Here is a 112,088-nt window from a genome sequence, read left to right as displayed (position 1 = left end):
GCCTAAATTATATAGGAATGGCAAAGTTCATGAATTTTTAATTGCCCTATATAGGAATAACCTTTCAAATCCTCAAATTCTTTCACTCCTTAGCAATATTTTGGTTCGCTGTTGGAATCAAATCCCCCGATCTCTCTGTCTAACGAGTACCTACTCTTGATCTGTTGGCTGTCACATTTTTTGTGGTTTTCAGCTAAAGTAGTTGTTCCGTTGTTTACTTTTGTTTAACGAGCACCACTGCTACTTGTTTTGCCATGCTGAATGCAAAAGCAAAAGCAAAATAAAATGAAAAACTCAAATTTTTGTTCCAATAAGCAACAAATCTGTATCCTGGAGCCAGTGCAAGTTGTCATCTACCTTTTCAAAAAAATTAAAAAATAATAATAATAATAAATTTGGCATCTACAATGCATCGAACCAATTTTACCGTGAATATTACAAAATGGATACAAAAAAAAGGTTATGATATCAAGGATCATTAATTACAAACTTGCATTCTGTACACGAGCTAATTAAATTTGGTAATGATGATCAACCATTATCGTTTTTTCTCTTTTTTTTTCGAATAATGTTATTTGCACTATTAATATCTCATTTTCATTTTGATGAAACCGTATTACCCCTGTTCTGATTTCTTTTATTGAAGTATACTAGAAAACTTCACTCTCTCTATAGTTACGAGACATTGTAGTTGTACTCAATTTTTTGTCATCTTTGAAGTTTTGGATTTATTTATTTATCTTGAAGTTTGGAATCTGTTCATATTACATTGCTAGATTGATCTTTAGCATTATATAATTCCGTAAAGTTTTGTAGAAAAATCCATAATACATATGAATGATAATTTTAAATTAGCCATTTTAATGTGTAATGGAATAATTAATTGGTTTTAGAATGTAAGAGAAAATCTGGTAAAGTTAGTTCTTGGGCGAGGAGAAGAGATTAGGGTAGGAATAATGCAGTCTCATCAAAATGAAAATGGAATAGTAGGAGCGTAAATAATAGAAGGGGAGGGTATATAACATTGCCCCTTTTTTTTGGGTCATTAAGGAAATGCACATCAAACTTTCCATAATAGTTTGGATTGCATTTTTCTGAATTTTTTTGTAGAAAAAAATACTATAACGATTTGATATATGTGAGGTGAAAATGTGATTGGAAAATGTGTTCATGAAAAACATAAAAATTGCTTTCCAAACGGGCCTTAATCAACAAAAATGCAAATGGATTGCATTTGGCAAGGATGCATCGTGTGTTAATAACATATGTGAAGGATTCAACGATTGTCCACTGAACGGTCTCATTAATATGTAATTCAGTTATTAAACTTCTAAAATAATATAAATGCGAGAGAAAATAATAAAAAATAAGGACCAACGCTGTTGCACCTTTTTTTTTTGGTAACTGTACCATACTTTTGGCGGTTTGAATCAGGCCATCACGATAGGCCCGACCTGGACCGTCAAATTAAAACTCACTTGATTCAAGCTAAAATCAAGCCTAGCTCTTGCTAAAAAAAAAAAAAAAAAGGCTAGCTCATATGGTCTTATTCGAGCCATCAAAAGTTTTTCACAATTGTACAAAGAACTCAAATTCGTGTAATAATTATTAATGTGTGTATTTATATAATAAATTGGTCACAATTTAGGTATTTTAACTATTATAAAACCCTATATGAGCTCAAATTTCATGGTTTTCAACTTTTTGAAGTATCATGTGATCATATGCTTTTAGGAAGTGCATGTAACAAAAACTAGCAATTGGGCTTTGTTTGGATAGAGTATTATTCTAAATAATTATTGTATCACCTTTGTGATGTGATGTATGTGAGATAAATATTACAAATATAAAAAAGTGAATTAAGAAATTATTAATGATGCAAGTGAAATTTTTTTTAAAAAAAAATTTTCTATCCAAACATACTACTAACATTGAAGCGTACATAGAAGATTAGTCTAAAACGGATGAGAATGAAAAGGAAGCATCAAATTCAACAAATTTTCAATGTAAATGAAACATAAAGAATAAGAAAATAGTGACTTGAAAGAGTTAATGGACAATACTTCCATTTGGATTGCAGCCTTTTGGAGTGTTTTAGAAAAATAATGGTGTAATACCTTAAAAAATGTAATCTATGGGCCGTAAAGAGGTTGTTAAGAACCTTATTACACAAAATTTTTAAAATTTTCTCAAAAAATGCGACTCTCATAAATCATAATGCGAGTATTTCATCAAACGCAATTAACTGATTCAGTGTGATGGAAAGCTTTTACTATTTGTAAGATGTGTCTTAAGAGTCACCATAAAAGAGTTTAACATATTGGAGAATGACATGATGTTGCATGGTGAAATCGGCGTTTCAATTTGGAATATGGAAACACCGTGCATTTCTATAGCTTCCGGCGCTCATGCTCCAATTTGAAGCCAAATATACACGTACAATTAATTCATTAATTAATCAATTTGAAAACTTGTTGATCTGTTATTTCGTTTGAATGAAAGGACAGGCAAATTATCTTTGTTTTGAGGCCACACAAATAGACAACCAATTCTATATATTGCAAAATTTGTTTCGCGTTATTGAACTTTTGCTTTTTTTAAAAAAAAAAAAAAATTTCAGTCTCTATTATCTTTTATTTTTCTGTAGAATTATTTGAGTATTCTGGTTGTTACCGAAGAAAATGAAATGATTTTTTCTGGCGCAAAATTAAAAGAACAAATTGTAGTTTGTCGCACTACGCAATTACACAAAAACTCATTCTCCAAATCAGGTGTTTGTTGTTTACAGACTTTTGATCTCAGACCGCCTGAGCTCAGAACTTTTGATCTTTCACGGAGTAGGAAAACCAAACCCAAGCCCAACAACTTGCCCAAACCCACTACTACCCACTACCCACTACCGCCACCATTCCTTCTCTCCCTACTGCTTCCGTCTTCTCCCTTTCTCTTTCTCCTTCCTCCTCCTTCCTCTATCCCCTTCCGCCCTTGCCTTTTCCTCCCCTTTCTCGCTACACGCCGCCCCTCCCCTTCCCGATCTGGCCTTGTCAAGACTAGATCGCGACCAAAGGCCTCGATCTGGTTGAGGCTAGAAGGAAGGAGCTAGGGTGTGGCAGGAAAGGGAAAGGGAAGAGAAGAGGAGGAAAGGAAGGAAGAAAAAAAAGAAGGAAGAGGAACGAGATGGAAAGAGAGGGAGGTGAAAAAGGGAGGGTAATGGTGGTAGTGATAGATAGAAGAAGAAGATACTATAGATTTTATTTTTTAATTTTTTGTATATTTGGAATTGTTTTAAAAAATAAAAAGTCTCCTGTGATAAACCTAATATACAAAAAAATTCTCTGTAGTTTCAAAATGTACAACACAATACCCCATACTTTGAACTAAATTGTAAATGTGACGGAATTCGTTAAATTTAACGGAAATGGATGAAATGACCAAAATGCCTTGATATAATTAAGCAAATGACAGCCCAAAAAAGTCATTTGTTTTATTCTCTAAATAGAGAGAATTGAGAGTTAAAGGGTAAAATAGGTATATTTGTTAAAAATTAGGTATAAATTTTTTTTTTCAGATTCCAAAAAGTCATATCCGTTAAGTTTAGTGGATTCTGTCACATTTACAATTTAGTTCGAAATATGAGGTGTCATGTTATATATTTTGAAACCACAATGGGGCTTTTCTGTATATTAAATTTACTACATGGGTTTTTTTTTGTTTTTTATCCTTTTATATATTGTATATGTGTGATGTTTTTGAGTTGTTTTTATTTATGCATTGCAATAACATCATGTTTATGAAAAAACTTGTTTTTCAAATGGAGAATCTAAACAAAGCCATATATACATTTTTCTCACATCATACTGTAGTCTTTTTTTTTCCCTTTTTTAAGTTAGTAGTAGACATGCAATAAAAAAATTTTAATTGCAACAAAATTAACTTGTTTATCCTCGTTGTCATGAAATCAGATTGATGGCTTTTTAAAGTCCGATTGCCGTCAGCCTAGCCATGTTTTTTTCTTGAAATTGCAAGAATCAAAGAAGTCAGAAACGGTAGTGAAAAGAATTTGTGCTTTTTAGTTTTTACTTCAAGGCTATTACACACCCTTGCATAACCGAATTGCACCACCTTCTTACATTGTACAGTAATGAAACAGCAAAGACCCTTGTTCTTGAAACTGGCAATTGCAAGTTGTCGTTTGTCAATCGATGAACTTTAGACACTATACCAAAAGCTCAAAAAGGAGACAGGTGATGGTGGTGGTGGGTTTGAACATTGAAGTAACATTTCAAGGAAGCTCAATCTTTATTTCGCTGTTATTGTCTTAGGATGTGATTGCTACATGGTGCCAACTCAAGCTTAATATTGAGTTGGGTATTGAAAGCTTGCTACATGGTCCCAACTCAAGCTTGTTTTCCAAAAATTAGTGTGCGATGCTTTTGGTTCAGGCTATAGTATTCTGAAGATTTTAACAATGAGAAATCACATAAAATTGGAATATAAGCTAACGCTAACACGTTAAAGTAATTAATTCAGAGGGACAGGCTGAAAAAAAGAGCAACTAACAAGCTCTCATTTGGTATCTGTCAATTCGTTCCAATTGTCATGACTTGTGAGATCTGATCAAAGTGAACAATATCTTATTCATGTGTAGAGGTGCATTCGAGTTGAGTTGAACTCGAATATTTGAGAATTGAAACTTGAGTTCAACTTAGAAGGTTTCTAACTCGACTCAAAAAAGATTTTAAATAGTTGTTAAACCTAATCAAGCTTAAGTACTTGACCTTGAACTTATTTAGTGGTTTTAAGTTTTTTTAGTAAATTTCACAAACAACATACTTAAAAGAGTAATTTTGTATTATTAATAATTTAATTAAAAATGCAACAACTCGAATGAGCTCGTTAAGCCTTTAAGTACTAGAATTTGAAATTTAAGCTTGATTCGTGAGTTCAAACGAGTAGGTTGAATTCGACAAGTCCAGTTATTGAATGAGTTGCTCGTGAATAGTTTGACTCTTTTGCACTTCTAAGCCAAATCCAACCCTAATATAACAAGCCAAATTAAAATAAGGTTTTGTTGGATTGAGGAATTTGAGTATGAATTTGAAATTCAGTCAAATCATTCTAATTGTTTAACTTTCTTAAGAGATATTTGAATTTGTAATTCATCAATTATATAAGGGAAAATGACCTGTTTCATCCCTCACATTTCGTAAAAATATTCTTTTTGTCCCTCACTTTTAAAATGAAGCAAATTTATCCCTGACATTTACAAATTAAAGCTATTACATCCCTGAACCTAATTTTCAATTTAAATCAAACCATCCAATAACCCAGTAATAAATTTTGAAAATAGAATTGAGAGATCACTCGGCCAACTTCATCATATTTACATGACATTTATTAAACCAAAAAAATAAAAATTATAACATAAAAGGCCATTCTTTGTCTTTGAATAGTAGAGTTTTTTTGGATAAATCTTTTTATGCACTATTAGTATATCCAATTGCGAATCTAGATGTGTATCATAAATATAAAATTTGATGTTTAAATTAAAATTAAAATGATATGACGATACATAAAACCGTCAGTGTATACAATGATAATGTAGGAAAGATTAATTTTTCTTTTTTATGTTATAATTTTTTATTTTTTCTTTCTATGTTCATTAAATTTCGCATGAATATCAAGTTGAGTTAACCAAGTGATCTACCAATTACACCCCCAAAATTTGTAATCAGGTTGATTGGTGGTTTGATTCAGATTGAAATTTGGGTTCAGGGATGTAATAACTTCAGTTTTTAAATGTCAAGGACGAAATTGTTTCGTTTTAAAAGTGAGGGACGAAAAGAATATTTTTGTGAAATGTAAAGGATGAAACCGATCATTTTCCCATTATATAAATACATTTTAAACATTAGAATAATTGATAATTTAAAAATCCAAATACCGCCCATAACATGTAACCATAACAAATAGTGAGACGTGAGAGGATTTCAAACATCTTCTAAGAGAAGGGTCCTGAGGGTGGGTCTAGAGTAGGCCTGCCAACGCGGATTGGATTCATCAAATTATTTCGGGTACGAATAGGGATTTAATTCCATTACCCAGACTTGAATCCGGATCCGTTTTGTCAAATGAAAAAATTGGTCGGCTACGGAATATAGTATTCCAACTCGTATTCGATCCGGATCTGGATATAAATGGATTAATAATTTAAAATATATATTTATCAATATAATTTGATTAGGGTGATGTATTTGAGTACGATTAATTTGATTTCTTTTCTTATTTGATTTTTTTTGGTGTTAGTTAGAAATTAGTTTACAAATATATTTTTTTCTCATTTTTGTTAGAAATTGTAAACTTTGATAGATTTGTTTGGGTAGATCTGACCCGGATCCGAGACTCGTCGAATCTGAATCTGAAACACAGAGTAGAAGACCTGTCGGATAACCGGATTGGATCCCGGATCCAATATAGTATATCGGGTCCGGATCCGGGTCGGGAATAATAAATTTTGATCCGGACCCGATCCGTTGACGGGCCTAGTCCAAAGGGTCACACCAACGGGGGCATATCAGACAATTCAGACAAAACACGCGTCATATCGTAACTGGCCCGACCATCTTTAACCCCCTGGAGCTATGATGCATGACCGCCATGATGATGATATTTAGTAGTCTAGTCAGTAGGACGAACATCCAAGCCGCTGCCCTCAAAATTTCCCTATTGATTTCTTTATTCCTTGGATTAAAATACAGAAGTCTCCTACAGTCCAAAGAAAAAGGCTTCTCTCAGTCTTATATCTCTCTCAGCAAGTGTCTCCGCTCCGAAATCAACTCAGCTCTAAATTATCTTCCCTCCCTCCATTTTCTCCTCCGACTCCGATCACCAGTCTTTAACCATGGTCAGTGCTTTTTCAACTCAATCTCTACTCCTAAATATAGAAAAAGTTACTAGGTGGTTTATTGTGTTTTTTTCCCCTGTTCTGTCTTCTTTTTTTTTTCCTTTTAACTAGCATACTTCTCCTATTACCGTGTATATTTACGCTATTCAATAAGAATAGGGAGGATTTTTTTTTTGTTTTGTTTTTATCCTTTCAATTTTTTTTGGCCTTTTGATTTGTGATCAGTAAAAACCTCGAGGTTAGTTTATTTGCTGCAGATTTTGAGATTTGGTTTGTTATCTGTGAGTTTCACCTCACGGATCTGATTTACCTTGAATTTTCGACCATCGATCTTAGGACCCGAAGTTGGTTTAGGCTTGCTTAAGCTGCCTGATCTCTTCTGGAAGATATTTACTTGTGCCATTTTTTGGAATACGACTTGTTTTTTATTTTCGTAATTGCAGTTCTTTTTCCCTATTTTTTGGGACCTGTACAGTTTTGCTGGTCCATCTTCTAGCATCTGAAAATGGTGGAATTGTGCTTGTTCTCTCACATTTTTGAACTAAAAGTTTTTAGTGAGGTGATCAATTCCTAACAATTTATGCTATGTTTATTGTATTAGTTGCATATGTGGATTCTGTTTGCTTGGATCATGTAAGGCATCTGTCAATTGAGTGATTTAGTTCCCCACGAAGTTTCCATTGAGCTTGTTGAAGTTAACATTTGTTCTATGCTAAACACTTCTTAAGGTTCTTGTTCTGATAGGACTTGGTCTCTTTTTATTCACAAGCCTATTGAGCATGGTGCAACACATTGAGCAACCTCTTATAGCTAAAAAAAATAGAACGTCAATGTAGATTTTATGCTTGTTTGGGCCAACTTTGATGGATTATAACTATAGTAAGTGCACAATGTAGTGAGGCCCAAGGCCTTCTCAATTAAGCAGGCTTAAGGCTGTCTAATTTCTTGTCAGATTTTGTTTATTTCATGATTTGTTTCCTTTCTTTTTTCTCTAACCTTCATTATTAGGATCAAATAGAGACAGTGGATATCTAACTGTGAACTAGTCATTGTTACCAGGTCAAAAAGATCAGATGTGTCATTCATTTTCTTAATTCAGGGAGAAATGATAATAAACGATTCATTTCTCCCTTTAATAAAAAACTGAAGTCTCAATTTCATTCATTTTTGCCTCTATTGTCTACATTAGCCATTTTCCTGTTTTTACCTCGCTCCAGAGTTCGTCTCACATGGCTCTAGTGAGTTTTCTTCTGTTAGGTTGGTTTCTTACTATCTATTCATTGCAGGCTGACAGTTGATATCATTGTGTTACATGTGCACCTCCATCTTTGTCTTTGTGGCTCTATACTTAATTTATCTGTTATCTATAGGCTAATGCAGCATCAGGTATGGCTGTGCATGATGATTGTAAATTAAAATTTTTGGAGTTGAAGGCAAAAAGGACGTACAGATTTATAGTATTCAAGATTGAGGAGAAGCAGAAGCAGGTAATTGTGGAAAAGGTTGGTGAGCCTGGTCAAAGCTACGAGGACTTTGCTGCTAGCCTTCCTGCTGATGAGTGTCGGTATGCGGTTTTTGATTTCGATTTTGTGACTGCAGAGAATTGCCAAAAGAGCAGGATTTTCTTTATTGCCTGGTATTATTGCATATCAATTTGTTATTCAAGAAAATACTTCTTAAAAAAATTTGGTTTGCCAATTTGTTACCCTTCATGTTCTGTTTGCTGACTATTACTGCTCCTTTCTGATTCTTTATTTGATTTAAGGTCTCCGGATACATCAAAAGTGCGAAGCAAAATGATCTATGCAAGCTCCAAAGACAGGTTTAAGAGGGAATTGGATGGTATCCAGGTAGAGCTGCAAGCAACTGATCCAACTGAAATGGGTCTTGATGTTTTCAAGAGTCGTGCCAACTGAACTTGAAAAACCTCTTGCATTGCAGTGAATTTCTATCGTGTCACTTACTATAAGAGCAAATGTTAATAGTTCTCTTGGGAGGTTGAACCTGGCTAAGACATGATATTAGCCTCTTGTTCAAGTTTATCGGATAGACTTGTTCTCATTTTAGATCAAGTTATGTCAGTTCGCTCTTATTTGAAGATTTGTTGTGTGTGGAAACTGTGCCACGAGACTGCACTTGGATAACCATTATTGTACTATTTATGCTTTGCATATTTGCATTCCTTCCTACAAGATATTTTGAGTGTGTTTGGATAGGATTTTCTTTTGCAAACCTCAAAGGGAGTGCTCATCGTTACGTTTCAACTCTCAACTTTCAAGCTTTTGCTCGGACATGACGAGTCAGAAAATTTTCTAAAACTTCCCATTTGAGCAATTGAGCTGTTAGCTGCTGAATCCAGTCTACACTAACAAATGTGAAAAAGAGTTGTACACATTTTCTCCCCATCATCCCATAGCATTGAAGACATCGGGCGCCATTTAGGTCATGGTCCACCAGAAAAACATGACCTTGAATGTTGCAATTTTAAAGAATGTCACAAGGTCGGCCGGTAACGTTTGTGAATCTAACTACAGAGTATTATCTAAATCTAGTCACATGTGACTGGACTGAACTTCCCAATCAAGTTTATTGCCTGCTTTCGCTCCACACGTCCTCTTCTCATTTCATCGAGCAATTGAAAAGCTTTGGCCATCTTACCAGCGATACAGCACCCATATATGACGATATTATAAGCTACTCTATCAGGTTTTACACCCCTATTCAGCATGGCTTCCCATATCCTTAAAGCTCCTTGGAAATCCCTTCTGCTGCAGTACTCATGCATGATTGTCGAATAGCTAATGCAATCAGGTGAAATACCATTGTCTATCATTTCAGCCAAGGTCTTAGCAGCTTCTTGAATTTGGCCAAACTTGCATAAACCCCGAATTACTATGTTGTACGTGACGATGTTTGCTAGAGAACCTCTGACCATTGCATTGTGTAGTTCCATTGCTTTCACCATGCACCCTTCTCTAGTGAGCTGATCAAGGAAGCAACCATAAGTAATCTGATTAGAAATCAGACCACTAGCTAGCATTTCTTTACAAAGATTCTCAGCCTTGTCAATCAATCCTGCCTTACACAGACCATTAATCATTACAGTATACGTCACAATATTTGGAATGCAGTTTTCATGTACCATTATGTCCCAATATCCCAACGCAGTCTTTACATCTCCAGCTTTACCATATGCATCAATCATGCTTGTGTAAATTACATCATCAGGCTTCAATCCCTGGTCGTGCATCTCCTTCATAACACACAATAATTTATCAGCATCATGCTGTTTTAAAGTTCCACATATAAGTACAGCATAACATATAAGGTCCATGTGTATTCCACTTTCCACCATTTCCCGACAGGCTTTCAGTGCATCCTTCAACCTTCCTTCCTTACAGTAACCATGCAGAAGGGCAGAAAAGCACATCTCGTTTAGCTTGCAATGCTTCCGATGGATGTTGTCAAAGAATTCTCTGGCTTCAGTTACTCTACCTGCCAGACAAAGGCCACTTATCAGAGGCCTATAAGTATATGTATCAGGTAAAAGACCCTTTTTCACCATCTCAACAAGCAACTCAAAGGCCCTTGCTGTGTTTCCATCCTTGCAGTGCCCCTGAATCAAGACATTATAAGTAACTTCATTAGGAATAACATTCATTTCCACCATCAAATTAAATAACTTAGTTGCTTCCCCCATCAGATTTGCATGGCAGAAGCCAGAAATAAGCACAGTGAAGGTATAAGTATTTGGTGAAATTCCTTTTCCAGTCATTTCATGATAAATCCTCAAAGCCTTGTGAACTTCTCCTTCCTTGCAGTAGCCATCTATCAACGATGTATAGGTTACAACAGTCGGAGTCAGTCCTTTATTGATCATTTCATTAAACAAAGACTCTGCAGCACTTAATTTTCCCAACTTGCATTGTCCGCTAATCAAAGAATTATAAGGATACACGGATACTTCTACACCAGCATTAAGCATTTTGGCCAAGATGCTAGATGCTGTATCCAATTTCCCACATTTGCTAAGCGAGCCTATGATAACAGAATAAGTTATATTATTTGGAAGCAACCCCCTTTCTTCCATTCTCACAAAAAGTGACTCTGCTTCATCCAATTTCCCATCTTTACACAAAGAATTCATCAAAGCATTGTATACAAACAAGTTAGGCACTATCCCAAGTCTCCCCATTTTACAAACCAAGTCGTAAGCCCCTGCAATCTCACCATTCCTTCTCATCCCATCAACAACACTCGACACAGCAGCCTCACTGGGAACAAACCCCAACTCCACCATCTCATTTATTAACTCCTTTGCAACCCCAAACTCACGCACTTTAGAAAAACCCAATATAAGCGTGCAGTATGTAATGGAATCAGCTCCCAAGCCGTTGGCGCTCAACGAATTCTTAATCTCAACTGCACGCAAAATTCTCCCATTCTTACACAACCCGTTAATCAAGACATTATACATAACAACATTCAATTCACAACCACCATTTTCAACCCAACTCACCATCTCTTCAGCTCTTTTGAAATCCCTCAACTCACATAAACTCCTAACCAACGCCGTACACATATATACATCAGGCCGAAGCCCCAGTCCGCCTATAACATCATCAAACAACTCAAGAACCATCTCAAACCGCCTAATTCGAATTAAACCATTCAAAACTGCATTCAAAGTCCTAATCTCAGGCACTAACTTACACTCCCTCATCAGCTTCACGATCACTAAACTATCCAAAGCTCTTTTATTTTGAACATAACTTTGAATTAACAAATCAAACCCCGAACTAGAAGAAAAACTCAATATTCTATAACAATTATAAAAATGCTCAAAAATTAACGAGGGATTTAAATTTCTCTGCAAAAGGGTTTGTATAAGCGAAGAGGCAGGCCAATAAAGATTGGAACTAACTAAAGAGTGGACGAGGATACAAAACGACGTAGTTGAGTGGTGGAAATTCTTGTGGAGGCCCAAGAAATTGAAGAAGCGGAGAGCTAACCTCGAGTCGTGGAGATTGGAAATGAGGACTTTTTCAACGTGGTGAGGCTTCAGGTGAGCTGAGATGGAGGGTTTGGTGAAGGTGGATTTCCAGCTCTCCTTGCCTCGCACGATGTCGTTTAAGATAGAAATGAATTTTTCGTCATCATCAATGGTTGTTTTCTGGGGGGTTTGGAATACAGATATTTGGTTGGGTCTTGGAATCGAGATTGATGAGAAGAGACGGCAGAGACGGCGACGGCGACGGAGACCAAGGCGGAGACGGTGTTTCATCTCTGCCCTCGGCCGAGTAGTTTCTCGGCTTCTCCTCGTTTTAGCTCTGGTGTACTCTATTCGATGCGAGTGGCGAATGGCGTCTAGCGCCTGGCCAGTATGGATCCGGGATAACCAAGCCCAAACTGCCTCACCTTTGAGCATGGTTTAGCACTTCAGCCCAAATTTGACACGCCCAATATTTTAATTAGGATCTGCATCACAATTTGTGGGCCCGTAAAAATCTATTGAATGGGATGATAGGATGACTGATGAGGATTGGAGGAGCGTGGAAAGGATTTGTGTATAGAACTAACTGACAATGGAACAACTTGTAAATTTTGTATTCAATAGGATTGTAGTACATGTTAAGGATTCCTGTTGGACTTGATTTTTTGGTTCCTCCGTGGATTTGTGTTTTTGTGCTTGGAAGTTGAAAACCTTATTAGATTTGATTTTTTATTCCTCCGGTTTGTATTTTGCATTTGAAAGTTGTAAATCAGCTGAAATTTTGGGGTGCAGTGTGTTTAAATGGTTTTCGGGAGAAAACTTCAAGTTCAAATGAAAGAAATTAGCTTTGTTACCAATTTTGAGCTAGTTTATATTTTAAGAAAATGTTTTGTCTCTTTCCCGAATTGTGGAAGTCAAGGTGCAAAAAGTTACGCCCTCGCCTGCCTTTCGGTTCGAGAGAATATCTAAATATATAAAAGGGAGAGTTGGGTAACGAATAGTTCCTTTTTGGTCAAGCAATTATGCTGTAATTGTTGTTGGATGTGGAGGTTATTTTCGTCAATTGGCCTGAAATGATTTAGATTAAAGCCAGAAAAAAAAATGGCGGTGGCATGCATAAACTGCATTATTATGATGCATAGATTAGGGAATGGTACATCACGTGTCTTCACACTCAAGGATCGTCACCATCACCATATCTTTCCAGGGGCAGTGTATGTGTATCGCTAAGACCAATCATATATCTAACAATTATATTATACCATATTATAACATATATATATAATCTATATAATCTAACTATATCTAATCTAGCTATCTAATTTAATCTATCTAACTGTATAAGAGGGAGAGTTGGATCATGAATAGTTCTTTTATGATCAAGCAGTTATCCTGTAACTACACAATTATTGAGGAAATAATTAATAAATTATTATTCGCTATAGTGACTCTAAAAAATGGATTTTATTACTGTGACATGAAATAAAATTGTTTGCAGAAAATGAATGCATATATTGCAAAAACATGAAATAAAATAGTGTTTTGTAAAATTGTTGAATGCAGTGGTTGTTTAGCATGTTCAGCAGTAGCTTTTGACTACACGATTCCCAAAAATTGAACAACAGTTAAAAAAAAATAAAAAATCCAACATTGTTATCACAATCAACCAAAATCGGTTAAGGTGTCAAGGGTTTGGACTAAAAATGGTTTCTAATCCTACTACTTTTTAAAACATACAATTATAAAGATATATTAGTCTATATATCCATATTTACTCTATATAATTATTACAAATTTTTAATGCCCTTGTTTTTATTCTTATTCTATTCGTTCTCTGAAAAAAATAATTAGTTTGTTATTTACTAATAGCCCGGACATCCAATAATAATTGCAGGATAATCGCTTGACAAAAAAACATTGTTTATAGGGCAACTCTCAATTTTATATTGTTAGATATATACCCATATTTAATGTATATATATAATTATTATAAAATTTTTAGCATATTCATTTTTCCTAATGGTGCTAAATTGCTCTAAATTGAAAAGCAATGTTGTATGTTATTTTTTTATTATTCTTTTAGTCAAACATGCAACATTAATTAGATTTTTTCTTACATTAAAAAAATTAAAATACTGTAAATTTCAAAAACAATGTAATAATACATGGCTCTTAATGTGGATTAATGATATAATATTAGTGAGCAGCATTTACAAAAATATGAAAGAAAAATAATTGTTGTGATTATATTGATTAAATTTTTAATTTGTGCTAAAAAGGAAATAGGCCTATATTTACGAAACTTAGTGAGTAACAGAGATATACATAAATATAGATGTGTATCTTTATAATTATCTCACTCAGACCACATAATTTATACAAATCATACCACACAAAATGTCGACACTGCATTGTCTCAATTATAGTACTTTATTAACCATTATATTGCAAAATATCATCCATACTATACAAACTATTAATACTACTATATTCACCCAACCAATTTACCATACTATTATTTTGTAATTCAAGCCAGACTTATAACAATTATATGACTCTCTACATTATAAAAAATATATAATGACTAAAAATTAAGCAACTTATCACACGGAAAATATTAGCCCTCTCACTAGTAGCAAAGGAAATGTTAATCAACCCGTGGTTACCCTGTCATTTTCTGCCATGTAGAGAACTGTTGCGTGCCTTAGTTTTTTTTTTTTTTTTTTTTTTTTTTTTTTTTGATAATGGTTGCGTGCCTTAGTTAAAGTAAGAAAGAAATGTGAGGAATGTTTTTCTTTTTTTTTTTCTTGATCTTCCGATTTTCGTTTGGATTGCCATTGAATTTGCTTGGATAGAAGTTTATTTGGATGATTTATTTGATATACTTACTATAATATTTTTTTGTAATGTGACGTATGTAAAATAAAAAGGTGATTGTAATTTGTGAAACAAATTATTTTATCTCAAATTATCTCAATCCAAACAAACTAATTGTTTTTTCAAAATCATTTATCGTTTTTAGTAAATTATTTTTTATCTTATATTCATCAAGTTATTACAATAATTTTTTTTATAAAATTTTTAAAAATTACTAATCCAAATTAGTTAGTATGCCTTTTATTAGTAAGCGATGAAAAATTATCATTTTATAGGCAACAGACGTAAGATTTTGAAAACCAATGCGTGAGGGTCGAAAAATCATCATTACCAATATGACTATGTGAGGGATGCAAAAGTTACAAAGCAAATACATGAAGGACTATTTGTTAGCTTATTCCTTTTGGTTAAAAGTTGTTTTGTAAGAATTGTATGCATTATCTATGTTTTATTTGTATGATCATTTAAATGCATATTCTGAGAAGTAATCACATATTCATAGTTCCACCAATTTAGTAAAATGCCCCAAAATTTTTGATTGAGGGCCAATTTACTAAAATACCAGATTACTGTTGAAATAGTTGAACGCATACCAAAAATTTTTTGGGTCAAATCCTGACCGTTAACTGTTCAGGACAATCTTTCTATCACCATTCCTATCTGTCCCCCGTCTTCCAACATACAACTTTCATTGGCACGTCACCGGTCCGTTCCATTCAAATAAATCCAATGATATTATGCCACGTGTAAGGTCACGTGCTTGGCGTTTCGATACTCCATGCACCCGCTTTCAGCCGTCAGATAACCGGGTCGTCTCATATCTACATCTACGGCCAATAGACTGTCCAACTCATTAATCCGCATCCCTCCCTTTCAACCAATCAGCTTACACCTCCCTCTTCTATAAATACCCACATTTCCGCATCGTCCCTATCAGCTCGTGGGTCGCAATTTACTTACCTCACTTCCAATTGAATCTCTCTTGTATTTCTACCCTCGTTAATTTCTAGAACTTTTAATTTTAGCAATGGCGCCAAAAGCTGAAAAGAAGCCCGCCGAGAAGAAGCCGGCCGGAGAGAAAGCTACGGAGGAGAAGAAGACCAGCGTCGCCGAGAAGGCTCCAGCTGAGAAGAAGCCAAAGGCCGGGAAGAAGCTGCCCAAAGAAGCCGGTGCTGGCGCCGGTGATAAGAAGAAAAAGCGTTTGAAGAAGAGCGTGGAGACCTACAAGATCTACATCTTCAGGGTGCTGAAACAAGTTCACCCAGACATCGGGATCTCCAGTAAGGCCATGGGAATCATGAACAGCTTCATCAACGATATTTTTGAGAAATTGGCTCAGGAAGCCTCCAGGCTTGCTAGGTACAACAAGAAGCCCACCATCACTTCCAGGGAGATTCAGACTGCTGTGAGACTTGTGCTGCCTGGCGAGTTGGCTAAGCATGCCGTGTCCGAGGGGACCAAGGCGGTGACCAAATTTACTAGCTCTTGACTTTTAGGGAGGTCCTAGTTGGGATGATTTGTTGGAAATGATAGAGTTAGGCTTTCATTTTGTTCCTTTTTTTTTGTTTGCTGATGTTGGATGTAAGTAACACAGGTGCTTTTGACAGTGAATGAATGAATGTTTCTAATTTTGTCCCTAATTTCTTACGTTCATTTCTCATTTGTCCTTTGGTTAAATTCACTTCATATTCTGCTTATGCATCTGTGGAATTCAATTCTGTTGTGTGATGAAATTTGAATTGTTCTTGATAATTGATGGTCTTGTATCTGTCAATGGCTTTATCTGTGCTCCGAGAGTATTGTCAAGTTGAAATCTCTGTCGGATGAGTTTCAAATTTGTTCCGTGCTATGTGAGTTTTTCTGTTGTTAATAGTCAAGAGGTCTGGGGAATCAGAAAATTTTCCCCAGTTTGCAGATGAATGGTTGTTGTACGTATGCCTTTTGGTTGGTTGATCATTATCTCTTTTATTTCACTGTTGGATTGGATGTTTGGAGCTGAATCATTGGGTTTTGCTTAAGAAAAATATGTACTAAGAAGACTAGTCCAAGGGTTCTTTTTGTAGTAGCTCTTTTGAAATTGCTGCATCATTAGTTTGGGTGTTGAGGAATTTTGAACATGAATTCAGACATTAGACATTCTGAGGCTGATTGTGCATTTCTCCTGGCTAAACAATTAGCACTTCTATGTTTGCCTGAAAATGACTGCTCACAGAATATTGCATTGAGCACTGTGCCTCAACTTCTAAGCATGGTTGTTCTACTGATTTGCTGAATTTATGTTTGCTGAAAATTGTAAGCGATATAGATGTGTATTTTGAGTTGTAGCTCTGACTTTATTGGTTTGAGAGTTCTCGAGTGGCCTTTTCATCATGCTATGGTGGGAATTGAAGTGTTTATTTTGTGAAACTCCCTTGTTGCTTTTAAGTGTTTCAGAAGAACACACTTGGTACTAAATTTGTGATGCTGATCCTTCTTCTTCAGCATTTATAAGATGCCCATTAATAGATATATCTTTTTGATGAATTTTGTGGTCCTATATCTTGATTTTTCTCTGTTACTGACTGCAAAATCATCTCTCTTTTTTGTCTGATTAGATAAGGATAGACTAGTGATGATGTCTCTGCCATTGCCCCTTGATTGTAGAGTTTTCTTGTTGCTTGATTGCAGATATAGGATACCTACTTCGTGATAATTTGTGTTTTCTAATTACAGCCATTTGATTCACGCAGCTTAGAATTTAAATTTTGCAGAATCAGTGTGACTATTCATGTTCCTGAGGTAATTTATAGCAAATTGGCTGAATGGTATTTTGTCATGCTGCCAAAAATTTAATGCTTTAATGAACCTGTGACATGTCCATGAAGGATAAACCAGAAGACTAGTTCCATTGTTTTGACATGAAAATTGCAGATGCACCGTAACTCCATGGAAGAAATAGATGTACATTACTTGATTGCTGGCTTTTAACTTTTCTGTAAGCGGAAATTGAGTTGAAATCCGAAACTGATGAGTATGTTATATTTCACATTGGAGCCACTTATTCCTGATGCTTTTGCCAACACTGCACAATTACGATCTTTGTGGTTCAGTGCCATTTTTGTCCAAGTCAAATTGATCTCCAAGTCTTGCACCATGTAGATGATGCCGTGTCACTTTTTGGGTACTGAAATTGCGCTTGGAATCCGAAGTATGCACTTGTAACTTTTGAAAGGGGCGCTACCAATTGAAACCTATTAGTAATAAGTGTAAATGGTTGCAGCCTCCACATCAAAACAAAAAAATCCCCTCCGGAGGTTTTCATTTTAAAATTTAAATACGGGAGTACACTTCGACAAACTCAAACGGAACGGTGGCGGTGTGTGTTTCAGAGTCCTTGACCGCCCAGCTGAATACTGACACTACCTATCTCGGTAAACTCTCAATTTGCTTGCGTGCTTCATCTCTTTCTTTCTTTCGCATGTTTTCATTAAAAGGAGAAAATTTCATTCTTGGGTATTATATTGTATTTGTGTCGGTACCCCAATCTGATTTTATCCAAAAGAAAAAAAAAAAGGAGAAATCCTTAATGAATAGAAGCCCGAATTTAACCTAGCCTAGATTGTAGAAACCTGGGAGTTTGTCGAAGGAGGTAATCCGTTAACTGACATGGGTACTGTGGCGAAAAACACACATTTGGGGCAGCCCCATCTCAATTAACTTCCAATTCGAAGCACGGATGACACAAGGGGTTTGCTTCTTCGCTTGTGGTTGTTTCAGAGCTTGAGAAAGAGTGGTGAAGTCACTCATTGAACGGGAAGCATATATAGGAGTGCAGTTTGGTCTTCAAACTGATTAAGCACTGGTGAGGTTATAATTATGGTTTGATGAGCTGATGACTATAATGCTATTGGATAAACGGATAATAGGAGGCCAAAATTTGCAGTAGAATAGACAAACAACACCATGTTTTAGTATGCCATCTCTCTCTACTTTGCAAGATTTTCTAGTTTCACTTAAATGAAGAGAATTATAATTGTTTTTCTTCCTGTGTGATATTCCATATCAGAAAACAGGTTGCTGCTCAACAAATGATGATGATATGCCGATTTGTGTCTAGATCTCCTTGGTCTAGAAGGTTTTTTAGCAGTGATGCTGACAGGCGTCTTGCCAATGCTATTTCAGAGATTCATAAGGTAAGAGCCCCTTAATTGCTTTTATTTATGAATGTTTCCATTGATATGATTAAACCCGGCTTATTTAAGAAGCACACATTAACATAGTCTTTGCATTTGATTAGAGAAGGAAAACCGTTTGTTACCTCTACTAAATTCATGTAATTGTATCCAGAGATTTGCCTCCGCATATGCCAGTAATTGTGAATTTATAATTAGCCTGTTAGCTTTCTGGACCTGATTACACACCTGCGGTTGTTTTTGTCTCAGGAAATGGAATCTGTCTTTGGTGAACCTCCTGCATCTGGTCTTGCTGGTTCTGCTGAGAACCATTCCGTGACTCTGAATTTCAATGATTCTCAGATTCGATCCGAAGGTTGTACAGAAAATAAACTTGTTTCTGGATTGACACATATTGGTTCCAAAGGTGAAGCACAAATGGTGGACGTCTCTCTCAAAGAGATTACCAAGAGGGTTGCTGTAGCCAGTTGTAAAGTTATTCTAGGCAGGGAGGTTTTTGATCTGGTTGCATCTGAGCAGATGAAAAAAGGAGATGTTCTTAGTGTGGCAAAGATGGCAGGGATTTGTGGAGCAAAGCAAACAAGTAATCTCATTCCTTTGTGTCACAACATCAACTTGACCCACATTCGTGTGGATTTGTCACTGAATCCCCAGGATTTTAGTGTCGACATTGAAGGTGAAGCTGCCTCGACTGGAAAAACTGGGGTAGAGATGGAAGCTATGACAGCAGCTACAGTTGCCGGCCTAACAGTGTATGATATGTGTAAAGCAGTTTCAAAGCACATCCAGATTACAAATGTACAGCTTGAGCATAAAGCTGGTGGAAAAAGTGGGGATTGGAGGAGGAAGAATAGATGAAGGTTAGTGCCCTTATGCATCGATGAATTACTCAAGAAATCTACCGCCTGAGCATGAAAATTTGATTGCTCTTTTTGTAGTACCTAGCATGTGCCACAGTCAAGCTTATGCCTTTTTCTTGGGAAATGTGATTCATGATGAACTTGAATGAGCTTGAGTTTTCCTCCAGATCTAATGCAGTTCTGATTCGACAGTGCTACAGTTATTGTTTCCCTTTGTTGCCTGTTGTTCTACCCAACAAATTGCAGCAGTTATCACACGATTTAAAGAAACAGGAAGCACCTATTATATAATTATCTTAAAAATCTAAGATAAACAAAACAAAGCAGCCATTTCTTTTCTTTCCATGCAAAATTATGTTGCTTGGACTTCACCTTCATTTTTACTCTGTCTTCCTTTTGACTTCATCTTCATTGTAATTCGGTCTTCCTTTCGTTAAGAAAGAGGAGAACTACCTTTTGGATGATTTAATGAAATAGTCTATCCTTTTACAACTCAATTCTGTGGAACATCACCGCTGAGGTTCATGAACATTAGTTGCAATCAAACTGAAATTTGTGTTTTCCTTGGCAGTTCTTCCAGTCTCCTTGATTTGCTTTGGCTAGATGTGTCGATCTGAACATGACAGAGCATGCTTCTTTTCTAATAGATAAGTTAATAATGGGGCTGTCTCTCAAGGGTGAGCTATAAATATCTTGTTGCTTCAAGTGAAAGAACTTAGATTAATTGCCTCAATTTCGCATCAGAAACTTGTTTAGCCTGAGCATTTCTGTTGTTTAAGTCGAGGAAGGGCCAAAATAATAGCAATGCTTTTATAAACCTAGCACTGGGGATGGAAAAGTTACCCTTCTCTGGATAATTGAGGATGAAGTAGGTTAGTAAGCAAGCAAGCATCTCTTTAGTTGTAATAGGCATCTTCAGACATGATGACGGTTGCACTGAATTTGCCATTAGCTCAATCATTATAAGTTGGTTATGATGGGTAGAAGTCCTAGTCTCCGACATCTTATTTGTTCTTTATGGCGTGTCACGTGTGTAATTCTAGATTTGATTGATGTCAAATTTTCTCATGTTCTTTCCGGTGTATAACTTCATTGCGAGTCTATAAGTTGCTGACATGCTCAACATGCATTTCTTAGGTGCCAGGACTGGTGAATTTTGTTGATCAAATCTTATCCCAGCCAGCAGTTACAAAAATCCTTTGGCCTTAATGTGGTTGACTATCTGCCGGTGATGACACTCTGAATGGCTGGTTTGCTCTCTTGTCGAGATCTGTACCTGTCCTTTTGGTGTTTTTGGTTTCCTGCATTGTAGAATTGTCACATTGATCTTACAGCCTCAAAAGCTGGCAACTGCTTTTCTTTCGCTGCATTTCTTGGAGCCAATGATCCCTTTAGTAATGGAAGCTTTATCAGAAAAGTCTAGTTTTTTGCTGCATTTCTCATGCTCGATGTTGCCTTCATTCAGTTTCACTAGGTTGTAGGCAAAAATTTGCGAGTAACACCATGAAGGGAATCTTCACGAGATTCGGGTTGGAATAAGCGTGCAGTGGAGCTCTTTTGTTGTTTCGTTTCGGTTTTTTAACGTTTTCCTAACAATTGATTTGTCATTTAACAGTAAGATGAATGTCTTAGTAGAAACTTCTCTATCCAAAAAAACCAGCATTTTTTTTTTTCAGGTAAGTGAGAGGTCTTGGAGCCTCCCTTACCATCCAATTCAACCCTTTTCTCAACCAATATTGTATGTTTTCCTGTTTTCAAATTTTTTGTTTTTATGATTCTTATAATAAAGTTTTTCAACTATTATTATTCTATCACAGACCTGCTTTTTGTATTACATTTGTTACGGTAACACTTCTCTAAAGGTTTTTCTTAACTAATGCATTGTACCCCGGCGGCATCGATTCCAGAAATAACAAATTTTGGGATTTAACATGTATACTTCTCACCCGTAATGATTCCTTTTGTTGATAAACCGCAACCGCATTAAATGCAGAACAGCGACAAAAATTGGTCAATAATTTCACATATTTCCAATAATTTTAGTCATATATCGCTACATAATTTGGTGTCATTTTTGCACATTTGACTCGATCCTCCAAAATAAATAAATACGGGGAGTCCTTCATTGGGTTAAGTACTCAAGTGTGCTACCTATACAAAGTCGGAGCCAAAAAAAAAAAAAAAACCAGTATCATTCAATGTTGGCGTCGCCCAGATTCGAACTGGAGACCTTCAGTGTGTTAGACTGACGTGATAACCAACTACACCACGACACCCTGTCGGTGAAAAACCGTGGCATGCAAGGTCAACTCAATAGAAGGGAGTTCTTCATTGGCTTCAATGTACTACCATACAAAGTCGGAGCCAAAAAAGATAAAAAGCCAAAATCAATCGATATTGGCGTCGCCCAGACTCGAACTGGAGACCTTCAGTGTGTTAGACTGACGTGATAACCAACTACACCACGACACCCAGTCGGCCATATTTGAACCTATTGATTATTTATCCGTAATCTCTTCATATAAGTTTGATCCACTCTGACTAAAGTCGGCTGACTTCCGCGATGTTGACTTCGATCTGGCTCTCTACTTCTTCCTAGAGCTGTGCATCTTTTGAGCCCCATCCCCCACCCCGGCCCTTTTCCTCTCTCTCTTCGACCCCATATTTCCCACGGCGTCTCTATCTCTCTCCCTCTCGTCTCCGTCCTAGGGTATATTGAAGATGTCAGGCGCTGCACTTGACATGACACTTGACGATCTAATCAAGCAGAATAAAAAACCTAGTGGTGGAGGTGGCGGCCGCGGCCGCGGCCGTGGCTCCGGTCCCGGTCCCTCCCGTCGATTCAATAACCGTGCCGCCAATCGAACCACTCCTTACGGCGCTCCTAAGGTTAGATCCGATCTCTGTTTGTAATTTGCTCTCTATCTGGTTATTTACTGTTCAAAAGCTAATTTTTTGGTTGTTTAGGCGCCTGACTCGGTGTGGACGCACGACATGTTTTCTTCGGATCAGGCTATGGCCTATGCCAGCCAACTCGGCGTCGGCGGCGGCGGCCGAGCGTCTGCGATTGAGACTGGAACCAAGCTGTATATTTCCAATCTAGATTACGGTGTCTCTAATGAGGATATCAAGGTAATATTCCTTTAATCTGCATATATTTTTTTCCTTTGATGATGCTACCACCCCCGGGGGGGGGGCCGCATACACAAAGAAAGGATCTGAGATTCGGTTACCTAGCTCTATTAGGGTGGATTAGTTCAATATTGGTGTTGAATTCGTTGATTTTTTGTCTGGAATTTGGTGATTCGAGGCTTAAAATGCATAATTTTATGCAAACAAGCTCTTGTGCATATTCAATCACATATATGACAAAGAATACGATTTAAATTAATAACATTTCAAGCAGAATGAGTGTAATCTGTCCAGTTAGTTTTACTTATCCTGCATCGGAGTAGCTGGAACATCGTGTCTTGCTTGTTTTAAATGCATTCTGTATGCGCTGTACTTCCCAAATGAATATGTGGTAAATATGACAGCACGCACGGTATGCTGGTAGATTTTGGTCAAATTGTGAGGTACAAGATAGAGAATAGGTTGTAAGACTGGCTGAGGGAGTTTCGTTTCCTGCACTATGTTGTCCTTGATTCTATCTTCTGGCTTGTGCTTGAGTTATTTCATTGTGGTGTTCGTTATCCTTGTCAATTTTTTACTCAAGAGAAAAGGATATCTTTATTTCCTGCAGGAACTGTTTTCTGAGGTTGGTGACTTGAAAAGATCTACAATACATTATGACAGGAGTGGTAGATCAAAGGTATTTATCAAGTTTGCTAATGTGGTTTACTGGAGAACTCTTCTTGTGTTGCTGTGGTTTAGAAAGCTCTTTTCTCTAGGGAACAGCAGAAATAGTCTTCTCTCGTCGGCAAGATGCAGCAGCAGCTGTCAAGAGATACAATGGTGTTCAGCTTGATGGTAAACCAATGCAAATAGAGATCGTTGGAACAAATATTGTGACTCCTGCTGCTGGACCTCAATTTCCAGGTGGTGCTTTTGGTGACTCAAATGGAATCCCTAGAAGGTACTTGATGTGTTAATCGCAATTATTCTCATGGTTCCTTCTTCTTCTTCTTATTCTCATCATCATCATTACTATTATTATTATCATTACTATTACTATTATCATTACTATTGCTACTACTACTACTACTACTACTACTACTATATAGAACAAATTTAGTTTTGATTATGAAATTTATTCAATGTGGATGTGGATGAGAAATTTGTTGAATTTGTTCTTGTTCTTTAACCCTGCAAACATGATGTTTAGGACAGAAATTTTCAAGTTACTTTGTCATTGGATCTCAGGTTTTAGGTAAATTTTCTGTGACAACTAGTCAGTTTGAATTACACATGGATTTTGTAAATGGATAGCTAAAATGTCAAATTTGGCTCATGGCTAAGCTTGATGTGAAGGGAAAGGTGATGGTAGAAGTTTTCAATGAAAAAGGAAATCAATTGGCATTCAACAATATAGAATGGCTTCCCATAAATTTGGTGGGAAGTTGTTAATATGTTCATGAACTTTGTGGGGATGATTATCCTGAAGCATTGTTGTGTTCGTATATGTAAGTATAGAAATTTCCCTTCAAACCTGATTTTTGGTGTACATTTATACGAGGCTTACAGATGGTGAGTTTTGGCATGCATATATGACTCTTCAAGTCAATGTCCATTACACACTGTTTACATGGTCCTATGGTCCTTTGCTGTGTTGTTGTGTATAAGATTGTTTTTTTTTTTTTGAAGTAACATAGTCAGTTGCTGCAGACAAGGTTGGTTTTGCTTCTGTTATTGGTGAATTTTTTTTTTTGTGCTGGTTGAGTTTGCTTGCTTGCTTTGTATTCTTTTCTGTGGAGAAACATACATTTGTTTAGCTGTTGGATGTTGTTACATTTTTTTATTCTTTTTTCCCCCCGTTAACAGTGGACAAGGCAGGGGTGGCTCCTTTGGAAGGCCACGAGGTGGAGGGGGACGTGGTCGTGGATTTGGGAGAGGTCGTGGACGAGGAAGAGGTCGTGGTGAGAAGATATCTGCAGAAGCTCTTGATGCTGAGTTAGAGAATTATCATAAAGAATCAATGGAAGACAATTAAGCAAAGGGATGTCTTCTAATTCCTTTTTGCCATAAACCTATTGTGGCCTTTGTGTACTAGTAGCCTTTTTTCTAGAGTGACAAGAAAGTAACTTGTAGGGAGATAGAACCCTTGGTTTGGGAGCTTGGCTTTTTAATTGTTCGTCCTCTCATTTGGATATGTTACTTGGGATGGAGATATATGTGTTGCGAACCTTTTGTTTTTCCATACTCAAAACTGGTTACATATTCAAGTAGTGGGGGATCAGGTGGCACTTGAACTTTATTTTCACATCAAGACAAGCATTGCCTGGAAACAGAGGAGGGAAGTTCAGGCACTCTGAAGCCCTATCTTTGAAATGCTAGGATTGCTTTTGGAGTCATACATTGTCGGTTAGCAACTTCAAGGTAGTTTCCTAATTCTGTTTTTCTTCGATTATGTTTTGAGTTTTTATTTATTTATTTGAGATTCTGTCCTTAGTTTCCTGGGGATGTTTTCTTATAGAATGTCTGAGCAGTCTGCATGTTCCATGTCATGGTCCCTTGATTATTGCAGCACAATCATGTCTGTCTGATTATTTGTTAGGTAGTTTGACTTGGCTATGCTTATCAGTTAATGAAAATTTCTGATTAAGGACCTCTTGGTATGGGGAACATGAAAGCTGAAAGCAGTTTTGCTCAAATATTTGGCAAATTTTTGGGCAATATACTATGATCCTGATGCTCAAGCGTGGCAAGTTTAATTAACATCAGAAACTCAAACCGGTTCTTGGATTTTTTTTTTTGCAAAATTATGACAGAAGTTGGCAGTTTGGCTAACTTTGGTTACATTTGAATATTCCTAGATTTTTTGACTGGCAGATATGTAAGAGTGTGGACTGTAGATTTCCCTTTCTATGAAAAAGATTTGTCATTGTGGCATACTTCCTTTGAGCTCAACGTACTGTATTTTACTTATGCTATATCTGGTTTAGCAGCTCAATGTAATGCTGATTGTTGGAACTGATGTGGGAGGGCCTCATTTTTTTTTGTTTGATCGAGGAAAAGATCACATTGGAATCATTGGTCAATATTCTGAAGTGTTGTTTGAGTTTGCTAAGGCCTTTGGTTCCCTTATTTGCTGGAGGTGGTTTAGATAACATGGTAGAATTCCTTTATCTTTCCAGTGGTATTCAATATAGCATATTCTGGTTGATCTGAAGGTATTATAGCAGAATAATGATCTTCTGGGGCTATTTGGTTTAGGAACTGCTTCAATCAATTCTTCTCTAGTTGTAGTGCTCTGCTGGATTGTTAGCATGCATGAATTTGTGATGCTGGCACATGGTACAGTATGGCAGTTGAGGTGTCACAGAAGATTCTAACTTGGATGACAATGTAACTTGGATGATAAATTTGGTTTTGGACTTGAATTACTCATTTAAAATCTAATAGAAGTTCTGGATTTGGCTCAACAACTATTGGCAGCTGGGTGACAGCTCTAGTGAGATTTACTGATTAGTTTTTCTTGCGTTGGCCTCCTGAATGGATCCGTTCTCTGCATAACGGGTGTTTTTGTGTTATTTCTCTTGATGCAAAGCTATCCTGCAAAAACTGAATGCCACAGAATTTTAGTGAAGACTAAATAAAATGTTGATCAGAGAAGATAAACTGTGCTTGGTATTGGGCTGTTTGTGCTTTGGGTCGCATGAAAAAGAGAGAGGGATGTCTCCTGCAGTTTCCTCCTTATGTAGCTTGTACACGGTGAGAATAAGGAAGATGTTTTTGTGCAGGATAAAGGTCCTATTTTTGAGCTCGGGGTGATGTAAATATTGCCGCCTTCTTACTTTTTTCGTGGAGCTTATTGTGTGGTTTGACTTCTTCTATGGTATTTTCTTGCGAGGAACCTACATGTCTGCACGTAGGTATTGCATATCTAATGGATCTGAAACGAAAATTGCACGCTATAGCTGCCAGTGCAGGAAAACCTGACCTCTTGGTATTCTGTTTCTGGAGATGTAAATAAGTAGTTATGCATCTTTTGCCAGAGTTTAACCTGTATCTTCTATAGATGAAATAAATCTAGTGTTTTAGGTATGGTGCACCGCAGTGCAAAATATTATCTGCTATGGGAATTTAATTTATATAGCTCACTTTTATGAGAAGTTGAATTTACCATCTTTAATAGGTTTGCGGACTTTTCTCTGGATTTCAGTGTCCTCAAACTGCATGCTTCCTTTGGTCGAAAAGGAAAGGTGATCCCTCTGTTGCTAGTGAATAGCCCTGGATGGGATATATTGACTTGAGCGGAACATTTTAACGACTCTCGCCCATACTCAAATGTTGGTATGCAAATGGTTAATTTGAACCAGATTCATGAGATTAGGCCTTTTGAACGGCTAGCAAGTATCGTTCCATTTAGATAGTGTGAGCGGTGGGGGGGGGGGGAGTGAGTTCGAACCAAATTCATGAGATTAGCTGATTGTTGCTCCAATTTGATCGTCAAGCAATTATTAAGAATATTTAAATGGTAAGGAAAGAAAAGATGCATTATATTTTTCTGAATTAAAGTCTTATTTGTATTTTCACCACAATTTCTATTAAACACACGAACAAGAATATGGTCATTCGTACGTTGATGATGTACAATGCACTAAATAACAAACATGGTACCCTTGGGCCTATTTGGTACGGGGGATGCAGAGCCAATACTTATAACCAGCCACATATGAGGAAACGGATGTGCTCTGGGTCTATATGCAAAAGGTTTTAACTACTATAATAAGGGGAAAAGGCTTTTTTTTTTTTTTTGGTGTTTTGGGGGGGGTTTGTTGGGGGGTGGGATTGGGGAAGGGGACAGTTAAATGATAAACGGAAAAAGACAAGCTCTGTGTACAAAATGGAATTTCAGTTTTGCAAACTAAGACAGGATGCAGAAGCCCGCTAATTCTCCTGGAGCAGAAACGTACATAATCCAAGAATGAGGAAATAGTTATGGAAGTATTTGCTGACAAAAATAAAGCGCAATTCCAAACTAGTCACAAATGAATAACTTACAGGAGATTGCAAAAAACTGCTGTATACCTCTATTCTTGGTTTTCTTTATTCAGCTTATCCCAACTAGAAAATATCAACCGCAGAAGAGAGTAAAATATGCCTTGTACGCATGAAACGATAAAATTCCAACAAGAGGAGGGCCAATAACATGGATACAATAACCGGAAAAACAGGCTTATGAGATGCCGAAGATATCTGCCCACCTGAAAAAGAACATCATTCACCTGATAAGATACTTCAACCGGAAGGGCATCAACAATTTAAGATCAAATGCTCGTAACTGAATGAAAAAAAAATTTTCAACAACTGCCTTTCCTTTATATGAACACTAGGATAAAAACTGTCTCGTCTATTTTACTCCTGAAAATTTCTTCTTCTTCTTCTGTCGTTTTGAACAAAAGAACTATGCTTGCAAAGACCTGCTATCAGTCTTAGAATTGCAACGGCATGAAGATATTGAGCTAATGACAGTAGCAGTACCTGCAACCATGACTACACACGCTTGCTCTTTTCTCCCTTTCCCCAACAGCTAGCCACCCAAAAGGCCCACAACCCACACAGGAGATTCATCATTCGGCAAAATCAAGGATGAGTGACAACTTGAGCTTTTATTTTCTAGTAAACCAATATAAATCTTCAGATTTTGTCTTCTCTCCAGTTATTCTAATTAAACTTAAAAAGTTATTATTTATCCGAGAGTCACAGTCCCTCCTACAGTACTTCGGATCAGAACCCTCAAGTAACAGCAAAAGAAGATGACTTAAGCCTAAGCGGATAATTAAACGAGAACTTTCAGTACCACGCAAGTGAACATGATAAAATGTGCAGCCTGACGAGGGAAGGGAGCAGAGGCACAACTAAAATTCACCATTGTCACAAAGCTAATAGAATAAATTATTTCTATGAACTAACTTTCCAGGTTAGCTTCTCCATTTCTATGAAAAAATTCTCTCGTTCAGAATAATTTTCAGAATGGTAAAGTAGCCCTCAGAAATTATAGCTCAAAAAATTGTCATTTAGGGGAAATAAATTGCTAGGATACAACTGACATATCACAAAAAGTCCTTTACTAGAAGAAAAATGGAAAATAACCACCAAGCATGAAGACTGAAAAACTAGTTCTTGTTACCCCAGATTAAATATAATAACAATACTTACAGGGAAAAGCACATCTAAGGCATCCCAAGCTGCATGACGAACGGCTCTAGTTGGATATGTTGGACCACCAGGAGAAGTGAAGCTATACAAGCAGGTCTTCAACCTTGTACTTGTTGTCATTCTTAGTTCTAGACCTACACAAGTCCTAAAAGATTACTGCAAAGCCAAAGCAAATAGATAAACCTTGTGCACTCGTATTTGGCTATGCGTACCCTGGAGAACCTTAATCTGGGAAAGATAATGTAGCAGTGCCGGCTCAACCTTCAATTTAAGAAGCTGAAACAAAAGCAGATAACAGGTGAGACTTTTTACTTTGAGCAACACGAGGGCTGCAAGTTGCCAGGAGGGGTAGACAAAGACAACATCATCCCTTACCAGATCAGCTATTTCAGTGACAAAAACATCTGCTGGTCCACCAATTAAAAATGCATTTGGCATATCAGGAAATTGCTTTAAGAAGCTTTCTAGCTTTTCAGCTGCAAAAAGAGCATGTCAAACACTGGAGAAGTCAACCATCAAAACTTGAATGTGTACTCCAATAAAGACTACCTGCATTGTAGAAGAATATAAACCTTGAAAGGAGAAGAAATAGATCACGTTGGGCCTGACAAAAATGGAGGACCAATCAGCATTGAGATAACAAGGACAAATTAAGTTCAACGACCCCTATAGGTGAAGTAACTCTTTCATGTGCATAATGTGTATAAAATAACAAAGCAGGTCATGTGGGCAAGAGTAACAGACCTGTAAGGGGATCTTCTTCAACCGCTCAGGAACAAGTGCAACATCCTCCAGAAGATACTGCAATAGATAATTTTACAAGCATAAGAATGTCTTTCTGCCAACTTAATTGCTGAATAGAATTTGTGATTTATCTCGCAAAAGCAACTGACCCAAAAGAGACTTTGAAAACGCCTGGTGTTTGATTGGATGTCAATCCTGCAAGAAACAAGCATCTTTTTGATTAATTTCTTTCTCTTCCTTTCTCTCCCAACTTAAAATCGGATAAGCAAGTACGAAATGTATGAAAAAAGAACTCTACTTGCATACAGAAAGGCACAAAATATAGCAGCATAAGTAACTGGCCACATCTATAAAAATTCTAATACAAATCTAAAGCCTGGCTGTAATTGACATTGGATGACATAAGTCCATTCTTGCATAATGACAGAAAATCTGAGTTCATATTAGGTTATTGTTACGCCTGAATATATTGTGCAAACTAGGAAGAACAAGCCTTCTATGGAACTGATCTTAATTGCTTAAGGCTTCAGAATTGCTTTTACTTTGCCTAATTTTAGTTGTTTAAATAACAATAATAGATTAAGCACATGAAAAAGAGCTATATTAAACTATAGTGGTTGTTCCATCCCTATAACACAACGAAAGCTACTGATCACCACAACCAACCTGTATGTAAGATGCTACTGACAGTTTAAAATCATACCAGAAGACATTTGTTGCACCCTGAACAAGAGCAGATGAGTAACGAAGAAGAGTTTCAGGATTCTCAAGTTGAACCTCAAATAGCTGCAGAGCAGAGCTCATAAAAGTCAGAGACACTTCATATCCAAATAACAGGGGAAAGCCATAAAACAAAAGGATATAACACAACAGAAGTTTACTTACCCACTTGTGGAACAAAAGGGTAAAAATATTAGATGCAAATGACTGGCTCCAAAGTTGAACAATCAAATCTAAAATTGGCTTCCCATTTTGAGGCATGCAAACAAAATAATCAGCCAAGACATTGTAAAAGCATATAGGGCCTTCGGTATAGTCTTCTGCTACTGAACTTACATCTTCCCTCCTGAAAATGATATCTGTTTCATTTTTGAACAAAATATTAAGAACATAAATGAATTACAAATGCAACACAAGTTAAGCACTAAGCATCGAAGCTAAGTTACCAATCTGGACTGAATATTAACAAAAATTATAAATGGGAGAAACATTGTAAAGGCTCCAAAGTCTTAAAGAAAGTCCCAGTTTATTCATTAAAGTCTAGATTTAGTCGTCTGAGTACCTGAAGCTCCCTGCATAAGTTAGAACTGTAAAAAGTTTCTAATCAAAAAACAATAACCCAAACAGGCAGACAGAATGATGGGGAGATATGTTGATAGAGGCATCTCTCTCTCTCTCAAAAGCAGAGGGAGGGCAAGGGAGGAAGCAAAAGAAATGGCGGAAAGGGAGAAGAAAGGAGTAAAAATAATAACGAAAACAAATAACTGACCATATTAATGGAAACAAATAAACTGACCAAGCAAAATTTTCTAAATGAGGCATCAAATTAACAAATTACAAAAAGGACAGATTAGGTTTACCCACACCCTCAAAGATGAAATGATGGACTAGATCATTGACATGAAAGGTCCAAACTAGATAGCATTTTGTATGCAACAAATTTCGCAGGTATCAGTGGCATATCGCAATATCTAACTTGGGATGAATTTTGATGAGAACCTAATGTATAGACAAGTGGTACATTTACATTATATTAAAATTCTATAACCTAGGCATTATCTAATCCATTTGTGTATATCTTGGGATGACAATCAGAACTCAGCAAGAAACGACTTGAAATGCAAAACATTGTCATTCAGCCATCGTAATTGGTTGCTTGTGGTTTTCACTAAAATCTCTTAAGCTACCCCTAATTCTATATACATATGAAGATGAGAATTTACAAACACTCAGGAACATCAGGTGGTTCATTAAATTCTTCTTACACAGTAGGGTAACTGTATGACAAAAAATCATGTTCACCATCAAATTGTTTATTGTCACCATGGCCCATCAAATACGTCCAAACAGAAGAGTTAAAGATCTCAGTCATGATTGAAATGAACTTAAAATGAAGGCAGACAAAAATATAGCCACAGAATCATTTAAAAATTTTCAGGCCATGACTCATAAAACGAAAGAAGAAACAATGCATAATGCCTGACCTTTTTGCTTAATGCTTCGATACAAGATCATTTATACCAATTATTGGAAAGAAAATAAAACATAAGAGGATAGATTTATCAGCATAAAACCGAGGAAAAAAAAGAATATAAAGTAAAAGTCTCAAAGTCCCAGTATGGGAAGAACTTCTGAATTTCAGCATTCAATAACTAAAATCATCTGTACAATTTAGCCATCATCCTCATGAGCTTAGCAGCTATGTATACAACAGTAAATGCAAATAATACAAATACATCAATAGGAAATCTAGTATGCGCCATTAAAATTCAAATTCTTAGGGAAATCAACATAACTCGATCTCTATCCATTTACTACATATACTTATATTCATATCCTACTATCTAAAACAGCTGTTTAACACTAATGTTTATGAACGAATTATCTACATCGACAACTGAAACTTTAATTATTTCCTGTACTGAAATGCAGACAAGCAAACACGAACAGAAAAAAAAAAGTAATTCATTTGAATTTGCCACCAATACACACAGATAAATATGCTGTCATCTCTTATTCAAGCACAAAAAAAAGGAGTAAATAATTATTAATATTCTTTTGAAGTTACCTCTCGCTCGATCATCTACTTCTAAAGCTATATCCGCAAACAACTCCTGCAACAAATTCCGCCTTTGCGGTGCCGAAGCTAATGCCTATGCAAAAGTATCAAGGGAAAAAAATTTCGTAAATACAAGCAATCCTGAGAAGTTGATTTTTTTTTTTTTTTTAATAGGCATTAGCTTTAGAAGTGTGTGTGTGTAATTATCCTTTTCCTTTAAAACAGTAATCAAATAAAAAACTAAACTGATATGCAACTTAACTATTTAGATATGTAAATTTATATGCACGTACTCGTTGGAGTTTCTTCTCGATTTCCTGAGTAAGAGCTCTGAGATAAGCGGAGCTTCCAGAAATCACCGCCTGTATCATTCTGATCGGACTTTTTCTCCGGTGGAAACGATCATTTGACACCAGAAAAAAAAACAAAAGGCACTCCAAAATGAAGCAAAAAGAAAAAGGCCCTAATCTAATCTTGAAATCTGAATTATGCGAATTCGCAAGACAGAATGTTTCGTTTAGATTAATAAAACAAATACTACAAAATGTTTCGCTGCTAAGCTGAAGATTTACGGTGGAATTGACTATTCAAATCTGTAACTGACGTCGTTTTACCGGCAAATCATCGTTTTTGAAAAAAATGTTAACGTGTATAAAATCTTCTACTGTGTCTGCGCGAAGGTTACCCAAAGTTTGCTCCTGAAAGAGAACTCGAGGCTTCGTTTGGGGTGCCAGACAAGACCAACTTTACTCACTCTCGATATACAAAGAAGACTAAAAGGTACTTCCAAATAAGGCCTTGTTGGGTTGAGTAGTTTCCAAAGCATAATTGGGGCATGTGTCGTGACTGAGAAGCGATGCTCAGTATCCCAATTGGAGACGGTCATGGGTGACGTGGGCTATTTGGGTCTCCTCCACGTGGGTTTCAAACAGTTCTACTTTATGTAGTAAAAATGAGGGATTTTGGATAAAGTTAACCGATTTAATTGATGGGCCCACCGCCCGCAGATGAGGTTCTCAGAGAACGCGTTTCCGTAAGGTTGGCTGGGTGGAAAAAAAGCAGAGAGCGGTGGGTGATGGGCTTGTGCTGGATGTGGATCCACCACTTATTCGTCTTTAGTGAGCAGGGGTGTCGGTTCCGTTATCTGTGGTGCTTCAATAAAAAATACACATTGAACTCAACAAACGGGTACAAAGTAGTAAAAATATTTCTGCGTTTGATTTCCGGAAAAATCTCCAGAAAAATACACATTCAGTCAGAACTTAAATGCTGCTATTAAACATTGAACACCCCCCCCCCCCCACAAAAAAAATATATAAATACATATCCCAAAATAAATTTAGGATTTTCATTCCCTAATGGAACCTCAACCTTTGATTCCCTTGTGGAATCTTATTTGTTGTACCATTTGACATTTTGACCCCATCTCTAAGCTTTGGCCAAAGTAGAGGAGACATGCTATAGAGAAATCATGCGACTCATTTGCTACGTGGTTCTCTCTTTTCTCTCATGAGTTACAACTTACACGCGGAGGAACAAAACATAACCACGAATGTTGTCCCATCCTAGCAGAAAACAACTGCTTCAAAAGTCATGAGCTAATTCTTGAAAATTTGTGTAAAGACGCACAAAAGATCAAAGAGCAAGACTCGCATAACTCCAGAAATTCCTGCCTTAATTCCATCAGTGAAACTTGTTCATATGTTTTCATGTACATATATTCTTTATATTTGTAACTTCTAAACATTGTTTTATGTGCAGTATACTGAAATCATGAAACTCCAATATCATCTCAGAGCTTACGGTGAAATAGCAGAAATACCCCCATTGGAAGTCAGCAGGCGATACAAGAGGATCAGGACTCAGGAGGCGCGCATCTAAGCATAAGGGATCGAAGGCAAGCACTTCTAAGGCATAATAAATGAAAGCAGCAATGCCAAAAAAGCATTGCAGCTTCTCAGCATGCTATGAACGAAAGATTTTTAAGACATAATACATCTCCTGGACCGATCAAACTTACTGTTGCATACATCTCTTACGTGGCCAAAGCTTCTGCGATCATTGACAGCAAAAGATATCATTTGGCTTTCTCAGTGCGTCAATATATTAAATTCCCATGAACACATGATGTAGGGGCCAAACAACCCCACGACCAGCACTGACTCACAATAGCATCTTTATATGAACAAACATCTTGAAAAATCATTGCACGTCAGAAGTAAAAGAAAAGGAAGACTTTCTTACTGGAAAAGAACATGTTACAGAATAATCGCATCTAAATTCTAAACAACCTCCAGAATAAACAAGAATTATCAGAAGAAAGAAGCTGTACAAATGAGTTCCTGATCTCCTTGGGTGCAAAACTAGAGGAAGGGAAACCACATTGGTGAGCCAAATGAAAACAAACAGAAAGCTCACCAGCCCATTAACGTTCTTCTAACCTTGTCTACAATCTGATTCCTTACAACCATATTTGATAATTGGAATCTGCAGTTTTCATCTAAAAGGAACCTGTACACCTCCCATTCACGATCAGCTGTTAAATGCCTTCCAATTTCAGCCTACAAATCAAGTCATTGTGAAATCATTACTCTTAAAACTTCAAATCTTGTTATCCCAAAGAGACAGGACTGCATTCAGTTAAGAAGTTGAAACAATGCCAGCATATTCAGAACTAATATGTGACAGTTATCAGGAAAAGTTTGGTTTAAATCCAAACTTTGCATCCTTACAGAGCTTATCCACTTTTTAAATCCATAGAAAATGATAGTAATTATCAGACTCCACAATTGTTTACACACTGCCAGAATTCAGTAAGGTCGGTCCAATGACGTGTTGTCTTACCAAGAAGATGCATATCCCAAGAGTCTTAAGTGCATGCGTGACATCATAGAACACCCGCGGTCTGCCCTTTCCAGATAACTCAACAGGGTTGGCAACCAAAAGTTCAGTATCTGGTCCACGGTTTGTGATAATTACGCGCAATGGGTGAAGCATTTCCACCTTCAAGCGAGAACATAAAGACTCCTGCTTCTCAGGATCCAGAATCTTTTTCCCGTCCTTCTGTCGGATAAAGAGGTCTAACTCCCGATGACCATTATTAACAAGAGAGAATCGGCCAAAAGATATCTGATAAATCAACAAACCATCTGTATTAGCAGATAATGCCTGACGTAAACTATCATCATGATAAAATTCAAATCTATCAGAATTAGCGAGTTAGTAACATCACCTGAACAGACGATAAAACATAATTTAAAAAATAAAACTAACTCAAGAGATTGTGGGCCACCAAACCAAACTACACTATTGACCAGGTAAATCTAACCATTTGCATTGGTCACCAGTTAATATTTAATTAATCTAAAGCCTAGAAAAGAAAAGCGAAGGACAAATCCTGCTGCTTATTCTGTAGCTAAATGAAGAGGCGAATATTCCAGCCAAAGAGCGATGTTTCTATCTATTTTGCAAGGAAGACCAGAGGTAAATGTACAACTCTGGAAAATTTTCCAAATCAAATTGAGGAAGCCCCAACCATGTGCTGCCCAAAATAACTAGAAAGTGTTTTGAGTTAATCATGTGAAAAGAAGTCTAGTAGTTTATTTTTCAGATTAGCAAGGTGGAAGTATGAGAAGCTCATTTAAAGATGAACGAGGGAACAAATATCTACACCTGTATACCATAATCTTTCAGTGTCCGCAGTATATCATAAAGAAAACCCTTGTGATCAACACAGTTAATCTGAAGCAATGTATGAGCCGGACTCAAGGAGTTATCGACTATTACACTCGACTTTTTCAACTTTGTAACATCTGAGCTTAGAGCTTGTGCGCGAATCTCCTTGTCTGACAACACATATCTAAACAATTCTTCAGCAACAGCAGGAGAAAGGGAAGATATGCTCTGAAGGTTGTCATATTCAGACCCTGCCAACTGAAGTTCACAACTAAAGCATGATTCACCTAAAACAGCTTGTAGTTGGGCACATGTTTCATCTTGCCTTTCTTTCTTGTGTAAGAGCTCCCTGAAAATTAAGAAGTGCAAAACATTATTCTTGTCCATGGGCATTACAATTAATTCAATGATGTCCAAACAAGAATTATGCCCTTACCATGGGAGATTAAGGAGTTGATCACATTTCAAACTATGATTTTAAATGGGGTTACTCTCTTCTATGGTAACAGTTATATCACAAGATTGGTTAATGAACAGAAGTTACTATGATAATGCCCATTTAAAGACATCATAACCACAAAGTCAAAATAGGCGAGCTAACTGCAAGCAGCTATGACTGTTGAACAGGTTTAAGAACCATGAGAGGTTGACATCCTTAATTTTGAAAATGAGCAAGCCATGTTGAATATTGAAAATTGTTATTCTACTCTTTTGTCTCAGCATAATAGGCAGACGAATGCTTTTATAGCACTGAGCACATTTTCTACCAAAACACCACACATACATCTTGGTTATCGTGAAGTAACCACATCAGAGCGAAAGAAAATCAAAATACAGAACGTTTCAGCAACAATCTAAACAAAAACTAATAACTGAAAATTTAATGCAATCAAAAGAAAAAAGAAAATGTTGCAGGAAATACATGTCACGATAAGACCAGATATGTCCAGGAAAGGATCTGAGTCTGGGCATAGTATTTCCCCAGCTTATTGCCCATTGTGAAAACACAAACAGCCAGTGGGATGAGGGAAACAGAAGAAAATTCGTGTATCTCTTGCTGAAATGCACACTAGAAAAGAATGATTGTGGAAGGAAATAAAACACTTACAAGTTGTCTGTTATGAAGAAGAGGTCCAAAATACGACCATCTGGTGTCGTAGTCACTTTTACTCTCTGAATTGTAAGTTCGAGATAGCACAAAACTTGAGTGACATCTACGAACATGTTTTAAAACAAAATCAGAACAGAAAATGAAGCCTATGAGAAACCAACACCTAGTTGTAACTCGTAAGCATATATAGGAGTACCTACCATGCAGTACCCCTTTTCGATCAAGGCCGCAATATTTCAATAGATACACTGGAGAAGGTGTACTGTGCGAAGATGGCTGGTTCAAGTAAAACGAAACCGAGCATGATGGGCAGACAGACAAAAGGCGCTCTTTCAAATTTGGCCATCTCACAGCCGGTGATCTTGCATGAGGAATTACCCATAATACTATGTAGCACCATCTCCCATCGGTTGTAATATCTAGCTCAAAGGAAAATACCAGTCAGCCGAGCCGAATATGATATGCTAAAAGAGATACTCAAACAGTAGAACCATGTAGATCACTAGAAGTCAAAAGCCATTTCTTCTTCTAATCTTCAATCTCTCATCTACGACCTAATTATTCATTATATGATAAAATTCCAGTGGAAACCTATGAATGCAATTCTCATCAAACCTCATAGGTTTTCAATCAAAAGAAACACGAACTACGTTTTGCATGTGCAATAATGATTTAACTATTAAGCTCAGAAGGAACACAATTACAGCAAACTGGAATTGGAATTATGAACATTCGATAAGTAATAAAACGAGACTCGAAATACTGATGATGGAGAAGTGGAAAAAGAAGGGATACTACCTCCTTTGCAGATACAGAGTCCAAAGTCGAGGATTGTGCGGCAAATATCGCAGCCGAGGCCGGTCTTATCGTGACAATTCACGGTGATGACGTAAGGGTCGCCCGGTACCTTCCCTTTCTGTATGACTACGGCGTCATCGCTGGGCAAACCCATACCGGCAATTGAAGCCGGTGGCGCCAGCCCAAACAGCAAAGCCTAGAGTAGACTGGCTGTTGTGTGAACCACCCAGAGCTTACAAACTCACAGATTGAGCGGGAGAAGAAATTGTTGGGTGGGTTGGTGAATCCAGAGAAAGTCGGATGGATACACAAATGAAGAAAGAGTTGGTGATGGCAAGAGGAGCAGCACGAGGGAGGTGAGGCGGCAGTCTCTCATTCGGGGTGATAGTCCACGTCGGCAGTGTGGCTAGTTAAAGGAAGGCGAGTCCACGAGTTTCAACTTTCATATGATATGTGGCTGTGAAGATAATAGATGATACGTGGCATTTGTTTAAGCTAAGCACGGACTTATAAATTATATGCTATAACCCAAAAATTACACCACCAACGCTACACATAAGCAATTCTTCTTCTTTTTTTTTTTTTTTTTTTGGAAATTAAATATATAGAGTATATAACTGTGCGATTGGTGGTGAGGCACGAAAAGCATCACACATGTCAGCTGCTTCTAGGTTTCTCTTGAAGCTATATGATACTCCTCCGTCCCACTTTAATAGTCCTGTTTTCCTTTTTCATCTGTCCCAAATTGTAATCTACTTTCCAATTGAAAAATGTAGTTGTATTTTAATTTTCCTAAAATGCCCTTATTCAATGTAAGTTGTTGTTACTATAAACCTATCCCATTTAATGAGAGTTGATTCTTTTTTTACCATTAATTCAAGTTTCATAAAGTTGTACCATATTTAATGTGATAGTATTTTAGGAAAATAGCAATCTAAATTTACTTTTCCAACAAAGTTAATTATTTTTTCTTAAACTGTATGAAAAAAAAAACAGGACTATCAAAGTGGAACGGAGGGAGTAATTAACACCAGGTATGTTTGCCATTTTGGGCTATGTCTTTGATACTCCCTCCGTCCCACTTTGATAGTCTTGTTTCTTTTTTCACGCAATTTAAGAAAAAATACTCCCTCCGTCCCACTTTGATAGTCTTGTTTCTTTTTTCACACAATTTAAGAAAAAGTAGTTAACTTTGTTGGAAAAGTAAATTTAGATTGCTATTTTCCTAAAATACCCTCACATTAAATAGAGTATAACTTTATGGGAACTTGAATTGATGGTAAAAAAAGAATCAATCCTTATTAAATGGGGTAGATTTATAGTAATAACAACTTACATTGAATAAGGGTATTTTAGAAAAATTAAAATACAATTACATTCTTCAATTGGAAAGTGGACTACAATTTGGGACAGACGAAAAAGGGAAACAGGACCATCAAAATGGAACGGAGGGAGTAATTAACTTTGTTGGAAAAGTAAATTTAGATTGCTATTTTCGTAAAATACCCTCACATTAAATATGGTACAACTTTATGGAAACTTGAATTGATGGTAAAAAAAGAATCAACTCTCATTAAATGTATTAGGTTTATAGTAATAACTACTTACATTGAATAAGAATATTTTAGAAAAATTAAAATATAACTACATTTTATTTGAAAAGTGGACTATAATTTGTAACAGATGAAAAAGAAATATAAAATTTGAAACAAACAAAAAAGAAATAGAAATATAAAATTTGAAACAAATAAAAAAGAAATACAGGACTATCAAAGTGGGACGGCAGAGTATTAAACAAAGAAAGCTTTTTTGTCATTATTGTCAATTGGTCCAAAGTTCAAACTATGGCGGCTGCCTACTGTTTGTAAACAAGGCAACGGAAGCAACTCCTTTACGGGATGAGGTACCTGATTTTCTGTAACATCTGAAACTAATATATCCGCCCCTAAAACTTCACAATCTCAAGCTAAAAAAAAATGCTAAAGTTTTAGCAACAGTAGTGTATCGTCTTTGCTCATTGGCTCGTAGCATGAAAGAGCAGTAAACGTTCACTCAAAAAGAAAAGGACAAAGTAATCCTGCCTCCCACTCAACTGACTCAAGTGTCACACATGGTAGAGACAACTAATCCGTTTTAGCCTGTCCGAAACACTGCTGCCCTGGCAAGAGAACATATGCTAATACTGCTGCTCTACAAACTGCTGAGCATTCCCCCCCCCCCCCCCCCTTGAAACCAATCGCAATACAGCTGTTGCTACATCCATATAACACGCAGCAACAGCTGAAAAATAGCATCCACCAATAGAAGAGTGAAAAACCACGAGAAGATGGAAGGACTCCTCGAATTTCATTTCTCTAGCTGAAATATGCAGGTTGAACAACTCCACTACAATTTTTCAGGAGTATTTTCCGTCTCAATCTCGAATGGAACACGCCAGTAACTCTGAGGCCAGCAAATTATACACCAAAAGTAACTAAAACTGGCATCAGCCATTTTAAAACCATAAACGCGAAGCAATAAATCATTGACATAACAATACCAAAATTCAAAGAATACGCCAAAATCAGTCAAACAGAAGCACAGAAGCGCTACAATGCACAAAATGATACAGAAAAAGAACCAAGATTTTTTGCAAATTTTAAATATTGCTTTTGACCTTATTGCAAATGCTCAAGGTAGGAACAACAAAATTTCAAATCCAAAAATAAGCAACTGCAGAGAATTATCATTGAAAGCAGAGGCAAATCACCGGAAATTCAGATCTATTAATCTCTAAAAGTAATGAGCAATTACACCGTAAGTCGAGTCTGAGAAATAGAAAACACTACCAATTCTCCCCCCAACCCAATCTAACTACTACACAACAAAGAAATTGAACTATTACAATACTTTCGGACCCCAACCAAAACGAAATCCCAACCGGAAACCTAACCCCCAAATCCATAAAGAGTCCTACCCTGCCTCTTCAAAGCATAAACCACGTCCATAGCGGTTACAGTCTTGCGGCGAGCATGCTCGGTATAGGTCACAGCATCACGGATGACATTCTCCAGGAAAATCTTCAGGACTCCGCGAGTTTCTTCATAGATCAGCCCCGAAATCCGCTTGACGCCACCTCTTCTAGCCAGACGACGAATTGCCGGCTTGGTGATGCCCTGGATGTTGTCCCTCAGAACCTTCCTGTGCCTCTTGGCTCCGCCCTTGCCCAAACCCTTACCTCCCTTTCCACGGCCGGACATCTTTGCAGAGCAGCTGAGAGGAGATTTTCAATTCTATGAATGAAAATAAAATTTTGAATGTAACCTGGGAGCGAGTGGGGTTGGTGATATATAGATGAGGCAGCAGGTTCGAATTGTAGCGGGGAGTGAATCTAAGCCGTTGGCTTACTGATTTCAATCGACGGTTAAAATTTGCAATGCGCGTCGAGTACGTGACCTTAGATCTGAACCGTAGATAATAGAGTTATCGACGGTAGAAAGTGCGTTTAGTTTGTAAGGTTCGGATTGTGCTTTTTCGCTGAAACAGAAAAGAGGAGTGCTGTAAACTTTTCGCGCTGTATATATGCTTTTTATCCAGAATTCTCAAAGAGTCCCGAGTCCCGACCTTTTTAATCAACATGAATTTAAGGCTATTAAATGAGCAAGGCATAGCCAGAAATTGTAACTCGTAACTAGGGTACCAGTCGAGTCCGACTTGAGATAAAATGACTGATTTTGAACTCGAGTTTGTTTAGACCTTGTTTGGATTGTTTGTTTCCGTCGAAAAATATATTATCATTTTTCATGATCACATTTCCCTATCACCTTTTTCCCTCACATATATCAAATCGCTACAGTAATTTTTCCATGAAAAATGACGGAAAATGCAATCAAAACACAACTTTGGTTTTTAAAAAGTTTAGATTCAAGCTCAATTTACTTTACTCAAACTCGAGTTTAATTAAGTATAATTGAATCTAATCAAAATTAATTAATTCTATTCAAATTTAATTGAATTTATTTAATAAAAATTAATATTTTACATATAATTTTAAATAAATATATAGTCGACATTTCATCATAATAAATATACAAACTTTTAAGATATGTATATATAAATATATATATATATATATATATGCTTGTTGAGCCTTTCAGTATAAAAATTTAAAATTCAAACTAGACTTGTGAGCTTAAACAAATAGTTCAAGCTCGAGTTGAGTTTGATGTGTCGAGCAAGTTACTTGCGAATTCGAATTGAGTAGCTTGAATCTTTTGCACTCCTACTCGTAACACATATAAATTGATCCTAAATTGTTGTGTTTGATATGGTGGACTTAAAAGAATCTTTAAGATCTTATTCGAGCACAATGTGAACTTCAACAGTCTAGATAAAACGTTAGAGGAAAATTTTTCCTTATTTTATTAACAGACAAATTTACGTGTACTTTCCTTTAAATATATCACAATTCCTGATAAACCATAAATATTAAAGATGTGAAACTTTCTAGCAACACAACTAGGGGAGGGCTAGGTTCAATGGTAAGTTAAGAGGAAAAATAGTTGGTAAGTTAAAGATGTCAAAACCTCTTACTTAAAAAAAAAATTTCTTTTTTTTTTTGATAAGGTAAAAAAAAAAAAAATTTCTACCACTACATTCATTGTGATACTGCATTTTTTCCATTATTATTTCTATGCACTCCTTTTTTTTTTTTGGTCTACGTAGTTGCGAATTATATTTTATTTCGATAGATAGATACTTCATTGTGCAAATAATTCTATGTTAATACATTTGCTGCCCTGATCACGTCGTTTAACTAATTCTTTGGGTCTTTGCCACTGATTTAGAGTCATCAAATATTTTGCTTAGATTATTTTCTAAAAATAGGTAAAGGGCAATTTTTAACTGAGAAATACCCGCTCAATTCATCTAAACAATAAATACAAATGGAATACTACTTGAATATAAGGGCGAACATGGAATTTGAATCATTATATACCCCTCCCTACCAACCAAAAAAGGAAGGGTATCATTTTATTATAAAATCGTACTCAATTTATTTAAAAAAATGCAACACTTCATTAAAAAAAGTTTATATCTATTGTTGGGAGTTTATAGCTTTACTTGAAACAAAAATGTGCTACATTATAAGTAAGTAAACACAGAAATGATAATAAACTGTCACATTATTAGAAAGAAATCAGCACTTTAATACAATTAATTTGTCTTGTCTTAATGTATCATATAAGGGCATTTCGATAAATATACCTAAACACGTGCAGTTCTCAGTTGTATCGAAAAGTTTGAAAAAAATTACACAACATTCCATATTTTCAAAAAAATCTCTATCCATGTGGTTGAAATTCAAACCCCTCATTTGACTACAACTCATTCTTTTCTAGCATAAGGAAATGTTACAATTTAATGGTTAGTCAATTGTAAAACACTTCTTCTAAAACATTTTCCCAAAAAAAAAAAAAAAGTCTCGTTGGCAAAAAATGAAATAGGCCGTCTCTTCAACATTTCTTTTTTGTAATTCATACGCTTTGTTTGTCTTCTTATTGGCTTTATGAATCAAACCCAAACCTCTATCTTTTTGTTTTATTGGGTTTATAAACAATACTATCAGAATGTGTTGAAGTTTTAGCAAACAACGGTCATCCGACGTCGATTAAATGCAATTAAAAGTTGGACCTGGCCCAATAGTATCTGCGCTATTTTCAGCCCAAGGACAAACCAACAATAGTAACTCCCCATATGGTAGGCATTTTTTTAAAGGTTTTGCCCTACTTGCTTGGTACTGAAGGCCGTCATTCGTCAGACTTCCCAGCGGAAGAGTGGAGGAAGCTCTCTTCTTTGCAGTACCAAATCTCGACCTCGCCGCCGTTGCCGTCGCCGTCACCGTCGTAAGATCTCTTAGTCCTTAGAATAAATGTAATTAGCTCGTTTCCGCGGCCACTCTACCCTGCATGTTTTTGCAATTGATCTGCATATGAAATTTGGCTACGTTAAATGTAGGCAATCACGAGATCACAGTTTCTCTCAGTTTCGGGCTTAATTAGAAAATAGAAGTAAAAACCTTCTTGATGGGAAATGGGGTAAATTTTGGGTACACGATTGCCCTTTTGGGTGGAGTTTAGCCGATGTTTAGTTGGTTAAATATATTAAAATGCCCTTATTGCAGTTAAATTTTCGAACAGTTTAGCAATTTGCACTGTTTGATCGCATGTCACATGAGTTTGAAGCATTATTAATCTACTTCTTATTTTGTTCATGCTTGAACAAATTGATTTATGACATAGTTTTGCTTAGCAGCTTGGACTAGTAAGGATGGTGAGAGTCTCTGTCTTGAATGATGCTTTAAAAAGCATGTACAATGCGGAAAAAAGAGGGAAAAGGCAAGTCATGATCAGGCCTTCTTCAAAAGTGATTATCAAGTTCCTCCTGGTTATGCAGAAGCATGGTTTGCTCCCTTCCATGATCTCCTCTTGCTTCTTGATTTGTAAATTGCAACAGCTCATCATACAACAAGTGCTAGTACATGTTGAACTTATAGTAATTTCTTATATGTCACATACATAGGATATATAGGAGAATTCGAGTATGTTGATGACCATAGAGCTGGAAAAATTGTGGTTGAATTGAATGGGAGGCTCAACAAGTGTGGGGTTATTAGCCCTCGGTTTGATGTTTGTGTCAAAGAAATCGAGCCTTGGACTGCAAGACTGCTCCCCTCAAGACAGGTTAAATCACAAACTTCCTTTTGCTGTTTTTGTTAATTTTGATATAGCAATCCCGTGGATTGTGCAAGGTTTGAACTTTGAAATGAGTCAATAGGTTTGGTGAGTTATCCAAGAACATTTGTTCACCCACCTTTCTCCCCTTTCATGATATGGATTGGCACCTGACTGGTCTGGCATAAGGTCTTATTGTTTGGCAATTTGTTGGCAGTTTGGTTACATTGTATTGACAACATCTGCGGGAATTATGGATCATGAGGAAGCTCGAAGGAAAAACGTTGGTGGGAAAGTGCTCGGCTTCTTTTACTAGAACAGATATCGTCCCTCTACCTCAGGAATATCCAGGTTTCAGGCTCTCAAATTACAGAGTTCTCTTTCTGTAGCTCAGAAAAAAGTTTTGCAGCTGTTATGTGCAGAATACGTGGATTTTGTGCTGGAATCCTATTTTGCCAGGGACATTTTTCGAATTGTTAGTTTGCTTTAAGACTTGGTTGAGCATGCATGTTGATGAATTTGGTATCCATTGCAATATCAAGGCATGTTACAAGTAATACCATCGTCTTTTTCGTACATCTATTTCGTAGTTCTTTCAAGCATAATGTTAATTAATGTCATCGAGCCTAATCTTTATCGCCAACAAGATTAAGGGCTCCGGAATGCATTTTAATTATTTGGGATTTGTGCCGAATTCATATGGGTTTGTTTGGATTGCGGTTTATTTGTCAAAATATATTTGTTTACATTATCATTACAATTTTCAACGCACCTTTTTATCTTTCCAATTACCTTTTTATCTCAAATACATCACATCACAAAAAGTGCTATAGATAAAAATATCTCTAATAATTCACAATCCAAACAAACCTAGTGGCCGTTGTCCGCGTCATCTTTCCTCTTGAAGACGATCTAGTGTTTTAAAAAGTTAGACGGTATCTAATTGAACTATTTTATGCTGTTATTCAAAATCAAAATAATAAAGTAAAGAAAATTCAGATTTAAAATTCTTCTCAATTTCTGATTATGCCTTGTGTTCAAATTCACTACTTCCAACCAGAAGAAAAAAGGAAGCTAGTTAATTACCGGTGGAGTAAGAAATGTTTCGTATAGCTCGTGGTTCCCTTGAAGTTAGAGAGCCAATTCAAAAGGACAAAATTCTAAAATCGATAGAAACGGATTTAAAAGATTGATGGGTCGCTTCAAGTTTTTATCTTTAATTATTATCCTAGGCTAGTTGAGATTTTGATAACTGCAAAATCTATTGTAAATGAAACTGTTTGTACATCTTTGTCCATGAACATGAATTATCCGAGTTCTGAAGTACCTCGAAATTATTTCATAATTTTAAGTTAAGAAAGGAAATATATTTACTTTTAAATAAAATTTTAGGCACTACACGCAATGCAACGTGACAAACTCCATAATGTAGTGGCTAGATGGCTATCCAATCTTGATGCCGTTTTATTATCCCACCACAACCCCCCCCCCCCCCCCCCCCAAAAACACCAAAAAAAAAAAAAGAAAAAAATCTTTTTGGCAGCTATCAGTTGTAGGCAGTACATTGACAGCCCATGTATGTGTGTGTATATATATATATTTGGTGGTGAGTATCTTTTTCTATAACGACAGAAGATATTAGGGGTTCTTTGCTTTTCCAATGTCAATAAAATTTTTTGAAGCTCAAATGTTGAATGGAGGCTGGAGCTACAGCTGCTATCAGAATATCAAAATCCAGATATCAGGATTCTAGTGATGTCTCTTTTTAACCATCTAAATCTGGGATTATAGGTGATAGAGAAATATCTGGACTTTACGTATCAACGATAGGCAATTTTGTGCTTTAGCAAATTGTGGTTTTGATAAAATTTGGCCCCTTAGATAAAAAAAAAAAGCTTCAAAAATATTGGCGCCTTAACTCGGAAGGGATGATTAACAATAAGGTAGTTTTTAGTAGCAGCAGACGGACAGGATTGTTATCAAACTAACGTTGAAGCGCAGACCTTTATTATTATTTTTTATTTTTTTTTTTGCATTTGAAAGGTGTCCTTGAGAATCTTCCACTGAAGTCTGTGTCGTGATATCTCCCAAGAACAACTTCAGGTGCCATGTATTCCATTGTTCCACGAATAGAGTCGGATCGAGTGTTCTTCGGATCATTAAATTGCTTTGCAAAGCCAAAATCAGTTAGCAATGCATGTCCCTCTGCATCAAGAAGTACGTTTTCGGGCTTAAGATCCCTGTGCAATATCCCATTAGCATGGAGATGAGAAACAGCAGAGACAATCTCACCTGCATAGATTCGAGCTATATCCTCACTGAGTAAGCCCTGTCTCTTTAGTTGAAAGAAAAGGTTGCCACCATTAACAAAATCAAGAACAAGGTAGAGCCTATGCTTGGTCTGGAAACTGTTTCTGAGATGAACAATGAAGGGATGATCGACTTTTCTCAAATTTTCCCTCTCACTCTGCACACAATCAGCAAGATCCCCATCCACAGTCTTAGCTTTTCGAATGACCTTCATCGCGAAAATATCTGATGAAAGTGAAACAACATTCCTGACTTGATAAACTTTTCCATATCCACCACCTTTACCGACAAGCTTCAATACCTGGAAGTCACGTAGCCCTATTGCAACATCTTCACTACTCGCTTTGTCCAAGAGACCAGTGCTCTGAAGCGACAACTTCTCCAGTTTTTCTCTAGGGTTGGAAATCAAATCTGGATCTTCAGAGGATTTGTTTGCATCAGGTGCTTGAGTAGGTAGAGGACCAAACACGTCTGAAAAGTCCAAGTCAGCATGATCGACATCAAGCGGCCGTTTTGGGAGAGGCACAAGATTCTTTAATGGCTTCCTTGAGGCACCCCCCTTCAAGCTGGGAAGATGGCAAGAAACCATGTTTGCAAAAAACGGGTAATCTAGTCGGCTAACTTCCATCTATACTACTAACTACAGAAGAAATCTGATCTAAGGATGAAAATTTGAAAGGATCAAAGGACAACGAATAATAGGCCCTTAGAACCAGAGGAGTTCCTTGTATATAAGCGCGAGAAATCTAGATAGGGTTGAGGAAGATATCCGAATGCCAAAAGTAAAAGGGAACTCTATGTTTGTACTTCAGCAACAAGTCACGACAACAAAATGGACAGCGTCGAGTTGCCGCTGCTGATAACTAACTGTTTTAGCTATCTAGTAAGGAAATTTCCAAATTCATTCTTATGAGATCTCTGGTTTTACGTGGCATACTGGGACTAGGAAGTGACTTTTCTTGATGAAATTGAAACTCATTAAAATAACCAAACGAACTTTTTCTAAGCATACCTTCGCTTTCTTTCCTTCATTAATCCTATTACAATTCGGATTTGGATTCTTCATTGGGTTTCTTGTGGCCCATGCATGCAGGGGCTTGAACTTGCAACCCAAAATTTGCTGTGGCCGACCTGCTTTCTCCAAGAAGCATTAGCTGAGAGATGGATTTAACGGTTGTCATTTGCAACTTACGATACTTGAATGCAGAGGTTTTTTAGCTGGCAGTAGTATGGGCAACTGGGAAGTGAACTGATAAGCTAATCCGTCCCAGAAAATGGCAAAACATGAAACTTAACAAGATTATTATAATTTGCTGGTATGCTCAGTCATTGTATGAATCCTCTTAATTACAGTCATCAAGAAATTCAACAAATTAATTAGGCCTAGTAGAAGAGGAATTATAGGTAAGATCAGTCAAGTTAATTACATCTCCAGTTACAAGATACATAGCACTTTAGCTGTTAACCTATAAAAGCCAAAAGCACCCCATCAGTAAGTAACTCTTAATACAAGTAAAAATTTAACACAGTAAAATACAGTGTTAAACAACAAAAGTAGTACTAACAAACACAATTAATATTAGTGAATTAGTATACCAGGAAACGTAAGATTTATACCATATGAACAAATTGTTTTAACGTGGGCCAAGGAGGCCTTTGGTCTGATGATTAAAATTGAAATATCTAGAAATTAGATGTTATGGGCTCTACTCCTCCTCCTCCTTCGCTCCTTTATATCAAAAATTTTCAAATAATATTTCGTTTGCATTATAAACATATTTTTCAATCCACTTTCCGATCATCTTTTATCTTACATACATTATATCACAAAAAGTACTATAGTAATTATTCCAAATAATATTTTAAATAAGATTCTATCCAAACATTAGTTTTTCATCCCATAGAAATAAATGAGGTATATGTTTATTTCAAAAAAAAATTTTAAGCTTAAGCATAGAAAAAATATTGTACATATATACATTTATAATAGATTTTAAAATTTTTTTTTTGGGTAAATTACATATACAATAGATGTACATACAATACATGCACGCTAGACATCTAATGCATTACTTTTATAAACTCTTATAGATGGATTTACTGGCTCTGTCTTGGGAGTAGTGTGGAGCTGTAGTCTATTGGGCCCAAAATCCGTTTATTTTCCCCACCAGTACCTGCACGTCATTTTGGCTGCAGTCTTATTTCTGAAAAAATTAGACCGCCCTTCCTAGAGCTTCCTAGTCAAGTAGAAGCAGGATACTGGTCGCGCTTTGCTACTACCGGATCCACCTTTCTCATCGATCACAGTGCATTGGCTTTCCCCACCGCAACCGGCTACAACGGAGTTTCAACCATTTGTCACTGCTTTTAGTGCAACCTGGTAAGACCAACCAAATTCAGTCTTCAACTTGATCTTTCGCATTTTTATTTTGAACGGTCGGGCCTTTATTGGATGAATCGGTTGTTATAATTGGGCTATTTGATAAGTTTGTCTTTGACCTATAACTGCCTCTCGGGGTAATGGATGCAAATCTTGATATATTAGTCTCCAAACAACAGAAGATTATTGATGATGGGGCAGCCTCGGTTTGTTTAGACAGAATTAGCAACTTACCTGATGAACTTTTGTGTCAAATATTGTCTTTTCTTCCAACCAAATATGCTGTTCGGACTGGGATTTTATCATCAAGGTGGAAGGACCTTTGGGTTTCAGTCCCGACTCTTGATTTTGAAGTCCATTTTTGGAGGGAGTTTCAGGGCGATTATGATAAGCATAAGGTCAAGAGTTTTGTGAAGCCACGCATGAAGAATTTGTTCGAGATTCTTAATCGCATTTTGCATCTTCGTGGCAATTTAAGAACTACAAAGTTTCGGTTTGTGTCTTCAGATCATTTTGGCCCCAATAAACTGTTTGACTTGATGGATGTTGTAGCAAGGTGTGATCTTGAAGTGCTTGATATTGAATTGACATCTGATTCTATTAGAGATTTGCCTTGGTGCCTTTTTGGGAGTGATAATCTAGTCGTTTTAAAGCTCAGTGGGGAACTAGAACTAGACCTTTCTGATGATGTTTCATTTCCAAATTTAAAAATCCTCTGGCTTAAATCAGTAAAGTACTCTAATGATACATCCGTTGAAAAGCTACTTTCTGGTTGTCCTGTCCTCGAGGAGTTGGATGTGAATAGACCTGGTGAAGATAATGTTTGGAATTATGTAATCTCGGTGCCTTCACTGAAAAGGTTGACATTGGATTTTTCTAGTCTCCAAGGGGATCCCGATGATGATGATTATCTCTACTTGTCAGAATCAGAATCAGAATCAGACAGCGATCAAGATGTTAAGAGAGAGCACCACCTTTTTGTTGATGCACCAAAGCTTGAATATCTTAAACTCGTTGATCATATGTCAGATGATATATCGATCACCAAGATGCCCTGCCTATCTCAAGCGCACATTTGTGTGGAGAAATACTACTATATGGATGAGGGTGTCAAACCTTATTACGAGAGTGACGCTTTTGGAATTCTCAGGGCTATCTCTAACGTGAAATGCTTATGCTTGACTGGTTATACTTTACGGGTAAAGTTTTAAATCCCCTTATTGGTATTTCTTTCACGCCCCTCATATATTGTCTTACATTCATTAAAATTCTTGCATGACGACCTTATTTGTTGGTACTTTTTGGTTGAAAACTACCCATTCATTTAATGTTTGTAGACCCTGGTCAATAGTGAGAATACGGGAATACCGATATTTCGCAACTTAGTCAATCTGGAGTTAGGTTTCGATTCGTGGAATGGCCCAGAAATGCTTCCAACTCTGCTCAGGGCATCTCCCAAATTAGAGACCTTATACTTGCCTGAGGTAATTTGTTTTTTCAAATTTCTTGCCTGGGGGAATTTCTTATGTGATCAACAATAGTTAAGTTGTATTCTGCATTTCTACTAATATAAGAAGGTTGAATTTTTGTTTCCTAAATAGGGAATTACGTGTCCTGGTGAAAGAGATTACAATGTTAACGAGGATATATTCTTCGAGTACCAATGGAAACCTCCAAAAGAAGTCCCAGAATGTCTTCTTTCTAGTCTTAAGACCGTGGAAATTTGGAAGCTCTGTGGTGAAGAAGAGGAAGAGCTGAAGCTAGTCAAGTATTTTCTGAAAAATGCTGTGGTTTTGGAGAAGATGACAATTGTCTTTCACTACTTCCCCTGCCATGATAACGGCATGGATTGTTTCTCTGTGAAAGAAGATGTTCTGAAGAAGTATCCAAGGGGCTCGCCTTCTTCTAAGCTTCGTGTATATACCCCCGTATTAGTTACGAAAGAATAGCTGTTGCACTGATTATAAGCTTATGCATGCGAAGTGTTATTATTTTTGCTATGATCCTCATCTCAAGTACTAGACTATAATCGTGAACGGTCGGTTAATGTTATGCATGTCATGAATATTTAGGGGCTTTCAACTAATTCTATTTCCTGCAGTTCTTCTATGTCGAATTTGACGAAGTAGGCACATGTCACGTCTTTGTTGCGTTTATGTTTTTATAGCAGTCGGCAATTTTCTTGATCTTTTCTTGATCTCATGGTCTGGGCTGTTAATCTGCTTATTTCTGACCGGAATGGGTAAACCTGCGCAAGGGCAGGGCGGGTGTAGTGGCATAATTTGTTGTCATCGGGTTCTTGGATGGTTGGCTGCTTGTCTTATACCTAGTGTTGCTATTGCAGTCACTGCTTCGAACCGATCAGGCCGTTTACGTTAACTTTACTCTAATCGTGTGTACTGTATCATTTTAGTACAAAATTCACGTCGTGAGTTTTACATTAATTTAGTACAAAATTCATGTTTACGTTAAAGTTGTATATATTGACACCGAATGTTACACCAATTGCATAACTGGAACTAGAGATGTCCGTGTCCTACTTGAACCTAGGTCTATTGAGGAATCGATATTTGGTTTCACCCTCATGGGTCGCTTGTTCCTTTGTCCAGATGGATGATGGGAAAGGAAAGTGGAGTTTTTTTAAACTTTTTTTCTTAATGGTAAGCGAGAAGTTTTGAACTCGAATCTCTTCTCTCACTACTTAACCCAAACCATTCGCGGCGCACTCGATTCACTAATATCTGCAGCACTTTTGTGTCGACTTCAAGAACTCGAAATTTCTGTGGACAACGATGGGAGTGAGAATGGGGAACGATTGCCACCGGAGGGAATATTCACATGCAAAACACTAACTTCCTTGAGTCTACTGTGCCACGTGGATTTGAAAGTCCCCATTTCAGTTTGTTTGCCAAATCTTAAGCAAATGTGCTTGATAGGGCCGACACTGGGAGATGATGATTCCCTGCAGAGGCTTATTCAGTGTTGTCCTTTGCTTCAAGAACTAGACTACTGTGTTGTATATTGGGGCGTTTGGGAAACTTTTATGCCGAGGATGCACGTATCCAGATTGAAATTCTTGATGTTTCTAGTCCTTTTCTGAGAAACTAGCGCTGAGATTTGCTGGATTTTTGGATACTAAGGTTGTTGTGGAGTCGAACAATCTTGAGGGTTTGGAATTTCTTTTCGGAGGTGCCAGAGAGCATAAGATAAGTATAAGTGCCCCAAATCTTAAACACCGAGTTTGCACTTTGCACATGAAGTTAAAAGTTTTTCCGTCTGAGTTTTATATTTCCAGTTTTGCGTTGCCAACTTTCAGCAATTTGATCAGTTTGGAGTTAAATGGCCTCAATTATAATGCTGTTGACAGCATCCAATCCTGGAAAGTCATGCCGCCAATCTCTCACCTCGAAAAGCTAGTCTTTGGTCCAGTAAGTTATGCTGCAAACTTTTAATTTGACAGTTTATTGCATTTGACTTTGTACTCAAAATGCAGTTTATGACTCAAAACAGTAGTATTTGGGTGGCGAGTCGACAGTGTGGGAAAAGAACCTCTGTATCCAAATTAAAATGAGTCGTAATCTTCTTTCATGTCAGCAGGTGTTTTGCGGTGACAGTGTAGGAAAAGAATTTGAGATTTTATTTCCAGAAATAGTGCCGAAATGCTGCTCCATTGGACATCTCAAGCTTTGAAGAAGATGGTGCTAGGTGGATCTTTGCAAACTTCTGGCTACCATAGAATAATGTCGTACGCGAGATGCTCGGAGGATTGTCAAATTGTGGTAGAAGAATGTGTTAAAGGATATCCAATGGATGCTATGCTGGTAGTTCGTCGACCTGGAAATGATATTTGATTCGATCATCCAGGGAAGTGTTCGGAAAATGAAGTATCAAAACCCTCTGCTGTGTACATTTTCTTTATGATGTGCGTGCGTATGAAGGATCAGAATTCTCTATTTTTCATGTCTTGAATCGATTTTGGTTGTTGTTATTCTCTTTACATTTTCTGAAGCACGCGCTTGCGCTTTTTACGACGGAGGAGTGAATTTATAGTTTGGAATTTGCAGGAGTGGAGGCGTCCAGCTGATGCTATTCGTATAAAAGTTATATATGTATGTATATTCTGAGTAAATAATGTAGAACTTTCTTGTTAGGTCAGTTCATGGAGGGGCTTCTACACTTCACTATTTTAAAGTTTCAATGCCTATCCTACAATGCATCATTATGATTGAGGGATATAGATTTAGCGCCACAAATTAATTAATTGCTGATATCGTTTATCTGCAATTGTATATGTTAAGACATAATCACAATTTTCATGTATTCCCTTTGATTCCAGAGCACCACTAAAGTAACAATATTGAAAGTTTTTAAGAATTAAAATTGTCCATCACACACATTCATTTTGGAATATACTAACAAACTACCCGTACCTAACAATTGGATGGGTTGGACGGCTTTTAAGTAGATTGATGTTGGATTTTCATTTAAATGGGTTTAGATTGATGACTTGAGTTATATTAGATCATCTTAAATCTATGATCTAAATATGATCCAATATCTTAAGTAACACAATTTGATACATAAATTCTCTCACATACATGGATATACATAAAAAGATTTTTTTCACACACAAAAGCCCATTTTCACGCACACAAATATATTTTCACACGCACAAATATACACTCGCATCTTAAACTACTTAGAAACACACAATTTTCATACACACAAATACACTAAAACACACGCTGATATACTTTCACAAACAAACACATATACTAACTATTTAAATTGTTTGGATGAATTCATTATTATTATTATTATTTTTTTATCCAAGTAAGGACGAAAAACTGACTCTTCAGTTTGAATTTTATTCACATGAAGCATAGACAAGGTTTTTTTTTTTTTTCAACAAAGCATGGACAAGGTTATTGGCATGACGAAATACTGGCAGTGCTCCTTCCTGATAGCTGTTTACATAGTAAGCTTTAATCTATTTGTGCAAATCAGTACCAATAACCTATAGCCTATGTTATGTGCATAAATTAGCAAAAAAAAAGTGCAATCAGTAATATATTGTAGTTACGGATGAGAGCTGGAGGAGTCAAATTAAGGTGAATTTGTTGTTATATACTGTTCTCCCACCAAACAACTTCTTCAGTTTGACTGCGGCTAACGTTCAGTATCCTGTTTTTTCGCCAGCCTAATCATGATAAGGCTAACTACTCATAATATTGCTGAAAAAAAGAAAAATCAGATATTTATTGATCTAATAAGCCCCATTTCTACAACTATTGATGTCGGGCTGACACAGTCCGTCAGTCAATTACGTCAGTGTTGCTTGCAAAAATTGAAAAAAAAAAAGCGGAAATGGGGCAGGAACGGTGCTTAAAAATTTGTGCGACTCAGGGGGCGTTTGGTAAGAGGGTATCGGATTCGGGGAATGGAATGAACCCCATAAATGGTGTTTGGTTCACTGGAATGGGAATTGAAATCTTGGAATGATTTCTAAAAATTTGGTGTTTCTCCATTCCCAAGTATTTTGGTGGGTTTTGTCCAATTCCCAAGTTTGATTCCAAGAAACAAATCCAATTACATATTATAATTATACAATGATATAATTAATATTTATATTTATTATATATTATAATATATACATATATATAATATATTATAATTATAATATTAGTACATTATATAAATATATATTATAATTATTTAGTTAAATATAATTATATTTATATAATATATATTATAAATTTATTAATATTATATAATAATATATTTATAATATATATGTATATTATATGTGCATATAATTAAAATAAATACATGTATATAATGTTAATAACTTATATAATTATAATTATATTTATTATTTTAAATATAATAATATATAATAACTATATCTAATTAATATGCATTATATTTATATAAAATATTAGTACAATTAATATTTATATATTATATAATTATAATTATATATTTATATTATAACTTTCATATAATTATAATTAATTATACATAATATTTAATTTAATTAGTTACAAACTTATAATTATGATATTATTATATTATATAATTATATATTATAATTATTTAGTTAAATATAATTATACTTATATAATATATATTATAAATTTATTAATATTATATAATAATATATTTATAATATATATGTATATTTATAAATGTATATTATATGTGCGTATAATTATAATATATACATGTATGTAATATTAATAAATTATATAATAATAATAATTATTATTATTTTAAATATAATAATATATAATAACAACTATATTTAATATGTAATATATATTACATTTATATAAAATATTTGTATAATTAATATTTGTATATATTATATAATTATAATTGTATATTTATATTATAACATTTGTATATTTATATTTAATTATATATATAATATTTAATTTAATTAGTTACAAACTTATAATAATAATAATATTAGTTATATATATTATATAATGTATATTAATTTGTGTAATATAATTAATATTATCAATTATACTAATAATTATACATGTTTACTAATAGAAATTATTAATCAGTTAGACTAAATTTACTAATACATTTATACTAATATATTTAATTAGTAAAAATTTCTTATATCTCATTTACAAAGAGCCAATAACTATCATTTACAATGTGATTTATAATATATTTATTATATTTCATTCCGAAAGAGTCGATGAACCAAACATCAACTGTAGTAATGATACACATTCCAGGTACTTGAACCAAACAAATATATTGGAATGAATGACCTCATTCCAAATCCAAGATATCCGATTCCGAATCCGAATCCAATTCCAATGTGCGAACCAAACGCCACCTCAGATTACAGTATGTAACTCGATTTTCACGTCATATGTGGGGCCCACAAAAAAGTGTTATAAAATTACGTCGTGTGCAAAGTAAGTTACAACGTGTGCAATAGAAGTTACGCACAATAAAAAATGAATATAACCACCTGCAAACCCGTTTGTGCCCCTTATCCAAAAAAAGCTAGCTTCTTGGCTTGATTAGACGCGTGGGTCAGATTCAATTGACCCGAATGTTTTCCTCAACATCCGTGAGTAACTCTGAGTTAAAGGGGCTCACCTCTTGGGCACCGAAGAAAACAATATCACGAGAAAGTTTGTATCCGAAAGCATTTGTTTGGGTGCGGAGCAACCCAAAGTGATCTTTTTAGTCTTCTCAGGTCATTGGACATTCAAGACCATAAATTCATGATCAGGGAGGCGGACACTATTTTTGATGCTTTTATCTAGTTACAAATTGAGCATAAGAAATAGAGTTAATTACAATTAATTGCCTTAAAATATATCTCATTTTTCACTTTATCCACTAACAATTTTTTTGCCTCACTTTATCCTCTATTGGACAAAATTATACCTCTATTATTTTAAACTCTTATTTTTCTCTTTTATTTTTTCCTTTCCCCTTTTGTGCTCTTTTATTTTCTTTGCCTCTTTATTGTTTCTTTAATTCTTTCTCTTTTCCACAAAAATCTTTATCTTAATGACTAAAATTAAAAAAGAGAAATTGTAGAGATATTAATTCTGTCTTTCTAATCGGAGCCGAGCCAGCCTTTTTTCTTTTGTCGAGTTACAGCTCGGCAGCACTGACACAACTGGCTACCAGGCTGACATAGCCCGGCAGCCAGTCCAATTTTTTTTTTTGCTTTTGCTGCAGGGCTGTGATGGCCCGACAGCAATAGTTGTAAAAATAGGATTTGTCAGACCAATAGATGTCCGATTTTCTTTTTTTCTTCGACAATATTCTGAGTAATTAGCCTTATGATAAGGGTTTCTTAAACAAGTTGGTATCTTCGATCAATTGACTATGAATCTGAATTATTTTTATAAACAAGTTGGTATCACCTTAAATGCCCCTTTTATTTCTTAAATTTAATTAATTTATTTTTTTAAACTTAAGTTGGATAACGGGTGCCCAATTCGAAAATTCAAATCATCTAAAATATACGTATATTTTTATTATCCAACCCAAAATTGACACGCTCAACGTACCCACCCAACCCAACCTATCAAATTAGTTTGTGGGTTCAACGGGTTGCTAGGTTTTGGGTATAAAGTGATAATACATCACTTCACTTGGAACTTACATGAGCAAGGGGCACACAGCTTTCAAAGGCTCCAATTGCTACTACAAGGAATTGAGGAAACTATAGCGCATCGTACTATAGATGCCACCGCCATTAAGGAAAAGAAAAGTGGAAGGTTGTCACTAACTTGCCGTAACTTCTTATTACTACCTTAATGGGAAATTCCGGAACCAGTTTCTATATCAACCAAATTGCCTCAGACGACCACTGAAAATTTTCAGAATGATGAATGTTGGCCCTTCTTAATCATGAATTGAACACCACCACTTATATCTCAAATTTAAGCTCTCGTCAATGATCGCTACTTCTAGAACTAGTGATACAATTCAGCTTCTTTCTTTCTTCTTATTTCTTCATTTAATTCCTGACATCCCACACTGGTGACCCAACTATGCATTAAGACAATTTAATAGCAGCTCATGCATGGTTAAACGGGCTGCAGAACCCTGTGGAAGTAATCAAGAAAGCTTTTTTGTCTTGAAAGATTCAACTCATTTTTCCCCCTAACCATTTTACCAATACTACTACGGTTAGTTAACTGGGGGGAAGAAATCGAAAAGAAAAAGAAGTTGCATTTTACAGCTACTGGTAAACTTTTCCACCTTACCAAAGGCAGAGAAAATAAGCTGATGGATTTTTATGTGACCTCGACCTAAGTCTTAGGCTGGTACAGTATCTTTTTCCCAAAACGTGCTTGACTGCCAGCTGCCACCCTGCAAAACCAAAAAGCTTCATTATTTCAGTCCGGTTAAGGAAAAGCATCAGCGTGATGACAATCGACTCAAAAACCATTCAGTTTGCACTTTTCATCACTTAAATTATCAAAGTAAAACAAAATCTTTTGAGAAGAACCCATAAAAAAATAATAATAACAATGGATGATTCAGAAGGGTTTACAGTGGAGGAGAAGAAGACTCCTAATTCTATCGAAGTAAGCTCATATGGTGTGTATCACAGAAACAATAAAATTTGGCCAACACTGAAGCCGTTTGTTAATGGATTCCTGGCTGGACAGCTCACATTACTTGGTTGCTATGGTGCTTACTGGTCTGCCAAGTTAACGTTGTATCTTGCTGAAGAAGCCCATGATCACCATAATGCTGCCAAAATCAGGACTGCCTTACATGCGGTTAGGAAGGTAAAAACTCGTTTATTTTCTTGGAGTTTAGTTTTGACACAATTTTTATCTTGTCATTTCCTATACCCAAAACTACAAATGCAGAAGAATGACAAAAATGGTTTATCAGTATGTAGAACACGATATTCCATCCTAACCTCAAAGGTGAAGTCTTTAGTATGTTCCCTCTTGACTTAGAACGATAATTTTCTTCTTGTTTTTGATTTAATTTTCTGAGTTGTTCCTGTTTCCCTTTTCCCACTTTTACCTTCCCATCTACCCTCGCCTTTCTGATGTCTTGTTTGACAAAGTTGCTTGAGCTTTTAACAGAATGCTGTAAAAATGTGCAGCATTTTGTCTTATAACTACTTCTACATCATTAGTTTACTACTTTACTGCCCTAAGGGCTAGGTTAAGGCTTAGTTTAATCAAATTTTGAGTTGATCTGGTTAAAGTGGATTATATTTTGTCTGTTGACAATTTAATCCATATGTAAACTATGATGTGTGTGCGTGTATGTGCGTTTTTTCCTTTTTTTTTTTTCTTTTATCTTTGTTGGCTTCGTATTGACTGGGCATTTATAAGCACTTAGATTTTATTGAACAAACCATTATCTGTAAAGCATGTAGCTTGCCAGTAACATTAAGTTTATGATGTTCTCTTTTTCTCTGAGTAGTAGGATTTTATCTTATCTTTTAACTCCGTTTTGATTTTCTTCTTTCTCAACTGCTTACACCTACCTCGCTTCCTGTAAAAATGTCAAGTTGTTATATACTGGCTCTTTCTAAGTTACTGAAATGATTGAAGCTCTTTACATAGCTATAGGTCTTTGCCTTGTTTGAACTTTGCTCTTCCGTTGACGTTTGACCTTTCTGCAATGAGTTGAGCTCTTTCGTTGACGTAATCAGTACTAATGCATGTGCCTTTTTCTTATTCTGGGCTTAAAACTGAATGCTTCTCAGAATTTGCCACATTGGAAGCTTTTTCAAGCGACTTATGCAACTGCACAATTTGGATCATTCGAGTGAGTTCACTTGTTACTATTTTCAAGTATAACAAATACTGTAGGAGCTGACCTTTTGCATTTGTTGTTTAACTTTGCTGTTTTTCGTTTTTGGAATTGGTGATTGCAGTGACTGATATCTACGCTTTGTATTGTTGGTCCAAGTACATACAAGTTATATTCTTTGCAATACCAATTGTAACTTTATATCTACGATTTGATGGAAAGTTGACTTTACATAGTCGTCCCATTCCACTGAGCTTGAAATTCGTAGAGTTGAATCTTGCTTGCTTCAATAATATATCTGTGGCACATGATAAATTCTTCCGTGGGAAATTTTCCAAGTCTCGTTATGCAGCAAGCAGCCTGTCTCAGCTCTTTAAGTGTCGGATATGGTCCTCTAAATGAAGGATTAATACGTCTCGGTATGCAGCTATTCGATTTGAACCAGAAGGAGCTGTTTCTCAACAATCACTCTATGAAATAAGAATCACTAATCTGAAATCTTTTAACAGAAATTTGAGGTATATTTTTATTAAAGACGCTTGAACTGTAGGGCTTCCTGCTTGCAGATTCCTGCTTCATGTTTATTCTATCCTTTGCCTTCTCAATACTAGCTTTTGCTGCAATCTACCATTGCTGATATGCTCTCAACTTGCTTTTGTTCTTGCAAAGAAAGAGTGGCAGATACGCTGATAACATCAGTAAGTCCTTGTGATAACATCAGTAATAAAGATGGATCATGTCTCACAGTCTCAGTGTACAGATACACGGCCTGTCGAGCTCGAACAACACCAGGATGAGCTAGTTTTGTTTGCAAGCGCCTAGTAGCTAGCTTGCTGACCTACCCTGTACATTTGATCCTATTTGAAATTTTTTTTCAGTTAGTCGTAGCTGCTGTGACCTGTGAGATTCAAACTGCATGGCTTCTCTCTTTCAACAATTACTCTTATTTCATTTTAGCGGTTTCATATCTTTTTTTTGTTTATTTTTACAGCATTTTAACGAAAAAGGTTGAAGCTGCGAATGGTGGCCTGCGTTTAACACTCTACCAAGAAGCTTGTTGTGGCCTCATCTCTGGCGGTATTGCAGGCAGCTTTTATTATCCATTTGCTTCTCTAAGAGCTAGCTCTTCGCAGTCTGCTGAGACACAAATCAACTACAGAAACTTGTTTGCTTCTCTCTCTCATAAAACTAGAAGCGAAGGGCTCTTTGCATTGTGGAAAGGCTCAGGTTTTTATGTATCCAGACAAATGGTCATGAATATGGGCTTGCTAACATCATATAGCCGAAGTGTGGGTTATTTTAGTGAATCTGTTGGTTTGACCAAATTTCAAGCACAATTAGGTAATACGCACTTCAAATATTCTTCCCTCTCAGTTATCAGGCATGGAAAACTCTGTAGGAAAAGGAACACAACAAACCAGCTATTTTTATGCCTTCAAGGCGTGAATATCATCTTTTAGTATTTATGACTTTATTTGTCATTAGATTTTATTCTTCTCAGGTAGTTTTAAAAATGCACTACATGTCTTATGTTAGTCCAGCCCTTAACTTCAGCATCTCTAATATTGGCTACTTGTTTGTTTGATATTTCAGGTGCTGGAATTGTTTCAGCTTTCTTTGCAGCAGCCTGTGGCTGCCCATGGCCTCACATTGCCGCAATTAAGCGTATGATTCAAGCTGATGGAGGCAGAAAGCATTCACACAGAGATGCTCTATATTGTATCTGGCAAGTTTTTCGGCCTGGAGGACAATTCAAGATCTATTCAGAGATTTTCAAATCTTTTCTTCGTTTCACCCCTTATTACGTGGTATCTACCTACCTCCTCCACCCCAAAACTTCATCTTCACACCCCTAGTTCCCCCATCTGATGTTGGCATCTCCAGTTCTTCTGCTGGTGTATAGGGAGGGGGTCCTAATTCGATCAGTTTTTGTTGTTCAGTTCTGGTGGTTTTACCGCTTCTTTCTCCACAACTCATTTGTTTGTTGGATGCTTTTCAGATGCAATGGCTGAACCTGGAAGATGTCCGGGCACTCGTGGAAGAAAAGGGATTATAGCATCAGAACAGTTCATGGTAGATGGATGGGGAGATATGAAACCTACATCCAAACTAATGTCAAAGGCACTGAAAGAATACTAGTAGCTAGTCTGGGGGCACAATTCTGACAGCTGCCAAGCCTGAGCTTTTAAAATTTGTGAAATTTGGCGAAAAAACTCTCCAACTGCGTTTGCATCATGACATTTCATTATCTTCGAAAAATTTTCAAGGACCTGCTGCCACTTAATCTTATGAACCTACCTCATATTGTAAGAATCCTTTGTTGCTTCACTTGCCCTCCAGCATTCCATTTTGTTCCAACAGGGACCAGCTGCAAAGATTCCTTAAACAAGAACAATTTTGTAACTATTTCTTAAAGCAAGAAAGAGGGAAAAAAAAAAACAGATTCCTAGGCCTCAAAAAATGCAAGAAAGAGGGTAACAAAACGGATTCCTAGACCTCAAAGCCAATCAAACAGATACGGCAGCGTAACAGAGCTCCCATAAGAAAATTTGAGCTCACAATCTTTGCACGGTTGCTATGTGCACGGTTTCAGTTGCAAATTGACTCCTTGATTTCTGCTATACTGTTGTGTAATGTTCAAGAACTTGCGATTTTTCTGTATGCAAATGATGCTGAACGATCAAATATTTTGGGAATATTTACATGCAAATCACTAGTTGTTCTGAAAATGGATAGGCTAGTTGATTTAGGTATACCCAATTCGGTTGCTTTACCAAATCTAAAGGTGCTGCACTTGGAATGTTTTTCAGTGGCAAGCAAAGATTCTCTTGATATGCTTACTCGGGGTTGCCCTGTGCTTGAAGAGCTATATTTAGATACAGTGGAATCTCGGACCAATTCAAGTCATGAGTTAGCTATCGTGGGCATATTTAGATACAAAACACTAGTTTCTTTGAGATTAAGCCGGCAAATTAGTCTGTATTTACGCAATTCAGCTTGTTTACCGAGTCTGAGGTGTTGAGATTGACAGATTTTATATTGGTATCTAAAGATTCCTTCCAGAGACTTATTGCCCTTTGCTTGAAGAACTATACTTGTATGGCTTCGATTGCTCGAACCATGCACGTGATGTTCTTCATATTTCTAGTCCTTCACTTAAAAAGCTATTGTTGAATTGTTATCTGAGGGATGAACACACTACTATTATGGAGTTGACTAGTCTACAGTGGTTATTCTACGTACCAAGCTGACGGTGGTGAACATGAGGTTTTCATAAATTCCCCAAATCTTCAAGTTCTAGACCATGTTGGTGATGCTGGTATTGTAAACTTTATGCAGTTAGAGCTATGTTAGTAGTTCAGTCAAGCTACAACAATTGAACTGAAATCAGCTTCTTACATGTTCAAGCAGCTTATCAGCTTATATGCAAAATGTGAAATCGCTTTCTTTTTTCAGCTTATTAGCAGCTTATCAGCTAATCTTGAGGCTCTTGTCTTTAGATAAAGTGAGTTGTAATGAACCTCTGTATTATACTACCCATCATAGTAGTTTTTCTGGTACTTAAATCTTTTTTAAAAATGAATATGTGTTTTGGAACCACTTGGAACAAGACTGGAGGGAGTTTCAGAGTCTTCTGCCGGCAGCTTTTCCAGTATCCTTCGTTGAACGTCTCGAGGTAATGGAGATCAAAGCATTCGTAATGCTTAATCATTCACAATATAGCTCTTTGGTTGAGTACTTTTTCGCAGAAAGGAAAATCTTTAACAAAAATGACTCTTGGTGCGTTGCTGTTGCCTTCAGATCCTAGCAGAATATCGTTCAATAAATGTCCGGAGAACTGTCAGATTGTATTCCAACAAGTGTATCATTGGCCTGAACCTGATTTTGAGTGATTCACATAGTAAAGATGACCTCTTCGAATTAGGATTTTGTTTGCACGTCTCTTTTTTTATTACATACAATTTACATGCGTACACATTCAGCAAGGTAAAGTTTACTAGTTTAGCAAACACTCGTCATTTATCAATGCAAGGACGCAAGGTTAACTAATTAGAGATCAAAAAAAAAAAAAAAAGATAGTTTCACAAGACAAGAGATGGTCATCCAAAATTCTTGTTTTTATTACCGCTAGTTGCAGGGGTTAGTAATTGCCAAAATCAGTTAGATAAACAAACAAAAATAATCCAATTATCGAAGTGCCCGGGGAAAAATCTATAAATGCTCTAGGTTCTTCTTTTTTTTTTTTTTTTTTTTTGGGATACGGAGATATACACTATACTTTGAACAGCAATACTGGAGCATGGTTTTAAAAGAAAATAATAATAATAATGGAGCATCCTAAAAATGAGAACCACAACCGCCCCGTGTATAGCATTCGCGTTTATCGTCTGCAGGGGTAAAGGCAGTGACGGAACTAGAAATTTTTTTTAAGAGGCCAAAATATTTTCTAACAAAATTATTTTAATATGTTGTGTTCAAAATAGTTTTCATCTATTTAAATATATGACATCTAAAAATATCAAATATTAACTTTAATTATAAGGTATGTCTATTTAAGACAAGAAATAAATTTTGATTAAATATCTTATAACATCACAAACCATCCAAGTTGCACGTAATGGAAAGTTGCTCTAATACATCACTTGACACTTGTGCAAAACACACACACACACATAACTATGCATTATATAAATATAACTAATTTTAATTAAAAAAGATAAAAGTATGTTAACATACTTTGCAATTTTAACCTCTTTTTTTTAAAATAAATTGAGGTTTACATTTTTTTCATAGAACTAAATTCATTTATAATTGAATTAGTGCTAAAATTTTCAGCAACTCCCTTTTTCTATGTATACAGTTAGGCAATCATTCAAAAAATTGGGTTAAGTTGTATATTTGTATATGGGCCAATAAAGTAATTATTTTTGTTTTACACATTGATAATTATAAATTGGGTCTTCTTATTATATATCAAATTGGCTCAATTTACTATAGTTCATCAAATTATATGTTTACTTTTTTTAAAGTTAAATAATTAGCATAATAAAAAATAAATAATATTTTAGAAGAAAAAAATTAATTCAAAAGTGGCTAATTGCGTGCGTACGTGCGCGCGCACACATGTATATACATACATATGTATATGAAATTAGATTAATTTTTCCTACACTAACAGTGTATATACTATCAGCGTTGGATGAATGACAACTATGCAAAATTTGAATTTGAAATTTAACTTTTGCACACATGTCATGAATCCAACGCTGATAGTGTATACACCGTCAGTGCAGGAAAAATTTATTCAATGAAATTTGGGTGGAATAGTATACACTTTGCCATAGCAAGCAAAAGGAGAGAGCGTGTGTGTGTGTGTGTGAAAGCAGCGTTTGGTGATAATTGAAATTGAAATTGAAGATGAGGCAATTCGATCCCTGGCCGGTTTTCTTCCGGAGAGAGTGGAGGCGCACTTGGCCGTTTCTTGTAGGTTTCGCCGTGGCCGGCACCGTTATTACGAAGTTCTCACTTGGCCTCACCGGTATCATTTCTCCCGGTGTTACGATTATGTCTTGCCCTAGTTGTGCAACATTTTTCCCCTCGATTTTAACCTCATTTTAATTTGATTTCTGATGCAGAGGAGGATGCCAAGAACTCTCCCTTCGTCCAGCGTCACCGCAACGCGTATGCTCCGTCAACATCCTAGCTTGATTTTGATTTTGTTTTCCCTGTCTTTGTCTAGTTTGTTTTAGTTTACTAATTGCTATGCGGACGTAGGTACTTTCTATACCATTTTCAGTTACTTGCCTCTTGGATTTGAGGAATTCCTTTGCAAAATTGTCTCGGGTTGATAGTTGACTTTGTGCCTAATTATTGAGCTTTTAATTATTTGCTTTTAATTGAAGTTACGGTTTTTGATATACTGAGCTGCTATGGAATCTTTTCATGTTCATCTTTTAAGGTTCTCAAAGTTTTTTTAGAAGATTGTGTCCCATGATGTTTGAAGTCATTTGACGTGCCTGAGAATGTTGCTGTGATTTTTAAAAGAAGAAGAAGAAGAAAAAAGTGAGCAGAAAGAAGGAGAAGTTGAAGTCAATTTCTTAGATTTGGACTTTAACATTTATATATTTATGGTAACCTAATAATAGCACAAATATGGTTTTAATTTAGAATAAAACTAGCAATGCCAGTGTAAACAAACCTATCTATTGTTTGTGGAGGGGGGCCGGGGGAGTGGGGGTTTGGGGCGCATTATGGTGAACACTAATAGCTATCAAGTAACATGGTTAACTACACGTTGGTCGAATGCATTTACGCTTTTGGGGTAATATGGAGTCCTTGACAGGTGAAATTTGCTAGTCAGCAGAAGTTAACTGCATATGATAGACTGCACTGGAGGGTTCCATTGAGTAACCACATATGGATTATCATGGAAGTGGAAATTTGGAATTTCTCCTTTCTGTTTTCATTGCATGTTGTTTGTTTGGGGTATATGATAGTGTCTGTAGGTCTAATCTAGTTATTGTATTTAGTCGTTACATTGTATTCTTACTGCAATTATTTTTGTGTCTGACCGGCTTACCTTCTATTAATTGTGTTGCTTAGTGTGGAATGTCCATGGCTTCTGAATTGGATGCACACTTGTGCCTGTAGTGAATTTGCAAATTGAATGTTATTGACAAAATCAAGCATTGTTATTGATTGGCTATAGAAACACTGTAGTAAGCTCAGGTCTAGGAGCACTATGTTAGACTTTATATTTGGATGCTCTCGAGTAGCTTCTTGAGTACTTCTATAAGTTTAGAGATGTGTCAGAGTCCGATTATGGCTCTAGTGACTCCTCCCTGTGCAGTTGCCATTTGGTATATCCTTTGAAAATTTAACCTTGAATCATGGGAATGGATCTTTAGATTTCATTGGATCTTTCAGTTCTGCAGAGGTTTCATGTTTTCTGTTTGTCTTGGTTCCTTGTTATTCAGTCAAAATCATCAAACTATAAGTCTAATCCCTTACATCTGGCAATGCAAACTTTGTGACTACTAATATCTTTTGTACGCTCAATGTGAGAGCACGGTCACCGCAATCACTCTCTGTTTTTTCCAGATGTTTTCTTGAGAAAATGTGGTTTGGTATTGAGAGTGCAAATACTTAGTACTGTCTGTTTGCTTGCTGGTCCTATACATTCCAGCAGTTAGCTGTGATCTGTTTCTGCACACCATATGTTGTCTGTTTTTGGGTTGAAGCTGCTATCTGTCTTTTGTTAGTGTGTGAATGGTCTCTTTGTGTTCGAATTAACCTCGATATACTACTGGATGAGGTGATTTCTTCTGTTCTTTCTGAAGTTGCTTTTGCTTGTGTGCTCTGTCACTTAATATTGTGTTCTAATTATTTGGTTTGATATTCTTGTGTTTTATAGGTGATATCTTGCGCTAGCACACCCTTTTAGTCACTTTGCTCGACGCTGAAGTGGAGTGGTTTCTTTCTTTCTTTCTTTGTTTTTCTTTTTCTTTTGGTGTTCTTCGCCAATTGTAATAACTATGAGACAAACACCAAACAGTTTGCTGCTTCCTACCTGAAAATATCGGTTGCTAAAACTGTTGAACACTAGAGCTGGAGGGTGTTACTTTTGATCAAATAAATGAACGACTTTCTTCTACCTTTAGATAAAGACCCAATGCTGATTTCATTAAAGGAGATGAAGCCTGCATTATTTGCTTGCAGTGGGGTGCTAATGGTGGGCACAGTGCCGAAGAGTTGATTTGTTTTACATGGCCTTTTCCGTTATAAACGGAAAGTGAGCTTGATAAACACATTAGCATACTTTATGCTGAATAATATAAGCTCCATATTTTGCTTCTGACTAATGTTACAGCAAGTCAACTTAAAGAGTTTTTCACGCATTTCAGAATTGGTCAATATGCTATTCTTCCTCCCTCAACCCCCCCCCCCCCTCCTTGCGGCGACTCCTTTTACTTAGCTTAGTTTGGGAGTTTAGGACAGAAAAGAGAAGAAGGGAAAACGTAAATGATGAGAGAAGAGAAGGGATTGTTATGATGTTTGGAAGTTTTGAGAATTAGTGGAATGATTTTGGATATGAAAGTCATTAATTGTTCAAAACCTTTTTAAGGATAAAATAGATATTTTAAACAAAATTTCACAAGCTTCCTCAAACTTTCTTTCTAGTTCTGTCCAATTTGGGAGGAAAATTATTGCCGACTATTCATCCTTTTGATCCTCCTATTTCCTTTCTTTTTTTTTTTTTACTAAAATCTCACAAGCAAATGAAAACTAAAACTTTCTCTTCTTTTTCTTTCTTTTCTGTCCAAATCCTCAACTCCCAAATGAAGCCTAAGAGTTCTTTGTCGTTCTCCAATTGCTTAGAGCTCTCTGCGCATTGTGTCTCCCTTATCTCTTCTTTTCTGTCCAAGTTCGATGAATTTGTCGTTGGAAAAGTAATCTTCTCTGCTCTACATCCGCCAGATAAAGACACACGGTGCGACATATATGGTATTCTGTTGCGTTTCACTCGTAGCCTTCAAGATGCCGTCCAGACCTCTCAGTGAAACTTAATTGTCTTTAATCTTCGTTATTCTGTGTCACGCACGCAGTTTGTGTGTGTGTTAGAGGAGTTAAATTCCCTAGTCTGATGTAAATAACTCGGTTACTTAGTTTTGTCATGTTAATGCAAAAAAAAAAAAAGGAATCTGTCTTAAGGTAAAATATGAAGCTTGTCTTCACCACTAAACACAAAACCAAAAAGCAGAAACTAATAAGAATAGAAATTCTTTTAATCAGTAACTGCAGCAAACTCAAAGGGACGGTTCTCCCAATTTATCCAATCATTATACGCAAACCTCATCTATAGGTAGTAACAGTAACATTATATGTAATAGCATTTCAACAAACCAGGTGACCAACGTAAGAAGCACATGCTTGTGTTGGGACCAATAACAAAATTTTTTAGGCACAACCACGTCAACTCTGGAAAAATACTCACTTAGTTCATTCCTTCTTGGAAACTCCAAGCCTCAGCCTAAAATCTTCCTCCATCAGGGGAAGGCCATCACGCAACTTGACTTTTGGCTCCCATCCCAGCAGTTCTTTTGCCGTTGTGATGTCTGGTTTTCTCTGACGTGGATCATCGGGTGTATTTTCCACCATCTTTATTTCAATGTTGGGGTTGATAAGCTGCAATCAAAGCGAAACAGAGCGGGCCAAACCCACACACACACACACAAAAAAAGAAGAAAAAAAAAAGTGAATAGTTGAGAATTCGAGCCCCGCATAAACAGGGAAAATCGTACTAAATATACGAAGCATGACTCAAAATTATACGAATGAATAAGTACATCTTAGTGCCTCGTCAAATCGGAGAAAGTGAGAATTTACTGCACAAGAAAACCCTGTTTGGTCGACCCTGGATTTAAGCTTGTTATAACACGTTAAAGTGCTACATTCATAGACTTCTAAGACATATTTGCTGACATTTTCTGGCAGGTATTCAATAATAATCAAAAGGATCTTCTGGTTTAGATTAACTATTGAACTGGTACGAGCGTTTGAGTACAATTGGGGTATATATGCTACTATAAAAGCTGCTGTTGTAGTGTGTGTATTTGAAGTAATCCTTTAAATTCAGGTAGAAGGTGGTTGTGGATATGATTGCTCACTTTGGTTGACGCATCTTTACCGTCACATGATTACAGCACTAAAATGATCAATGTTACAGATCAAAAGAAAGAAAATACAGTTTATACCAGGTAATGATTGATACGTAAAATTCGAAAAAGGATCCAAGTCAGTGAAATAAACGACTGACCTCTTTCACCGTCTCTGCAAGTTCAATCATGGTAAATTCACCTGCACAAGGCAAAATTTCCCAACCAGTGTGAGTGAAATGCTGCAGCTGCTTTAATCTCAAGCGATGTGTAATTTCTAGATCAGAATTTGTAATCAACCTGGATTTCCAATGTTGATTGGCCCTGTATGCTTCCCTTCCATGAGTCGGATAAGGCCATCAACCTTAAGTTTTCAAAGAAATCAAGCAAAATTGACAATCATAAGAACTTTCATAATCACGAACTACTCTGCAGGATGTACATTAGTTCAAACGTACCATATCAGACACATAGCAGAAACTGCGCGTCTGTGTTCCAGGAAGTTGCACAGTTAATGGTTCATCGCTGCAACAAAACATATCAAAGAGTCCAAGATGCTCAAGCCCCAAAATTGAGAAGAACTAAGGATTGCTGATTGCTATTCAGATTTCATGATCAGTTGATGAGAAAATTAGGAAAGCCAAAAGACTATTTCAGATTTCTTCTATTTTGCATGGACATAACTTGGCATGTCTTTCAATTAATTATCTATCTGCAAAAGACTTACCGAAGTGCCTGAGCTATGAAATTGCTGACCACACGCCCATCATCAATATTCATGCGAGGCCCATATGTGTTAAATATTCTGGCAATGCGTATTTCTGTTGAGAAACAAACAGTGTTAAGAGAATGGAAGCCGCTTTAGGATACAATGTGCGTCAACAAAGAAGCAGAAGCTTACCTATCCCATGCTGCCGATGATAATCAAACATCAAAGTCTCAGCCACCCGCTTTCCTTCATCGTAGCAACTCCGCACGCCTGTTACTCAAGTAAAAATATGATTGTTTCTAAACTGTCTTTGGTAAATTTTCTGAGAGTTGTAGAATGATAATGTAGAAAATGACAAGCAAATTTGTGCAAGTCTTTAGTATCATTTCATCGAGGAACAACATTATTATCAACACAGCTAGAAGATGAATGCATTTTGTCTATATGGCATAGGCTACATTTTATTTTCACCTTACATCATGAAACTCTAAGCACAGATCAGGAGGGCATACCAATAGGGTTGACATTGCCCCAGTAGCTCTCAGGTTGGGGATGCACAAGAGGATCACCATATACCTCTGAAGTTGATGTAAGCAAAATCCTATACATCAAAATGAATAATGAGAAGGTGAAGACACATGACCAAGCATTTTACCAACATTAGACGTAAAATTATTCCAACCTTGCTCCAACCCGCTTGGCAAGTCCTAGCATGTTAAGAGTGCCTATAACATTAGTCTTTATTGTCTGCAACCAAATCAAGTTTCAAGATTAGCAGATCCTTGATCATTCAATCATCATTATCAGCTGCATCAATCGTTTTATTATAGTGCAAGGTTTCCAGATAATTCAAGGCAAGAGTCATCTGTTAATAGCACTTTTCAACTAACAACTATCTGCAAGATTGACTGCAGCAGATAACATCCAATGAGGATTTTTGATACTTGTGAAAAGCCAAAAAAAAATAAAATAAAATGACCATGAAAGGTAAGGAACAGTTCTATATCAACAAGTAAAGGACTTTCTTCTCTATTATGTTATCACGGTTATTTTCCCATCAATTCATATAAACACACAAGTAGGTCTAAAAGCATTTCCATCTTTCCCTCCCTCCCTCCCTCTCATAGTTATTTTAATGAGTTTTAGGTAGAAAACGCCTTCAATAAAGCTAGAGTCTAGTGCTTCAGAACCAGCAAAGGTGAATTTCCATGAGAAGTGGCTCTCAAAATATAGGCAGAGAGTATTGTGGGAAAGAAACTATGTCAACCAAAATCAGTCCGCAAGGGATTACAAAAGGGTATAACTCATTAAATGACTCATTAAAATTACGCACCTTCACAGGATTGTATTTATAAAAAATTGGAGATGCAGGGCAAGCAAGATGATATATTTGATCAACCTCAACCAATAATGGCTCTGTAACATCTGCAACAAGCGAAGTAGAGTGTCAGCACACAGAGAAGTATCTCTTAACAGGAGAAATGCAGTATAGATAGCAAAAAGTACTGTCATTTTCCTAGTATATGGCTATAACGTGTCAAACTACAAAAAAGTAAGCAGAGGCCTGGGCGGAAAATCTTAAAAATCACTCGTCAAACAATTATGGCAAGTGTTGCTTAATGCTTTTTGGTGGCCATTTAGAAGGCAGAGAAGCAGATACGATGGTAGAAAACCAAAAGATGCAGGAGAAGGTAAACAGGAAAACCAAAAGAGATAAACTTTCAATGCTACGTAGCGTACTTACTCTGTTTTAGGAGGGAAGAATGATTAAGAGGTAGAGATAATGCAGCCATGAGTATTGAGCATATCTTTGATTGCTATGTCAGCCTAACATCCTATGATTGCCTACCACTCTAATATATGTTTCTGCCAGGAGTCTGTTATACCATTTGAGCCATTTGGACATTTCAGGACTGATCCTATAAATCCGAATGTAAGGCCAGCTACAAGAGGTCACCTTAATTTTTCAGAAAAACATTTGTTTATCAAGGAGAACACCTACTACTTAGGATAGGACAGACATATTGCCTAGGTATCAGAATTTGACACATGAGAACATCTGTAAACATTTGCGAGACGGTATAGTATGACTACAATCAGCCAGTGTTTTGATGGTCTATTCAGAAAGTAAGCATTCTCACAAAAGTTGAATCTGTTGGATATTGAGTCTTAACATGCTAACACATATAAATTGGGTAAAATTGGCCACAAGTTACCATGACGAATGAGCTCAAATCTGGGATGTCCAATCCACTTTTTGAGATTATCCTTTGAGCCAGTGAAGTAATTATCAGCAACAATTACCTGTTAGATAGTTGCAAGGCAGAAATTCCTCTCTCAGATATTTAATTCAATAACTGAAACAAGGATACTGGGAAATCACTTTACTGAGAAAGTATTGCCTTAGGATTCTTTAGAACATTTGATAAAAAATAAAAAGTATTCTTTAAAACAGATTATCAATTTTATACATAGTAAATCAAGTATTGAAGTGAAATAAATCAGGACAATAGGAAAACAGAGAAGATTAGGTTGACCACTTAACCTCATTCTTTTCATTTTCCATCAACTTGTCCACTAGGTGGGATCCAATAAATCCAGCCCCTCCAGTAACCAAAATTCTCATATTTGGCTGGCAGAAATGATAAGAGGAATCAATAAATATTGCAGGAACCAAACAAGATTACAAGTGAGTGCAGGAATGTCAGTGGAGCTAAAGAGAAACTACTGCAAAGTAATCACAAAGCCCTTACATCAAGCAAATCAAACTATCTCATTCTACCATTTAGTACTGAAAATACCCGCCAAATGAATTTACTAATATCTTTCCAAATCTAGCCAAGGAGGACCTCTAACACAGACCCAGGACCCTTTCTCGAGTTGCCTACAATTAAAAATTGCAAGCAAGGGGAAACTGTAAGGTATTGCACCATCATACATTCAAAGTCTCAAATTCCTTCAGAAATGTTGCTGCTAATTTGAATGTGCTAGCTTATCAGCAATTAAAGCAGATACAGATTCAGCATTCTGTCACTAACCAGAATAACTCATTGCATCAAGAAAAATGATGTTCTGACTACACTATGTTACATCATTCTCTATCATTAACTGCTGATGGAACAAGGAAACCAAAAACCACTCCAGGTCAATTTGAGCATGTGAGAACATTTCCTTGTCCTGCAGAAAACTAAACTAATTCGATTTTTACACATTATTCCTTTTATTATTTTTTTATATATTATTTTGAGAGTCACCGTATATCAAAAGACAAGAAATTGAGGTAACAAATAGAAAAAGAATAAAAGATCACTAATAAACTGTCCAGCATGCAAGCAGGGCAATATTCATACATTTCAATAACGTAATTTAAAAAAAAAAAAAAAAAAGAATCAGGGGACCATGGATTCCAATTCCTATTGAAAATTTTTGTTTGGGGGAGGGGGCAATTTAACCTGAAAGAACTTTGAGAACCGCAATGGTGATGGAGTTGGAGGTGGCTTTTTTGTTGCTTGATGCTCCCCATTGGCAGAATTTTTTGCCATTGTGCAGATCCCTTATCAAGACCTACCAAAATAACAATAATAATAATCAATACTACTGTTTCCATTCATACATCACACTCAAACATATGCAAATATGAGAACTCCCCCACCATCACAACCACAAGATGAACAATTTTGCTCTGATTAATCAGTGTTCAGTTCTGATGCAGTCAGTTGCTAAACTTGATATTCAATAAGAGCTCAAAGCAACTCAGAGACATGAACAACTTGACATATTCCAATTCCTTCTAAGAACTCAAATTAATAAGTAATTCAATTAAATCTCAGATCAAGAAAATCAATGACAATTCACAGACCTGAGATCACTGACAGCAGACAAAAGTTGAGAACTTTGTCACACTACCTCTGTTACTTTGTACTCCACAAGCCTCATAAACTCGGAAGTACATATATATGCACACACATTCAATTAGTTTTTTTTTTTAAAGCTAAAGAAAAATAAAGAACAAAAAAGTATCTTTCACCAAACGATGCCAACCGGAACTGCTACAAAATTACGAACATCCAATAAAGAGCTATTTATTAAAAAAAAAAAAGAATAAGAGAGAGAGAGAGTACAAAGAAGAATGCTTCAGACGAACGAAACTTGAAAGGTATGTTTCACGCCTCATCAAACAACGGAAACAAAAACAGTGGCCAAAATCAGATACCAAACTGACTACTCCAGCCCACCAAACTTGTCAAGCAAACACTCACCCCACACCCTCTTTTTTCTGGATCCCAAGAGTCTCAAAAGTAAAAGAAAATCCCCAGTTCAATTGCTGCTACTTGCTAGTATTACCTGTTGCTATAAAATAAAAGAATCAAATCGGGTAGTGGCGAATTTTGATTAGCAGTAATAGATAGAAGTACTACATAGAAACAGAGGACGCGGGAATAACTCCAGTAAGGGAAGCTCAATTACTTGTGAGATATGCCGTTGGAATCTCCTCTTTAAAAAAATTCCTCCTTGACGTTTTACTAGTCCAACTTCTAGACTAGTTCAAATCTTTTCTTTTTAAACTCTTCTTTCTCTCTCTCTTTTGGTGGGGGTTGGGAGGTGTCCTTTTACGTCCTGCGAGTAGTTGTATTGGAAGAATAATAGAAGACTGGGGGTGGGGGTCTTTCTTCTTTATCGTCATCTTTTTTTCTTTTTTTTTTTGGAGAGAGAGAGAGAGGGGGGGGGGGGGAATGGGGAGTTGGGGGGAATTGAGGGGTTTAAGAGAGATTTACGAAGTGTCGTGCATGGGAGGGGGTCTTGTCTTGTCTGGTTGTGAGTTTGACTCGTCTTGTCTGATACTTGTCCTGCGGTGATATGGTTTTTTCCGCAGGTATAAACTCGCACACTCAATTAAATTAGAAACAATCCGAAAGTAACAGTTTGTCCTGCGGTGATATGGGGGGAGGCATTTTGTGGGATACAGGGCAGAGACGGTCATCAGGTAGATCATCCCTGAGTTGCTCTCATGGTCAAGATTTGGCCTCAAAAATTTATATGGTTCAGATCATTTCTTGTACCTCATTTTTAACAACGTATGTGGGGCTCACAAAAATTTATTCTAAAATTACACGTTGTGCAAACAAAGTTACGCCATTGTTTTAGGACCGTCCCTGAGCAGTTCATGGTCAAGATTTGGTCCCAAAAATTTATATGGTCCAAATCACTTATTGTACCTTGTCAGCAACGATATATTTGTATAATCTACTCTATCCTAATCTAAGAGGGGGAGGGGGAGCCTAAGAAAGCTGTTGTAGGGACTAGTGGATATACAGAACTAACTAAACCAATATGGTATCCATTCTTCTCGTTCAGAGAAAACAACAGAATGAAGAAACATATTATAGATATCTATATACGTTGGAAGAAAAGGGTAGCCTATCGCATCAGAAGTGACTGGTATGTCCTGTAAATCTTAGCAATAGTCAACCAATAGGTTTTAACTTTCGTGATATACACGCATTTTGCAACTATTATGTTTACAAACAACAGTAGTAGTTTTGGCAAGTCAGCAACAAATTTGGCTAAGTGGTAATTATTCAGACCCATAGCATCAACAAACCATCACCAATCGTAATTATAAAATGCATGAGATATTAGTGATAGATGTCAACCACAATATCTTTCCCTTTAACAGACTTTGATGATTAACAACTACTTAATTAGATGTCCAATTGAATGAGTTTGCCTAAACAAAAGGGCTTAACAAGTTTGAAATATATAGAGTGTGTTTGGATATTAGATTATTTGATAGGAGATTATTTGAAATAATTACTGTAGCACTTTTTTGTAATGCGATATATGTGAGATAAAAAGATGGTTGGAAATTGTGTGTATGATGTAAGCAAAACAAAATTTGGGACTTTTATTTGAAAGTCTTGCAATCCAAACACACTTTTACGATGTGATGTGTGTGAGATTAAAAAGTGATTAAAAAAATAGAAAAGTGTGTTAAAATATGTGTTTGTAATGCAAGTTTTTTTGACAACTAATTCCTATCTAGACGCAACCATTTTACTTTCAATTCATGGTTATCATGATACATTACCAACCCTTGTGATTATACCATTAGAAATGAACATCTTTTTCCAAAAACGGTGAATAGATATCAAGTTCTATCAGTTTGTTAGATTCACTTTTGCCTTGACATCTTTTCCCACCCCTTATGATTATATTAGACATGAACATCTTTCCCAGGAAACGGTGAATAGATTTCAAGTTCTATCATTTTGTTAGATTCACTTTTACCTTGACTTCTTTCCTATCAAATTACTCAAAACCTCAACTTGTCTTAGGACATTCCCTTTTTTTTTTTTTTAGAAAATGTTATTTGCATTCTCATTTTTGTTAATCATATTTTCACTACCATTTTAATCATATAGTTTTTATTTATTAAATTATATGATAAAACAAATGGTGAAAATGCAAATAACATTCTCTTTTTTTTTTTGGCTTTTTACAAACTGCCACCAGTGTTTAAAAAGATTATATTTATGATTCAAAAAAATCCATGTATATATTTATCAATATGCGCCAAAATTAGCAACTAGTGGCTGTAGTTTAGTGGTAAGAATTCCACGTTGTGGCCGTGGAGACCTGGGCTCGAATCCCAGCAGCCACACTGTCGTCAGTCTTTTTGAATTAGGCGAGATAGCCCATTCAGATGCCCAGGCCACACAGCCACACTCCGCAGGCCCTTTTTGGGCCCATAATGAAGATAGATAGTTCCTTCTAACAAGCAGTGGCTGTAGTTTAGTGGTAAGAATTCCACGTTGTGGCCGTGGAGACCTGGGCTCGAATCCCAGCAGCCACACTGTCGTCAGTCTTTTTGAATTAGGCGAGATAGCCCATTCAGATGCCCAGGCCACACAGCCACACTCCGCAGGCCCTTTTTGGGCCCATAATGAAGATAGATAGTTCCTTCTAACAAGCAGTGGCTGTAGTTTAGTGGTAAGAATTCCACGTTGTGGCCGTGGAGACCTGGGCTCGAATCCCAGCAGCCACACTGTTATCATTATTTTTGAATAAGTTGAGTTAGCCCAGTCGGATGCCCAGTCCACACTCCACAGGCCTGTAATGTAGTGATTCAGTGGACGGACTACGCCCCTTTTTGGGCCCATAATTTAGATAGATAGTTACTTCTGCAATATTGTTGTTAACTTGGAAAAAGTAAACCACAAAATGAGAGAGAGTTTGTTGGTAGATTTGTTATGATCTGATTTGTCATCGTGATGGCATCAGAAGGATCAATGCTCTCTGGAGCATAATGTTGTAACCAGACTAACAAGGCAAAGAGCCCAAAAGGTTGGGTAGAGAGGCCTGCTATTTTTAGCACGATGGCAAGTAAGCCTTTCCTTTCGCTGGTGATGGGGGACAAGAATCGTAATTTATTAGAAAGCACTTTGGATAACATGATAGTTAAAAGGGATGATAAACAGTGCAGCTCTGAAAGTGAAAGTTACATACGTATGCATCATAAAAATCTCTACCAATTATTATAAGAGGTGAAAATATCCAAATGTACAAGGATAATGAGATAGATCATCGGTAGATTTGAAAAAAAAAAAATTAGTGGTTAAGAGGAGCGTGTAACTTTTCGCAACGGATTTTCTGTCCTACACCCTGTGCCACTCTCTGTCCTACTTTTTATTATATTGCTATTTCTCCTTCATAAACATCATGTTTTAGTTCTTTTTTGTTTCCTTAAGATCCAATAACTATTAATTCAATAACATTTCTTTTAAAGTCATAGTAACATTTCTTAAAAATTAGCGGTTAATAGGAGTACTTAACTTTCAGAGTTACTGTAACATTTCCATTTTCATGTCAGGAATATTAGAAATATTTAATTATTTTGTTACACTTGTTACCTCTGTCTAGATTTCTAATTTGACTTTCGGGCACATTTCTCAAAATTGAGTAAGGAAATCTTTTTACATCTCTATTTTTATAAGTTTTAACACTTCAGAGAAAACAATTTCTTATACTACAGGGGCGAGGCGAAAGACCGATGATGTGATAACAGGGGATTATCACTTCTCGTATAAGAAACTTGCGAAAATTTGTTCATTAGCTTTGCTAAGTTACTTTTCAGGTCATAATACTGATTTGTAAAGCTTAATCGCGTGATCAACAGAAGCAAAATTCGCGCGAGGGGGTTTCAGGAATGATCAGTTACACCTGCAAAAATCATCATTTCCTTGGAATCAAATCTTTGCTATGGTTTAGCTACAATTTTTCACACATGTCGGCGTCTGCAGCTGCTGCTGCTGCTAAAGCACGTATCTTGCTAGAAATGTCATGCAAATTCACAAGGCTTGACGGGTTCTCCCACTGCACAAGTTCTTTAATAGCCTTCTCAATCTCTCTGGTCTCCCTTACAAGCCCCCTGATGCAGAAACCAATACAGCTCAAAATCAATGCAATGCGGCTCTTGAGCTCCTTCTCACCTTTATCAGCATGAATAGCCTCAAGGAATTCGTTGCAATGCTGGAGATAATGGCTTAGAGTTTTCTCAATGATCACTTCTTCATCTGAACCTGGTAGTTTCATCATAGAAGGGATTTTTGGTGATTTCCCCGATTCAAGATCAAGAGAAATGTTTTTCCTTTCCATCTCTTTGTCCAGTAACACGAGTGATTTTACCAGACTGACCTCCTCAAAACACTTTATTGAAGAGTCAACCATTTCCTTGAAATTCTTGAGATCAGCATTTATCTTCCTCATACTTTCCTTCCACAAGTTGGTGTCCACTCTTCCTGATTCTTGATGGAGAAATTGAATTGCCCGAGTGATGAAAAGTAGGAACTCCACCATCTCGGACAAGGGCACCCAGAGCTTACGGTAACAAGCACTGTTAAAAGGCAAAAACCAAAAATTGGGTTCCACCTCAGCTTCACCAATGAATTTTCCTAGTTCATTCACTTGGAGTTTAAGCTTTTTCAGGCTTTCCTCCAAGTTGGCCTTGCTGGCAGTGAGACTAACCGCACCAATAGAATTTCGCATCACTTCAAAATTCTTGAAGAGCTGAACTTTCGCTAGAGCAGAACCTCTTGTGGGCTGTAAAACTAGTTCTACCACGACTGAACAAGATAGTCCAATGAAAGTTTCTGTGATTCTTGCTATTGCAAATTCACTTGGGGGACCAAAATCTTTCCTTCCTAATAATAGTACTGCCCCTATAACTGCTGAAATTCCTCCCGCCTGACCATACATGCGGCTGCGCCGCAAAAAGCTGCAGAAAATGAACCATGGAAAAAGGGATAGTAACTGTATCGGAACATATTTTCCGAAAATAAAGCAACCGAATACTCCGTACACCGTTCCTATTACTGTTCCCTGAGCCTTAACATTTGCAACTTTAAATGTTGCTTCTCTGGCTGATGCAAGGCTTATGGCAACAGGCAATCCTGCCCAAAATCCGTTTTCCTTGCTGTATAATGATCCAAAGAACACAGCTAGCCCTAATGAAAGTGAGCATTTGAAAGCTGGCATAAGCCTGCTTTTGTTTATGTTGATGGATAAATTTCTCCATATCCGTATGAAGAACCATTTCTCCTGTTTTTCTGGACCAGTTGACCCTTCTTTGATAGAACTGATTGCTGAGGTGGTAACTAATTTTGCTTGTAGCAGCTTCAAACAAAAAAAGAAGAAAATAGAGGGTAATTGTCTATGGTCTGTTGGGACGGTTTGAAGAGTTTGGAGGGACTCAGCAACGTTTTCTGCATTTGCTTCGGGGACAGTAGTTGCTAAAACAAGGGGCATGCTTTTAATTTGACGCGAAATATGCTCCTCAATTCCTGCTAGATCATCTTTGCGCTCTGGAAATGGTACAGTACCATTGGACAAGGCAATTTCCATCCCTCTTAAAGGTGTCTCAATTTCTTGCAATATCTGTCCTGGATTCATGCAGTAAGGTTTCAAAAATTTGAGTGGAAGCCTTCCCCATAGCATGCTTTCCTGTTTCATAAGGGAAAGAAAAAAATCAACGTAAATATTTAGTGTCTATGGTCCAATGCCTATAATAGAAGTTGTAGCCCCATGAGGATAAAGCTTTTCAAGTGAGCTTACTTGCTTGGATTTGATACTCCCAAGCAATTTGGTTCCCGTGCGAGCCAAGGACTTGGATTGCAAAATCAGTGCTTGTGCTGATGTTTTGTCTTGTGCAGAGAACGCCTTCATAAGGACCCCTACCCTCTCCAAAGCATTCTTAGTGTAAAGCTTGAATTTCTTCTTTACCTGTCTTACCAAAAAATAAATAAATAAAAAAGGAATAATTCTCATTATGGAGCATGTACTTGCGGTACGGTTCAATATTTTTGACGTCACATGAGACAAGAATGATATCCTCCACTATCTAAACTAATAAAATATGAATTAATTTTTTCTATGTTATCGGGGTTGAATGAATGTCACATCATTTAAATTTGAATTTAAACATCAAATTTTGTATATAGAGCATGCATTTAGATCAGCTAGTATATATGTACTGTTAATGTGTAAAAGATTTATCCATAAAATATTTGGTGGACGTTGTTTACAAACTCACTTATAAATCATGTGGTGCATATTTTGAGTACGTGCATTTTCTTGCATCATTATGCATTACCCATTTTTTATAGTATCTTTTAGAGTAAATCTTTTCTACACTGACGGTGTGTACACTATCAGTGTTGGATTCCTGACATGTGTGCAAAAGTTGAATTTCAAATTCAAATTTTGCATAGTTGTCATTCATCCAACGCCGATAGTGTATACACTGTCAGTGTAGGAAAGATTAATCCTATCTTCTTTTATTGTTAGGCCTTTTCCTTTATGGACCCGCTGTCTGAATGCATCAAGCTACAAATACGTGAGTCCTACGTATATGCAAGACTCCAGTCGAGACTCGAGTCTCACATTTGGAGTCTGCGTATTTGTGTCTTGACTTACCCCATGAATGTGATCTATATTAATTGACATTCTCATATTACGTTAATATTTGACTATTAAACGAACCAGATGGCCTACATCTAATGCGATAGATCTTGGCTATTCAAGAATTTCGACTAAACTAGATAGAGTGTGATACAACGATACGAGAAGCTAAAATAAGAATACGTTCCCATATGCTTCAAAAAAAAAAAAGAGAGTACATTCGGGTAATGTTTACAGAATTTCAGGAAATTACCTCGCAACAAGCCAAGCTTGGGTAAGGAAGCAAGAAGGCCAAAACAGTAGCCACGGCTCCAACAGCCGTACTGGCTAAGACGTGGATGGGGTGCATAATAGGGTCAGTTTTGGAACCATTGATGAAAGCTAAAACGTAGAGAATAACAGTCTGGCCGAGTGCTATACGCTTTGATATCAGGTGACTGTTTTCAGGCAGCACCACCACAAATGCGGTAAGCGCCACCGCAACGGCGGTGGTGCTAATGGTTAGCTGGGCTGGCCCCATTAACCATAAGCTAAGGATGGCAGGACAGACACCAAAGACGGAAGCATACAAGGCATGCCAACAGCCACGGAAGGTGTCCTCCACCGTGGCATCTGTGACAAGAAGAATTGCTGTCACGTAGGAAAAAGCAGGAAATGCTACTTGTTGCTTAAATGAAGGCGGGCCAAAGAGGGTGATGCAACCAATAATTGTGCAAGCTAAGGCTGTTCGGAAGGCTGAAGCTACGCATGATCTCCATGCTGCTCCAGCATGATCGGATTGAAATTGTAGGATTGACATTATTCACTTTTGAGGAATAGGATTTGAAGAATATTTGAGCGATTCTGCTAGCTAGCTAGCTAGCATACGCGGTTCTTGTTTATTCTGCGCCTCAAGTTCAGTAAAGCCTGATCGGCGAATGCAGAAAGAATGGAAGAGAATTCAGACGAGAGGGTAGTAGGGTACATTATGGGGAGGGTACAAGGAGGTTCTCCCTTTTGTAGGGGAAACTAATGGTACGCTAGAGTAGCTTGTGGACACTGGACTGGGACCCTCCAGGCGGCTGGGTCCCTAGTGGACTTTGCACATGTAAGAATTTTCTAATTGGGTTGAATTCGGATGATGAAGATGGGGGCTTAAAAAATAAAAATAGTAATGCAATTATCAATATTTTTCCTACTGCTTTTTTTTTTTTTTCTTTTTTGGAAGAGGTCGGTTGGTGGGCGCGGCGGGGGGGGGGGGGAGTGGAGGTTGGTGGTGCAGAACAGGTTGCTTGCTTACGTACTGTTAACAAATATACATATATATATATGGTTCCTAATCATCCTAGTGATGCAGTAATACATATCACTCCTGTTATCGTGTAATATTATTCATAATCATACATTATCGTCTTATATGGTTCAAAATCCAACAGCATTTAATTTGCAAGCAATCATCATCGACTATTCCACCGAAACATTTAATGTCTCACGCGCTAATGATAAATAACCAGTACTTGGAACGCAAGTTGTCTGGACACCGCAGAGTGCAGACCCATATTTCAGAAAGACTGTCAAGTAATTCTTGATGCAGGAAGGATGAACATCTGCCTATCTCAAGGGAAAATATAACAATAATCTTCTCATGGCGGGCTCACAAGCTACGTTCACCTGGCTGGAGACTCTGCAAGTTGGGTTTTGTCCATAGGAAGGACGACAAGAACAAAGAAACGTTGGTCAAATTTGGCAAATCTGGACAAAAGTTATCCGCTAATTATCTCTCTCACACGTACAACACACGCTCACTTCAACCGTCCCTCTACTACTGCAGATAGCAGAAAGATTGTCGTCAAAATTGAACAAATCCAAAGTCTGCCCCAAGCCCAAGCTACTGCCATCAGTGCCGGAAAATTATGAACGTGCTCCTAAGAGCTGAATGTTCATCATGCATGCAACCACGTTAATTTCTTCTTCTTTTTTTTTAAATGTAAGTGAGAGAGTTCGAATTTAGAACTTCTCACACACACTCCGTACCTCTTAGCTTGTCAATCGGGCTATCTGACTCAGGTTTTAATAAACTCAGATTTAGTTCATATAGTTAGTGCCACTTTCGAGTTTTGGGTAATAAATTTTGGATTAATAAATGTGAAATTTATAATTGGCTCACAAAATATTCAGATTGTGAGTCTAATTTGGGTTAGCCTAAACTTACTTATTGCTTCTTAATTTTCTCAATATAATTATTATAACTATTAAGTTATAAAGCTAATTTAACATCCATAAGATCACAACATTAAAACTATATACGAACCAATAAAAGATAACAGTTCATTAAAAAGTATATAAATCAAGAAATTTTTAATAATAATATATTCAATTAGTTCAAAGTACATGAACAACAGTTAATACATTTTCAAAGGTCCTCAATTACTTGTACTAAGATTTGTCCTTCTGAATCTTTAAACATAATTTTGTATATTTAATATTTCTTATAAATATTAATATATTTTGACACAACATATAGAGTATTAGTATTATATTTAGATATATAATTACATATATATCGGGTTAGGCTCAAGTTATAATTTTGTCCCGTCAATATCGAGCTTGAACTTAATAGGGCCCAAGTTAGGTTCAAATTTAATTCGAGTCTAATATTTAGATCAAAATACAATCCAACTTAATGGAAGATTAGGCTCATTGAACTTTTTTTCGACTCTAATGGACCGAGTTTAATCTGATCCGACTCTATTAACAGCCATACCTTCGTAATCACCGACTCATTCCTCCCCCGCCGCACCGCCGCATTAAGTTATTCCATCAACTTACTGCAAAAATCCAAAACAAGCCATCAAAGAAACGTAGGAATGGATATTAGAAGTCGGCAAGTTGACATGTACGGATGATGCACCAATTGCCAGCGATGCAAAGCTTCTATATTTGACTGCTAAAAGTTGAAACATTGAACCTATTAAATCCCAGCCTCCCAGGTGCAGAGAGACTACCATTTAACATGACAAAAAAAATTAAAAATTCTAATCTTCATATCCGGTCCTCTTCTCCGCATCCCCTTGACACATTTTCGGCGGATACGAGGTCCTTTGGCCTTGTTTTGGGAGTCCGCGGGAAGCATGTTATGTGAGGGAAATTTCGGGAGATGTTCAGTTCGTATTTGGAATAAAAAATGCCAATATGAGTATGGGTTTTTTGATCATTCTCCTTTACATGTTTAGTTTGGAAATGGAATGAGTTTCACTGTACTAATGTTTTAATCAGCTCTTTCATTCCTGTTGAATATTTCTGGAGTGATATACTACATGCTAATAGCTAGGCTTGAGTATTCTATTCTTGACTTTGACATATGTTCCTACCCTTTTATCCATTTACCCGACACACCCCTCAAGTAGTGACTCACTAAAAGAGACGAAGACAAAATTTGTAACTCTCTCTCCTCATAATTTTTTTTTTTTTTTGGGGATAAGAAAGGGACAATTTTGGGTTTATTGGCTATCAATATATTTTCTTCTACATTCTTTTGCGAAAAGAATTATTATTTTGCAAAGATCTTAAGCTAAATCTTGTGATAATACGTTCCCTTCTTTTTTTCTTCACTGAAAACAAAACCAAGTAATTAAACTTTTCGTCCCAAGAAGGAATACCTTCTGGTCATCCACACTAAGCATTAGTTCTGCTACTGTGCCGAATATGCAAGGCCGGAATATTAAACTGCTGCTGCCTTTAATTGAACCCCCCGCCATTAAGTTTTTGAGTTTTTTTTTAGGCAAAACAAAATAAATTTCTTGAAAAAGCAAAATTATGAGTAAAGACATGACTATATACAAGTGGATTACCGCATCGATTTCCACCATGATATGCAAAAAATTAGGTTCTTGGTTCATTCTGGTTTTCGACTTTCCAGCTCTAGCTGCTGATCCTTTGAGGAGAAGATAGGGTCATATATGGACTTGGACGCGGCAAAAACTATATCTTCATCATTATAATATTACAGCAAGTTCGTTAAAGCAGGTTTCGGCAGTTTCTTTATCTATTTCCTTTTTGACAAATTTGCAAACTTTAACAAAGAAGAATTAAAGGACAGGAGAAAATATTTGTTTTAGGAGGCTTATATATATAAGTGCTCTTACGGTACGGTACGCTTTGGTTTGCTTATCGCTTATATAAGCTTGTAAAGTTAGGTAACATATAAGCAATCGTCAGCCTCAGCCGTGCAGGTCTACTTCGGCTGTTGGTGGTCTGCCCACTTTAGAATTGTGCCTTCTGAGCTCTGCCGGCGGTTGACATCAAAAGAACGTTAAGTGAAAAGGTCTCCCTTGAAATGGACAGTAGCCTTTCTCTGACTTTGCAAGCATTGTGGTCCGTCTCTTGGAATCAAGACCTAGAATTTTTTGTTTCTAGACTTTTTGTTTTTTATTTTATAATTTTTTATGCCCGTGGGGGTGGGGTAGGAATCTATTCATATTCATAATGAAAGAAAGACAGGCAATTAGATCGTACGCATAAAAGACTCATACGTCCTGAAATTTCCTTTAGAGGTGAAGTAGTGTGCCCGAATTGACCATTTTTCAATAAGAAAAATTGACCATATTTTTGTTGGAGTGCTTGTTACGTTTCTTGGCACGCTTAAGGCGACAGTTGGTGCCAAAGTCCTATAGGGGACAAACTCCATCTCCATGTTGTACGTGGATATCAAACAACGATAGGGCCAACACACGATATAAAAATAGTTATTCACTTTCCCGGAAACAGCATAATTTTTATTTTTTAGGTGCATAGAAATTTCCTTTTAGTGCCGAAAGAAAGAAAATAGAAAAGATTTGCACCAAGCTAGGAAAAAGAAAAGGTTAGGTTTCGTACGTCATGCTTGACTTTTGAGGGATTTAGCCCCTCTCCAGTAGATTTTTCCCACGAGAAGACCCTGAGGATGCATTATATGTGTTTTTGTTTACTAAGAAGAACATGGTCATTTTAAATTTAATTAATTCTATCCCTTGTCATTAAATGAAGACACGTGTAATGTAATCGAATATGCACCACGGAAAATGAAAAGAGAATCCATTGGAGAGCAGTCAAGCCTGATTTTGAATACTAATCAAAACATTTTGATTATATGAAAAATAAAGAAGGAATCCATTGAAGAGGAGCCAAACCCGACTTTTGAGTACAAATAAGAATGATTTTGGTTGCCTGTGTCAGCTGCTGGAATCCATTGGTGCTTCCTTGTTTGTACTACTTCGCGTACTTCAAAGGTCGCCACTGGAAATTGCTTTCACCTATGGAAATGGAAATCTGAGTGCAAGGAGATTAGAGGCCACTACAACTCATGACTTATGGGAAATGCCACATCCGTGCTCATTAGTGTATCCCACGGCATTGTGGTCACTTCTCGTTAGGTATTACCCAAAAATGCTCGCGAGAAAGACCACTAATGCTCAACATTTCCCTCAAAACGAACAACAGAATGATGCTAAGCTTTTTTCTTTTGGCTTGAAGGATTGGAGCAGGACTAATAAATTAGTAGCCTGGAAGGACCAAGATGCATTGTGGATAAGTAAGATGTAACCCTTTCTCGAATATTTTTCGAGTGAGGATCAGAGTGCGTCCCGATATTTAAGATTTAGTTACAATGTATTTTTTTTTTGAATTTTTTTTAATGAATGCCTTGGGGACACTCATTAGTATACGTAAATCACACTTAATTATCATATAAATATACACACTCATATTTATTGTACTCCTTAAATTTGGACACTTTCTCAAAATAATTACACTTTTCTTAAAAATTAACAAGTGAGGCCTTTTAACAATATTCTGGGAGTACTTGTTAACCAAACCCTATTTTCTTTAATAGTGAAAGGAACTATGTCTATCTTGTTAATAAGCATGTCAATGGGTAGGGTTTGGATTGGATCCCTTTGATCCAAATCAAAACTGATGAAATTTATTTAGATCCAAACCTAAACTATCCAGACCTTTATGAGATTAAAAAAGTAAGTTTAGACCCAGATCCATGCGGATCTGGGTATCCAGTAAATATGTGTGGATATTTTTCTAAACATACTAAAGTAAATATATATTAAAAATATATAGAGTTCATAAATAATACTCCCTTCGTCCTATTGAAAGTGTCCTACTTTCCATTTTAGGATGTCTCAAAATATTTGTCCTATTGAGAAAGTCAAAACGCCTTTTAGTCTCTCTTTTCAATATAGTCTTTTTTTTAATCATATACATATTACCATTCAAATTCAAATTTTAAATTTGTGAGGGTAAAATTGAAAAGAAAAGTACAAACATCACAATTAACCCACTATTTTTAAACAAGTTGTATTCCCGAAATAGGACCAAATAATTAGGACGGAGGGAGTATAAATATCATCCAATTTTTGTTTTCAAATATTAAAATTAACATTTAACAAGTAGAATGTAATATTATGAACTCAAAGAAAGAACTATTATCAACTAATTCTATTTATTTTCAGAGTTTCAACTGCATTCACGTTCAATTTTTCATCTGTTTGCCTTTACCTTTTCTCCTTTCTGGAAAAAGTTAGTACCAGTTACAATATGACAACTAGCATTAGTTTGAAAAAATGAAAACAATATAATATATATAAATATTCAGCCTTATTAAAAAATATATCATTTTATACCTCTTTTTCTTATTTAAGTTTCAATATTGGTAGATGTCTCGCAATCCAACCCTAAAATAATGAACGAGATAAAAGTCATTCGACTAAAGATCAACGGCAAATAAATAATAGAATAAGAAGATTTATAAACATCTACTCATCTTTTTCTTTGATTCAATCTAATAATCAGTAGTCACTAATACTTCAACCACATCCGAAAATAATTTAGCACGAGTTTCATCAATCATCCTACCACCAACACCAAATATAGATTCTGATGCAACTGTACTCGTTGAAAATAGTAAAGACAAATTGAGAAATGGTAGGGCAAAAGAAATAGTTTGCAAGATCCCTAATGAAACGGAATAGAGAGTGAGAAAAAGACAACAGAGGCACACAATAAATAGCCGAAATTAGATAGTGTTTTATTAGATTAAGAATGTATCATTTAATCTAACAGTCATTAAATTTTACTGTATTCAACCAAATGGCCATAGAATATTATAATATTATAAATTTACTAATATATATATACAATTTAATTATATATGCATGAGTCTAGATAGAGTCTGGTATGAGTTTAGATTTGGGTATAAATCTTAAAAAATTAAATTCTACCCAGACCCATGACTTTGTCACAGGTAGGGCTGCAAACAAGCCGAGCCGAGTCGAGTTTTGAGCTAATCGAGCCGAGCCTCGACTAAATTTTACCAAGCTCGAGCTCGACGAGCCGGCAAATTTCGAGCTCGAGCTCGAGCTCGAAAAAAAATAAAAAATAATTATTTTATTTTTAAAAAATTAAATAAAATAATATTTTTTTAATAAATAATAAAATATTAAGGATATATACGTAATTTTACTACGAAAATAAAAAATAAAAAAAATATATATAATATACGTAATTTTATTATTAAATAAAAATAAAAATAAAAAATATATATATATACCCAAGCTCGCGAGCCGGCTCGCGAGCTAACGAGCTTAATATTCTGAGCTCGAGCTCGATTAATAGCGAGCTCGACTCGAGCTTGACTCGAGCCGCTCGCGAGCGGCTCGATTCGTTTGCAGCCCTAGTCACAGGGTCTAGGTATGTGTAGAGTCTGAATTTGAGAAATTAAATTCAAATTTTACTCAAATATATTGAATTTGGGTTGGATTTAGGTAAAACCCGATCCATTAACATGCCTACTTAGTAAGATATTTATATATCTATAGATTTGAAGATAACATTTCAGATGCCATCTCTTAGAGTCTCCCAACCTCATATTCTTTTTTCTTAGAAATTCGATTTATTTATTGAATAAATTTTATATACACTGACAGTGCATATACTATCACCGTTGGATCCATGACACATATACAAAAATTGAATTTTAAATTCAAAATTTGCATAGTTGTCATTCATCCAACGCTGACTGTATATACACTGTCAGTGTAGGAAATATTAATCCTTATTTTAATTAGATAAAACAACATTTAATGTTTAGATTATATACTTACCATATCGAAGCTATCAAATAGTAGTAGTTCCTAAAGTTGACTAATTAATGAAAACTTAGCATACTATCCCAAATTAAAAGTTTACCAAACTTATAAATAACTATAATTCAAAAAATAAATAAATGATCATAACCAAAAATTAAATAACAATATTCCAAACTATTTAATTTGGCAACACTAAAATTAAAGGCAATGTAGTAGATTAGGAAAATTACTCCCAACTTCTTATCGTTTTTTCTTAGATTTTTTTATTTATTTTAAGGATTTTTACAATCCACTCAACTTACCATGTATATGCACATACTAACAATTATTACTTTCTCTTGTATTTACACACTTTTCCTAAATTAATCTTATATTTTTAAAAATCTAGCACCTGAAATACATCTTAACGAGTACCCATAGGGTATCCATTAGACAGACAGTTATTTTAATTAGATAAAAAAATAATTAATGTTTGGATTATATACTTCTCATATTAAAGCTATCAATTAGAAACATTTCTAAAAAACTATTTAAAGAAAACCTAACATACCAGTTCAAATTATTATTTTACCAAACTTATAAATAACTATAATTCAAAAAAGACATAAATAACCATAATCAAAAAATCTATATATCTATGTATTTGAAGACAACTTTTCAAATTCTATCTCTTATACAGCTCCCAACCTCCTATCCTATTTTCTTAGAATTTTGATTTATTTTAATTAGATAATACAGCATTTAATGTTTAGATCATATACTTACCATATCAAAGCTATCAATTAGCACCAGTTCCTGAAGTCGACTAATTAATGAAAACCTAACATAGAATCTCAAATTAAAAGTTTACCAAACTTATAAATAACTATAATTCAAAAAAAGATATAAATGATCATAACCAAAAAGTAAATAATAATATTCCAAACCATTTAATTTGGCAACGCTAAAATTAAAAGCAATGCAGTTGATTAGGAAAATTACTCTCAACTTGCTATTGCTTTTCTTAGAATTTAGATTTATTTTAATTAGATAAAACAGCATTTAATGTTTGGATTATATACCTACCGCATTCAAACTATCAATTAGCAGTATTTTCTAAAGTCAACTAATTAAAGAGAACCTAACATGCTACTTCAAATTCAAAACTTACCAAACTTATAAATGATTATAATTCAAAATAGATATAAATAACCATAATCAAAAAATACTTTTCACATCCTAACCTGCCATGTATTTATATCCTTTTCACCTAATCTACAATGTATATACACATACAAACAATTATTACCTTCCATTATATTTATATATTCTTCCTATTTAATCATACCTACTCTTGATTGTATTTATTTACTTTTTCTAATTAATCTTAGATTTCAAAAAATATGACATATGATATATATTGTAATGAGTACCTAATGGGCATCCGTCAGACAGATCCCATATATAGTAATCCTACCTAATGTACTAATCCTACCAAATATAAATATAAGAGAACGAAAATATATACTTTTTAAAATTAGAAACATATTCAAATTTTAAAAGGAAACATTCTAATTTCAACTTAAATATATGAATGTACCGCTTAAGCTTGGAAACTTTCTCCCTTTCATATGATAGTAATAACCTTGCCCAATATAATTAATATACTACTCTCGTGTTTTTGTTTTTTTTTTTTGAGAAAGATACAAGTCTAACAAGGATAATATGAATATCCCTATTTTACAATAAGTATGTTATAATTTAGTAGTTAAAATTTACAATTCTCTTAGGAAATAGAGTATACTATATTATGAATTTATCTTTGTGCTCTTTAATTTTTGTATCACATTATTGATTCCTGAGTTTTGACGTGTTAGTATCCATTCATTACGTATAAGAAAATATTTTCATTCTAAAAATTCAAATGATATTCTAAACTCTTATTGATTTTGTATCTAGATTCTATCAACATTAGATAAAAAATTTATAGTTTTGATTGATATAAATTTCTTTTTTGTTTACTAAATTTTGACATATGTAAAATACGTTTTTGATATATCCACACGCGCACACATGTGTGCGTACGTGTGTGTGTGTGTATGTGTATAATATTTAAAAATGAGTTATATAGTAAACAAAATCTAGAATAATAGTTATTTTAGTTATAAAGACAATTAATAATTTCTCAGAATTTATTAAACACGGAATAATAATCAGTAATAAAAAAGCACAATTTTTTAGAAAAAATATAGAATTTTTAGGAACAGAAATAGGACAAGGAAAAATAAAATTACAACCACATATTTGTAAAAAGGTTTTAGAATTTCCAGATAAGATAGAAGAAACAAAGAAACTTCAACAATTCTTAGGATTATTAAATTATGCAAGACCTTTTATTAAAAATTTAAATAACCTAGTAGCACCATTGTATAATAAAACCTCTTTAAAAGGGCAAAAATTCTTTAATAAAGAAGACGTCAAACTAATACAAGAAATTAAACAAACAATAGGCAATTTACATGATCTAAAATTACCATTAGACACATATTACTTGATAATAGAATGTGATGGCAGTAGTACCGGATGGGGAGCAGTTCTTTTTGCAAAACCAAACAAATATAGCGATAAGAACAATGAACAAATCTGTAGATACGCTAGTGGTAAATATAAGGAAAAAGGCAATAGAAGTAGTATAGATAATGAATTATTAGCAGTAAAATATAGTTTGGATAATTTTAGACTTTTTATAATCAACAAATCTGAAATAACTATTAGAACAGACTGTGAAGCAATAAAAAAGTTTTTTGATAAACATAATGAAAAAAGAAGTTCTACTAGAAGATGGTTAAATTTTGTAGATAGTATTATTGGTAATGGATATAAAGTAATTTTAAGATTTATGGGGTTACTTAATGCGCTCACTGGTTCTTCTCTGCTTTGTCTAAATAATCCTGTATTACTTCTAAGAAATCCTACTGAGTACAAAGTTCTTGGGTTTAATAAGCTTATTTCATTATTCCTGTATATTTCCAAGTCTCTATCTACGTCTATTGCTTCTTCTAAATGCATGCTCTGACATAGAATCAGACCTTATCGAAATAAATTTATTAGAAGAAGAATTAATAGAAATAAATCATAGGATTCTTTATCCAAAAGAATTAAAAATGGACTTAACAGAGAAAGAACTATTTGATTTAGAAAGAAAATTAGAAGCAAATGGACAAATAGCATTAAACGAAGTATTATACTGTGATAACGTAGGAAATATTAGAGTTAAAGAAGAAGAAGAAAATTTTGAAGAAGATAATTTAGAAGTAGCCAGCATAATGTCATATAGAGAATTAATGGATCAACAACAACAAAGTGGTGAAAGTAGTAACAGGTCAACAGATATGCAGACTGATCCTAGTCACACAGGAAATGTTAGAACATATGAACCAGGACAACCACCCAAAATAGTCTATAATGAATATAGAGAACCAGAGGAAAAATATAGTTCTAGGGGAAAAAGAAGACCATTAGAATTAGAAATAAAAGAGCATTCAGTAGATGAAGGAAAAACTTTAATGTTAACATCTTACGATCCACAAATGATAGAAGATGTAATAGGAAGCTGGAAAGCTAGAGTAGTAAGAAATTATATACAAAAAGGATTCGATCATAACGTAATAGAAATGTATACATATTTAGAAACATTTTTAGGAGGAGTAGCAAGGGCAGCATGGGAAGCATTTAAACAAAAATTTCCAGATAGGTTACAACAAGATCAGGCACATGGAGTCAATCCAATGAATTTTGTCAACCGAGTAGAAGAAATTCTATTAGCAACAAGCCCAAACAGAGGAGGAGTAATGACACAGATAGAATCAGTAAGAAAACTAGAACAATTATCAATTAGAAATTGGAAATATATTAAACCTTTTTTACGAGACTTTTTATATTATAGTTGTTTAGCAGGATGTTTTTATGATGAAGGAATTATAGAAAAATTATTTGCAAAATTACCAGACGACTTAGGAAAGAAAATATATACCTTATATAAAGCAACGCCCATGGAACCAACATTAAAAAATGTGAGTACGGCAGTAAGATTTATAATCAATAGACTAGTAGAAGAATGTACTTTTATAAAAATACAAAGACAATTAAAAGGAGAATATAGTTTTTGCTCAGAAATATACACACCACAAAAATATGGAGAAAAAGATAAAGAAAAAAGAAAATATAGAAAGCCTTATAAAAATTATAAAAGATACCCTAGAAAACAATATTATCTTAGGAAAAGCAAAGCTAGAAAACCATTTCTCAAAAAAGAACATGTTGGCCTAATCAGCAACATCCCTCAGATCCCGGCTCGAAGGGACTAACCGCCCAGCCCGTGGCACCCAGGGGTGCAGCCCCTCATGCTGGCCGAGCGTGGTACGGTGCTTTGCGCTGCCATTGTGGTTAAGGAAATAAAGTTGCGCCTTCGCTAACAGCTATAGCTTTTGGTGTAATGGTAAGCGCTTGATCCTGACAAGTGGTATCAGAGCGAGGTCGCGGGTTCGAGTCTCCCTGGCTGTTGCTGGGGGAGGGATTGTTGGCCTAATCAGCAACATCCCTCAGATCCCGGCTCGAAGGGACTAACCGCCCAGCCCGTGGCACCCAGGGGTGCAGCCCCTCATGCTGGCCGAGCGTGGTACGGTGCTTTGCGCTGCCATTGTGGTTAAGGAAATAAAGTTGCGCCTTCGCTAACAGCTATAGCTTTTGGTGTAATGGTAAGCGCTTGATCCTGACAGAACACCATGTTAGAAGATATAGACCAGAAAGAACTTATGGAAATAGATTATCTTGTTTTATTTGTAAACAACCAAATCATTTAGCAACAAATTGTCCACAAAAACATAACTCTTTTAATAGAGAAGCTCACTTAATAGAATTATTTTCAGAAGATTTAATAGAAATAGATGATAATATACTAGAAACAGAAAGTATTTATAGTATAGTATCTGAAAACTTAGATTTAACAGATTTTATAGAACAAGAAGACACAAGTTTTATAGATGAAATTTTAGAAAAATCAGAAGATAGAACTATCATGGATAATATATATTTAGAAGAGATGAAAGAAGATTTTAAAATGTTAGAAGATTTAGAACTAGTTGAAGTAGAGTGTATCCATAAATGGGAACATAGAAAAGGAAATTATAGTAAAGCATGCTATAACTGTAATAAATATCCGTCAATAGAATTAAGGTTTCAATGTCAGTTATGTTATATAGAAGGATGCAAATTCTGTTTAGACAAATTTACACAGGAATATGTTTTAATAGAAAATATTAAAAAAGAAAAAACTGAAGAAAATCTGCCTTTAGAACATTATTTAGAAAGAAGGATAAGAATTTTAGAAAATAAAGTTGAACATTTAGAGCAAAAAATAGAAAAATTAAATAAGGGAAAAACAATAGAAAGCGAAGTATCTATTGAAAACATAGATCTAGAAATCTTTCCAGAAATAGAAGAAATAAAACATAATTATGATCTAGAATTATTACAAGCAGGAACATCAAATATAACATCCATAGAAGTAAAAACTCGAATAAAAATAGGAGATTTTGAAACACAATTATTAGCAGTAATAGACACAGGAGCTAGTAATATAGTAATCCAACAAGAATTAATTCCAGAAAAATATTATGAAAAAGCATACCATATTAGAACGGCTAGACAAATGGATGGAAGTACATATACATATGACACAGCATTACATAATTCTTTATTATTTTTTGAAATAGATAGCATACACTGTACACAACCATATCCGGTAACAGAAATATATATTAGAAGTTTTCCTTATCAAATGATATTAGGACTATCATTTATTTTACAGGCATATCATGGCATGATTCTTACTAGAACAGGATTAACATTCCTTAGAGAACATTTTTTACCATATAATACTTTTTTAACAAGCAATAAATTTAAAATAAATAAAGATAATAAATTTACAAGACTCTTAGGACTAGAAGAAAAAGATAATTGTAAATGTGATATAAAAGGTAGCTGTAAGAATGATTCAACCCAAGAATATAGGGGGAAGAATCAGAAAACTAATTCTTTTGACAATATGGAGATGACTGGAGAAAGGCCTTTATATTCGTCACAAAGAATTCAAAACTGTTTAGAAGACAAAGAATTTGAAGAATATTTAGAGATAGAAAATTATGACACAATAGAAACTATTTTAAATAATGAAAAATTATATGATCTGTTAGAAACAGGACATAGAGATATAGACCAACTAATAAGTGAATTAGAAAAATTAGAAATTTTTGGAGAAAATCCAACTATTCATTGGGATAAGGACAAAACAGAATGTAAGTTAGATATTTTAAATCCAAATTTAAAAATTAGCACAGCAAAAATAGAAGCTAGTAATGATGATATAAAAGAATTCGAAATGCATATAGCTGATTTAAATAAGTTAAAAATAATTAGAAGAAGTACTAGTCCACACAGAAGTGCAGCATTTATAGTTAAAAAACATAGTGAAATAGTTAGAGGAAAAAGTAGAATGGTAATAAATTATAAAAGATTAAATGACAATACTAAAGAAGATAGCTATGATATACCAGATAAAAATGAGTTAATAAATAGAATCCAATATAGATATATTTTCAGTAAATTTGATTGTAAGTCAGGATTTTGGCAGGTAAAAATGCATAAAGAAAGTATAGAATGGACAGCTTTTACATGTCCTTTAGGACACTATGAGTGGTTAGTAATGCCTTTTGGGTTAAAAAATGCACCAGCCATATTTCAAAGAAAAATGGATAATATTTTTAATAAATATAAAGATTTTGTCATAGTATACATAGATGATATATTAGTATTTTCAAAAAACAAAGAAGAACATGTAAGCCATCTAAAATTAGTTTTCTCAGAATTTATTAAACACGGAATAATAATCAGTAATAAAAAAGCACAATTTTTTAGAAAAAATATAGAATTTTTAGGAACAGAAATAGGACAAGGAAAAATAAAATTACAACCACATATTTGTAAAAAGGTTTTAGAATTTCCAGATAAGATAGAAGAAACAAAGAAACTTCAACAATTCTTAGGATTATTAAATTATGCAAGACCTTTTATTAAAAATTTAAATAACCTAGTAGCACCATTGTATAATAAAACCTCTTTAAAAGGGCAAAAATTCTTTAATAAAGAAGACGTCAAACTAATACAAGAAATTAAACAAACAATAGGCAATTTACATGATCTAAAATTACCATTAGACACAGATTACTTGATAATAGAATGTGATGGCAGTAGTACCGGATGGGGAGCAGTTCTTTTTGCAAAACCAAATAAGTATAGCAGTAAAAATAGTGAACAAATCTGTAGATATGCTAGTGGTAAATATAAGGAAAAAGGCAATAGGAGTAGTATAGATAATGAATTATTAGCAGTAAAATATAGTTTAGATAATTTTAGACTTTTTATAATCAACAAGTCTGAAATAACTATTAGAACAGACTGTGAAGCAATAAAAAAGTTTTTTGATAAACATAATGAAAAAAGAAGTTCTACTAGAAGATGGTTAAATTTTGTAGATAGTATTATTGGTAATGGATATAAAGTAGTTTTTGAACACATTAAAGGTAAAGATAATAATTTAGCAGATTTTTTATCACGACTGTTTAACAATTCTTCTGATCTCTCAGCAGATGGCATATAACTTCCAGAAAGTCAAAATTGGCCAGTGGGAACTTACAAAGTACCCTAAAGGTACAAGTCTACATTTCCATAGCCAAGAGGAAGGTAATTTAGAAGACATCCAGCAGGATATCTTAAATAACCTCTGGAATAGCAGAAATAGCACTGATAAAGTTCGAAATCTTAATATCTTAGCATTTTATTTTAGTAATCTTCCAAAACAAAGTTTTTCATATTATGTAGTGGTAAAAGGAAAAATACCTGGAATCTATTCTAAATGGATTTCCGTTATAGAACAAATAAATCATTTTCATAATCCTTTATGGAAAGCATTTCATAGCATACATGAAGCACTAGAATTTGCTAGGCATAATATAGGAACAACATTTTATGTAGATCCTAAGGCTAGCATGGACAGCATGAGGGCTCCAGTATATCAAAATACAGATGCCCCTAGTAGCAGTAGAAATTATCAATATGCATTAGAAAAAGATAACACAAATAGAATAGAATTTTGTAGACATTGTAAGAGCATGGAGCAAGCTATTAGAAGTTTAAATTTAAAGTGTAGAAATTTTGAAGAAGAAGATCTTTCTCAAAAAGAAAAGATAAAATCTTTAACTGAACAACTCAAAGAAATGTATAAGATCTCAGGCTCACAAGGAGATACTATTCTCTCACAAATTTCTGAGATTGGGGAGCTCAAAGGAAGGCTGTCTCATACAGCATCTCAAATGGCCAGTTCTTCATCCGGCCCAATAAAACAGACAATTTTTATAAAAGAAAAGCCCATTTCAGAAAGACCATTTGAATTTCTTAAGCCCAGAATATTCTTTAAACCATATCACCTACTTAGTTTCCTCCCTTTACATATCCAAGAAATTATTAGCCAAAAAGCCCAAGCCCAATATTATTCAAAATTAATGGCAGTCCAACAATACTTTTATGAAATAGCAAAAGACCCAATTAGAAATACAGCAGCCATTAGACTACATCCATCTTTCTTCATCGACCCAGAAAAACATTGCCCAAACAATCCAGAAGCCTGTGACCACCAGAAAATAAATAGCCATTGTATACATACACTCAGTTATTTTTTCCTCAGAGCAACTATTATCTTATCAAAATATTCATCCCCAAAGATACTAAGAGTAAATGGGGAAAGAGTTATTTTAACACCACAATTTCTTATGGATGCCGGATTCCTGGAAAAAATTATTGTTACAAATCCAGAAGATACTCATTGTCTTGGAACTCATCTCGGATACTTCATCAGAAAAATGCTAGACTATGGACAGTGGGCAACTGTACATATCAAATCCGCGCCAGCAGAATGGATAGGACTTTTTGATATAGAACCAGCAATACATAGAATGATGATTACAGTCAGCAATATACCACCAGCAAGGAGAACGACAGAAGAACTAGAGAAAATCAGCAGCAGTCTAGTGGAATGTCCATTAGAATTAAAAGAACAATTGATAAATGCTAAAATGATCCAATTAGCTTACAGACATTTCATAGATCAATGGGAAAATGGAATTAGGTTAGTATATGAAAATAAGATACAAAAGATATATGTCCCATACAGGTTTAAGTTAGAAAAAGATTTCACTATAAGTACCAATTATCCAGAAGTCTTTGAAAAATATTTGGAAGGATATTATATGAGCACAGGAGCAAGGCATTTGGATATCGAAGCAGATGAAGAATATAATGATGATCATTATTGGGAAACAATGGGACCAGAAGAAATGAGCAACATCGAAAATATGATGGAAGGATAATTCTTCGGCCATCTTGTCAAAAGCTATAATGTATAGATCGGTCATAAAGCTTTTATTAGTTATCAGGCCACATTGTATAGTTTGGCCAAATTTATTTAGAATCTATGTATAGGTCGGTCATAATGCTTTTATTAGTTGTCGGCCACATTGTATAGTTAGGCAAAATTGATTTGATGTTTTTACGGATTTCAGAAGGTCTTAAGTCCGTAAAGTTAACATGTCATGTCCACGGACTTTGAGTCAAAAATTTTAAGTCCGCACAGTTTGCACAAGAAGTCTATAAAGGCATACGTCCCAAACCAATGTTGGGTACGATGCACTTACATCCTGTAAATTAAAGCATCCAATAAAAACTCCAATTTCATACGTTCTTTAGCAGTTTTTTACAAGTCTTTAGCTCTCTCATATTGCTAGCATAAGACGAAAGAGAAATAAGAAAGTAGAGATTTAGGCAGCCAACCCTAGATTAGATCCAAACAACCGGAAACTTTGAAAAAGATACCTTGTTTTTAGGATCCTAAAAGACCAAAAGACGGTGTAGTACCCATTAAAGCCTTTCAGTTGCAAAGCAGGCGCCAGGGGAAGATCCGGTGAGGCAAAACTCCTAAGCACAAGATTCCTATTTTCATAGCATCAGAAGGAAAATTTGGATTTAAAGCAAGGAAGGTAAAATCTCAGTTATCTTTCTTAAAGTATCTAGTAGTCATTTCTTAAATTCCAGTTAATCATCCTGATATTTTATATGAATTTTGAACCGCCTTTTCAATTTACATCCACTCAAGAAAACGCATACAGATTAGCATTACAAACCCTCAGACAACCAGATACCTATTATTATTTTGACAAAATTATAGAGGAAATTGAAACAACAGACCAGTGTTTAGCACACATACAAATAGAAGACGCTAGATTATCTAAAGTAGCACACCACCATCCCGCATCATTTCTAAAAAATTTAAGACAAGCAAAAATAGATTTACTTTGGCATAAATACTCTGAATTAAAATCAATAGAAAGACAAAAGTTAGAAGAACAAGAAAAATATAAAAATAAAAGGAATTTTTGTAATAAAGTTTGTAGAACATTTGATTAATCACGTAGGTCTTTAATTGGAGCCGTAGAAGTCCAACTTTATAGCTTTATAGCTTGTCCAACTTTATAGCTTTAATCACATAGGTCTTTAATTGGAGCCGTAGAAGTCCAACTTTATAGCTTTATAGCTTGTTTTTATTACTTTATTTTTATTATTTATTGATTCTAATAAATTTTCTATTATCCGAGAATTATTTTCTTTATGTTTCTCTAAAGACTCTCCTAAAGATATTACTAGATCAATAAGGCTATTATAATTTTTATCTTCTTTACTATGTAAGGTATGTTTATAGGTGTTCTGAAAATAACAAATATGCTTATGATTATCTAAAGTTATTATATTCTAGATTATTTTTTATTTCTAGATCTAAGTATTCTAATCTTTTATCTATCTTTGACTTTAAGGAATCAGGCTCACCGGGAAGGCAAGCTCTGATACCAAAAAGCTAGTGGTTGGACTTTTACGGCTCCAATTAAAGACCTATGTTGGACTACAAGCTATGTTGGACTTCTACGGACAATTAAATGTTAATCAGATGTTCTACAAACTTTATTACAAAAATTCCTTTTATTTTTATATTTTTCTTGTTCTTCTAATTTTTGTCTTTCTATTGATTTTAATTCAGAGTATTTATGCCAAAGTAAATCTACTTTTGCTTGTCTTAAATTTTTTAGAAATGATGCGGGATGGTGGTGTGCTACTTTAGATAATCTAGCTTCTTCTATTTGTATATGTGCTAAACACTGGTCTGTTGTTTCAATTTCCTCTAAAATTTTGTCAAAATAATAATAGGTATCTGGTTGTCTGAGGCTTTGTAATGCTAATCTGTATGCGTTTTCTGGAGTGGATGTAAATTGAAAAGGCGGTTCAAAATTCATATAAAATATCAGGATGATTAACTGGAATTTAAGAAATTGATGACTACTAGATACTTTAAGAAAGATAACTGAGATTTTACCTTCCTTGCTTTAAATCCAAATTTTCCTTCTGATGCTGTGAAAATGGGAATCTTGTGCTTAGGAGTTGTGCCTCACCGGATCTTCCCCTGATGCCTGCTTTGCAACTGAAAGGCTTTAATGGGTACTACACCGTCTTTTGGTCTTTTAGGATCCTAAAAACAAGGTATCTTTTTCAGAGTTTCCGGTTGTTTGGATCTAATCTAGGGTTGGCTGCCTAAATCTCTACTTTCTTATTTCTCTTTCGTCTTATGCTAGCAATATGAGAGAGCTAAAGACTTGTAAAAAACTGCTAAAGAACGTATGAAATTGGAGTTTTTATTGGATGCTTTAATTTACAGGATGTAAGTGCATCGTACCCAACATTGGTTTGGGACGTATGCCTTTATAGACTTCTTGTGTAAACTGTGCGGACTTAAAATTTTTGACTCAAAGTCCGTGGACATGACATGTTAACTTTACGGACTTAAGACCTTCTGAAATCCGTAAAAACATCAAATCAATTTTGCCTAACTATACAATGTGGCCGACAACTAATAAAAGCATTATGACCGACCTATACATAGATTCTAAATAAATTTGGCCAAACTATACAATGTGGCCCAAAAGCTTTATGACCGATCTATACATTATAGCTTTTGACAAGATGGCCGAAGAATTATCCTTCCATCATATTTCGATGTTGCTCATTTCTTCTGGTCCCATTGTTTCCCAATAATGATCATCATTATATTCTTCATCTGCTTCGATATCCAAATGCCTTGCTCCTGAGCTCATATAATATCCTTCTAAATATTTTTCAAAAACTTCTGGATAATTGGTGCTTATAGTGAAATCTTTTTCTAACTTAAACCTGTATGGGACATATATCTTTTGTATCTTATTTTCATATACTAATCTAATCCCATTTTCCCATTGATCTATGAAATGTCTGTAAGCTAATTGGATCATTTTAGCATTTATCAATTGTTCTTTTAATTCTAATGGACATTCCACTAGACTGCTGCTGATTTTCTCTAGTTCTTCTGTCGTTCTCCTTGCTGGTGGTATATTGCTGACTGTAATCATCATTCTATGTATTGCTGGTTCTATATCAAAAAGTCCTATCCATTCTGCTGGCGCGGATTTGATATGTACAGTTGCCCACTGTCCATAGTCTAACATTTTTCTGATGAAGTATCCGAGATGAGTTCCAAGACAATGAGTATCTTCTGGATTTGTAACAATAATTTTTTCCAGGAATCCGGCATCCATAAGAAATTGTGGTGTTAAAATAACTCGTTCCCCATTTACTCTTAGTATCTTTGGGGATGAATATTTTGATAAGATAATAGTTGCTCTGAGGAAAAAATGACTGAGTGTATGTATACAATGGCTATTTATTTTCTGGTGGTCACAGGCTTCTGGATTGTTTGGGCAATGTTTTTCTGGGTCGATGAAGAAAGATGGATGTAGTCTAATGGCTGCTGTATTTCTAATTGGGTCTTTTGCTATTTCATAAAAGTATTGTTGGACTGCCATTAATTTTGAATAATATTGGGCTTGGGTTTTTTGGCTAATAATTTCTTGGATATGTAAAGGGAGGAAACTAAGTAGGTGATATGGTTTAAAGGATATTCTGGGCTTAAGAAATTCAAATGGTCTTTCTGAAATGGGCTTTTCTTTTATAAAAATTGTCTGTTTTATTGGGCCGGATGAAGAACTGGCCATTTGAGATGCTGTATGAGACAGCCTTCCTTTGAGCTCCCCAATCTCAGAAATTTGTGAGAGAATAGTATCTCCTTGTGAGCCTGAGATCTTATACATTTCTTTCAGTTGTTCAGTTAAAGATTTTATCTTTTCTTTTTGAGAAAGATCTTCTTCTTCAAAATTTCTACACTTTAAATTTAAACTTCTAATAGCTTGCTCCATGCTCTTACAATGTCTACAAAATTCTATTCTATTTGTGTTATCTTTTTCTAATGCATATTGATAATTTCTACTGCTACTAGGGGCATCTGTATTTTGATATACTGGAGCCCTCATGCTGTCCATGCTAGCCTTAGGATCTACATAAAATGTTGTTCCTATATTATGCCTAGCAAATTCTAATGCTTCATGTATGCTATGAAATGCTTTCCATAAAGGATTATGAAAATGATTTATTTGTTCTATAACGGAAATCCATTTAGAATAGATTCCAGGTATTTTTCCTTTTACCACTACATAATATGAAAAACTTTGTTTTGGAAGATTACTAAAATAAAATGCTAAGATATTAAGATTTCTAACTTTATCAGTGCTATTTCTACTATTCCAGAGGTTATTTAAGATATCCTGCTGGATGTCTTCTAAATTACCTTCCTCTTGGCTATGGAAATGTAGACTTGTACCTTTAGGGTACTTTGTAAGTTCCCACTGGCCAATTTTGACTTTCTGGAAGTTATATGCCATCTGCTGAGAGATCAGAAGAATTGTTAAACAGTCGTAATAAAAAATCTGCTAAATTATTATCTTTACCTTTAATGTGTTCAAAAACTACTTTATATCCATTACCAATAATACTATCTACAAAATTTAACCATCTTCTAGTAGAACTTCTTTTTTCATTATGTTTATCAAAAAACTTTTTTATTGCTTCACAGTCTGTTCTAATAGTTATTTCAGACTTGTTGATTATAAAAAGTCTAAAATTATCTAAACTATATTTTACTGCTAATAATTCATTATCTATACTACTCCTATTGCCTTTTTCCTTATATTTACCACTAGCATATCTACAGATTTGTTCACTATTTTTACTGCTATACTTATTTGGTTTTGCAAAAAGAACTGCTCCCCATCCGGTACTACTGCCATCACATTCTATTATCAAGTAATCTGTGTCTAATGGTAATTTTAGATCATGTAAGCCTATTGTTTGTTTAATTTCTTGTATTAGTTTGACATCTTCTTTATTAAAGAATTTTTGTCCTTTTAAAGAGGTTTTATTATACAATGGTGCTACTAGATTATTTAAATTTTTAATAAAAGGTCTTGCATAATTTAATAATCCTAAGAATTGTTGAAGTTTCTTTGTTTCTTCTATCTTATCTGGAAATTCTAAAACCTTTTTACAAATATGTGGTTGTAATTTTATTTTTCCTTGTCCTATTTCTGTTCCTAAAAATTCTATATTTTTTCTAAAAAATTGTGCTTTTTTATTACTGATTATTATTCCGTGTTTAATAAATTCTGAGAAAACTAATTTTAGATGGCTTACATGTTCTTCTTTGCTTTTTGAAAATACTAATATATCATCTACATATACTATGACAAAATCTTTATATTTATTAAAAATATTATCCATTTTTCTTTGAAATATGGCTGGTGCATTTTTTAACCCAAAAGGCATTACTAACCACTCATAGTGTCCTAAAGGACATGTAAAAGCTGTCCATTCTATACTTTCTTTATGCATTTTTACCTGCCAAAATCCTGACTTACAATCAAATTTACTGAAAATATATCTATATTGGATTCTATTTATTAACTCATTTTTATCTGGTATATCATAGCTATCTTCTTTAGTATTATCATTTAATCTTTTATAATTTATTACCATTCTGCTTTTTCCTCTAACTATTTCACTATGTTTTTTAACTATAAATGCTGCACTTCTGTGTGGACTAGTACTTCTTCTAATTATTTTTAACTTATTTAAATCTGCTATATGCATTTCGAATTCTTTTATATCATCATTATTAGCTTCTATCTTTGCTGTGCTAATTTTTAAATTTGGATTTAAAATATCTAACTTACATTCTGTTTTGTCCTTATCCCAATGAATAGTTGGATTTTCTCCAAAAATTTCTAATTTTTCTAATTCACTTATTAGTTGGTCTATATCTCTATGTCCTGTTTCTAACAGATCATATAATTTTTCATTATTTAAAATAGTTTCTATTGTGTCATAATTTTCTATCTCTAAATATTCTTCAAATTCTTTGTTTTCTAAACAGTTTTGAATTCTTTGTGACGAATATAAAGGCCTTTCTCCAGTCATCTCCATATTGTCAAAAGAATTAGTTTTCTGATTCTTCCTCCTATATTCTTGGGTTGAATCATTCTTACAGCTACCTTTTATATCACATTTACAATTATCTTTTTCTTCTAGTCCTAAGAGTCTTGTAAATTTATTATCTTTATTTATTTTAAATTTATTGCTTGTTAAAAAAGTATTATATGGTAAAAAATGTTCCTTCAGGAATGTTAATCCTGTTCTAGTAAGAATCATGCCATGATATGCCTGTAAAATAAATGATAGTCCTAATATCATTTGATAAGGAAAACTTCTAATATATATTTCTGTTACCGGATATGGTTGTGTACAGTGTATGCTATCAATTTCAAAAAACAATAAAGAATTATGTAATGCTGTATCATATGTATATGTACTTCCATCCATTTGTCTAGCCGTTCTAATATGGTATGCTTTTTCATAATATTTTTCTGGAATTAATTCTTGTTGGATTACTATATTACTAGCTCCTGTGTCTATTACTGCTAGTAATTGTGTTTCAAAATCTCCTATTTTTATTCGAGTTTTTACTTCTATGGATGTTATATTTGATGTTCCTGCTTGTAATAATTCTAGATCATAATTATGTTTTATTTCTTCTATTTCAGGGAATATTTCTAGATCTATGTTTTCAATGGATACTTCGTTTTCTATTGTTTTTCCCTTGCTTAATTTTTCTATTTTTTGCTCTAAATGTTCAACTTTATTTTCTAAAATCCTTATCCTTCTTTCTAAATAATGTTCTAAAGGCAGATTTTCTTCAGTTTTTTCTTTATTAATATTTTCTATTAAAACATATTCCTGTGTAAATTTGTCTAAACAGAATTTGCATCCTTCTATATAACATAACTGACATTGAAACCTTAATTCTATTGACGGATATTTATTACAGTTATAGCATGCTTTACTATAATTTCCTTTTCTATGTTCCCATTTATGGATACACTCTACTTCAACTAGTTCTAAATCTTCTAACATTTTAAAATCTTCTTTCATCTCTTCTAAATATATATTATCCATGATAGTTCTATCTTCTGATTTTTCTAAAATTTCATCTATAAAACTTGTGTCTTCTTGTTCTATAAAATCTGTTAAATCTAAGTTTTCAGATACTATACTATAAATACTTTCTGTTTCTAGTATATTATCATCTATTTCTATTAAATCTTCTGAAAATAATTCTATTAAGTGAGCTTCTCTATTAAAAGAGTTATGTTTTTGTGGACAATTTGTTGCTAAATGATTTGGTTGTTTACAAATAAAACAAGATAATCTATTTCCATAAGTTCTTTCTGGTCTATATCTTCTAACATGGTGTTCTTTTTTGAGAATGGTTTTCTAGCTTTGCTTTTCCTAAGATAATATTGTTTTCTAGGGTATCTTTTATAATTTTTATAAGGCTTTCTATATTTTCTTTTTTCTTTATCTTTTTCTCCATATTTTTGTGGTGTGTATATTTCTGAGCAAAAACTATATTCTCCTTTTAATTGTCTTTGTATTTTTATAAAAGTACATTCTTCTACTAGTCTATTGATTATAAATCTTACTGCCGTACTCACATTTTTTAATGTTGGTTCCATGGGCGTTGCTTTATATAAGGTATATATTTTCTTTCCTAAGTCGTCTGGTAATTTTGCAAATAATTTTTCTATAATTCCTTCATCATAAAAACATCCTGCTAAATAACTATAATATAAAAAGTCTTGTAAAAAAGGTTTAATATATTTTCAATTTCTAATTGATAAGTGTTCTAGTTTTCTTACTGATTCTATCTGTGTCATTACTCCTCCTCTGTTTGGGCTTGTTGCTAATAGAATTTCTTCTACTCGGTTGACAAAATTCATTGGATTGACTCCATGTGCCTGATCTTGTTGTAACCTATCTGGAAATTTTTGTTTAAATGCTTTCCATGCTGCCCTTGCTACTCCTCCTAAAAATGTTTCTAAATATGTATACATTTCTATTACATTATGATCGAATCCTTTTTGTATATAATTTCTTACTACTCTAGCTTTCCAGCTTCCTATTACATCTTCTATCATTTGTGGATCGTAAGATGTTAACATTAAAGTTTTTCCTTCATCTACTGAATGCTCTTTTATTTCTAATTCTAATGGTCTTCTTTTTCCCCTAGAACTATATTTTTCCTCTGGCTCTCTATATTCATTATAGACTATTCTGGGTGGTTGTCCTGGTTCATATGTTCTAACATTTCCTGTTTGACTAGGATCAGTCTGCATATCTGTTGACCTATTACTACTTTCACCACTTTGTTGTTGTTGGTCCATTAATTCTCTATATGACATTATGCTGGCTACTTCTAAATTTTCTTCTTCAGAATTTTCTTCTTCTTCTTTAACTCTAATATTTCCTACGTTATCACAGTATAATACTTCGTTTAATGCTATTTGTCCATTTGCTTCTAATTTTCTTTCTAAATCAAATAGTTCTTTCTCTGTTAAGTCCATTTTTAATTCTTTTGGATAAAGGATCCTATGATTTATTTCTATTAATTCTTCTTCTAATAAATTTATTTCGATAAGGTCTGATTCTATGTCAGATTTGTCTATCTCTTCATTATCTGTTCCTAAAGTTGTTGGTTCATAATTAAAAAATCTAAGGCTTGTTCTTCCTTGACTATTTTTATATATTATACTATCCTTTGGTATTATTGGATTATTTTCTTCTACAAATTTACTAATCTCCCATTCTTCTCCTGCCAAATTTTCTGAACTTACTTCTATTGGTTTTATTAATCTTATTCCTTTACTTGCCATAGCTTCTACTATTGGCTTTATTTCTACCTTATATCTGGTTTTACTACTATTTGTTAATCTTCCTATAAATCCGATACTTATTGTTAAATTATCTCCTTGAAAATTTTCATATCCTTTAGTTTGTATTCCTATTTCTAAATTTTTTATATCTTCTAAGGTTATCATAAAATCTGGGCTACAATAAAATATTCCTCCATTCTGATTCATATCTACTTCTATACTGGCTATTAATGCATCTTCTACTTTTTTATGTCTCTTGTCTAATACTGCTAATAATACTTTTTTCCCCAATCCTTTTCTTGTTAGTCCTTTAATTCCTATAACTATTAATCCTATATGCATATATGTATACTGTCTTCTAATTTGGTTTATGCTTTGTTGTGTTATCATTCTAAGATTTACGGGGTTACTTAATGCGCTCACTGGTTCTTCTCTGCTTTGTCTAAATAATCCTGTATTACTTCTAAGAAATCCTACTGAGTACAAGGTTCTTGGGTTTAATAAACTTATTTCATTATTCCTATATATCTCCAAGTCTCTATCTACGTCTATTGCTTCTTCTAAATGCATGCTCCTACTCCTTCTTAATTGTCTCCCTATATTTAATACACTAGTTCCTACTTGTGTGTTTTCGTTGATTGTTCTACTAGGTCCTGAAAATGATGTTCTACTAGCCATCTTAAAATTTTTGTGGTTTAGGATTTACTGAAAATATATTACTAAGATGTGGTTTACTTTCTTTCTTTGTTACAGGTAATTTTTTAAACTGGTCCGTTATTTCTTCCAAATCTTTTTCAAACTTATCTATTTGTAAGACTCTGACCTTTTCTGTTATTGTATCTACTTTTTTATGTAAGGATATTAATAATGCTATTATAGAGTTATTTTGTTTAGGATATATTTTATCTGATGCACTAGCTCCTGAATAATCTGTTAATCCCAACGAGTCTTGATGATAATATTTTAATTCTTCTAATGTTTTCAGATAATCTGGATAAAAGACATAATGTGAAGGAAGTGGCTTATTACTATTACTACTCATATATTAACTTAAAATGATTTTTTCTATTTTATGTAATAGTACTTCTACTTGATTATAAGATTGTTTTAATTCTACAGATTTTTGTCTTATTTCTTCTAATACTTCTTTAGTTATTTTTTCTGTATTAATTTTATGTTCTATTTTTAATTGTTTTAGTTCTTCTAAATATTTTATTCTTTTTATTATTTTATTATTTTGTTCCTTTAAGTAATCCTGATTTTCTACTAGCGTTTTTATTACTTTATTTTTATTCTTTATTGATTCTAATAAATTTTCTATTATCCGAGAATTATTTTCTTTATGTTTCTCTAAAGACTCTCCTAAAGATATTACTAGATCAATAAGACTATTATAATTTTTATCTTCTTTACTATGTAAGGTATGTTTATAGGTGTTCTGAAAATAACAAATATGCTTATGATTATCTAAAGTTATTATATTCCTAGATTTATTTTCTATTTCTAGATCTAAGTATTCCTAGATTTATTTCTTGACTGAAAATATTTCTAGATCTATGTTTTCAATGGATACTTCGCTTTCTATTGTTTTTCCCTTGCTTAATTTTTCTATTTTTTGCTCTAAATGTTCAACTTTAAAAAGTAATATTGTTTATTTTTTATTGTTAAGTAAATTTAATCTCATAAAATGATAATAAAATGTAAATCTAATATTTCTATAAAGTAAATAAATAAATTTTATATACACTGTCAGCGTATATACTATCACTATTAGATATATGACACATGAATAAAAATATCTAATGTGTCATATATCTAATGAGTAAAATTATCTAATGAGTAAAAATGTAAAAATATCTAATGTGTCATATATCTAATGAGTAAAAAATCTAATGAGTAAAAATATTGAATTTTTACTCATGTGTCATATATCTAATAGTGATAATATATATAAGATTAATCCAAAGTAAATTTAATATTGTTAAATAAATTTAGTCATCTTAAATCTTTGCCAATTGCCACCTACACTCCACCGCTTCCTACTAGCCTAAACGCACAACCTTGCGGTGGACCCATCACCAACTATCCTTCGCTATTGCCGAGACTCATTTTATTGCTTACCGACCATTTTTAAATGTATTCAATGCCAACAATGAAAACATAACATGCCAAAAATTTTCAATGGACCCCAAAAATACTACACGTAAAGATTTTAAAAGAATATTCCCATTATGAAAATTTTCTAAAAGCATCCTAAAAGTAACCCATCAAAATGGAGCCACACTCTGTGTAACATTTGTGAATTGTCGTTCCTAAACTAATTTTCATACCTTTAGATTAGCTGTTTTTAAGGGTATTTTTGAAAAATTTTACTGTAACAGAGTTTTTAGAGTATGTTTTGGAATATTTTTAGAAAATATTATGGTATATTTAAGAGTATAAGAGTTTCTAGAATATATTTTGGAATATTTTTAAAATTTTAAAAAAAATTAAACTAATTTTTAGATTACCTTTCAAAGTACTTTTTAAAAATTTTTATTGTATTTGAAAAACTAGTTTTTGAAAAACACTCCCATCCAAAACTAGTTTTTAATATAATTTTTGTTTAGGGATAATATTAGATACCTCCCCTTAGGTTTCTCTTAATATCACCTGATACCCCTAAGGTTTCAAAAATATCACTTACCTCCCTTACTTTAGTTATTTGTGTAACAAAATTTTTAAAAACCTAAACTACCCTTTCACTTACTAAATAAAAATGATCCTAAGTCACTTTGTTCACTTCAAGAAAATCATCACTTCAAAAGCAATCTCTTGTAGTACTACTACATCACAATGCTACACCCTATAAAAATATAAATTTGAAAAATAAAAATGATATTTGAAAGGAAATACATTTGTATCAATTTAATTCGATATGTTCAAAATCGATTTTTTATAAATTTACATTTTTTCCACCAATTTCTTTACCCTTGCTCAAACCATTAAATTATACCAATTATTATAAAAAATCAACTCAAAATAAGCAAATAAATAGTACCCCACTTTATCACAATCACAAAAAGTAAAAGATAAATAAAATTTAATTTATTATAATTTATAATATAATATTGCATATTCATCCAAAAAATATGAGGAAGAGAGAATGATGGAAAAAAGAGAAAAAGAAGAAAGATGACTTCCATTTTTTTTTTTGAGCTTCATTTATTTAATATGTTGTAAATTATGTGTTAAGTGAGGGTTAGTATAGTCTTTTTACAATTATTAGGGGGAAGTAAGTGATGTTTCTAAAACCTCAAGGGTGCTAAGTGATATTAAGAGAAACCTCAAGGGAGGTTTCTGATATTATCCCTTTTGTTTAACAAACATCCTTATTCTTAATTTCAATTGGAAGTTCAAACTTTAAGTAGTTTAGTATCATTCCGTAAATTTAGGCCTTGTTTGAATTGTATTTTTCTGAATTTTTTTGTAGAAAAATTATTATAACGATTTGATATGTGTTAAATAAAAAGATGATAAGAAAATATGTTCACGAAAAAAGTAATAATTTTTCTTTGAAAATTTACTGTCCAAACAGCCTTGGCTTCCTTTTAACTTTTCCGACAATCCCTGCCTGTCAGCTTCCTGCTTCCTTCTTCCCTTGTCCTCATACTCCACCTTGCAACAACCCCGTTCCATGCTACTTTTCCATATCCTCGCAACCCCTGAATGCAAATTGTCCCTTCTGTAGATGCTGCATCTTTGGAGCCAAATTTTGTGCATTATTTTCATATTATCCTTTCTAAACTAATTTTCGTAGTTTCAATTTGTCTTTAGTTTAAATAAAAACTTTAAGTAGTTGGAAAATATCCTTCTCCATTTCTTTAGTCATAACTATGATATAATTTTGATTCTAATTGCTCAACAAAAGAATAGGTAAAAATATTATATTTCTTTTTTATGCTCTAACAAAATCTAACAATTCTAATAGCATGAATAACATCCGATTATATATAATTCAGGTCCAATTTTAGATCTAGGTCTGGGCCGAAATTTAGAGCTATTTTTTATTTTCTGTGCATGGTGATTCCAAAAATTGAAGTATCTGATAAGTATATTTCATTTTTTTATTCTGGGTATGATTTGTAAATTTTACTTAGGAAAGCAATACAAAAAATATTGAAATTTTTGTTGTTCTCTTTTTGTATTTTTTTCAGTCAATTTTGCTAATTCGCTAAATTGTTCAACTATATGATTTGGAATCTTGTTATATCTTGGAGGATAGGAACTTAGATTAGTTCCCTTTTTTTGGGTATGATTTGTAAATTTTAGTTAGGAAAAGAATACAAAATTGTTGAATATTTCGTAATTTTGTGTTGGGTGTGTTAGTCAATTTTGCTAATTTGCTAAGCTGTTCAGCATGTGTGATTTGG

At 34.9% G+C, this 112,088-nt stretch overlaps 15 protein-coding genes and 5 non-coding genes across 37 annotated transcripts; 11 read left to right on the top strand and 9 right to left on the bottom strand.

The window, feature by feature from the left end:
• The first annotated feature begins 6,695 nt into the window (after positions 1-6,695).
• Positions 6,696-9,100, top strand: LOC113777813 (actin-depolymerizing factor 1). 3 transcript variants are annotated; one of them, XM_027323037.1, is made up of 3 exons: positions 6,696-6,904; positions 8,275-8,468; positions 8,670-9,100. In XM_027323037.1, the coding sequence occupies exons 1-3, from the start codon at positions 6,902-6,904 to the stop codon at positions 8,818-8,820; spliced, it is 348 nt and encodes a 115-aa protein (XP_027178838.1). In that variant the 5' UTR covers positions 6,696-6,901; the 3' UTR covers positions 8,821-9,100. The 3 variants fall into 3 exon arrangements, with proteins under 3 accessions (XP_027178838.1, XP_027178829.1, XP_027178821.1); XM_027323028.1 differs by having other exon boundaries at positions 6,699-6,904; positions 8,338-8,540; XM_027323020.1 differs by having other exon boundaries at positions 6,700-6,904; positions 8,275-8,540.
• Positions 9,101-9,204: 104 nt separating this feature from the next.
• LOC113777759 (putative pentatricopeptide repeat-containing protein At5g59900) lies at positions 9,205-12,242 on the bottom strand. 2 transcript variants are annotated; one of them, XM_027322964.1, is made up of 2 exons: positions 10,047-12,242; positions 9,205-9,887 (listed from the first exon to the last, which is right to left on the bottom strand). In XM_027322964.1, exons 1-2 carry the CDS (start codon positions 12,186-12,188, stop codon positions 9,453-9,455), a joined length of 2,577 nt encoding a protein of 858 aa, XP_027178765.1. In that variant the 5' UTR covers positions 12,189-12,242; the 3' UTR covers positions 9,205-9,452. The 2 variants fall into 2 exon arrangements, with proteins under 2 accessions (XP_027178765.1, XP_027178757.1); XM_027322956.1 differs by having other exon boundaries at positions 9,205-12,242.
• A 3,482-nt stretch (positions 12,243-15,724) lies between these two features.
• LOC113777794 (histone H2B) lies at positions 15,725-16,414 on the top strand. Its single transcript, XM_027322998.1, has one exon. The coding sequence runs from the start codon at positions 15,802-15,804 to the stop codon at positions 16,261-16,263; it is 462 nt and encodes a 153-aa protein (XP_027178799.1). The 5' UTR covers positions 15,725-15,801; the 3' UTR covers positions 16,264-16,414.
• Positions 16,415-17,942: 1,528 nt separating this feature from the next.
• LOC113764080 (cyclic pyranopterin monophosphate synthase, mitochondrial) lies at positions 17,943-21,241 on the top strand. 5 transcript variants are annotated; one of them, XM_027308160.1, is made up of 4 exons: positions 17,943-18,184; positions 18,820-18,946; positions 19,196-19,806; positions 20,951-21,241. In XM_027308160.1, exons 2-3 carry the CDS (start codon positions 18,842-18,844, stop codon positions 19,802-19,804), a joined length of 714 nt encoding a protein of 237 aa, XP_027163961.1. In that variant the 5' UTR covers positions 17,943-18,184; positions 18,820-18,841; the 3' UTR covers positions 19,805-19,806; positions 20,951-21,241. The 5 variants fall into 5 exon arrangements, with proteins under 5 accessions (XP_027163961.1, XP_027163955.1, XP_027163933.1 ...); XM_027308154.1 differs by having other exon boundaries at positions 17,945-18,184; positions 18,827-18,946; positions 20,944-21,241; XM_027308132.1 differs by having other exon boundaries at positions 17,948-18,184; positions 20,944-21,241.
• A 767-nt stretch (positions 21,242-22,008) lies between these two features.
• TRNAV-AAC lies at positions 22,009-22,082 on the bottom strand. Its single transcript has one exon. It is a non-coding gene; the product is annotated as a tRNA-Val (tRNA).
• Positions 22,083-22,204: 122 nt separating this feature from the next.
• Positions 22,205-22,278, bottom strand: TRNAV-AAC. Its single transcript has one exon. It is a non-coding gene; the product is annotated as a tRNA-Val (tRNA).
• Positions 22,279-22,403: 125 nt separating this feature from the next.
• LOC113779051 (THO complex subunit 4A) lies at positions 22,404-27,077 on the top strand. 3 transcript variants are annotated; one of them, XR_003469441.1, is made up of 6 exons: positions 22,404-22,695; positions 22,774-22,938; positions 23,549-23,617; positions 23,697-23,881; positions 24,787-25,341; positions 26,179-26,763. XR_003469441.1 is itself a non-coding variant. In XM_027324507.1 (5 exons), exons 1-5 carry the CDS (start codon positions 22,528-22,530, stop codon positions 24,953-24,955), a joined length of 756 nt encoding a protein of 251 aa, XP_027180308.1. In that variant the 5' UTR covers positions 22,404-22,527; the 3' UTR covers positions 24,956-27,077. The 3 variants fall into 3 exon arrangements, 1 of the variants encoding a protein (XP_027180308.1); XR_003469439.1 differs by having other exon boundaries at positions 25,911-26,763; XM_027324507.1 differs by having other exon boundaries at positions 24,787-27,077.
• A 703-nt stretch (positions 27,078-27,780) lies between these two features.
• On the bottom strand, positions 27,781-33,430 carry LOC113783253. 2 transcript variants are annotated; one of them, XM_027329348.1, is made up of 12 exons: positions 32,944-33,430; positions 32,660-32,744; positions 30,757-30,950; positions 30,575-30,657; positions 30,021-30,066; positions 29,872-29,928; positions 29,677-29,731; positions 29,503-29,603; positions 29,340-29,403; positions 29,128-29,261; positions 27,970-28,172; positions 27,781-27,864 (listed from the first exon to the last, which is right to left on the bottom strand). In XM_027329348.1, the coding sequence occupies exons 1-11, from the start codon at positions 33,019-33,021 to the stop codon at positions 27,999-28,001; spliced, it is 1,071 nt and encodes a 356-aa protein (XP_027185149.1). In that variant the 5' UTR covers positions 33,022-33,430; the 3' UTR covers positions 27,781-27,864; positions 27,970-27,998. The 2 variants fall into 2 exon arrangements, with proteins under 2 accessions (XP_027185149.1, XP_027185142.1); XM_027329341.1 differs by having other exon boundaries at positions 27,781-28,172; positions 32,944-33,429.
• A 1,439-nt stretch (positions 33,431-34,869) lies between these two features.
• On the bottom strand, positions 34,870-38,622 carry LOC113779045 (ACT domain-containing protein ACR9-like). The gene is made up of 6 exons (XM_027324459.1): positions 38,235-38,622; positions 37,637-37,855; positions 37,434-37,539; positions 36,323-36,674; positions 35,495-35,779; positions 34,870-35,211 (listed from the first exon to the last, which is right to left on the bottom strand). The coding sequence occupies exons 1-6, from the start codon at positions 38,386-38,388 to the stop codon at positions 35,065-35,067; spliced, it is 1,263 nt and encodes a 420-aa protein (XP_027180260.1). The 5' UTR covers positions 38,389-38,622; the 3' UTR covers positions 34,870-35,064.
• A 2,334-nt stretch (positions 38,623-40,956) lies between these two features.
• On the bottom strand, positions 40,957-41,530 carry LOC113764162 (histone H4). The gene has a single exon (XM_027308243.1). The coding sequence runs from the start codon at positions 41,471-41,473 to the stop codon at positions 41,162-41,164; it is 312 nt and encodes a 103-aa protein (XP_027164044.1). The 5' UTR covers positions 41,474-41,530; the 3' UTR covers positions 40,957-41,161.
• Positions 41,531-43,998: 2,468 nt separating this feature from the next.
• On the top strand, positions 43,999-45,525 carry LOC113762638 (40S ribosomal protein S15a). 3 transcript variants are annotated; one of them, XM_027306186.1, is made up of 4 exons: positions 43,999-44,119; positions 44,529-44,676; positions 44,796-44,956; positions 45,165-45,525. In XM_027306186.1, exons 2-4 carry the CDS (start codon positions 44,544-44,546, stop codon positions 45,261-45,263), a joined length of 393 nt encoding a protein of 130 aa, XP_027161987.1. In that variant the 5' UTR covers positions 43,999-44,119; positions 44,529-44,543; the 3' UTR covers positions 45,264-45,525. The 3 variants fall into 3 exon arrangements, with proteins under 3 accessions (XP_027161987.1, XP_027162001.1, XP_027161994.1); XM_027306200.1 differs by having other exon boundaries at positions 44,526-44,676; XM_027306193.1 differs by having other exon boundaries at positions 43,999-44,147.
• A 1,433-nt stretch (positions 45,526-46,958) lies between these two features.
• LOC113774723 (serine/threonine-protein kinase AtPK2/AtPK19-like) lies at positions 46,959-47,846 on the bottom strand. The gene has a single exon (XM_027319334.1). It carries the CDS (start codon positions 47,844-47,846, stop codon positions 46,959-46,961), a length of 888 nt encoding a protein of 295 aa, XP_027175135.1.
• Positions 47,847-49,446: 1,600 nt separating this feature from the next.
• On the top strand, positions 49,447-51,808 carry LOC113778244 (FBD-associated F-box protein At4g10400-like). Its single transcript, XM_027323576.1, has 3 exons — positions 49,447-50,836; positions 50,975-51,121; positions 51,239-51,808. Exons 1-3 carry the CDS (start codon positions 49,778-49,780, stop codon positions 51,584-51,586), a joined length of 1,554 nt encoding a protein of 517 aa, XP_027179377.1. The 5' UTR covers positions 49,447-49,777; the 3' UTR covers positions 51,587-51,808.
• A 6,855-nt stretch (positions 51,809-58,663) lies between these two features.
• On the top strand, positions 58,664-62,054 carry LOC113774716 (mitochondrial dicarboxylate/tricarboxylate transporter DTC-like). Its single transcript, XM_027319321.1, has 5 exons — positions 58,664-58,927; positions 59,869-59,930; positions 60,907-61,142; positions 61,509-61,634; positions 61,915-62,054. Exons 1-5 carry the CDS (start codon positions 58,664-58,666, stop codon positions 62,052-62,054), a joined length of 828 nt encoding a protein of 275 aa, XP_027175122.1.
• A 3,208-nt stretch (positions 62,055-65,262) lies between these two features.
• LOC113775157 lies at positions 65,263-67,773 on the top strand. Its single transcript, XM_027319919.1, has 3 exons — positions 65,263-65,454; positions 65,552-65,597; positions 67,330-67,773. The coding sequence occupies exons 1-3, from the start codon at positions 65,334-65,336 to the stop codon at positions 67,331-67,333; spliced, it is 171 nt and encodes a 56-aa protein (XP_027175720.1). The 5' UTR covers positions 65,263-65,333; the 3' UTR covers positions 67,334-67,773.
• A 939-nt stretch (positions 67,774-68,712) lies between these two features.
• On the bottom strand, positions 68,713-74,877 carry LOC113778172 (UDP-glucuronic acid decarboxylase 5). 6 transcript variants are annotated; one of them, XM_027323501.1, is made up of 13 exons: positions 74,748-74,877; positions 73,733-73,844; positions 72,826-72,912; positions 72,497-72,584; positions 71,614-71,705; positions 70,963-71,027; positions 70,793-70,881; positions 70,473-70,550; positions 70,299-70,392; positions 70,030-70,096; positions 69,872-69,935; positions 69,733-69,773; positions 68,713-69,101 (listed from the first exon to the last, which is right to left on the bottom strand). In XM_027323501.1, the coding sequence occupies exons 2-13, from the start codon at positions 73,820-73,822 to the stop codon at positions 68,916-68,918; spliced, it is 1,041 nt and encodes a 346-aa protein (XP_027179302.1). In that variant the 5' UTR covers positions 73,823-73,844; positions 74,748-74,877; the 3' UTR covers positions 68,713-68,915. The 6 variants fall into 6 exon arrangements, with proteins under 6 accessions (XP_027179302.1, XP_027179283.1, XP_027179311.1 ...); XM_027323482.1 differs by lacking the exon at positions 74,748-74,877 and adding an exon at positions 74,625-74,733; XM_027323510.1 differs by lacking the exon at positions 74,748-74,877 and adding an exon at positions 74,540-74,606.
• A 1,992-nt stretch (positions 74,878-76,869) lies between these two features.
• On the top strand, positions 76,870-76,941 carry TRNAH-GUG. Its single transcript has one exon. It is a non-coding gene; the product is annotated as a tRNA-His (tRNA).
• Positions 76,942-77,061: 120 nt separating this feature from the next.
• On the top strand, positions 77,062-77,133 carry TRNAH-GUG. Its single transcript has one exon. It is a non-coding gene; the product is annotated as a tRNA-His (tRNA).
• A 120-nt stretch (positions 77,134-77,253) lies between these two features.
• Positions 77,254-77,325, top strand: TRNAH-GUG. The gene has a single exon. It is a non-coding gene; the product is annotated as a tRNA-His (tRNA).
• A 1,223-nt stretch (positions 77,326-78,548) lies between these two features.
• On the bottom strand, positions 78,549-82,035 carry LOC113774705. Its single transcript, XM_027319310.1, has 3 exons — positions 81,490-82,035; positions 80,391-80,558; positions 78,549-80,279 (listed from the first exon to the last, which is right to left on the bottom strand). The coding sequence occupies exons 1-3, from the start codon at positions 82,033-82,035 to the stop codon at positions 78,549-78,551; spliced, it is 2,445 nt and encodes an 814-aa protein (XP_027175111.1).
• Between the last annotated feature and the right edge of the window lie 30,053 nt (positions 82,036-112,088).

The sequence above is a fragment of the Coffea eugenioides genome, chromosome 1 (genome assembly GCF_003713205.1).
Source record: "Coffea eugenioides isolate CCC68of chromosome 1, Ceug_1.0, whole genome shotgun sequence".
Classification (NCBI taxonomy): domain Eukaryota; kingdom Viridiplantae; phylum Streptophyta; class Magnoliopsida; order Gentianales; family Rubiaceae; genus Coffea; species Coffea eugenioides.
Note: the sequence above shows the minus strand (reverse complement) of the source record. Positions and strands in the feature narration are given on the sequence as shown.

Coding starts and splice junctions, on each gene's coding strand:
- LOC113774723 (XM_027319334.1), bottom strand. CDS start 47,846: ATGGTTTCTTGCCATCTTCCCAGCTTGAAGGGGGGTGCCTCAAGGAAG.
- LOC113774716 (XM_027319321.1), top strand. CDS start 58,664: ATGGATGATTCAGAAGGGTTTACAGTGGAGGAGAAGAAGACTCCTAAT. Junction 59,931..60,906: donor GCACAATTTGGATCATTCGA/GTGAGTTCACTT, acceptor TTATTTTTACAG/CATTTTAACGAAAAAGGTTG. Junction 61,143..61,508: donor TGCATTGTGGAAAGGCTCAG/GTTTTTATGTAT, acceptor TTGATATTTCAG/GTGCTGGAATTGTTTCAGCT.
- LOC113779045 (XM_027324459.1), bottom strand. CDS start 38,388: ATGGGTTTGCCCAGCGATGACGCCGTAGTCATACAGAAAGGGAAGGTA. Junction 37,856..38,234: donor ACTCTGTATCTGCAAAGGAG/GTAGTATCCCTT, acceptor CCTTTGAGCTAG/ATATTACAACCGATGGGAGA. Junction 37,540..37,636: donor TCGAAAAGGGGTACTGCATG/GTAGGTACTCCT, acceptor ACATGTTCGTAG/ATGTCACTCAAGTTTTGTGC.
- LOC113774705 (XM_027319310.1), bottom strand. CDS start 82,035: ATGTCAATCCTACAATTTCAATCCGATCATGCTGGAGCAGCATGGAGA. Junction 80,559..81,489: donor CAAGCTTGGCTTGTTGCGAG/GTAATTTCCTGA, acceptor TTGGTAAGACAG/GTAAAGAAGAAATTCAAGCT. Junction 80,280..80,390: donor GGAGTATCAAATCCAAGCAA/GTAAGCTCACTT, acceptor CTTATGAAACAG/GAAAGCATGCTATGGGGAAG.
- LOC113777794 (XM_027322998.1), top strand. CDS start 15,802: ATGGCGCCAAAAGCTGAAAAGAAGCCCGCCGAGAAGAAGCCGGCCGGA.
- LOC113779051 (XM_027324507.1), top strand. CDS start 22,528: ATGTCAGGCGCTGCACTTGACATGACACTTGACGATCTAATCAAGCAG. Junction 22,939..23,548: donor TCTCTAATGAGGATATCAAG/GTAATATTCCTT, acceptor TATTTCCTGCAG/GAACTGTTTTCTGAGGTTGG. Junction 23,618..23,696: donor ACAGGAGTGGTAGATCAAAG/GTATTTATCAAG, acceptor TCTTTTCTCTAG/GGAACAGCAGAAATAGTCTT.
- LOC113762638 (XM_027306186.1), top strand. CDS start 44,544: ATGGTGAGAGTCTCTGTCTTGAATGATGCTTTAAAAAGCATGTACAAT. Junction 44,677..44,795: donor CCTGGTTATGCAGAAGCATG/GTTTGCTCCCTT, acceptor TCACATACATAG/GATATATAGGAGAATTCGAG. Junction 44,957..45,164: donor GACTGCTCCCCTCAAGACAG/GTTAAATCACAA, acceptor ATTTGTTGGCAG/TTTGGTTACATTGTATTGAC.
- LOC113777813 (XM_027323020.1), top strand. Junction 8,541..8,669: donor AGGATTTTCTTTATTGCCTG/GTATTATTGCAT, acceptor ATTTGATTTAAG/GTCTCCGGATACATCAAAAG.
- LOC113764080 (XM_027308160.1), top strand. CDS start 18,842: ATGATGATGATATGCCGATTTGTGTCTAGATCTCCTTGGTCTAGAAGG. Junction 18,947..19,195: donor CTATTTCAGAGATTCATAAG/GTAAGAGCCCCT, acceptor TTTTTGTCTCAG/GAAATGGAATCTGTCTTTGG.
- LOC113778172 (XM_027323501.1), bottom strand. CDS start 73,822: ATGGCAAAAAATTCTGCCAATGGGGAGCATCAAGCAACAAAAAAGCCA. Junction 70,882..70,962: donor GCCAAGCGGGTTGGAGCAAG/GTTGGAATAATT, acceptor TTTGATGTATAG/GATTTTGCTTACATCAACTT. Junction 69,774..69,871: donor AATCAACATTGGAAATCCAG/GTTGATTACAAA, acceptor TGCCTTGTGCAG/GTGAATTTACCATGATTGAA.
- LOC113783253 (XM_027329348.1), bottom strand. CDS start 33,021: ATGATACAGGCGGTGATTTCTGGAAGCTCCGCTTATCTCAGAGCTCTT. Junction 29,404..29,502: donor TCACTGAAATAGCTGATCTG/GTAAGGGATGAT, acceptor CTTTTGTTTCAG/CTTCTTAAATTGAAGGTTGA. Junction 29,262..29,339: donor CCAGATTAAGGTTCTCCAGG/GTACGCATAGCC, acceptor GGACTTGTGTAG/GTCTAGAACTAAGAATGACA.
- LOC113778244 (XM_027323576.1), top strand. CDS start 49,778: ATGGATGCAAATCTTGATATATTAGTCTCCAAACAACAGAAGATTATT. Junction 50,837..50,974: donor TGACTGGTTATACTTTACGG/GTAAAGTTTTAA, acceptor TAATGTTTGTAG/ACCCTGGTCAATAGTGAGAA. Junction 51,122..51,238: donor AGACCTTATACTTGCCTGAG/GTAATTTGTTTT, acceptor TTTCCTAAATAG/GGAATTACGTGTCCTGGTGA.
- LOC113764162 (XM_027308243.1), bottom strand. CDS start 41,473: ATGTCCGGCCGTGGAAAGGGAGGTAAGGGTTTGGGCAAGGGCGGAGCC.
- LOC113775157 (XM_027319919.1), top strand. CDS start 65,334: ATGAGGCAATTCGATCCCTGGCCGGTTTTCTTCCGGAGAGAGTGGAGG. Junction 65,455..65,551: donor GTTCTCACTTGGCCTCACCG/GTATCATTTCTC, acceptor TTTCTGATGCAG/AGGAGGATGCCAAGAACTCT.
- LOC113777759 (XM_027322956.1), bottom strand. CDS start 12,188: ATGAAACACCGTCTCCGCCTTGGTCTCCGTCGCCGTCGCCGTCTCTGC.